Here is a 144,179-nt window from a genome sequence, read left to right on the forward strand (position 1 = left end):
AAAGGTGATGGTGGAGTTATACATAGAAGATAGGATTTAACAAATGAACATGAATGCTGAATCATTAAATTGATATCTTTTAGTCTCCAGTATTTTAGAGCACTTAGAAGTAAAAACCTAAATTGTGAAATTGTAACCATGTCAAAGTCTGAAATATGTTCTACAACTAATTGTGGTGCTGTGGTTCAAAATTTATAGCTTTTTTTGTATATATGCTATTTTTCACAAAAGAAGAAGAAAAAGAAGTCAATTGTGTTGCTAAAAAAATATTTAAGCCCTCTAGCCTCCTATATTCTGGAGTAGCTAGAAGGAAAAATATGAGAGGATCATTTAGTAGCTATTCTAGCTTGCTAGCTGCTGGAATGCAATATACCAGAAACAGGACGACTTTTAAAAAGGAGAATTTAATATGTAGCTGGTTTACAGTTCTAAGGCCAAGAAGATGTCCCAATTAAAACAAGTCTATAGAAATGTCCAATTTAAGGCATCTGAGGAAAGATACCTTGGTTCAAGAAGGCCAACGACATTCAACGTTTCTCTCTCAGCTGGAAGGGCACGTGGAGAACATGGCAGCATCTGCAAACATGGCGGTGTCTGCTGGCTTTTCATGGCTCTACCAAAAGGGACTCTCTCCAAAATATTTCCTCTTTTAAAGGATTCCAGTAAGCAACTTCACCTTCAGTGGGTGGAGACACACCTCCATGGAAATCATCTAATCAAAAGTTACCACCCACAATTGGGTGGGTCCCATCTTCATGGAAACAATCAAAATGCTCCCACCCAGCAATACTGAATGAGGATTAAAGGGCATGGCTTTTATGGGGTCCACCACACATTCAGACTGGCACAGTAGCCCATGACAAACTCTGGGGATCTGTCCTGTAACTATTTGTTGAAGAGTGCTTTGAAAATTATTACTTTTTTATTTCTTTGCTTTGTATATATGTTATACTATACAATAAAAAAAAAAGTTAAAAAAAAATAGGGCTGACCTGTGTAACCAAAAAGATATGGCAGAAATGACAGAGTGACTTCCAAGGCTTGGTCATAAACGACATCACAGCTTCTACCTAGCTCTCTTATATCACTTGCAATGGGTAAACTAACTGCTGTGTCCTGAGGACACTCAAGCAGCCCTCTGGAGAGGTCTCTGTGGCAAGGACCTGAGGCCTCGTGTCAAAAACCCTGAGCATGGCTGTCTTGGAAGTGGATCCTCTAGCTCCAGTCAAGTCTTCAGATAAGACTACATTCCCTGGCCAACGATTTGACTGATCTTCATGAGAGGCCCCTTAGCTACCAAGCTAAGCCACTCCCAAATTCCTGACCTACAGAAATTAGATAATAAATGTCTATTGTTGTTAAGCCACGATGTGTTGGGTAATAGTTAAATAATACATTCCAGTGTTTCCTTGGGTGCTATAGGTGACATCAATTAATAATGGTTATTGTATAAGCTTGCCTAAAATTTTAAATCTTTTCTCAACATATAATCTACATCCAGATATTTTAAATTGCTCTATGGCTTATTTCAGTCCCATTCAACAAACATGGGTTGATACATGTTTCATGACCTGTTAGTGACTGAAAACTCAGATCAGCCATCAACAACTTGAATGAGACTGGTAGCAGTTAACTGCATTTCTCTATCCAATTCCCATTTTTGTGAATGATTCTTAAGATTTCCATGTAGATAAAGTTTGGGATCCATAAAGTCCAATTTCCATGACTTCTTTCTTGAATATATAGAAAATAATGTCGAAGGGAAGGATGTCACCATCCTTAATCTTTGAAGAGAATGAATGTACCATGTTGCTAAAACATGGACTGTTACATTGACTGTTCATAATAGCTAATATTTATTGAGCACTTACAATGTACCAGGCATTGTTATGTGTTTACATGAAAACCATTTTTGATTCTCACAAAGGAGATGTTCTTATTACCCTCATTTTGTAGATGGTAACACTGAGGTACAACACTGGAAGGAAGGCAGCACCATCATCAGGTATCACCATCTCTATCCACAGGCCCAAATGCTTAGGTGGGCCAGCAATTATCACACACATAGTTGTTCAGTCCAGTGTCTTAGGTTCTCCTGGGTTCCTGATCCAGGAGTCACAAGCAAGAACAAGGCTGAGATTTTACTGAAGGAAAAGTCGAAAAAAGCACACCTATATACATAAGAACAAAAACATTTGCAAAATACAGATGTCTTATCCTAATTTAAAAAGATGAATAGCCACAACATAGCTTGATGAAGGCACTGGGCTTAGTAGAGGGGAATGGTTCTCAAAGTGGGATCCTTGGACTACCAACTTTGTAGAAACACAAATTCTTAGCTCCAATCCAAATCAACTGGATCAGAAATCTGCAGGGTGTTTGTGTTTTATCAAGCCCTCTAGGTTATTAGATACATTCTAAAGTTTGAGATAGATGGGTTAGGAGACCCACTTGGGCTACACATGGGCTGTGTGACTCCAGGGTCCATAACAGCTCTGGGTAATCATTACAATGCCAATCTTTTTTTTAAAATTAAATTTATTTTGTATTATCAAACCAAAACAATGCCAATCTTGAAGTCTGACAGCAACAATAAAAGACATAATTTTAGTCGAAAAAAAAAATTCTCCTATTATTAGGCAAGTGAGAGGAAGATGAGATAGCTATTGAAAAGTTTTTATACTAAACAACATGCATTTAAATATTTTTGCTTTTATTTAAGGACAACCCCATAATGTCAGAAACCATTAAAAGAAACGGTTGCTCCCACAAGATAGGAACACAATTAAACATGGCTTTTCTAGGGTACATAATCCTTTCAAACCAGCACATTCCACCCTCTGGACCCTAAAAAAGGCATGTTTTCCCCGTATACAAAATACATTCAGGGCAGTGCGATGGTGGCTCAGTGGCAGAATTCTCGCCTGCCATGCCAGAGACCCAGGTACTATTCTCGGTGCTTGCCCGTGCAAACAAAACAAAACAAAAACATTCATTCCATCACAATATCAGAAATCCTTAAACCATTTCAGTAACAATACAAATCCAATACAAGGCTAAAACCAGTATAAAGACTCATCAAAGTCTGTTACAGGCATGGTCTGTCCTAAGGAAAAATTCTCTTCTGGCTCTGGATCTGTACAACTCAGAATATGTTATCTGCTGCCAACATACAAAGGAGGAACAGTAGTAGGATACATATACCCATTTCCATAGGGAGAAATTGGAACACAGGGGTCACTGGACCTAAGCAGTTGCAAAAACCTGCAGGGCAAACTCCATTAAATTTCAAAGTCTGAGAGTCATCTTGGGGGCTTTAGAAAGCAGCAGTCCCACCCTTCCCAAGGGCCTATGCAGGAGCCCACCACCCTCTGAATGCAACCTGGGAGACCACCTTTTTCTTGGCTCCACCCTCTCCAAGCATCAGGGCCACACCCAGGCTCTCTGCCATCTCCAGGGCACATGCTTAACCCCTCCATGTGGTGGCAGGCTCTCCCCAGTCCCCAAGGAATGTGCTAGGAATCCTGTCCAAGGCCTGAGTTGGCACAAATCTTCCACTGCAATGAGGTGGAAAGCCATCCTTTGCCTTCAGGGTAAACTCACCCTCTTCACGAGCTTGGGTGGGTCTGCTCTCCTGACCCAAGGTTTCTTGACTTTAGCTTCCATAGTTCTGCCTCTGAAGTTATTTTTCCTCCAATCGGTCCCTTTTCTGTTCCTCTCGGTCCAGACTGGCAGTGGTTCTGTTTCTACAGACCCTGGAATACTACTGTTGGCTTTCTATGTAGTAAGCTTGGATTGTGCCCATCAGACATAAGAAGTTTCCACAAATCCTTCCTGTAAAACTGCATCTTCAATCCTGGCTTTCTCTATCTGAAATGGCTGACTGGTTCCACATTTGGCCAAATCCTCATGTGGGGCACCATTCTCTGGGGTCTCCCCTTCCTGGAAACCCAGAATTTTCCAGAACAACAATTTCTGATTTCTTTGTACCCAAGAGTTCAGTTCTCAGCTTATCTCTTTCTTGTCACATTTTGCTATAAGCTGCAAGGAGAAACCAGGCTGCACTTTCCACATTTAATTTGGAACTCCTTTCTGCTAAATATTCAAGTTCATGGCTTTTAAAATCTGCCCTCCAGCCAAAGCCACTAGTCAATTTTGCCAGATTATCTGCGATTTTAAAACAAGAATTGCTTCCAGTTTGCAATAACACATGCCTCATTTCTGTTGAGTGCCTCACCAGAGGCATCCCTAGAGTCCACATTTCTACCAACAGTCTCTATCAAGCTCCTCACAACTCTCCCAGAATCTTCCACTCATCCATTTAAAAAGCTGTCCCAACATGTTTGGTATTTGCAAACCATAGCAGCACCCCACTTCTCAGTAGTTTGCAAGCTGCTGGAATGTTATATACCAGAACCAAAAAGGCTTTTTATAAAGAGGAATGTAAAATAAGTTGCTAGTTTACAGTTGTATGGCTGTGAAAATTTCCCAATTAAAGCAAGCCAATAAAAGTGTCCAAATTAAGGCACCAACAAGAGGTTACCTTCACTCAAGAAAGGCTGATGAAGTTTAGGGTTGGTCTCTCAACCGGAAAGGCACATGGCGAACACGGTGACTTCTGCTAGCTTTCTTTCCAGGCTTATTGTTTTGTGAAGCTCCCCTGGGGGCATTTTCCTTCTTCAACTCCAAAGGTCTCTGGCTTCATGGGCTCTATGGTTCTCATGGCTCTCTTATTGTTCTCCAAAATGCTTCCTCTTTTAAAGGATTCCAGTAAACTAATCAAGACCCACCTGGAATGGATGGAGTCATATTTTCATCTAATCAAAAAGTTAATACCCACACTTGGTGTGCCACATCTCCATGGAGATAATCTAATCAAAAGATTCTAACCTAAATTATTAAATAGGGATTAAAAGAAACAGTTGCTCCCACAAGACTGTATCAGAAGTAAAACATGGATTTTTAGGGTGCATAATCCTTTCAAACCAACACAGACCCAAAGGATTAAATATACAACGAAATTCATGGCTGTGATTTATTACAGAGTAAGGATACAAAGCAAAATCAGCAAAGGGAAAAGGTACCTGGGGCAAAGTCTGGAGGATACCAGCCACAAGCTTCCAAGAGTCCTTTCCCAGTAGAGTCATATAGGATGCTGTTAATTCTTACAGCAATGAGTTGTGACAATACTTGTGAAGCTCTTTAGAGACTTAGGGGCTGAGGATTTTATTGGAGACTGTTCACATAAGTACAATGGTCTAGCACGTAAAAAAATTCCAGACTCCCAGAAGGAAAATAGGTGTTCAACCTAAACCACATTGTTTGTCCAGTGAGCCACTCACTGGTTCTGAGGATGGAGGGAATCATCTGATAATCTAAATTTCTAGACATCAGCCATGGGTCATCCTTGCAAGCAGTCTTCTGAAGGATAGCCATCTCAGGCTGGCTGTGTTAACTCTTTTCTACAGCTGCTCTGCCTCATTCACTAAAACCTTGAGCACCAGCATGCTGTTCACCCTGTGATCCTGCCATCATCATTCGGCACTATCTCTATAACCATGCAGAAGAGCCATTCAATACACTATCCTTTCTCTTTTCCAACTCTAACAATCTTTTCTTCCACCCAAACTCAGCCACCTACTTATCACCCACCCAAGTGATATCCTGATCATCACATATCCCTCTAAAATCTCAATTTAAAATATTCTATCTTCTGACCATCATTTTTTATCCAGCTAGGTCACTTCCTAGTACTTTCATTCCAATAATTCTCCAAACTCAATGAGTCCTCCAAACTAATGACACACTAATCCATGCCACTTTTTCAAACTCCTCCATCCTCACATAACTTTACTTTCCTTCTACCTTATATAGAGTCATTGTCCAAGCACCATACACACTTCCTTGTAAACAGCTTTAAGTTCCTTGTTCTTCTTTCATCCATTGTACTTATCTAGGAAAGCCTCTACCTTGGTTAGAGTTTCCTCTGAATCTTCATAGCTGAACATTACAGTATAAACATTTTTCAGAGTGGATGCACTTCAAATTTACAATAAGCATCTTCAAAGGGCATTCAATAGTGCCAGCAATCCCATTACTTATCTCTAGGAAATTCAATTATCCTCTTAACATGATTATTTCAACCTTTTCTGTCTTTTCTGAAACCCCAACATCTAATCCTTCCCTACTCTTGGCTGATGAATTTGCCTTATACTTCAAAGAGAAAACAGAATTACCTTGTACTGTCATCACCAATTCTACAAATCTCTTTCCAAAAATCATATATTCTGCATCCACTTCTGTTAAAATTAAAGAAGTGTTCCTTCTTTCAGTGAAAGCCAATTTCTCCATTTGTGCTTTGGATTGCATCCCCAGTTGATTTCTCCCTTTCTACTGGATCATACTTTGCCATACAAAGTTGCCTTAATGTCACTCATCTGAAGAAAAGCCTCCCTTAATCTCATGTCCCACCCAATATCCACTTCTCTACTACCTTTAGCAGAAAAACTTCTCATAAGCATTGATATACTTGCTCTCTCCATTTCCTTACCTCCCATTCTTTCAAAGCTCTCCAACAAAATTTTACCCTCATCACTACACCAAAAAAAGGTCATTGTTATCCATCAAAGTCAAAATAACCATTGATCTACATCTAACCATAGTCAAATTCTTCGCAGTGATTCTTCTGGAATTCACAAGAGCATATGACACAAAGCTTTCCATTGTCATGAAAAGCTTTCTTCTCTATGTTTTGGTACACCACACTTACACAATTTTCCTCCTATCTTAATGGCTACCCTATAGTCTATTGGTTCTTCATCTTCTCCCAGACCTCTAAATGTCAGAGCACCTCATGGCTCTGTCCTTGGCTCTCTTCTCTTCCCATCTGCCTTCTGTCTCTTTAGGTGACCTCATTTAGTCTTACTGCTTTAAATGCCAACTTTAAGCTGAGGCCTTTCAAATATGGATTTCCCAGCCCATACCTCTCTTAAATTCCAGAGTCATATATCAAACAGCTACTCAACATCTCTACATGGATGTGCATTGTAATCTTGACATGTTAAAACAGTATCACTGTCATCCACCCCAGCTCCCATTTCCATCCCCAAAATCTGATATTCCCACTAAGGTTCTATAAAAAGAAATTAGGAGCCAACTTAAAGAAGCCTCTTGAAGAACTGATGCAATTCCCATCAGAATTCCAGCTGAATTATTTGTAGAAATTGACAAGATGATTTCAGTATTTATATGGAACTGCTAAGGATCCAGAATAGACAAAACAATCCTGAAAAAGAAGAACAAAGTAGGAAGACTGACATTTCCCAATTTCAGAACTTACTAGGAAGTAATGGTAACCAAGAAAGTGTGATACTGGCACAAAAATAGAAATAGAGATGAATAGAATAGTATTGAGAATGCTGAAATAAACCTACATTCTCTAGTCAACTGAATTTCGACAAGGGTACCAAGTGATCACTTGGCAAAAAGAGGACTACTTGAGCATCAATAAGGGTAATAACTGCAATAGACTGAATATACCAAGTATATTCAAATTCCATGAGTTTATAATGTCACTCAAAAAAAAGCAACTAACTGGTCATCATGAGAGAATAATGCTAATGAATCAACTTATTGTTTTAAGAACTGGTAAATAATTTATCCTGGTTTTCCTATATGAATTCTACTAGAAAGTGGTACACTAGAGTATATGAAAGAAGTTTCTCATTACAGAGAAAAATAAAGGAAAAAGGGATGATACATTTAAAATTGAATGATAGAATTAGAACATTACTCTTTTTAAAATCCCTATGTGATCTGGCATTGATTTTTAACTGCCACTAACATTACAAAAAGAGAGATGATGAGATATTATATGCTTCCTAATGGGAGAACATACTACCACCCATGAGATAGTCTTACCAAATAATTTGTCTATACATCTTATTCAAATACCAATTGCCTCAAAATACAAAGAAACCAGAGTCCCACCACAGGAACACAATTAGCAAAAGTCAGGCTGTAGGAAACTCTGTATGAAAATGACCCTTAAAAAATAATGGAAAGGAAAAGAGAGAGAAAGTGAGAGAGAGAGACAGAGAGACAGAGACACAGAGAGAGAGAGAGATGAAGGTGAAGCCAGCAGTTTGAAGAGATGTAATCAACCCAACCCCATGGGTGGACTTTATGTGGCCCCCAATTCAAACAAACTGAAAGATTTTAAAAATATATGATATTTGAGACAATGGGGGACTTTGAACACTGATTAGATGCTTTATGATATTAAAGAAATTATTGTTATTTTCTTAAAAAATTATGGCCTTCTCCAATAACACCCCTACTCAAAAAACAGAATCATCATCCTCCTCAGCTCAAATATCTAGAGGTAAATCTTGATTCTTCTCTTCCCACACATTCCATGACAATTCATCAGGAAGTCCCATTTGTTCACCTTCAAATATTTCTGATCTGACTTCTTTTATTTCACTGATACAACCTTAGTCTAAGCTATCATCATTTCTTGCCTTTGGCTACTGCAATCAACTTCTGACTTCTCTGTCTCTACTTTTGCCCCTCTGCAGTCCATCTTCCATGGAGTAGTTATGGTCATCTTTTTAAAGTAGCAATTAGATCAGATTCCTCCTCAGCTCAAAACTCTCAATGGGTTCTCACTGCAACCAGAATAAAACCCAAACTCCTTACCATAGCCAAGATTCTACATGATCTGGTCCCTTCCTACCACTATGATTTCACATCTTTATACTTCTTTCCTGACTATGCTTCAACTACACAGGTCTTATTTCTGTTCTTTGAGCACACCAAGTTCAGTCCTGCCTAAGGACCTTTGCAATTGGTGCTCTTTCTTCCTGGAACACTCTTTCTTCAGCTTTTTGTACCGCTGCCTCCTTGTCATCATTTATGCCTCAAATGTCATTTCCTCAGAAAGGTGTTCCCTGATTAATCTGGCTAAAGCGACACACTATTTACCCTCAGGCACTGTCTATTACACTATCCTCTTTCATTTCCTTCATAGCACTTATCATTACTTGGAATTATTTCTATCTATTTTTATTGTCTCTTCCCTACTTCTAAAATCTAAGGACCTTGAGGGAGGCACTCTAGCTCTGTTTCCAGCTGAATCCCAACACCTGACACACTGCATAAAATATAAAACTTAGAGACTGTCTGTCCCTACAGGTCTCTAATCACTGACATTATTCACTCCTCAATCACTAACTTTCACCAACTTTCCCAACTACCAAACTCTACAAGTTTCCAATCACCATTTTCCATGATCTCCAATCACTGACCCCTATAGAATACTTAACCTCTAACACTGTCATTCCTGCAACCCACCCACCGACTCTTTCAGGCTCTTTGTCACAGAATCTTAGATCTTTAATCATTCATTTTCACTAATCATACCATAACTGTTAACTCAGTTATGACTCCAGAACACCACCTAATTCCTGACCTGCAGAAACCCTGTATTGTTTCTCCCCAGAAACACCTCAACATAGAATCCCCCCGAACTCCACCAATCACTGTCTTCCCAGATCCCACAGATACTCCCAATCCCCAAACTCCGCAGCCCCCAACTCTGCCCCTCTCTAACAATCCAGCCTCCAACCACACCACAGGCTCCCTAATCGCTGAATCCCAGGCATCACACTCATGGACCACCACTGACCTCCCCAATCTCTGGACTGTCCACAAAGCCCCCAATCTTCCCTAACCCTGTCCTCTCAGTGACTGTCACAGACCTCCCATCGCTGTCTCTGCAGAGCCCTCTAAATACTGATTTTCTAAATCTGTAGTACTCACCCACCCCACAGATTCCCCCATCACTACCTCACATAACCCTCATAACAGTAGGCCTCTAAAAACCCACCAGCATCGACCCCACCGATTTCCAAATCACTGATCCTCGCAGACTACAGTCTCCCCACCCCACCTCCCATCCCCAAGTTCCTGATCCCCTATGAGACTAGCTCTGATCGCCAAAGCGTCCCCGCGCTCACCGAGGCGCTGCCCCCAGTTTCGAGCCCAGCCATCCCCTATGGACACCGGCCTCTTCCGTAGTTCCCGGCTCCTTTTCTGGTTTCTGGCTTTGTTAGGACTGGATTGCCGCTGAAGGCTAACATGGCGGCCGCCTGGAGGGCTGCCTCAGCGGTCCGGCCGCTGCGATGGCGGCGCCTTTGGTAAACCTCCTACGGGGGCGGCCATCTTGGCAATGGCTTCACCGTACAGCGGAGACCGGAGGTTATCCCGAGCGAGCTGGAGAGGGAGGGGGAGGAGTGAGGGAGAGGAAGGGGCGAGGGGGGCGGGGGTGCAGCGGGGTGGTGGGGCTCTCTAGAGAGTCCTGGAGTGGTGCGATGGGAGTAAATAGTTACGGGGCCCGGTTATTCACTGCAAGAAGGCGTTGTGTCTGACGCGGCTTCCCTGGCGCGCAAAGGTTTTACCACCTGAAGACTGTTTACAGAATTTGAATTGCTCTTCCAAATAAGTCAGGGCCGCCAGCTGCAGCGAGAATGGGAATCCTAATGCATAAAGCGGTCTTCAGAGGGCTAGGATAATATGAGAAATTGGAGGGAGAGAGGGAGAAAAGCCCGATCAGTCATATGCCATTGTTTGAAAGGGAGAGGACGTTAACCTTTGAAATAGATGATAAATCCTTTCATTTATAGTATAAGAAACACGAGATAAAGCAGCAGGTTAAGTGAACACACCCTTCTTCAGTAGAAGCCTAGGTTTGATAGTTTGACTAAATGACAAAACAATTTGAGCAAAAATAATTTCTCAATGCGCTATTTAATGTACTAACGTTTATTTAACAGTAATCTGTTGAGTTATTACCATGTGCAGACGAAGGACTGTGCTGTGCTTGGTCCTGGGGAAAGAGTGGGGACTCAGACTTGCCCTTGAGGAATTTACAGTGGGGCAGAAGGGGTGGTGCAGTTACCGCAAATATGTGCCTCCCCTCCCAGTGTCAAGCACATCCAGCTTGGCACCTTCCACTTAGGGGAATAACTCACTGATTCTCTTGACCAGTCCTGGTTGCATTTTGTCACTTCCCTCCCAGTCTTGTGTCTGAATACAATTCTAAGTGCTCCTTCAATGAACTCATAAGAAGAACTCCTCAGACTACCTGTCATCAGGACAGTTTCTGTTTAGCCTCCTCATCTTATTACCAATTTTTCTTTCTAATAACTTTTTTTTTTGTCCAAGAAATCACAATGGTATGTTGTAGGAGCCAAGGGTTAAAACAAGACCTTGTTGAAGAATTTGTTGAGAGCAGCTGGCCTCAGGGTGGTGGCAGTGAACTGTGGAGATTATTATCTGCTTTATGTAGAACAGTCTGGGAGGAAGAGAATGTTTGTTAACCCCAAAAGGTTAAGTTAAGTATGAAGAAATGTAGCAGATTGGATTAACATAAGACCTGCGGAACTGCTTGGGAGTAGATGGCATTAAGGTGGCTTCGGCAGTAAGCCGCTTTGTGTTATCTGATTTATGCAAGACAGTATAGGAGGAAGAGAATGCTTGTTTACCCCAAATGGTTATTCTAAGTACGAAGGAAGAACCCTGAAAAATAAAATCTTTGTTCCCTCAGGAAATGCATGCACGCCTATTGTCATCCTGCAGTATATAACCAGGATCTGGTTAAAAATAAAATTGTCTGATGTAAACTTAAGCTTCGGACCGCCTGAGCCAGTCTGTGTCTTTCTTTCTTTCTTTTTCCTTCCTTTCTTTCTCGTCATTCCTTAATATCCTTTGAGCTCAGTTTCATAGGAAGCAACAAAGAAAGATAAGCACTCTGTTCTCTCAGGAAATGCATGTGTGCCTTTTGTCACCCTGCAGTATATAAGCAGGATCTGGTTAAGAATAAAGTTGTCTGTTGTTTGTTAAAGTTAAGCTTCAGACCCCGATCCCATCTGTGTCTTTCTTTCTTTCTCGTCATTCCTTAATATCCTTTGAGCTCTGTTTCATAGGAAGCAACAGTATGTTTCATATTTATTCTTAAACAATCACAGCAAACTTTCCCCTGGTCTTCTGGTATCAATATTTTGGCCTGGAAAAATGTGTTTGCTATAAAGTCTGTCAGAGGCAGAATATTAATATGGCCCCGTTATTTCCATCCCGTGGTGGCTGTGATTGGATGGGAGGTCACTACCATGAGTAGGTGCCCAATCAGTTGACTTTGCACTAATCAAATTAGAGATTGTCTGGGGTGGACACCTAATCAGGGGAGCCTATAAAGGGGACTGGATCCTTCTTGAAGTCAGAGATTTTAAATAGGAGAGGTCTCGTACAGAGGAACATGAGGCAAGGCCAGAGGGTGGTCCCTAGGAGCTGAAACAGTCTTTGGTCAACAAGTAACAAGACAAGGAAGATCTCAGTAGTATAACCACAAAGATGTGAATCTGTAAACAGCCTGAGAGACTGAGGGAGTTTGGAAGTGGTTTTTTCCCTACTAAAGCCTCCAGATTAGTTCACAGCCAGCCTTGATCTCAGTTTTGTGAGCAGAGAACCTGGCCACTCTGTGTCAGACTTCTGACTTACAGAAACTGTAAGATAATAAATTTGTGTTTTAAAGTTCATGGTAATTTGTTACACAGCAATAAAAAAATAACTCAAACCCCAAGGACTCTGTGGATATTAATTGCTGGATTGAACTTTATCTTCACCTACTCAAGTAGAACACTGTTCCCTGCCCCGTGCCCCTGACAGAGCAGTTTTTGATCTTCATCTGTCCAAGTGTGAGCAATTGCTTCCCATCTTCTGCAGATGCGGTCCTGGCTTTAATTGCTCCTGGAATCACAGTCTTAATCTAATCCAGTACTATGGTTTGAAACAACTAGCTCTCAATCTCCTCATAGCTAGATCTGGAGAGAAGAGTCAGGACAGTTTTTCCATGCTTTTCTTTAACAAAACCAATTTCCCCTCACAAAATCCAAACACATTCCTGTGTATCTCTAAACAAAATGATCTTCTAAAGCTTCATAGTTTTCCAAGCTACCTGTGACTTGAGGAAGTGGCCAGTCTTCTTGGAAAAAAAATTTTGGGGGGTAGGGGTGGGGCAATGGGCGGGGCCCCAGGAGGAGAAATGCAAAGTCAGGGGAAGAGCTGAGTGAATATTTCCTTCCCTGAAGAGGAGGAAGGGAAACACAAAAATAGACACATGAAAGGGTAAGTGAGGGAGAAGACAGAGGTTAGTGAGAATGGGACATAGCATGGCGATCAGGAACTGCGCAATTGAACAAAGAAGATCCATCACTTCACCAATCAGTGAATCTCCTATTTCAGGAGAAATAGAAAAAGATAAAATGTACCAGAAACAATTTTCTAAGGACTGTAAAATGTGTGGTTTGTGTTTGCCAATGACTTTTTTTCTCAATATTTTTTTACCGTAAAATTAAATACATCTATAGAAAAGTGATACATTTTAAAGTACAGCATAATAAGTAGTCATAAAGCAAAATTTAAAATATGGTGTGCTGGTTTGAAATTGTTATGTACCCCAGAAAAGTCATGTTTTAAACCTTGTGGGAGCAACTGATGCTTTTTCTTAAACTTTTATTATTACTATTTTTAATGGGCAGGCACCAGGACTTGAACCTGGGTCTCTGGCATGGCAGGCGAGAACTCTGCCTGTTGAGCCCTGTGGCCCACCTGCAACTGATACTTTTAATCCTAATTCAATACTGTAGGGTGGAAGCTTTTGATTAGATTATCTTCACAGAGATGTGAGACACCCAATTATGCAGCCTTTTGATTAGATGGAGATGTGACCCATTCAGGGTGGATCTTGATTAATTTACTGGAGTCTTTCAAAAGAGGAAACATACTGAAGAAACCTCAGACATGTCATACAGATGCTTGAAGAATAGTTGCTTTGAAACTGATAGAGCCAACACGAGACCCAGATGTTTGAAGATGCAGGGCCCAGAAGACATCACCATGTGCTGCAGTTTTAAACAACTGAGAGATGCTAAGTAAGCCAAAACCCAGCGTTATATGCCAGTGAAGATAAGTGAAGACCCACAGATGCCAAGTAAGGAAACCTCACAGAAAACAGAGGCTGAAAGCAATGGAACCCAGGAACGTGGGACCAACACATGCTAGCCACATGCCTTCCCAGCTGACAAAGGTGTTCTGGATGACATCAGCTTTTTTTGAGTGAAGGTAACCTCTTGTTGGTGCCTTAATTTGGACATTTTTATGGTCTTATAACTTTAAACTTACAACTTAATAAATACCATTTTAAAAAGCAATTCCATTTCTGGTATATTACATTCTGGCAGCTTTAACAAACCAATAGAGTATGGTATGGGTTATAGTTCCACAATTTCAGGTACTTCTTTCTAGCTGTTCTAATATACTAGAGGCTATCAAGAAATACTAATATAGTGATCCAATGGTCACAATAATTTCTGAAATCCTATCTTCTCTGTTACAACTCCTCCCTCTTATTAGATCTCTCTCCCTATCTGCAGAGATATCTGTGCAATGTAAGTTCTAATTTCTTTATGTTGAAAGGGGTGTCAACATTATTGGAAAGGGGGATGCAACCAGTTGATGACCTTGGAGAGAATGGTGTCACTGAATTTCAGGGCTTATCTGGCACAGGAAAAATCTGGGAGATTATTTATGCTTCTGAATAAATAAACTCGGTCAGTGAAATTTTATAGAACCCCAGTCAGAACCCTGGATATTCTTTAGGGTTTTCAAGAATACTGTTGGGGCTTGGCAGTCCATGGCAATTATCAATATCTAGCTGAAGCTTACATAAAAGTAACCTCCAGAACAGCCTCTTGACTCTTTGAAATATTTTAGCCATTGAAACTTTATTTTGTTATATTCCTTTTCCCCCTTTTGGTCAAGAAGGCATTATAAATCCCATGATGCCAGGGCCAGGCTCATCCCTGTGAGTCATTTCCCACATTGCCAGGGAAACTCACACCTGTGGAAGTCATGTCCCACATAGGGGGAAGGATAATTAGTTTACTTGTAGAGTTGGGCTTAGAGATAGAGAGGCCACAACTGAGCAACAAAAAAGGTTCTATATAAGTGACTCTTAGGCATAATTGTAGGTAGGCCTAGCCTTCTCATTACAGAAACAAGTTTTATAACAGCACTCTTCAAGATTAAGGACTTGGCCTATTAAATTTGGGAGTTCTAGTGTTAGAGAGAGCATCAGGGATTTCCCAGGTAGGGAAGTTTAATAGCTCCATATTTTTTTCTTCAGTCCCTCAAGGGACTTTGCCAATATGTTTTACTCATCCTCATCAGGAATGTATCAGGGCATTACATTAAACTATACAGATTTACAAGCTCTCATTCCCAATTCTAGGCTCCATGTGTTTAGGTTGTTTAAATGAACTATGCAGAAAGGTTAAGTTAGCTTGTGTGCTATGGAAAATTTAAGTTTTGGACAAATAATCATGTCCTCCTTTGGTCTCATATAGTAGGTAAAATTTTAAAACACAGATAATATCATCCTTTACCCTTCATTCTAATTTACCTTAGTCCCAACCAGGCCAGTTTCTTTTCTACTCATTTCAGGAATTGACCTCTATAAGCATCCAAATCTAGGACTTTTCAGGCTAATGTATCTTCCATGGTCATATTCACTGAGTTCCTTCAGAATCATCACCTATTATACATCAGGGTTCAGGATAAATTCCACAACATTATGAGTATGAATTAAGGGACAGGCTTACCCAGGGAAAACTTACAAAACAAGAAGCTTACAATTGCATATATTAAACGCTGTGGAATGAAAGCTGAAGCTCCTAACACCATTTTTTAATATGGTGTTCTAATTTTCTTTCTTTCCCCAATTTGTTGTTGTAATTTTAATTTCTTCTTTGAACCAAGAGTGGATTTTTTTCAATAACTATATTTTTGAACATTTGCTGTTTCTAGTTTAATGGTACTGTGGTCATTTTATCAGTTTTGCCTTCCATTTAGTCATAATGAATCTTATCCACCATGGTAAAAATGTACAGAATTTTTTTTATTAGAAAACTTGTAGGTTTTCTGTAGGTTTACAGACAAATCATGCAGAAAGTACAGAGTTCCCATACACACCCCAACACACACACAGTTTTCCCAATAACACTTTGTGTTAGTGTAGTAACCTTACAAAAATTGATGAAAGATATTACTATAATCATATTATTAGCTATACTTCATAATTTACATTAGGGTTCACTGTGTTGTACAGTATTATGATTTTTTAAATTTTTATTCTGGTAACATACATAAACTGAAATTTCCCCTTTTAACCACATTCAAATACACGATTCAGCCATGTTGATTATATCCACAATGCAGTGCTAACATCACCACCATCCAAAAGTTTTATCATACCCACCAAAATACAGTGGTATTTTCTTCAAAAGTGGTTTCACCAATGTTTGTATGTCAAGAATGTTTGTATGTCAAGAATGTTTGTATGTCTGTTCATTGTTTGTAATAAAAATATATTAAAAAAACCTCCAGGATAAAATAAATAAATAAACAAACACCTAAACAATAATGAGCAAGGTAGAAAAAAATGATCATGGTGATGAATACATAACTATGTGATGATATTGTGAGCCATTGATTATATACTTTGGATGGACTGTATGATGCATGAAGATATCTCAATAGAGATATTTTTAAATGTATTTTTTATCATGTTATATGCTACTTTACTTTTTTCCAAACACAATAATTTTAAAAAACAAGAAATTTGAGCATGCAGTTACCACAAATGAATTAATAAATCAGAAAAGTCTACATTTAAAAAAAAAGAGTGGTTTCATCTGTGAATGTACTTAGGATATTTTGCTTTAATTTGTGATTTGTGATTACTTTATAGTTTAATAGTATATGGATGCCCTTCCTAATAAGTAGGTGCAAAAGATAAATTTATTTCATGGGAAAGCCTTTTGGCAGATATAGTAAAAGAAATTTAAGAATTTTTAGAATTGGCAGTGGCAAGCCATCACGTTGGCAGCTTGAAATTTTCTATGGAGTATCTACACCCCAGAAATTGGCAAGTGCTACAAATCAGGCATTCCTCTCAATCCCCAAAGAGCTGATTGTTGAACATTTACCAGCATACTACTGGTGCCAGTCCAAGTTCTCTGCCATGGCTTCAGAGTGAGGGCCCAGGATCATATCATTAATGTTCCTTGTATTAAATCTGATTATTAATCTATGCAAACATATTTCTAAATTGGAGTTCATGACCAACTTCAAGATATGAATTTATAGATTCTTAAACACATAGCCCCTCAATTAAAAGAAATATGTCCTTGGTGAATATGATCTCCTGTAGATTATAAAGTATTTTATATGTTGTGATAATAAGACTAGCTGAAGACAAGTAAAAGAAAGCCACAGTTAAGAATAGGGAGGGCAAACTGAAAAAAAGAAAGAAAAGGAACTAACAGAATTGCATGCACTCTCACCACATAAGTTTCTTCCAGTGGTACCCAGAGGCCAGGCAATAAGCCTTTGTTTTAGGCTAAAAACAGCCAGGGTGACATCACAGAATTGAGAAAGACTTCTTGTCCAAAAGGGGGAAGAGAGAAATGAGACAAAATAAAGTTTCAGTGGCTGAGAGATTTCAAGCAGACTCAAGAGGTTATCTTGGAGGTTATTCTGTTATATAGCTATCCCTTTTTGGTTTATGGTGTTTTGGAGTGGCTGGAGGGAAGTACCTGAAACTGTTGAGCTGTGTTCCAGTGGCCTTGATTCTTGAAGATGATTGTATAACAATATAGCTTTTACAGCGTGACTGTGATAATGAAAACCTTGTGTCTGATGCTCCTTTTATTCAGGATATAGACAGATGAATAAAAAAATAAGGATAGAAATACACAAATAATAGGGGAGTTAAAGGGTAAAATGAATTGGGTAGCTTGAAATAAGATGGAGGGGTAAGATGTATGGGATGTATACATTTTTTCCTTTTATCATTTTATTTCTCTTTCTGGAGTGATGCAAATGTTCTAAAAATGCTCATGGTGATGATACAGAACTAGGTGATGATTTTGTGGGCCACTGATTGTGCACTATGTATGGACTGTATAAATGTGAAGATTTCTCAGTAAAAATGCGTTTTCTTTTAAAATCAGCCAGGGTGAACCTCTATCTTGTATTCTAGTTAAGGAGGACCTACTGAAACTTCAGGAATGAGGAAGCCCTGCCTGAGTAGCCTTTCAACCCATTTTTGATTATTCTACTGAACAATATTAGAATTAGAAGGTGTCTTAGAAATCATATAGTGTAACTTCTTCATTCACAGAAATGTAAATAGAAATCCAGAGAGATTTAAGTATTTATACACAGCATGAACTATAAAAATATTTATTTAATAATTTTATATGGGGTCATTAGTTACAGGTGCATTAATGTTAAAAATGTAATTTTAAAATCGTCATTTTATCCCAGTTTGGAAATTTTAATCCATTGTAGAACATGATTAAGAAACAGGACCACTTGAAAAGCCAAAATACAATAGCTACACTTTATTACTACTAGCAATAAAATGATTCTGCTGTTTCTTCTTTTAACAGATTTCATGCATGTACAACTACCACAATTCAAAACACAATGTCTGGTGTATGAAAAATTCCCTAGTAGGGTTGATGGACACACTCATCTGAGATTTTTTTGAAAGAGGGACCGAGTAGTGCTACATCCCATATTCCACTGTTTTTTATGAAAACCCAATAACAAAATTATTTAGATTTGTCTATACATTAAAGAAAGCACAAGTATTCTCAGATGTTCTCAGTGATTCTATATTAAATTTCCATAATATATATTCTATCCAAGAGTCTGTGTCTTTGTAAATAAAATATTTATAATGTATTAATTAGCAGAGTAATTATCATAAGATTCAAATGTCTTCTGGCTTCACCTAAACATCACAAGTCTTTTAGAATAGCTTCTGGCACAGACTTTTTAAGTCAGTCTGATTGAGTCAAAAAGTGAAGATGACAACAGTCAACCCTTCAAAACTAATAAAGTTGAAACCTAGAGTTAAAGTTAGAGAACTTCTGATTTAAAGTGTTGTCTTCCATGAACAAATTAAAAACAGATGACTAGGCAAAAATATTTGCATACTATGCAATAGGAAAAAAGTTTATACTCCTAATATACAACAGATTCCAACAAAATGATAAGAAAAAGACAACCTCATAGAAAAAATGGGCATTATAGTGATTCGGCAGTCATACTTGTTTGTTAAATCCTGTCTTCTCTGTTATAATTCCTTCTTCTTTGATCTATTCCCAGTCTGTAAGGGCCTTTCATTAGCAATGCCTTCTGGACTAAAAAGGGAGAAAGAAATGTAACAAAATAAGGTATTTGTGGTGATTTGAAACTACTAGGTACCCCAGAAAAGCCATGCTTTAATCCTAATCCAATCTTGCGGTGCCATTGCTTAGGGTGGAAACCTTTGATGAAATTGTTTCTATGGAGATTGACCCACTCAATTGTGGGTGTGAACTTTTGTTTACACTACTTCCATATGGCATACCCAAGTATGGGTGTGGACTTTTTATTAGAAGATGTGATTCCACCAATTCAAGGTGGATCTTGATTAGTTTACTAGAATCCTTTAAAAGAGGAAACATTCTGATGAAACCTCAGATGCACATGCAGATGTAGATGCAGACTTTTGGAAATGCAGAGGGCCCAGGAAATGCCAGAGGCTCAGATCTGATGTAGATACAGACTTTTGGAGATACCTGGAGTGCCAACAGAAAGAGCAGATTCCTATACATGGACGCTTGGAGATGCAGAGTCCCATGGATGTTGCTGTGTACCTTCCCAGGAGATGCTAAGCACCTCAGAAACCAGAGTTGCATCCTGGAGGAGCTAAGTGAAGGCCCACAGATGCTTAGGGAGGAAACCACCTGCGCTGGTTTGAAATGATGTATGTAACCTAGAAAAGCCATGTTTTAATTCTAATCCCATTTTGTAAAGGCAGCCATTGCTTCTAATCTCTATTCAGTACTGAATGTGTGAAACTGTAATTAGATCATCTTCCTGGAGATGTGATTTAATCAAGAGTGGTTGTTAAACTGGATTAGCTGGAGGCATGTCTTCACCCATTTGGGTGGGTCTTGATTAGTTTCTGGAGTCCTATAAAAGAGGAGACATCTTGGAGAAAAAAAGAGATTCAGAGAGAGCAGAGCAGAACAACGTAGCCACAAGAAGCAGAGTCCACCAGCCAGTGGCTTTGGGAGATGAAGAAGGAAAATGCCTCCCAGGGAGCTTCATGAAACAGGAAGCAAGTAGAAGAAGCTATCACATGTTCACCATGTGACTTTCCAGATGAGAGAGAAACTCTGACTGTGTTCGCCATGTGCCCTTCCACTTCAGTGAGAAACCCTGAACATCATCAGCCTTCTTGAACCAAGATATCTCTCCCTGAATGCCTTAGATTGGACATTTCTATTGACTTGTTTTAATTGGGACATTTTCTTGGCTTTACAACTGTAAACTAGCAACTTATTAAATCCCCCTTTTTAAAAGCTGTTCTGGTTCTGGTTTATTGTATTCTGGCAGCTAGCAAACTAGAACCCCACCAGTAACAGAAGCTGGAAGCAATGAAAGTAGGAACAAGGACCAACAGATGCCAGCCACATGCCTTCCCATGTGACAGACATTGGCCTTACTTGAGTCAAAGTATCTTTCTCTGGATGCCTTACTTTGGACATTTTTACGCCTTAGAGCTGTGAATTTGTAACTTAATAAATTCCCTTTTTAAAAGTCATCCCATTTCTGGTATATTGCATTCTGGCAGCATTAGCAAACCAAAACAGTACCAGCAGCTAAGAGAGATCAATTGGAGTCAAGAGCCTATTCTGGAGGCTACTCTTATGTGAGCTTCAGCTAGATATTGCTAAGTGACATGGTTTGTCAAACCCCAAATAACATCATTCCTGTTAACCCTAAAGAACACCTAGGAGTTCTGAGACTGTACAAAAGTTTCATATATTAAGTTTGCTTTCCTGAAACATGTAAACTCCAGATGGTTCTTATGCCAGAGAAGTCCCTAATGTTTGAGAATGTACCAGGGGTTTCCCAGGTGGAAAAATATAATGTTTCCATTTTTTTTCTCCAGTCCCTTAAGGGACTGTACCAATACTTTTCAATTATCAGCTCACCATTGTCTGGGATGTCTCCCAGTATTACATTAAGCTATAGAGAATTACAAGTTCTCATTCTTGTTCTGGGCTCCATGTATTTGGGTTGTTTAATTGAACTATCCAGACAGGTTGATTTAGATTGTGTGTTACATACAATTTAGGTTCTATACATAACAAACCTCTCAGCCTTTGGTCTCATACAGTAGGTGAAGCTCTAGAGTACATACACTATCATCTTTTTACCTTGTATTCTGATGTACCTTTGCCCCAACCATCCCTAATTGAAACATAATCTCTTTTTTGGTTATTTTAAATATTATTTTATGTAGCAATACTGACTTTCAGAGATGCAGAGCTCCAGCTCTGAATCTTGGGTTCCACAGAGGTACTCAAAGTTCCACAGAATACCAGAATACACATATAACTCAATGTTCAAAATCTAGACATACACTTACAACTTCAGACTAAGTATGGCTGCTATAAGACCTTAAAATCTAGGCTCCAATTTTCCTATGAGCATTTTCTGAAAGAGACCATAGCATGTTCTTTTGTCTCTGGCTTATTTTGTAAAGCACATTGTCCCCAAAAGTTCATTCAATTTGTTGCATGCCTCACCATGGCATTCCTTTATGTAGCCATTCCATCACTTCTCAGTCATTGTACCCTTCAGCCCCCTCTATCCATTTAGCATCATGGATAATGTCAAAAATAACAAATCATGTCTTACAGTGTCCTCACTTGGTTGTACAATCAGCACCACTCTCAATTTTAGAGAACTTTTCATTGGTCCAAGGAAGCAAAGAACTGATAAGCATAGCCTCACCAAATATCAAATCAAAATGTCCCCTCATCTCTTATCTTTCCCCCAAATTATTTCTCTCTGGTATGGCTGTGTACTGTTGCTGTCTTTCTGCTAGCCATAGGCCAAAGACAAATGATACATGTGCATTTTGCATTATGGTAGATGTTACACAACCTGCCCACAAAAAGGTGTACCAATACTGTGAATGCAATTAGCACCAGAGAATTTTATATCTGAAAGTGGTTAAAAGGGCAAAATTTTAGGTTGTATGTATGTTACCAGAATAAAAATTTTGTAAAACCACATAACCATACAACAAAGTGAACCCTAAGGTAAACTGTGAACTATAGTTAATAGTATAATTATAATAATGTCATTGCATCAATCATAACAAAAGTACCATGTTAAGGCAAAGTGTTAATAATAGGGACATTTGTGTACATGAGGAGAGTATATGCGGTATATAAGGACTCTGTACTTTCTGCATGATTTTTCTGTAAATCTATACTTTCTCTCTAAAAAGTTGTGCAACAATATAGGAAAGTATCCTTTTCTTCAATATGCCAACACTAGATACTATGTATTTTTGAAAAATTTTCCAGTCTGATAGGTGAAAAAACTTTTGCTTCAATAATAAGTTTGAATATTGTTTCAAATGCTTATTGGCTATTTTTGTTTCTTCTTGGAAATGTCCCCATAGAAACAATCTAATCAAAGGTTTCCACCCTGAATAATAGGTCTGACCCCACAAGATGAATTAGGAAGAGAATATGGTTTTTCTGGCATGCATAACAGCTTCAAACTAGCACAGTGTTCAACAACAGATTAATAGAGAAACAAAATGTGATATATATATAACACCTTCCTGACCAAAAGGGGGAAAAGAAATGTAACAAAATAAAATATCAGTGTCTAGGAGACTTCAAATAGAGTTGACAGGCTACTTTGGAGGCTACTCTTACCCAAACTTCAGGTAGATATTGCTAATTGCCATCGTTTGCTAAACCCCAACCAAAACCTTCCCTGTTAACCTTAAAGAACACCTAGGGCACTATCTGAGATTCTACGAAAGTTTCATGCACTAAGTTTACTTTCCAGTAACCTATAATCTCCAGATGGTTCTTATGCCAGATAAATCCAGAAACCCAGAGGGCCCAGACTCTCCAAGAACATCAGGTAGTTTCATCCCCCATTCTATTCTGGTGACACCCCTTTTTGACATGAAAAAGTTAGAATGGGCATAGCCCAAATATCATAAAGATTGGGGGAAAGATCAAAGGAGGAGGAGGAGTTGTAACAGGGAAGATGGGATTTAACAAATGGCTATGGCTGCTGAGTCATTATATTAATATTTCTTTTAGTCTCCAATGTCTTGGAGCAGCCAAAATGAAAACCTAAAATTGTGGAACTATAACCCATCCAAACTCTGAAATCTGTTCTATAACTACTTTTTAAAATGTACTTTTGAAATTTATTGACATATATATATATATATATATATATATATATATATATACATATTTCATAATAAAATCAGGTTTTATTTTATCATGAAGTAGGGATACTTCATGATACCTTGATGCTGAAGAAAGGCTGCTGGCATCTGGGTTTCCTCTATTACATGGAAAGACACATGTCTACATCTGCTGGTCCCTTGCTCTTGGGCTACATTGCTCTCAGGTTCTGTTTACAGTGGCTTTCTCTTCATCTATGGGTCCTTGTTTGCTTCTCCAGAGACACCTCTCTGAGCTCTCTTTGTCCCGAATGCCTCTTCTCAGTGTCTCTGGGGTATCTCTTTCACTCTGAATTTTTCTCTTGGTTTCTTCACTGCTCTCTGTATTGGCTCTGAGCTCTCTCTATGTTTTCTGTCTTTTATTCTCCTCATACAGGACTCCAGTAAAGGGATTAAGATGGCTCTGAATTGGCTGTGCCATATCTCCGTGGAAACAATATGTTTTAATTTGAATGCTATATACCAGAAATGGACTGGCTTTTAAAAAGAGAATTTAATAGGTTATAAATTTACAGTTCTAAGCCTATGAAAATGTCCAAACTAAGGCATTCAGGGAAAGACACCTTAATTCAAGAAAGGTCAATGGGTCTGGAACAGCCCTAGCAACTGGGAAGTCACATGGCTGGCATCTGCTGGTCCCTTGCTCCTGGGCTCCATTGCTTTCAGCCTCTGTTAGTATGGGGGTTCCTCATTTTGCTTCTCCTGGGATGGCTTTCATCCCTTGGCTTCCCTTGGCTCTCTCCAGGTTCTGGCTTGCTTAACATCTCATGGAGATATCTGCTGGGCTCCAAGCATCTCCAAATATCTGTGTCTCTGCTTTCCAAGTGTCAGCATTTATGTCAGCTCTGCTTTCTCCAAAATGTTTCCTCTTTTAATGGACTCCAGTAAACTAATCAAGAACCACCAGGAATGCATAGAGTTACATCTCCATCTAATCAAAAGATCACACTCACAACTGGATGTGCCACATATCTGTGGAGATAACCTAATCCCAAATATCCATATTGAATATTGAATCAGGATTAAAAGAAACAGCTGCTCCTACAAGATTGGGTCAGGATTAAAACATGGTTTTCCTGGGTACATAATAGATTCAAACCAGCACACAACATAATCAAAAGTTCCCACCCAACAATAGGTCTGCATGAACAAGAATGGATTAGGACACGGTTTTTCTGGGGCACAAAAAAGCTTCAAGCCAGTGGAACACATGAAGACACACACACACACACACACACACACACACACACACACACACACACACACAATGGAATATTATTCAGCCTTAAAGTTGATTAAGTAACCTTTAATCTATTTTCTGTCTCTATGAATTTGCTTATTGTAGATATTTCTAAGTGGCATCATAAAATATTTTTCCTTTTCTGTCTGTCTTCTTTCACTTAGCATAATGTTTTCAGGCTGCATCCATTTTACAGTTTGTATCAGAACTTCATTCCTTTTAACAGGTGAATAATATTCCATTGGGTATACATGCCACATATTTTTCTTTTTTTTTTAATTTTTATTGTGGCAACATAAAATTTCACCTTTTAACTACCATCACCTGTATGATTTAGTGATATTAATTACATTTTCAATATTGTGCTCCCATCACAAAATTGCAGGAGGCTTGGGTTCGATCCCCAGCCCATGCACTTCCCAAAACAAAGAGAAAACAAACAAAACAAAAAATTCAATAAATGGTGCCAAAATAAATGGAATACTCACATGGAAAAAAGAATGAAAATGTGACCCTTGCCATACAGCAGACACACACACACAAAAGGTTAACATGGCAAATTATTATATTTTTATAGATGTGCGTGCTGTGAGTATATACTATATATATATAGTAAATACATTACCACCATTTTTTAAAAATGGGTCTATGAAAGACTGTTGCCTATGCACCTGCTTTGAGTCTATACTCACTTTAGGTCAGCTGATATGACTGTCAGAAAGGAGAGTGAGGCAGAAAATGGGGAGAAAAAGGATCAACTAGAACTTGTGAGGACAAACTTGAAAGCACAACAAAAAATTTGGACCAATGTCTGTCTTTTACTACTTTCATAAACTTCAATGATATGAAAATGAGGAAACTGAAAGTGAGGATCAAGGAATTTTCAGGGGAAAGAAGTTATGAAATAGTCACCTAGGAGAATGAAAGAGTGGGTGGGTCAGGGAAATAAAGTATCTGATTACCAGACAATATTAAGGGACCTCTTAAGTTAGTGGACATGAATTTAAAGTGAGAACATCAACAATGTTGTATGGTTTTTCCCAGTCAAAAGTGTCAGCAGGGTATGGCAGTACCTGCCTCAGAGAGGAGAACTAGAACAGAGAAATCTGTTCTGGTTGGGTGTGGAGGAGTGAGTGGCGATCAGTTTCTGAAAATGTAATTGGAGTTTCTATTCCACTTTCTTAAAGCTTTAGTAGGATTGCTAATAAACCAAGCTAAACTTTAAACCCAGTTTTGGTAGTAAAACTAAGGTTTTCCAGCTCAATAATCGCCCATATTGCATCTTTAATCAACTTCTAGAAGAGCTTCTGCACAGGCCAAGACCAAGAGCAGCCCTGGGGCAAAGCTATCAATACCCCTTCCCTATTTCTTCCATGGGAGTAGAAGTATCTGAGTCCTCCTAGACTGCATTTCTCCATGATACTTGCTGTTTAGGGACATATTCTGCCTGGTCCTGGAGGACTCTCTCCTGCTGTTGCTTATCAGGGTAGTATTGGGAGGCAAGTCTTATGGGGGAGGCTAGAACAGTGGACATAGACATCTGCATGTAGCAAGGATCACAAGAGGTTGGGATGGCCCACAGGAGGAGACTGAATGTCTGGACCAGCCCTAATTAGGGGTGCAGGGTCCCCTCCAAGCAGATCTCAGTCCAGCCTCCAAGGTCCTCTCCCCAACAGCCCATTCCATGGAATGTTTGGAAAAGCCCCAACTGCCAGGGTCAGCTCCTGCAAAGGAAACAGATTCTTTCTTTGAGAGTATTTTCATGTGAAGTTTTTCATGAGAAGTGTTTCCCCTTCAGTTCATTGCTGGCGATAGTGATACTTACTTGTGAGACACCTTCCCTTAAGTTCCTAGGCCTTATAAGAACAATATCACAAACCATTCCTGCCAATCCTAAAGAAAACCTAGGGCATTATATAAGATTCTACAAAGGTTCCACGCACTAGGGTAACTTCTCAGAAACCTACAACATCCAGATGAGTCCCTGGACCTGATAAGTTCTGAAATGCAAGTCTCCAGTATCTTAGAGGAGCTGGAAGTAAAAACTTAAAATTTGAAATTACAACCCATACCAAACTTGGAAGTCTGTTCCATTTGACCTAACAGAAGGAGAGACTCTACAATTTATTGTTGTGATATGCATTGAAATTTATTGCTTTTTTGTATATATGTTATTTTTCACAGGCAAAAAGAAAATAAAAGTCAATTGCGATGATAAATGCACAGCTATATGAAGATATAGTGAATCATTGATTGTACACTTTGGATGATTACATGGTATGTGAATATATATCAATAAAAAAATCAGGCAGTAAAAGAAAAACAATATCACAATCAGGCCCACAAGCCTCTCATGAAAGGGCAAAAAAATATTCTATGGCAATATTTGTGGAGTCTCAGCTCCCATGTGAGCATTTTCCCCATGTCTTCTTAGAACATCCTAAACTGACAACTAGCTATTACCAAATTATCACCCTAACCAATCCAGCATTCTTTCTGCTTCTGACACCTTAATATTCAAAAGTGAGCTCACCACCCTGATGTAGACTGAAGCCAATATTTAGTCACTAAGTATTTTGAGAATAGAAAAAGTTTATTGTTTAGCTGTCTAGTAAGGAGACTGGAGAAAGCATTAGATCAGCCTCCATGAAACAAACAGAATGTGGGCTTTTATAATGCTTGGGGAAGGCAGGAGAAAATGGGTGGCAAGGGATTGGGTGAGAGGTTGTAGGCTAATCCATCTGGGGGAAGGCAGGCCTAAGGGGGAAGGTTTAGCAGAACATAAAGCACTATATAAAATACTTAGGAGAATGCAGGGCCCACAAAGGCAGTGAGTGGTTCACGATGACTAGGTGAGCCTGCTCACAATGTCCAGGTGAGCGTCCATGCCAGGCAGGCAGAAAGACTCAGGAATGGAACTTGCCTGGGGGAGGGAGGCCCCGGGGTGGCTGGTGGCAGGGGAGTGCCTACCTGGCCTGGCCTATTCTCACTGGGGATGGCTAAGCCACCCAACCAGCTAGAGACAGGCAGGGTTAGACCATAAGGCCAGCAGGCATCAGGGCCACTTAGAAGCAGCCCATTGGCCATTTGAGCCCCTTCTTCCAGCAAAGAAGGCTTGAGTGGGTTCTCTTCTTCATCTTCTTCCCCATGTGGAGGGTCCACTTTGTTAGAAGGAAATTATAATTCCCTGAAGGATCCATGCCATAGAAGATATTTGAATTGTTAGGAAACATCAGCCCTGGTAGGGACAGACAGAGGGACAGCCAGCTGTACTCATGAGGTTTCCCAAACCACTCCACCCCTTGTGCAGCACACAAGGTCAGACTGTCCCAGAGGCATGAATCACTCAGTTCAGCTACAGATCCACCAAAGACTCCTTAGACTGATGCATGCCCAAGGGCAAAGCTCAAGAAGCACTGAACCCAACAAATCTTGCTAACATGTGACTCTGACTGCACCCCTGGGAATCTCAGGCTAGAGCTAACAGAGGGTCCTCCCACCAGCACACCTTATGGCCAAGTGCTAGATGTCTTCACTAATGGGGAGGTAGGAGCTATAAGAAGCATTCTAGGATGCAGATGTCCCTGAATACTGCACTCTTGGGGAAAAGGTAACTGAGGCCCGGGGCAGGCCAAGCACAGGCAAATGAGCACTCACTTCCTCTCTGATCCTCTTTGCCACCTGCCTCTCTGGTCTAGAGAGTGCTGTACTACAATGTTGGTCAGACTTCTTTCTCCTGCCTCAATTGATTGTCTGCCTTATCTGATTTCCTTTTCTGAAAGATGGAGTCCCACTTACTCTGCTCATCTCAACAAAATGCTGATGGAAGATAAGGGAGGATTTAGGAAATAATGTTCTGGGAGTCAGAATTGATCCCCTGGGCTAATGGCTGAGAAGGCATGATCAGTTCACCAATAATAATAATAATAATAATAATAATAATAATAATAATAATAATAATAATAATAATAAAGTTACTCTTATAGTATATGGAGAGGCTCTGCGCTCTCACATGGAGATTTTTCCTCTCCCACTGGGAATGAGAAACAGGCAGAGAGCACATGAGTAACTGTTCCACAGGCCCAGGCCCCAGGCTGCCTGACTAAGAGTCACTGCAGTGAATATGAGTTGGGTCCCTGGAGCCTCCAAAGGGGATCAAGAGGATTTTGTTTTGCTTTGGCATCATAAAACATGGAAGTTAATATTTGCTACTGGTGTCCATAGACCCATGATTGTTTGGGATGCACAACTCAGCCCATCCTGGCTAGAAGGTGCCCTGCCAGCAGAGATCTTGGGGCAAGAAGAGAGGCCTTTGTCTTGGATCTCAATTCTGCAGTACATCACTAGGTCTCCAGGGCTTGGGCCATACAGGGATGACACATGAACAGGAGATGGAAGTGGTAGGGGATACACTTTGGGCCCTGAGGGCCCCAAAATACTGACACCACCCTTTTGGAGGTTGTCTTGGGCAGACATCCCAGGTGGAAGGGGCTAGGAGAGTGCTGAGGTGGCCCCTCACAGAGAAACTCCTGGACCAGCTCCCTGACTTACTTCAATCTGGTGAAATGATTTGCACCAGCTTGTAGTCCTTTGTTGCCTCCAGATCCAGGTGGTACTCGTCCAAGGCTTTGAAGATCACAGCTGGAGCCCTGTCATGGCAGGTGACCTGGGCATGTCAAGGGACAGGCCATCAGGACATGGGTTCTGGAGCTGGCTCCCACAAGGGCAGTGGCTGTGGACCTGCTGGAGCTCTCTCAGCAAGGAGCACAGGGATCCAAGACTCCAGTTGGGTCTGGGTGTAGAGGGGCCCTACTGCCCTCTTCTGCTCCCTTCATAGGCCTCCATGGAAGGCGGGCCCTTTCCAATCATTCCATCTCCTTTCCTACAAGAACTGCACATCTCCCTTACAAGTCACTGCCTTAGGGCTGAGTCCCTTCCCTCTAGTTCCTCAGCCTGCTCAGCTCCTACTGGCTTCCAGAGGTCACCATATAACAGGGTGCTGGGGACAAATGTGGCCACTCTGGGCATCACTTTTCTCCCTGAGATCTGTCCTTTTGAACAGGTCCCTCAAGGACGACAGAATTAGTGACTCTGAAAACAGACATGTAGTCTAAGCCTGGATGGCAGTGGAAGAGAAGCTGGATGCCCAGAGGCCTACTGTGTGCCAGGCATGTGCAGGTTCAGGGGACACACCCCAGGTGCCAAATCCTGAGCACAGGTAGGGCTCAGACAAAGTATCATATTAATGACAGATTGATGCCACCACCCAAGCTCCAGGCGTCTCCTGAACTGCAGAGCAGGGCATGTGTGTAACACAGCACCTCAAGCAGCCTTTGTGTAGGTCAGGGATGAGGTGGCTCCATCAGCAGATCTATCCAGAATCTGCTCCCCTCATGGCCTCTTCCCTGTGTCAGTCCCTACTACTATGCCTGGGAGGCTGCAGCACCCTGAACTGGTTTCCCTGGGTCTACATTATGCATGGTTAGAGGTGATTCAACTCCTCAGGCCTCTGTGACCTCACTCATGCCCCCTGATCACTGCTCTGAGCTCTGTAGTCCTCAGTTGGGCCAGGCCCATGTTGATCTGGGGACTTCCAGTCTGTCCTTTCCCGCCCATCTTCCCAGGGGCTGCCTCAATGAGGTGTTCCCAGGCTGGCCAACCTCATGGTGGAAGCCTCACATTTATGTCTACTGTCATCAGACTGGACCGACATTGAACACCTGTCTTTGCTCCTAGTGGATCTGTTTGGGTATCTGTCCTTCCCAATCCACTAGGCTGGTGGGTCCAGGAGGGCAGGGAAAGAACATGTCAATCATTCTGCATTCCTATCTCTCTGGCGAGGGATCCCCTGGGTCAGCCGCCCACCCAGCTCACCACAATGCTCTTAGGCACGTTGCCATGGTCCCCATCCAGGCTGACATGGCCAATGCAGGAGTTGCCCACCTGCTTGTTGGAGAGCAGCAGGGGGCCCGAGGCTCTGTGGGCACTCAGAGGGGCCCCAGGCAGTGGACAGTCTGAGGTGAAGGTTGAGTCACCAATCTGTGGGAGGAGGGTGAGAGCAGGGTCAACCCCAGAGCCTGCGGGACACTTTCAGCTGAAGACGCACTTTAGGGGGTTTAATAACCTGTTTCCAAGTCAGGTTCCTGACCCTTTTGAGGGTGTGGAGAGGGGAAGGCCAGCTGTGGGAAGGGGCCCAGAAGACAGACCTTTGGGGAGAAAAACGGGCAGGCACCTGCTTCTCCTGGCCATCAGGGCAATTGGAGATGAGGCTCACAGTCATTTCCAGGTCAGATTTGGAGGCATCAGTCTCATGTCCGGGTAGTGAGACAGCTGCGACGCCACTGCTGAGGTCATGCCCAAGCTGGAGCCGGACACTGGGCAAGGAGGCACTGCTGCAGTTGGGCTCAGTGCTGAGTTCCTGCAGGCTGGACAGAAGGGCGCCTAAGCTGGGGCCAGTGCCAGGGACCCATCCACTCCCTCCTGTGCCTACTGCCCCCAGCACTCAGGCCACCCTGCCAAGGGCTCTGGCAGGCCATGGGAGCCCTGAACCCCAGGCACCAGAGAAATCACTCAGCATCTCCTATTTCCATCATGGGACACCCAGGCCCAGAATGATGGGGGCATGATGCTGTCACAGGGCTGGTCAGGAGAGGAGAAGGGTCCCCAATACTAAAGAATAGACCCCCTGAGGCAGTGCTGAGTACAAAGAGACACTGAGCCCTGAGGCAGCTGCACCTGCCAGCCTGGAAAGGGAACTCACCCTGTGCTACGAGGCTTGACATCTGGGAGGTTTGGGGCATCAAGGGTATTGCTGGCCGACAGGGCCAGGGGCTCCTGCTTACAAGACAGATGGTAGCTAAAGGGCAGAGGGCTGCTGTGAGGCTGCAGAAAGCCACAGCTCATGGCGGGGCCCTGCTGCTGCTACCTTCTGCCCTGGCCTTACCACTCAGAAGCACTGAGCTGTTCCACAGTCCAAAACTAGGCCTTAAGTTCCTCCATAGGCCAAAAGTGGATATAGGTGCATTCTGCGGGGAGGCGCTCGATCCTGGGAATGATCTTGTATTCCTGGGGCAGAGGGAAGGAGAAGATGGAGAAGAGGCCAGAGTGGCCTTACTGGGTGGGACAGGGGCTGCAGCTGGGGTCTGTGGATTTGGTCACAGGAGCTGCCTTCTTCCCTGCACTCTCATCCAAGGCCTCCATGGTCTCAGCCCAGGATTCTCACAGACCTTCCTGCAGGGAAATGTCCTTGATGCCAGCACCTCCCCAACCTCCGTGGGGAAGTTCTACCTCGTCTCTGTGAAACAAACCCTCCTGGTGAGAAACCGAAGGTGGATGGAGCAATGGGATGTCATACCCTGTAAGTCTCAGACCCTCTCTCCCGCACCTCAACCCTGCAGTGATGCCCCCAGCTCCTTACCTTCAATCCTATTTCATAATTTAGCAATCTCCCCTACAAGACACAAAGCCAGGTCCATCAGCAGAGGCTCCAAAAGGCCCTGACCAGCCCCCTCACCCTCTCCTGTGCACTATTGGGAAGGGCCATCAGGGCCAGACCAGCCCTCGCAGGGCTCAGACCTATTCAGGGATCTGGGCACCAGAACAGGGGGCCCTGGGAAGAGGCGTAGGGACCTTCCAGTCTAAGCATCTCTGAATGCAGATGGGAAGACTGCGGGTCAGTCAGAAAGGGACTCAGCAGCGGTCTCACCACAGAGGGGCCAACTCCACTCTCCCCCCATGCCCACATCTGAGGGACAGTCTGTGCCCAGCTCAGCCAGGAGGGGATGTGGGAGAGGGACAAGGCCTATGGCTTCTGTGTGCCCTTTGCTTCCACAGCTGGAAGGGGGGCATGATGCCTCAGCTCCCAGGGCTCCTTTGGATGAGCTGGGCCCTGGGCTGAGAGCACAGGGCTCAGGGAGGGGCCCTCTCCCCTATGCTGATGGGATTTGACACTCTCTTCCTGGCCCCAAGTCCCACTCACTTCCCGAGAGTCCGTGGGAGCTAACTGAAGGGAGGCCAGCTCTGACAGGAGCGTCCACAGGTGGGGAACGGTGGGCTGGGGGAAAACAATGACATCAGGTGTGGGATGGAGTGCCCCAGCCCGCTGGAACCCACCCAAGGCCCCCACCCTGAAGTCTCTTTCTCTCAGTCCCCTTCCCCTACCCAGACCTCACCCTGCCGACTTCTGGGGCTCTCAGCCACCTCCTACTGAGTTCCCCTTCCACCCCTTGGACCACAAGAGCACTGCTAGTCACCTCCCAGTGATGGCCCTTGGCAAATCACAAAACAGTATGAGGACGCTCAACCATCTCGCCCAGATCCACCTTCAATTAGGCTCTGCCAAGGCCTTCCTTTGACTGCGAACAATCAGGGCCTCCTATATACTACCTGGTCAAGCCTCCATCTCAGGGTCCAGACAATGACATGTCTAATGAAGGCTCAGGGGCACAGAAAGCAGTGGTGCAAGAAGGTTTGAGCCCTGTACAGTCATGGATGCCAACCCCACTATGACCCTCAGTGTCCTCAGGCACCCCCACTCTCTCCCACAGTGGCCTCTTTTGCTCTCTCCTTGTTATCACCTCCCTGCTGGAATCCTTGGAGATCCCCTCCTACCAGGGTGGACAAGGTCAGGGAAGCCATCCTCCCCTCACCCCATCAGCTGACCTGCTGGACTGGGGTTTGGAAAACCTGGAGGTGTCAGTTGACAGAAATGCTGCTGTCAACAATCATGAACCCTGACTGGGATGCAACCGAGGAGCAGCACTCCCTGTGGTGTGACACTGACCAAGTGGGCTGGCCACTCGGAGTTTCCTGCGTCATGATCAAAGTGGAGGCATGAAATGTGCCCCAGATAACTGAGTGTTTCATAATGTTGTCAGGGCGCTCTCTCCAGCACCTGCTCCCATCAGAACCAGAGGAAAGCTCAACCACATTCCTGTGCTCTCTTGAACCCCTGTGGGCCCCCTTGTGAGGAAGGCAGCACAGCGTGGTCTCACAGCATTTCCACATGAGGAACAGAGACCCCATAGGGCCATCACTTGCCCCTGGTCCTGCTGGGAGTCAGAGGAGTGATTGGCTCTGCCCAGCTTGGTCCGAGCTGAAGTCAACTCAGCACTCAGCACCACTGCCCAGGGATTGGTTTTCCCACCCTCATGCTTTGTGGCCAACAACCCAGTGGGATGAGTCATGCAGGGAGATGGAAGAGGTGGCTCTGGAGCTATGGTTGTCCATACCTGCCATCCTGAGCCCACTGGAGTCTCTGACCCCCATCGCTGCCCAAGGCCATGTCAGATGCCTGTTCTCACCAAGGAGACCCTTAGTAAATTCCCTCTGCCCAGAACTCTCTATGTCCATAGAGCAACGGACATAATTTCAGAAATCCTCCAAACAATTCTTATCCCAAGCTAGGACATATGTCACTATCCATGTGGCAAGAGGAGGAGAGTCCTACTACTGAGAATGACACTGGCTAAACCTTTCCATTTATCATCTCTTCCTGAAATCGCCCAGCCACTTCTACCATACACAAAGACCAGTGCCTCCTGCCCCCAAACTGCCCCTGAGCAGTAGGCAGCCAAACAAATCCCTCTCCCTCTTAGTCTAGACAAGACTGGCCTGGAATTTTTCAAGGAATATTCCCACCATGGCACCACCTTCCTCCACTTTACCTGGCTTGGGAATTCTCTTTTCAGGGAGGTTTTACTCATCATTTGGAACTGACAAATGCTGTTCCTTTGGGGAGGAGAATGAACAATATTTGGGGGATGGTAAACATGGGTGTGAGTACAAATCCATTTGCTTTTAGACTTCAGGGGTCCCAGTGGCCTGGATGAATGGGTTGGAAATTGAGCGACCATAAACCTCCATATCAGATGGGACCCATTTCCCTTGTCAAATGAGATGCCTTCTTACCTCATTTTGAGTTTGGTTGGGCAAAGCAATGCAGTGCCTTGGAGAAAACCCTCAAAAGGTTCCCCTAAGGCTTGGCTTTTATGTGATAGGTCAGCCTCTCTGCTTGCAGGTATGACTGCTGAGGTTACATGGGGACTCAGACCCCCATCCATGCCATAGTTAGCCACAGGAAGTGCTGGTTCCCCCAGGGGCTGCTGTGGAGAGGGCCAGCCCACCTGGATGCTTCCTTCCATATCTGCTTAGGTGCTGGATGGAGTTACTCTGTAAAGCAGACCGGATTGCATGCAGGGATGTGAAGTTCTGGAGCACTTGGCACTCCTGGGGAAGGAGAAAGGAATGAGCTGAGAAGAGGGGATGAGCTGGCATCTCCAGTTCTGGATGACCCTGACATGCAGAAACACCACAAGGGTACAGCTTGTGCCCAGCCTGTGACACAACTCATGGAAGAGGGTTTTACCTCCAACTGAGGAAGGAGAAGAGGTAGGAAGTGAGTGCCCTACTCCTGGGACAGGCAAAGTAAGAACTGTGCCAGCAGACATGCAGGGCTGGGGCCCAGGGAGCAACTTGGACCACAGATTCCAATCCTGAGAGCTGATCACAGTCAAGAGTGACACCCAGGACCCAGGAAGCTGGGAGGTCCTGCTCGCCCACAGTATACCCTGGCTACCTCTATCCAGTGTTCCAGGATCCTGGCCCTGTCCGAGGCCTTCATGCTCTGGTCGCCGAGGCAGGTGGTTATTACACAATTGGAGACATGGTGCATCTGGGTGGTGGTGGCACAGATGGTGAGTGCCAGGTGGTCCTCACCCTTCTCTGAGTACAGGGTCAAGATGGCATGCACATATCAAAAGCTACGACCTTCCTGAATAGCTCCTGGGGAGAGCAGGAGTGTCACGCTGCCTCACGCCACCCAACGCAGAGTCCACCATCCACAGGCCACTGCCCAGTGTTCTAAGCAGAAGCTTTGCAGGTGCACATTGTGGTTTGGGCGATGAAGGGGACTCTGGCTTTTGTTCTCTGCTCCTTGAGGGTGCCCAGCATTTGCAAAACCCAGGGCCCTTATACTGGTAGGGAGGAGACAGCTGCATTTTCCTCAAGTCTTTCCTCACCACCACCAAGCCCAGGATGGGGACTCCAACCCCACATGCCAAGGACGCAGCCCAGGGAGCATGTTCTGCACCTCCTGACAACTGCGTGACTCCCTCTAATCTCATTCACATGCATGTCCCCTCTGCTGTTACATCTAAGACCTTAGTGTGGGGCCTGTCCTCATGTCCAGGACACATCATGTCTGATGCATGTGGAGGCCAGGGAGGCCCCTGGGACAGATGCCTGGGCTAGCCCTGGACTCTGCTGCACAGCTGGTATGCCCCTCTGCCCCCCAACATGCCAGGATATGACCAGCTCTCCTTGATGCCAGAAAAGGTCCACCATATTCCCCCCTCAGGAGCCCAGATGCTCACATCAATCTGGGTGAACTGCTGTGCCAGGAGCCTGGGAAGGAACGCCAAGATGGGGGCCTTTCCTTCCCTCAGCCCCTGCTCTCAGCTCCCACATGAGGAGAAGGAATGATCTGGTGGAGTGACAGCTGGCGCTGACTGCACCTCAACAGATGGCACTGCAGGTGGCACCTGGTCTGCCTCCTGCTCCTCAGTGGATACCTCAGGAGGTGATGCAGCAGGTGCCAGATCCAGAGAAGTCACAGGCTTTGGGCCTGAAGTTGGCAACTGAGGTGGCATCAGAGCCACTTCCAACTCTGCTGGTAAAGCAGGTGATGTCTCCAGCTTCGGCTCCAGATCTGGTGATGATGCAGACTCCAGAGGTGGCAAGGCAGGTGGCATCGGAGTTGCCTCCCTCTCTGGAGCTGGCGTGAGGATTGTTGGAGTAGGTGGAAGGAGTTCTGGAGGCCATGGCGGCTCCATGTTGGCAGGTGGCATTGCAGGTGCTGCCACAGGTACCTTCAGCTCTGCAGCTGATGGGATTTCTGCTGTCATCGATGGAACTAGCCGTGGAGGAAGCAGTACTGTGGTTTGCAACGCTGGGTCTCACATACAAGCCCCAAGAGGTGGAAGATTTAAAAACACAACTGGCTTTCCATGGACCTTTCTCAACAAAGAAATGACTGTAGTTCCTCCCCTAGAGACGCAACCCTCACAAAGTCTTGCAGATGGCAAATGCTCAGGGGAGTGGGCTGATACCCCTCTTTACTCCCTGCCCAAAGGCAAAAACAGATTTTGGTCCTGTGACCCCCATCTCTTCCCGTACGTCCCACCCATCCCCACCTCCATGCTCCTCACCCTGTGTCTGGGTCTCACTGGGCACTGAGGGTTCCAGCCAAGAGAGGAGGACCTGAGCCTGCCTCTCCAGCGCAGACCCAGGCAGTGCCACCTGCACGAAGGACACCAGCTCATGGAGGCTGGAAAAGTCTGGGGGCTCACAGAAATCATCAGGAAACTCCTAGAGCCAGGTCAGCAGGAGGCAGGAGAAGATGCTGGGGGTGGACAGGGCCACAGAGTGAGGAACGGCTGTTCCTGTCACACTGCCCTCTGGTGACTACCCTCCCGGGTGAGGGCTCGTGGGCAAGACCAGCCAGACTATTTCTGTCTGTATCTGCTGTGCAACCTCCCACTGGAACAGAAACAGCATGAGGACAGGGAGCGGTTGTGTCTGCTCAGCCGATGGCACTGCACTTGCACAGAGTAGGAACTGCATAAATTGCCTGATGAGGGAACAGGGCATGACCCCGCCTCAGCCTACCCAGGGCATAACCCTACCTTACCTACCCATGGTGTCACCTCAGTCTGGAGTTCATGCCCTGAGGTCATGCCTCCTTCTCTGCCAGCCACGTGAGGCTCTCCTCTTCCCACTGTCACGGTCCCTAAAGGGCACAGGCACAGCCCACCACAGCCACCTGCAGCCAGGCTCGCAGGTCTAGGTAGTGAGGTGGATTTGTGAGCTGCATTCTCCCTACATCTCCTGAACTGTGTCTGTGTGCTGCTGGCATGATGGAGGGGCAGCAGAGTTGGGTGTGTGTGGAGTTTGCTCTGAGCCCCGGGGAGCACTCTGCACCCAGGGCTCCAGGAACTCTCTCATGGGCCTCTGAGAGCCCTGTTGCCCTGCAGGGGATGGAACCCAGACCTCTGAACTCCAGTGAGAATCATGAGATGGATGCAGGAACCTTCCCAGTCACTCCTGCCACCAGCCCCCACTCCCCATCTTGGGCTGTGAGAAAGGAGCCCCTCTCTCCTCACCCAGAGCTCACTCACTTTTTCAGGTATTCCTGGTCTCCTCCATCCCTGTCTCACAAATTGCAGCTATTGCTATACCTAGAGGGTACATGGGGGTGTCACATGTAACTTCTTTGGTACACCCCTACTAATGACATCTAGTGCTGCTATCTGATCCCCTATAATTAGACAAGCAGAAGGCCACAGGCAATTTTGCAGTTTTCTTCAATGAAGTAGGCTAAGTGCCTTTAAAAGGGCCTGCACATAGATTATTCTTCATATATCCTTGATGAATGAATGATCCCTGAGGTGCTTCTTCACAGATAACTGGTGAGGCCTGGGGCTCCTCTGCCAGTCCCAAGCATTCCAGACTCAGGTCACACTGAGGACAGAATCCATTTTGATGTAATCTCAAACCTCCTCTGAATGGGAATACAGGATTCCAAAGGTCACTTTGGAGCAGAGCATCTTGACATGGAAAGGAAATTTCTCAATGTTGACAAGCCCTCTCCACCGAGCTCCCTCTCCAGAAAGCCTGGCATGGGGAAACACTTTCCATGGCCCAGAATCATTCAATCCTGACTCTGACCTCAGCAGGTTGGTCCTCCTATGACCCCACTAGCAAGAGGAGGAAACTGAGTTCAGATGCTGCAATGACTTTCCCCAGACGTTCAGCTCAGGCATGCCAGATCGATTATGAAATTGAGGAGGAACCCGTGCTCACCTGTTGGACACCCGGTCCAGGACCTGCTGAATGGAAAAGAAGGTAATTGAACACAAGGAGGGATACATAGGCCTGTTTGCCCTCTGTGACAGCTACCACCATGCGCTCCATGAACTTTTCCCATGCTCTCATCTTGCTGGTGTTCTGCAGGTCACTCTGGAGTGGTGACTCTTTTGCACCCTGAGACTGGAAGAGCAGTAGCAGGTGGTTAGCCACTGCACTGGGAACCAGGAGAGGGCCAGGGCTGGGGGTGTATGCAGACCTGCCTTTCCCTGTCCCTCCCTGCCTTGGGGCAAGAAGTGGGGCAGGAATGCATCTAGCAGAAAAAGGCCCCACACTCCAAAGTAGAACTGAGGTGGCAGAATTATGAAGTCATGAGGAGTTGTGCATGAATGCGTCGAAAGCACTTTACCCACATGATTTTTCACAAATCACCCCCATTTATGAGATGAAGAAACCTTAAGAGGGAACTCAATTTCTTGCAGGACAGAAGCCAAAAGCATTCACACTGGAGTTTTATGATCTTCCCTCCATCCTGTGGAAGAGGGGTCTACTCCAGACATGGAGAGGAAGAGTCTGCTCCCATCTCATTCTTCCCTACTTTGGAGGCAGTGCATCAAGAAGACTGAGATGGTGAGAACACCTTTGTTTTCACACTAACAGCAAGACTTGAATGTCTTTTACCTTAAAGGGAGTTCTGAGAACCTGCAGCCATGGTGATCCCTGCTCAGACCAAAGATCAAGTGCTGAGAGGGTCCAGGTGTGAGAAAGACCCCCACAGACAGAGGACTTAAACATAAGCCTCAGAGAAGAGCAAATCCAAAAGGCAGCCTGACAATTGGGTGCGGCTCCATTTGCATGGGACAGGTGGAAATCAAATTACTAAAGTGATTCCATTTGGTGCCCTGACACCAGACTGGCCAAAATAAGAGAATGTTCACATTTGGACCAGGAGTATGCAGGGAAGTAGCCATGGTCAGAGATTGTTGGTGGCCACTGAACCACTACAGCCTTACAGAGGCTCAGTGGCTCCAACTATTGAATTTAGTCTGGATGTGTGTGACACATCCATCCCATTTTGTGGATTCTCTCCAGGGAAATGGGATGGGGGCCAGTCCATCAGGACACACAGAAGATGCTCCCTACTGCACAGCTTCAATGGACCTAGAATGGAATCCCTCAAGACCTGTGAGCAGGGAGAGGCCCTATCCTCTAGGCAGGTTACCTTCTGGAAATGGGCCCTGCTCTGGAAGATTAAGGGTGTGCTATGGGAGTGTATAGTTTCCACCAGAATTGTTGTCATAGCATGAACCCCTTTTGAGTCAAAATCACCCTCAAGAACATGAAGATGGTTAAGGCATAGAGAAGGTGTGGAAGTGAAGGAGCTCATGGTCTTACCAGAAGTGAAAAGAACATCATCATCTCTTCTCAGGTGCTATAACAAAAGAAAGCCAAGGGTAGGCCTGCACAAGTTGCTGGTGTGGGTGAGGGGTGGAGGCCCACCTGGCTTTGGCAGTGAGACTTCATGTAAATCAGATGGAAAATCCATGGTTGGAACCCAGGGAGGACAGTACAGTTAGATCTGTTCCTTCTGACATTCCCAGATGCCTCAGGACTCAGGCTTAGAGAAACCACCACGCTGCTCTCACTTGATCGTACTGCTGGCTCAGGTCAAGAGGCTTCCTGGCCATATGGCAGGGGGGCACCACATGCTATCTCTGCAACCCTGATCAGGTGGACATGTGTCTGCATATTTCCCCAGTCCACATCGATAGGCAATGACAACTTTTGAGCCCAGGATTAACATGTTGCATGGGGATTACCTCACCATCACCACTTGCCTTCCCAGGAGCTTCACATTTGAACACAAATTGCCCATGAAGTTTCCCAACCTGGCCATGGATGACCTCATTCCTCATGTCTCCTCATACTGAAAGGAGGAGTATTAAGGGGCTACAGAGGCAAGATGACAATTTTGGCATTTCCTGAATTCTCTGACCTTGGTCCATTTTGACTTACCTTCGGGAACACCCTGACCAACAGATTGTGGCGTAGAGGTGGAGGGGTCAGCCAACACCTACATCTGTTGAAAAATGTCTCCTTCCTAGCTTTTCTCATGCCAGATCCTTGTAGTCTACAAATGCAACACGAGAACATGTTGATCTGTCAATTGTCTTTGGCTAAATGAGCCCAGTAGGGGAACTGTTGTGGAATCTAGGTGCCTGGTTACCAAGGTTCTACATTCCGTTGGACTGCAGCTCAAAGGAAGTGAGGTCATCTCCTTAGGCCCCTTAACTGAAACTTCTCAACCGTTAGGTCCTCCAGGAAAGGCCCTCTTGACTCCTGATGCTCATCCTCCTTAAACATGTTATCCTGTTGACTGGACCAAGTTCCCTCAACACATCCCTCCCCATAGCTACATGGGAAGGCCTGGCTGCACACTGGGCCCCAAGCATAAGGAGGGAGAACTCAATTCTAACACAGATGAACTTGCTTAGAAATCTCATGACCATAGTATAGTCACTGTTACTCTCATCTCAGGGTCTCCCCAGTCTCCACATCTACACAATGGGGTCATTCTACCATCTACTTCCTGGGTCATCATGAGGATTGGAGATCATTATTGTAAAAGCCATGGTTGGTCTTTGAGTAGCTAACATGCAGAGACAACAGTGTTCCAAAACATGGAATACCACACTCATAAGTGTTGGCTGTGGGTGTGTGATCCTTGGAAAGGTAGATTCCTTTCTGGGTCAGCACCATGAAGAAGTTGAAATTAAATGGAATTTAGATAGGATGGCTCTGTGGCATGACATCTTCCCATGGTTTCACATTATAATTAGAATCAGACACAAGTGGGCAAATGGCTTCGGCTATGGACAGACTATGTCAAGCTGAAGCTAAAATATGAGCTTTGTAGAAGAGTCCAAGGACATGTTCTCAAGGCACAGTCTCAAAGAGAAATCAAACAAGGTAACGTGGTTTTTGGGAGGGGTGTCTTTCAGATTGGCAAACTCTTGTCCTTTTCCCAGAGTGAAAATGCTGCCAGTGAGGCTGGCCATGGAGGAAGCAGGCTAGGGAGAATGTTATGAGAAGAACGCAAAGAACGTGGTGTGCAGGATTCAGGATGTGTCAGACAGGAGGAGAAGAGGATGAGAAAAAGGACAAGGTCCATGTGGTCTCATGACAGCCTCAGCAAATCAGACCTGAAGGAACTCTAGAGGGTCCATGTCCACCCCATTGAAGCCCAGATTCCTGACATTCACCCATGGGAGAGGAGGCATACCTCAATATATTCAGTTGCACAATACATGGACTAGGATGGCCATTAGCTTTCTTCCTGTATGGGAATGCTAACTGGAATGCTCACAGTTGAACTACTTGTCAAAACTGCTGCTCAGGAAACATCATACCCAGACAGATCTTGCAGCTCTAAATCACTTAATCCTGGCACCTGGGTTAAGACGGGTGAATTGAGCTGCCTGATGTCAAACAGCTCAGAGGAGATAATGGGAATGATACTTAAAACTTTTTCTTTTCAGCTGTCTCACATTCATGCAGTCATTCAACTAAAAATTTTGGAACACTATCTGCATGTCCAACAACATGGAGAGGCCTTGGGGTATTGTCCATCACTTCTTTGAGCTTGTAACTGGGAGAGAGAAGAGATGGCATATCCACATGCTAAATGCTGACCTAGAGATGAGGAGGACCTATTCTGAAGACACAGAAAGGCATCCTCTCCAGAGAATGCAAAAATCTAAGCAGGCTTCCTGGAGGTGATTATAGAAAAGAGGGACTGGGTCTTATCCAGGAGATGATGGCGACATCGAGTGAATACAATGACTGATAGGTGATCAGTGTAAGCACATGTATTCTGCAATAGGCCTTAGAGTTCATGTGATGATATCAGACTGCAAAGGCAGGAAGGGAGACAACTGAACCTAAAGAAATGACATGAAAATTAAGATGCAGTGACCCACTGTCAGGGGTGCTGCAGGAGGATTTGAGGAGTAATTTTGCATTACATTCAACAAAGTAGTCCCTTCCAAGTGATGAAAGCTTCAGGTATAAAACATTGATCTGCCCTGGATAGACTGACACCTGTGTTTTATGAGCTTCTGCCCTGCTCCTCCAGGGGTGGGCTTGAGGTCTCCTACCTTGGATTCTGCCCCATCCACTCCCACCCCTTTGCTCACCTCTTCTTTTCAGAGTCCTCAACCCATGGCAAGGACTTTTATGTCTTCCCTTTGACAAGAGCAATTTTGAGCTGATAAAATGATTAAGACAATTTCAAAACTTATTAACAGCCAAATCATGAAGTCTGTTCTTTAAATCAGTTGATAAATGGATAAAGCCCTGTTTCTGCTCCTGTTTCCTCCTTCCCAATGGATTGTGCTTGGTGGGGGGTCCATCAGATGGATCAGTGCAGGGGAGGTGAGTTGTCTCACTGTAGATGGTTCCCTGAACCAAAGGTTCCTGCTAATTTCTGGATTATAATGGGAAGAGGAAGATGGATGAGGAGTGGAGTCCTCATGGATTCCACTTGAGACAATGTGCCACCAAGCTTTTCCTCGGCCCCAGCTCCTATCCTAAGCTCTCATCTCCACCTGAGGGTCTTGCCAGCCAGTGGCCTCACAGGTCTGAGGTTAACGACCATGCACATTGACTATGTGAAACAGAGTGGGGCCAAGATGGCAGCTTAGCAATGTGCGCATTTTAATTTGTCCTCCAGAACAACTACTAGATAACCAGAAACAGTACAGAGCAGCTTCTGGGGCCACATCAGTGACTGGACACCCAGCGTACCCCAGTCTGGACCAGTTGGACTGGCTGCAAGCCTCCCCAGAACCATGAGTTCCCCAAGGTGCTGCAGCTGGTGCCCCACCCCCACAGGCTGCTTCCCAGAGGGGAAAGGAAAGAGACTACCAGCAGCAGGGGCTGAGCCCAACCAAACAGTAATTGTGGCATTAATTAACAAATTCTGACTACTAAAAATAGGTCCCCATCTCAGGTGAACCTGGTCAAAGCTGGTCAAAGCGGAGGTCACTGATTGGGCTAATGGAAAAAGAAAAAAAGAAAAGAACCAGTGGTTTTTGTGGCTGTGTTTCTACAAAGGCTTGACTGCCTCTGGATTCAGTGGCAGGACTTCTCAGGCTGCAACTGCCCCAGGCATAGGCAGAAACAAGCTCATTTCAGGGCTTGTCTGGAGCCTGTGTCTTTCCCAGGGAAGGGGTGAAGACCAACTCAGGTGGAATCCCTCCCTCAAGGAATTCAGACACCAGAGCTTGTTAATTTGAAGCCATTAAAACCAGCCTATAACCTCTCCTCTGTCTCTACCATGCCCCCAGCAGGAAGAGTCTGCCAAAGTTAAAGGTACTGCATCATCTTATGCTGGTGGGACCTGCAGGTAGACAAGTGCCACACACTGGGCAGGATAAGAAAAACAGAGTCCAGAGACTTCACAGGAAAGTCTTTCAACCTCCTGGGTCTCACCCTCAGGGAAAACCAATGCAGGTGACTCCTTCCCCTTATAGGAGGCCAGTTTGGTTCAGGAAAATCCAGCTGGGTTCTGTAATACCTACATAGACCCTCCTAAGGGTGGGGGGGGGGGGAAAGGCACCATATAAGCAGGGCAAGAAACAAGAAAATAAGAACTGAAAAATTCGCCTCTGTTAAACAAAACCTAAGCGAAAGGTCCAGAAAAAGCTGAACTGAATGTCAAAGAACAGACAGACAACAAATTCATCCACCAAGAAAACCCTAGGTAAAAGAAGTGAAAGCAATCTCCAGAATAACCTAGTTAAGGTAATTAAATGTCTAGATGCCAGCAAAAAATAACAAATCACACTAGGAAAATTGAAGATATGGCCCAGTCAAAAGAACAAACCAACAATTCAAATGAGATACAGGAGCTGAAACAGTTAATTCAGAATATACGAACAGACATGGAAAACCTCATTAAAAACCAAATCAATGAATAGAGGGAGGATATAAAGAAGGCAAGGAATGAACAGAAAGTAGAAATGGAAAGTCTGAGAAAACAAATCACAGAACTTATGGGAATGAAAGGCACAGTAGAAGAGATAAAAAAAACAATGGAAAATTACAATGGTAGATTTTGAGAGGCAGAGGACAGGATTAGTGAACTGGAGGACAGAACATCTGAAATATGACAAGAAACAGAAATGATAGAGAAAAAAATGGAAAAATATGAGCAGAGACTCAAGGAATTGAATGACAATATGAAGCACACAAATATATGTGTTGTGGGTGTCCCAGAAGGAGAAGAAAAGGGAAAAGGAGGAGAAAAACTAATGGAAGAAATTATCACTGAAAATTTCCCTACTCTTATGAAAGAGTAGGGAAAATTTAAAATTTAAAATTACAGATCCAAGAAGTGCAGCATACCCCAAAGAGAATAGATCCAAACAGGTGTACTCCAAGGCATTTACTAATCAGAATGTCAGAGGTCAAAGAGAAAGAGAGGATCTTGAAAGCAATCCATCACATACAAGGGAAACCCAATAAGACTATGCGTAGATTTCTCAGCAGAAACCATGGAGGTGAGAAGACAGTGGGATGATATATTTAAATTACCAAAAGAGAAAAACTGCCAACGAAGAATTCTATATCCAGCAAAATTGTCCTTCAAAAATGAGGGAGAAATTAAAACATTTTCAGACAAAAAAATCACTGAGAGAATTTGTGACCAAGAGACCAGCTCTGCAAGAAATACTAAAGGGAGCACTAGAGACAGATATGAAAAGTCAGAGAGAGAGGTGTGGAGAAGAGTGTAGAAAGGAAGACTAAAAGTAAAAAGAAGGAAAATTAGACATGACATATAAAATCCAAATGACAAAATGGTAGAAGAAAGTACTACCCATACAGTAATAACACTAAATGTTAATGGGTTGAACTCCCTAATCAAAAGACACAGACTGGCAGAATGAATTAAAAAACAGGAACTATGTATATGCTGTCTATAGGAAACACATCTTAGACCCAAAGATAAACACAGGTTGAAAGTGAAAGGTTGGGAAAAGATATTTCATGCAAATAACAACCAGAAAAGAACAGAAGTAGCTATACTAATATCCAACAACTTAGACTTCAAATGTAAAACAGTGAAAAGAGACAAAGAAGGATACTATGTACTAATAAAAGGAACAGTTCAGCATAAAGACATAACAATCATAAATACTTATGCACCGAACCATGTATATATATGTTCCAAAATATATGTGGCAAACACTGAAAGAACTGAAAAGAGAAATAGACACATCTACCATAATAGTTGGAGACTTCAATTCCCCACTCTCATCAATGGACAGAACATCTAGACAGAGGATCAATAAAGAAACACAGAATTTGAATATTACAATAAATGAGCCAGACTTAACAGACATGTATAGAACATTACATCCCACAACAGCAGGATACACCTTTTTCTCAAGTGCTCATGGATCATTCTCAAAGTTAGACCATATGCTGGGTCACAAAGCAAGTCTCAATAAATTTAAAAAGATTGAAATCATACAAAATGTTTTCTCATATCATAAAGGAATGAAGTTGGAAATCAATAATAAGCAGAGCATCAGAAAATTCACAAATATGTGGAGGCTCAACAACATACTCTTAAAAAAACCAGTGGGCCAAGGAAGAAATTACAAGAGAAATCAGTAAATATCTCGAGGCAAATGAAAATGAAGACACAACATATCAAAACTTATGGGATGCAGCAAAGGCAGTGCTAAGAGGGAAATTTATTGCCTTAAATGCCTATATCAAAAAAGAAGAAAGGGCAAAAATTGAGAAATTAACTGTCCACTTGGAAGAACTAGAGAAAGAACAGCAAACTAACCCCAAAGCAAGCAAAATGAAAGAAATAACAAAGATTAGAGCAGAAATAAATGAAATTGAGAACATGAAAACAATTGAGAAAATCAATAAAACCAGAAGCTGGTTCTATGAGAAAATCAATCAGATTGATGGACCCTTAGCAAGATTGACAAAAAGAAGAAGAGAGAGGATGCAAATAAATAAGATTTGAAATGGAAGAGGAGACATAACCACTGACCCCACAGAAATAAAGGAATTAATGACAGGATACTATGAACAACTTTATGTTAATGAATACAACAATGTAGATGAAATGGACAACTTTCTAGAAAGGCATGAACAACCAACTTTGACTCAAGAATAGACGACCTCAACAAACCAATCACAAGTAAAAAAACTGAATCAGTCATTAAAAAGCTCCCCCAAAAGAAAAGTCCATGACCGGATGGCTTCACAGGTGAATTCTACCAAACATTCCAGAAAGAATTAGTACCAATCCTGCTCAAACTCTTCCAAAAAATTGAAGAGGAGGAAAAGCTACCTAATTCATTCTACAAAGCCAACATCACCCTCATACCAAAGCCAGACAAAGATATTACAAAAAAAGAAAACTACAGACAAATCTCTCTAATGAATATAGATGCAAAAATCCTCAACAAAATTCCAGCAAATCGAATCCAGCAACACATTCAAAGAATTATACATCATGACCAAGTAGGATTCATCCCAGGTAAGCAAGGATGTTTCAACATAAGAAAATCAATTCATGTAATACACCATATCAACAAATCAAAGCAGAAAAAACACATGATCATCTCGATTGATGCAGAAAAGGCATTTGACAAAATTCAACATCCTTTCCTGTTGAAGACACTTCAAAGGATAGGAAGAGAAGGGAACTTCCTTAAAATGATGAAGGGAATATATGAAAAACCCACAGCTAATATCATCCTCAATGGGGAAAAACGGAAAACTTTCCCCCTAAGATCAGGAACAAGACAAGGATGTCCACTATCACCACTGTTATTCAACATTGTGTTGGACGTTCTAGCCAGAGCAATTAGACAAGAAAAAGAAATACAAGGCATCAGAATTGGAATGGAAGAAGTAAAACTCTCACTGTTTGCAGATGATATGATACTATATGTCAAAAACCCTGAAAAATCCACATCAAAACTACTAGAGCTAATAAATGAGTACAGTAAAGTGGCAGGTTACAAGATCAACACACATTGACCATGAACTCAGGGAGTGGGAGACCAAATCCTCAGGGCTCTCCAGATGATGGGGTTTTGCTCCTTTTCACTTACAAGAGCTGAGTATAGTCAGGATGTTTCCACATCACCCAGTCCACCCTGAGGAACAGTAGTCAATTCCCCAGGCTGCTGTTGAGATCAGGGTTGTATAACTATTGAATCTGCAGCCCCCTGCAGGGTGGAGTCTTTCAAAGATGGGCAATCTGTATCACCACTGTCTGTTATAGCAGACCCTCGAACATGAAGTGGACAAAGCCCTGCTTAGTGACCTAGCCCAAGAACTTATCTGGAAACCTGCTGAGATGCCCTTTCACAGACAGCGGTCAGAGCAAGGGCCTCTGACTCTATATGGGGTGCAGATAGGACTTAGACACAGGGAAACTCCAGATCTTGCCCCTTTCAATGGTGATTCCTGGCCCCTGGGGAAAGAGTTGACCACTTGTGGCCTAAGGCCTCACAGTTTTCTGGAATGCTCCAGTTAAAGGAAGGGGTCTGGATCCCTTTCAGAGAGCCATGTTCAAGTTTTCCTGTGAGATTAATATGCAACAAGAGTGGGACTCAAGCGGAATTTCCAGCATGTGAAGACTGTGGAGATGGCCCTAAAGTTCCTGGCCTCAAATCCAGGGGCCCTTGAGGACATGTGCTACGGCCCTGGCAGCTTTCACTTCTGGTCTCCCCTCCTACTGACTGACCATTTTGGGGGCTTCACATTCTGGGATCCTTTTGTTTGTCTCCAATGTACTCAGCCTTTTACAGTTTACATTGCCTTCACCCATGCTGGGTCTGAGGCCAACATGCCAGGTCTCCTCCCCACCTAAGGCTTTGAGAAGAGAAGCCTTGGAATAGTTTGGTCCTGCTAGGGTTTCCTGGCACCACGTATCTTGGTCCAGGCACTTGGAAGCCCTTACTCATCCATCAGCTCCTTAGATAGTGGACATACTCCACCAGTGTGGAAAAGCCCATTAGCTTCAGACAGGTGGGGAAGGGGCTCTTGTTTCCCCAAGGGGTATTCATGGACACTACTGTGGAGGCTTGAGAGTGATGAAGGGGATGTCAGGGGGCTCTCTTTCTGTCAAGGAGCCTTTGGTTGATTTCTTGTTCTGCCAGAATAGCCATGTGACAGCCCCTGGTTAAGTTGTCCATGCTGCTCACCTGCCATTAAGAGATCCCAACCACAAAGAAGATTTGTCCCCCCAAATGAGTGCTACAAAGGCTTGAAAGACATCTGAGTTCATGAGGGGACTGCTGACAAGTTATAGCAGAGGTTTCCCAAGGTCTCCAGTTCCACAGGATTCCAAAACACAAAGTACACATCAAGGCAGAAGATGTCTCTCAGCCTCCAACTGCTCAAGGCAAGGGCAAAATTAAGCTTCTAGGAAAGAGAAAATAACTAGTCAGGTGAAAGGAGTTAATTCCCTGAAAGCTGTACCTTCCCCACCAGAAAGGTGGTGCCCACATCAAGTGGAATTCCTCCCTCAAGGAATTCTAGGCTAGAGGTTTAGAATAAGCTGAATTGAATGTCAAAGAACAGATAGAGAACAAAGCCATCTAGCACGAAAATCCTCACTGAAACAGGAAACAACAATCTCCACAATACACTAATTAAGGAAATCAATGGCATGGATGCCAGCCCAAAATAACAAGTCATATTTAAGAAAACTGAAGATATGGCCCAAAGGAACATACCAACAACTGAAATATGATACAAAAGTGGAAACAACTACCTCAGGACATTCAAATAGACATGAAAAATCTCATCAAAAATCAAGTCAATAAGTTGAGGGAGGATATAATGAAGGCATTGGCCAAAAGAAAGAAGAAGTCAAGAGTTTGGAAAAACAAATCACAGAACTTATGGGAATGAAAGGCACAATAGAAGATGTGAAAAAAAAAAAGGAAACCTACAACAAAAGATTTGAAGAGGTAGAAGAAAGGATTAATGAACTAGAGGACTGGACATCTGAAATCTGACATACAAAAGAAAACACAGGAATACAATGGAGAAATATGAGCTGCGTCTTAGGGAATGGAATGACAACATGAAGTGAATGGACATACATGTTGTGGGCATCCCAGAAGGAGAAGAGAAGGGACAAGGTGGAGAAAGATTAATGGAGGAAATTATCATGGAAAATTTCCCATCTCTAATGAGAGACACAAAATTACAGATCCAAGAAGTGCAGCATATCCCAAGCACAATAGGTCCAAACAGACATACTCCAAGACTCTTACAAATCAGATTGTCAGAAGTCAAAGAGAATGAGAGAATTTTGGAAGCAGCAAGCAAAAAGAAATCCATCACATACAAGGGAAGCCCAAAAAGAAACTGTGTGAACTTATCAGCACAAACCATGGGGGCAAGAAGGCAATGGTGTGATATAGTTAAGATTCTAATAGAGAAAAACTACCAACCAAGAATTCTATATCCAGCAAAATTATCCTTCAAACATCTGGGGGAATTTAAAACATTTCCAGAAAATCACTGAGAGAATTTCTGACCAAGGGATCAGCTTTCCAGGAAATACTAAAGGGAGCACTATAGGCAGACAGGAAAAGGCAGGAGAGAAGGGTCTTGAGAAGAGTATAAAAAAGAAGAATCTCAGGAAAGCTTAAAAGAGAAAAAAAATTGAAGATGACGTCTAAAACCCAAAAGGCAAAATGCTAGAAAAAGGTACTGCCTTTAGAACAATAACACAAAATGCTAATGGATTGAACTCCCCAATCAAAAGACACAGAATGGCAGAATGGATTAAAAAAACAGGACCCCAACCAAAATACTTTGAAAAAAATAATAAAAACAGGACCCACCTATATGCTGTCTATGGGAGATTCATGTTAGACCTAAGGACAAAAATAGGTTGAAAGTGAATGGTTGGGAAAAGATATTTCATGAAAACAACAATAAAAAAAGAATAGGTGTAGCTCTACTAAGACCTGACCACTTAGACTTCAGATGTGAAACAATTCAAAGAGACAAAGAGGGACATTATGTATTAATAAAAGGAACAATTCAACAAAAAGACATAACAATCATACATATTTATGCACTGAGCCTGAATGCTTCAAAATACATGAAGCAAACACTGGAAACACTGAAGGGAGAAATAGACACCATACCATAACAGATGGAGACTTTAATTCCCCGCTCTCATCAATGGTTAGAACATCTAGACAGAGGATCAACAAAGAAACAGAGACTTTAAAGAATACAATAGATGAACTAGATTTAACAGACATTTATACAATGTTACATACCACAACAGCAGGATACAACTTTTTCTCAAGCACTTATGGATCATTCTCAGGAACAGATCACAAACCATGTCACAAAGCAAGCCTGAATAAATTTCAAAACATTGAAATCATACAAAACACTTCCATGGATCAAAAAGGAATTAACTTGGAAATCAATAACATGCAGATGGCCAGAAAACTGGCAAATATATGGAGGTAAAACAAACATATTCCTAAAAAAAAATCAATAGGTCAGAGAAGAAATTACAAGAGAAAGCAGTAGATATCATGAGGCAAATTAAGATGAAAACACAACATATCAAAATTTATGGGATGCAGCAAAGGCAGTGCTAAGGTGAAAATCGATTGTCTTACATGCCTATGTCAAAACAGAAGAGTCAAAATTGAGAATTAAGCATTCACTTGAAAGGACTAGAGAAAGAACTGCAAACTAACCCAAAAGGGAAGAAATAATGAAATAATGAAGATTAGAACAGAAATAACTGAAATTGAGAATATGAAAACATCAAGAAAATTGACAAAATCAGAAGTTGGCCGTTTGAGAAAATCAATAAAATTGATGGACCCTTCACAGGGTTGACAAAAGAAAAGAGAAGATGCAAATAAATAAAATCAGAAATGGAAGAGGAGACATAACCAATGACCCCACAGAAATGAAGGCAGTAATGAGAGGATAGTAGGAGCAAATATATGCTAATAAACTAGACAACTTCCTAGAAAGGCATGAACAACCAACATTGACTCAAGAAGACACAGATGACCTCACAAACCAATCATGAGAAAAGAACTGAAGCCACCAGCAAGAAGCTCCCAAAAAAGAAAAGTTTTAGCACCAACTGGCTTCACATATGAATTCCACCAAGCATTCAAGAAAGAATTAGCCTCATTCCTGCTCAAACTCTTCAAAGAATTGAAGAGGGGAAAAAACTATGGAACTCATTCTATGATGCCAACATCACCCTCATTCCAAAGCCAGAATAAGATACTACCACAAGAAAATGACAGACCAATCTCTCTAATGCAGATGGGTGCAAAAATCCTCAACAAAATTGTTGTCAGTTGAATCAAGCAGAAGACAAAACTACCAAAGAATAGAGTAGAAATAAGTTAATTGGAGAATACAAAAGAGTAGAATCAAAAAAACAAACTCTGGTTCCTTTTTTAAGATCAATAAAATAAAAAACTCTTAACTGAAATGACAGAGACCAAAAGAGAAAAGACAAATAAATCAGAAAAAAAGTGGGGTGGGATTACCATAGACTCTGAAGAAATAAAAAAGTTCATCAAAGCTTACTATGAGCAACTGTATGTCAACAAACTAGATGACTTCAAGAAAATGGACAACTTCCTAGAAACACATGAAAAACATATATTGATTGGGGAAGAAATAGAAGAGCTCAACCAACCATCACAAGTAAGGGGATTGAATCAGTCCTCAAAAACTTCCTGTGCCAGAGTGAATCAATCAGGTACCCCAGAAAACCAATGTTTTAATCCTGGCCCATTCTTTTGGAGGAAGCCTGTTCTTTCAGTCCTATTCAATACATTCAATAGTGTAGGGCAGAAACTTTTGATTAGATTCTCACCACAGATGTGACACACCTAATTGTAGGTGTGACTTTGGGATTAGATAGAGATATGACTCCATCCATTTTATGTGGATGTGGATCTTGATTAGTTTCCTGGAGTCCTTGAAAAGAGGGAACATTTTAGAGAGAGCTTAGATCTGACAGAGCAGAGCTGACATAGATGCCGACACTTAGAGAAAGAGACCTGGATGTTTGGAGATGCTTGGAGTCCAGCAGACATCACCATGGGAAGTTAAGCAGGCCAGGACCCAGAGAGAACCAAGGGAAGCCAAAAGATGAAAGCCAGCCCTGGAGAAGAAAATGAGGAACCCTCACAGGAACAGAGTGGAAAATAAAAGAGCCCAGGACTAAGGGGCCAGCAGATGTCAGCCACATGACTAGCCAGCTGACAGAGGTGTTCCTGACCCATCAGCCATCCTCGAATTAAGGTATCGCTCCCTGGATGTGTTAGTTTGGACATCCATGCAAATGTCCAATGCAGGACATCTATGCATAGACTGAGAACTGTAAACTTGTAACTTATTAAATCTTCCATTTTAAAAGCCATTCCAGTCCTTGTATATGGCATTCCAACAGCTTGCAAAGTAAAACACCTCTCAACAACAAAAAAACACCAGATGGCATCACAGGTAAATTTTATAAACCATTCCAGTAAGATTTAATACCACTCCTGCCTGCACCCTTACAAAAAATGGAACAAGAGGGAATAGTACCTAAGCTCATTCTATGAAGCCAATATCACACTAACAACAAAGCCTCATAAAGATACTATAAGAAAAGTACAGACCAATCTCTCTAATGAATAGAGATGTAAAAATCCTTACCCAAATCCTTGCAAATCAAATCCAACCTCACATTTAAAGAATTATACATCATCACCATTAGGTTTTATTCCAGGTATGCAAGGATACTTCAACACAAGAAAATCAGTTAATATAACTCATTACATTAACAAAGCAAAAGGGAAAAACTACATGATTATCTCATTTGATGCAAGAAAGGCAAATCACAAAATTCACCACCATATCTTGATAAAAACACTTTGAAAAGTAAGAATTGAAAGAAACATCCTCTAAATAATGAAGGGTTTGTATGAAAAATAAACTGCTAACATCTTACTAAATGGTAAGGGAATGAAAACTCTCCCTCTAAGATTGGGAACAAGACAAGGACATCCACTGTCCCCGTTGTTGTTCATCAGTTAGCTAGAAGTTCAAGCTAGGACAATTTTGCAAGAAAAAGAAGTAAAAATCATCCATATTGGGAAGGAAGAAGTCAAACTTTCCATATTTGATGAAGACATGGTGGTATATATTGACAAAACCAAAAAAAAAAAAAATAACAGCAGTGCTACTTAAACAGATTGATGATTTAGCAATGTGGCAGGATACAAGATCAACATGCATAAATCTGTGCTGTCTCTATTTACTAGTAATGAGCTATGAGGGGGTAATCAAAAAAAATTCCTTTCAGAATACCAAATAAAAAAAATCAAATATCTAGGAATCAACTTAATGAAGAATGTAAAGGACCTGTCCATAGAAAACTGCAGAACACTGATAAAAAAAATTGAAGAAGTCTTAAATAAAGGCATCCTTCAGATATCAATGCAATACTAAACAAAATGCCAACAGCCTACTTTACAGAAATGGAAAAATGAATCACCAAATTAATTTGGAAGGGAAATGGGCCTCAAGTAGGCAAAAGCGCATTGAAACAGAGGAGTGAAGTGGAAGGCCAAATCCTTCCTGACATTAGAGCATATCATAAAGCCACAGTGGTCTAAGCATCTTGATACTTGCATAAAAGTAAATATATCAATGACATCAAATTGAGAATTCAGAAATAGACCCTTAAATCTATAGTTAATTGGTATATGTATGCTTTTGGTCTTTTCTGTATGGGCAGGCACCGAGAATCGAACCTGGGTCTCTGGCATGGCAGGTGAGAACTTTGCCAGCTGAGCATCAGAGCCCATCCAGTCAATTGGTTTCTGACAAAGCCTTAAATCCACTGAGTGGGGACAGAACAGTTTCTTCAGTAAATGGTGTTGGGAAAACTAGATATCCATATACAAAAGAATGAAAGAGGACTCCAAACTCACAATCAATGAAAAATGAACTAAACATGGAAGAAAGACCTAAATATAAGAAGCAGGACCATAAAGTTCCTGGAAGAATATGTAGAGGAACATCCACAAGAACTAAAGATAGGATGTAATTTCTTAGACCTTACACCCAAATCACAGGCAAAACAAGAAAAATTAAATAAATTGGACTCCCCAAAATTTTAAAACTTCTGTGCTTCAAAGGACCTTGTCAAAACGGTGAAAAGGCAGCTGACTCAAGAAGAGAAAATATTTGGAAACCACATGTCTAATAATGGTCTGATATCAAGAGTATCTAAGGAAACCCTACAACCCAATAATAGAAAGAAGGAAAACCCAATTAAAAATGGGCAAAGGACATGAAGACATGAATATAGGTGGCTGAAGGAAGCACTGACTGAGAAGTATATTGGCAAACAATGGTGCATATTTAGGAATGAATGTTGTGCTGCTGTAAAAAGGAGCAAAGGCATGAGGCATGCAATGACATGAGTGAATGTGTGGGACATTTGGTGGGGCAGAAGAAGCCAGAAACAAAAGAACAATTACGGTACAGTCACCTTTAGAAAATGCTTCTAAGAAAACAGTGGCCAAGACTGTGAACTTTTCTGGCAGATGTGTTTGGTCCAGAGTGATAATTATTATTTCTGGATTTCGAGAGGCTGTTTATATATATATATAACATGATATTTGGAGATGGAATGAGGCTGATCAGGTTGGGGTTAAAGCAATTCAGGACACAGGGATAAGGAAGACATTGTCTCTATTTTAGATGCATACATACTCTTGGAGACCAAAGGAAGGAAGGTTTATTTGTTCTGTAACTGAAATTTCTTTACAGCACATAATCTACATCAACCTATCTGGATAGCTCTTGAAACACAGGGAGCCCAGAGGAAGAAAGAGGTCCTTTAATCCTGTGTGGCTTAATGCAATTCTGAACATCCTAGAGTTCCTAAAGCAATCAAGAAGGGTTGGTAGGGTCCCTTGGGTGATGGGAGAAAAAATAGAGAACAATTAAACTTTACCATTAGGGAATCCCCTGATCCTGTATCCAAATTTTGGGACACCCAAATCAATAGGCCATGCCCTTGATCTTGAAGCTTACTCTTGTGAAGCTCCACAAGACACTTGTGAGCCTAGGACTCCCTGCATTGGGAGACTGTTGACCCATTGAGCACCATCTCTCTTCTCCAGCACTGTGAAGACTCATAGAGCAGCTGATGTAGAATTAAGGTGAAGATGAGGAAGAGGATAATGAAGAGTAAGGGGATGTTTTCAAGCCACTGGACAGAGTGAGAAAGAGACAGAGATTCTGGCCCAAAGCTGTTGCTTCAATGCCACGTGAGGTGGTGTCCAGGCCTAATAAGGAAGTGAGGGCACAACATGGCTTCCTGGTGACAGCACAGTAGCCATCTCTGAGTTGGCCAGAGTAGTTCATCTCTGTGAACCCAGAAATGCATGCAGCTGATTGAGGCCCTGCCTGTGAAAACATGGTGGGTGCTGACCACCAGCCCATGGGGGACAGGAATATTCCCTGAAGGATGAGCCTTGGCTTGGCAGGTCCATGAACTATCCCATTTTCCAGCAAGAAGCCAGTACTCACCATCCCTCTGGCTTAGACCAGCAGGATTTCAGGTTGGAGATGGATCAAGGAGAGAAGGGAATGGTCTTGGTTTGGGTCTCCTGACTCAGGTTTCAGGGATGACACGAGGCACATGCTTCAGTATCACAGATGGCTAAACACTGCATTTGATTTGGAGTACCATCTATTTGTGGTACTTTTGGCAAGCATCAAGCCCAGATGGAACCGACATTGAAAATATCTTTTCTCAAAGAGCTTCAGTTGTTTCAGTGGGGGTGTAGGAGGCAGAGGGGTGTTGCCTATTGCCTGGGGCATAGGGCCCTTGAGCTACCATCACTGGTTTTTATGCATTAATGCAAAGAGGGTTGAGACCTGTACTGATAAACCTCTTGTCCAACTGAGTGGAATAGGAGTGGTGACAATCAAGCCAAGGTTCTGATCCCAAGGATTCTGCAGTACTGGAGTTCATCCATTACTTTTCCAAAGACAGGACACCTGAGAGGTTCACTGGGAGCTGGGACTGAAAGAGGACGCAGGCTCCCCAACATGACTGGCTTTCCATGTGCCATATCAAAATCAGAGAACATCACACTGCCTTAAAATCAGATAACACCTTAGATATCCCCCCAGACTACCATCTTCCTGATCAGTCAGCTGAGGATGATCTTTGCTCCTGGATAAAGGCCAGTTTTTTGGAGGGGGCCATGTCCATTGACTTCCTCACATAGTCATGGACACCCAAACTGTGAAGTCCTTACTCTCTGTCTCTGACTCAGCAGACTCTGGGGCCTCCAGCTGAGCCAAAAGAAGGTAGGAATAATGCTCTAAGTCTGTGCCAAGTATTATGAGCTGTTCAAAGGTCACCAGTTCCTCAGTGCAAGGCAGGTCCTTGGAGAAATGTCTCAGCCAGATGCCAGGAAGGAGAAAATGGTGCTGGGGGGTGGTGGGGCAGGCTGCACCATACCACTCAGCTTGGGCTGGCAGTGGCAGTCCTGGACTCCAGGAGGGAGTTAGAAAAAAGCCTCCTTTGGATTTTCCCCATCTATGCTATTCCAAAACCTCTCCCCTCATTCAGCAAAGTCTCACATATTTCTCTGTCTCTCCCTCCTGGCTGCCTCCAACTGGAACCCCATGGTGTAGAGATGGGTTGGGCTGCTGTTGATGTCTCGATGTTAGCACACAGTAGGAACTTCTTAAATATCTGACCCATGAGGGGACTGAGTCTATCCTCCTCCCTCAACTGTCCAGGGTCCTTATGGACCCTTAAATTTTACTTCATGCCCTGACATATTGCCTCCTGCTTGTGTCATGTGTGGGTCTCTTATTTCCATAGCCATTGTCCTCTCAAAGGGGAGTGGTGCAGCACACCCCATGCACTCAGAAACTGGGCAACGAGGGTAGATTTTGAAGAATATGTCTGGTGGGCAGCTCACCAAATCCCCTACTCTGGGTCTGAAGCTGGGTTACAGGGGGAAAGCAGAGCTCAGATGAGACTGTGGTAGGGACTCACTCTCTATTGGGCTGGTCAGAGCCCCTCGGTCCCCTCTACATCCAATGACCCAGCACCCCTGACAAAGCTGTTCTTTTCTCCAGACCTCAGCAGGGAAATGCCCTCTAGCCCTGTTCTCCAGTGGGCATGATAGATGTGTGGGGCCCAGGATTATGCTCAGCCTCTCACTACCGCATTCCCCACACTCCCTGAGCTGATCTGGGGAAAGAGGTGGCCCTCTCTACTCTCTCATTATCCATGGCATTGTTGGATTCTCAGGAATGTACCATGCAGGCCACAATGAGGGAGGATAGGTCCCCAGCTAGAGGATACCATGACCGAGTTGCAGCTCATTTACTGCATGAACCACGCACTGAAGATGTCTAGTGTTACTATCAGATTTGCTGACTACAATGGAAAGTCAAGAAGGAGAAGATCCATCTACTAGGTTCCCTGAATAAGGGCTAGTGGAATAAAACTGGTACATTGTAGAGATTTCATATATGTTTCATGAATGAGCCCTGAGCTGAATCTTCCTAGATATGTATGTAGTTTGGGGCACCCTGCCCACCCCCTGCAATCCAGACACTGCCTATACCTAGGAAGGAGCACCCTAAATGGAATCTGAAACTTCCTTTATAAATGAGAAAAGAGGTTTTCCAAACATCAGAAGTTCAATGATGGGTGAGACAGAGCTTCTGCATGGGGGAGAGGAAAATGCTGCACATGGAACACACCCACCCCTCTGCCCACCCTTTAGAGAAGTCAGACACCATGGATGCATCTCCATGGCTTCTCCCACATACTCATGACAATCACCTCCTATCACTGCACTTTCCAGAGGAGCAAACTGAACCAAGAAGCTGCAGTGAGCATCCCCATACATGAGCTAGTGGTGGCAGAGTCTCCTTATGCCATATGGGGAAATGAGGGCTCACCTTTCAAACAGCAGGTCCAGGACCCATCAGGTGGAGGTGCCCAGGATGATGATGATATAGGACATCGCTGTTATGGAAGGCAGGCCCCTGGTGTTCCTCATGCCTCTTTCCAATGCCTGCTTTGATGGGTTGTGCATTGCAGGTCGCAGCCTTCTTCAGGGCGACTCAGATTCACACTGGGATGGGACAAAGGAGGACAGGCAGTCAGTGGGTGCACAGTCATGCCAGGGTTTCTCCCCAGGCCCACCAGTCCCCAGAGCTCTGCCTCTCCTGCGAGATTAGCATCCTGGCTGTACCACACACTCAGCCTTCAGCTCTGTGGCTCTCTGAGCAATGGGGACCACATCCACACCTCTCCCACATGGTGACCATGGGGAGAAGAGGAAGAAGAAACACAGTAGACCAGTATGGTGCCGGACAGATGGAAGTGCGTGGGGAGCTGGAACTGATGTGATGCCTGTCACACACATGGCCCCCAGCAGCTCCTTATACACTGAAGGGGAAAGCCATGTGGGAAACCTCTGGGAGACCTTTTGGGAGCTATGGGTCCCTGCCAGAGGGCCACACTCAGTAGAGTGTAAGGTTGTACTGAACTGGGGCTGTGTGGGGGACCGGAGCCAGCCAGCTGCTTTCTGACATCTAGGTCTTTGCTCAAATAGAGAAGGCAAAACATGAAAAGACTGGGCACTTCAGCCTCTTTCCATTCCTGGTGCCCAAATTAGAGTTTGAACCCTCCTGACTTATAGCAGCAAAAACTCAGGCCCAAGGAAAGGCTCAGGCAGGGGTTGTCTCATATGAGTCAGGATCCCTGACTTCTCAGACAATGTCACGATTCTTCACTTAGGCCATGAGAGAGAGCCAGCCCATCCCCACCACAGCTGTGATTTCACACTGTCAGCATATCAGAATCTCCTTCTGGGCAGCATGATCTGTCCTGGGGGTGACCCGTAATACCTAACCCAAGGGCTGGATGAGAGCCAGGCTGGGATGGGCAATCCAGTCGTGATGGTGGTGGAGCAATCCCAGCTCCTCGACACCATGGGCCATAGATGTGATTAGTGAATGGGTGACCGAGGTACTGGAGTTTAGGGACCAGGCTATGCTGATTCTCCACAGATTCTGATCATTTCCAAGAAGACACACCACTCCTACCCCCGAGCCCATCTCCCTGCCTCTTCAGGATTCAAGAAGAAGAAACAGCAGAGACCCAGTCCCTCCTGGGTGGCCCAGCTGGTCTTCTCCAGCTCCTCATGCCCCCATCATGACCACATTCTGACTGTCAGGAAGACAGGTCAACATGCGGTGCTGGCTTGGGAGGAGGAATGGCTGGTGGTAGCTGAGGAGGAGGGTGGCCTGGGCAATGGCCAGGTTTGGGGTGGAGATAGCAGGGTTCTCCAGAATCTCATTCCTTAAGCAAATCCCACAGCAAGGTGGTGTTCTCTGGCCTAGGAGGCCCTAACCCTAACTTGCCCTCTGGTCTCTGTCCCTTCCCGGACCTTGGGTCAATTTCTAATTTTCTCTGGGTTTCAGTTTCAGTTTTATACTGAGGGGCTAGCCATGGAGCTGAGTAAGGGCCTGCCCAGAGAGAACTGGCTGCTCACCTTCTCCATAAGGATGGGTGAGAGCTGGTGCCAAGCAGCATCTCTACCACACTATTTGTTTCAAGTTTTTAAAATCATATAATATAACATTTATACAAAGCAAATAAAAAAGAGAGTCATCATTTTCAAAGCACTCTTCAACAAGTAGTTACAAGAGAGATCCCAGAGTTTGTCATGGGCTAACATACCGTCATTGCAGATTTTTCCTTTTCATTCCTCCAGAACATTGGAGGCTACAAGGAATAAATATATTTACATTATCACAATCAACTTTTTCTTCTTTTTTTTGTGAATAATAGCATATATACAAAAAAAAGCAATGCATTTCAAAGCACAGCACAACAATTAGCTATACAAGAGACTTCAGGGTTTGCTATAGGTCACAATTCCACAATTTTTGGTTTTCACTTCTAGCTGCTCTAAGGTACTGCAGACTAAAAGAAATATTAATATAATGATTCAGCAATCATATTTATTTGTTAAATCCCACCTTCTCTGTATAACTCCACGATCACCTTTGATCATTCGTTCCCTCTCTTTAAGGGTATTTGGACTTGGCCCACTCTAACTTTTACATATTGGAAGGTTCTATCAATTATATGGGGTAATGAGATGAAACTAGCTCATGTTATGGAAAGGATGGCCCTCTAAGTTTCAGGACTTATCTGGTCCAGGGACCCATCTGGAGATTTTAGGTTTCTGGAAAGTTTTCCTAGTGCATGGAACCTTTGTAGAATCTTACTTTGCCCTAGGTGTTCTTTATGACTGTGACTGGCAGGAATGGTTTATGTTGGGGTTTTGCAAGTTATTATAGGTAGCAATGTCTAACTGAACCATGCATAAGAGTGACCTTCAGAATAGTCTTGACTCTATTTGAATACTCTCAGCCTCTGATACCTTATTTGTTATACTTCCTTTCCCCCTTTTTTGGTCAAGATGGTATTATTGAACCCACAGTGCCAGGGCTGGACTTGTCCTTGGGAGTCATTTCCCAAACCACTAGGGTGACTTTGAACCCTGGATGACATGATGCACATAGAGGGAAGAGCAATGATTTTATTGCAGAGTTGGGCTAAGAGAGAATGAGCCTACAGATGACAACAAAAGAGGTCCTGCAGAAGTAACTCTTAGGCACACCCACCACTCTTGATGGGGGAAGAGTGCATGAGGGGGGCACCACCTAGAACTCACCATCATCCTCATCCAGGGTCAGTAATTACTGGTCCTAGTGGGGCCCAGGACTCTCTGCTAGGGCCATGTACAGTGCTGAGTGTTGACTCAATGCTGGGCACTAGGCCAGACCTATGCCCCACCTCTGGGCCCAGGGTACATGGCCCTTCATCACTTCCTCCCATTGGTAGTGTTAGTTGCAGGGTGTGCTGTACCAGGCTGCTGGGGCTCCTGACTGACTGTATGGTCCACACTGGGTGCAGGCACTCAGGCTGCCATGGGTGTGGAGATCCTCGGGCCCTCCCACACTCTAGCCATCTCCACTTCAGCCCCATCAGATCCCACCCAGGTGGCCCTTAGGTCTTGCCTTAGGTCCCATCCAGGCCCAACCCACATATCCTGGAAGTACCCATCAGGGCAACCTGCAGGTGTGAGGGGAGGGCTTTTGGAAATGCATGCACGTGGTCCTTGCTACAGGATTTTGAATGCCCCAATGGCTCTGCTCACCAGAACCAAACAGACAGGATGCCCCTGTGCCATGCTGCCTTCTGCACTGTGCCCACAGTGTCATTTGGGGATTCCACTCACCCTAAGTCATCTGGGAAGCCCCAGGTAAAGCTGGGTCTAATGAAGATGGAGAGCTTAGAGTCAGGAGGGCAGTGAACTATTTTAAAGTGAGCAGAGCCGCCTGAAGAGGGCATCTGCACCAAGTCATCTGATCAGGGCTGGGAAAGCCGGGAAAACTCTTGGGGCCATTGCAGGTTGGCAGATGAGGAAGGGACATGATCCAGGATGTCCTCTGAGAGCTTTCATGTCCCAGAGCTTGAGGGATCTTAGGGGGCTCATGGTCCAAACCCAGCTAAGCAAGGTTCCCTGGGCATCAGCTAGAGATGAGGAGGCCACCAGTGTTCTTCTTTCTATAGTGGGTGCTATGGGAGCTGCCTGCTTCATCCTGGGGGAGAAGGGGTGGAATTCTGACTGGAGGCCCAGGCCTGGCTATGTGTACACATTCAGGAGTGCTTAGTAGCTGAGAGGACTGAGTGGGGCACAAAGGGGACACTGTGCCCACCTGCATCCCCAGAAGCTCTTCTCTCTAGGGTTGGTTTTCATGATCAGGTGGAAGGTGCAGGTACACATCACCCCCCTGCTGGCAGTAGACGGCAGTGCCAAGTTGAGGTCACAGTGTCATAAGAAGGAGCAGCAATGGGTGGGCTGGACAGCACCATGTAAAGTAGAGAGTGACTCAGGAGAAAGAGGTGAAACTAGAGGCTTAGATGAGGCCTGAAGTCCTCCCTTAGATTGTGGGAGGACATCTTCCTAAACTGTATGGGACAGCTAGATTAGGAAAAGCCTAGACTTTGTGGCCTTGTCCATGGGGCTTTGGGAAGCTATATTCTGGCACAAGGGTCTATTGGCAATTGTATGGGCAGGCAGGAGAACAGTGGCCCAAGGAAGGAGTGGAGGAATCAGGGGAGGGCTATAAGAGAGAAGAGACAAAAAGTCACTTTCTTTTCCTAGCTTCAGAACACTCCAAGACAAGACTCATATACGTTTCTTCCTCATTGAAGCTGGAAGTCAATTCTGTGAATACTGAGCTTGTTGGCTATGTTCATGACAAGCCACACCTTCACTGGTCAGGGAGTGAGAGCTGGTCCAAAAACTAGAAGTTGTGTTATGGGTGTAACAGCTGAAGGCAGGTTTACACTGATAGAGTGGGTGGAGGGGGGGCTCTCCCATGACCTAGCTAGGCCTCCCTGTACTGCCACTAGAGTTTGTTCATGGGACACCCAGTTCATGATCCATCAACAGAACCACAGATGCCCTAGATAACTGAAAGATCATTCATCAACACCGTATTACCCAAGGATAGAAACTAAGACCAAAAGATGAGGCAACTTGCCCCTGCCACAGGTTGGACAAGTATGGAGTGGAAATCCTACCACAGGCTGTCTGACTCCCAGGGACTGGGCTGAGCCCCCAAGCAACCAAACCTTTCCCACTGTAGGCCTGTGCCCCCAGGAGCATTTTATCCTAGCCTGGTTCTTTCAGGTCTTAAAGGTGTTGTTGGCTAATGGAAGGAGAGGACCCAGGTCCCAAGTCAGTGGCTGCTACATGACAGGGTGGTCACTGTGCTGTGACCAGAGCCCTCACACCAGATGTCCTCCCAGAGGCAACTTACATGTCGGAGTGCAGGTTCCTCAGCTGTCCCCAGGCAACAAGTCTGATGATGAACAAGGGGCCATGGTGGCGGGGACTCTGGCCACAGCCACAGGAAGAGGGTGCCCTTGCTGTTACCCAATTCCTGTCCTGGACTTAACTCTTTGCCTTGCTGTCACCTCCTGGGATGTGGACGAGGCCTCAAATTGCTCCTCTGGCACAATGTTGAGATTCCTGCAGGTTGATGGGAACAGTTTGTTCAGGGCCATGACTCCATGTTCCTGGGACAGGGAGATAGACAGGATGCTGAGGATGACAGGCAGGGGACACTGGGCAGTCTAGGGACCAGAGTCTGTGTCTGGGCTCCTGGTGCAGCCTCTCCCCACCTCTAATCCAACCTAGTCATCAAACTGTTCTGAGCTGGGTACAAACACATCTCTTCCAGCAACTCAGATTTGATCCCAATCCCCTCCACCCCAACTCCCTCTCACCTGGGACAGGCCCTGCACATGGAATTCTCCCCAGGAACCGAGGAATAAGGGTTGTAGTGCCAAGATGTATCTGACAAGATGGGTTGCTGACTTCCCTCCCCTCCCACCGTGAGAGCCACTGGTGCTCACCATCTTCCTCCATACAACGTTAATGTGTCCCCACTAAACAGTGGATGTGCAGCTGGACCCAGAAAGGGTGACTCTGAGGCCAGGACATTAGGGCCAGTTAGAAGGTGCATTACGGGAAATGGAGTCCTTTACCCTCCCATGGCAGAAACACTGAGAAGTCTCCATTGTTCCCCTTGGTTCCTATCTGCCTGCTGAGTAGAAAACAACTGCCTGAAGAATCCACTATATGGAAAATATTGGCCTCCTCAGGGACTGTCAGCTCTGGTGGGGACGGCCAGAGGAGCAGTCAGCGGTGCTCACAGAGGGCCCCAGACCATCCCACCCATGATGGCACTCATGAGGGCCAGCCTGGGCCGGATATGTGAGTCCCCCAATCCAGGATTAGGACAACAATGACCACCAAGGATCCCTCTGAATGATACCTACACCAAAGCAAAACTCAAAGAGCACTGAGCCCAACAAATCTTGTTAATAAGTGACTCTGGCTGCAGGCCTGGCAACCTCAGCCTAGAGCCATCAGAGGGTTCTTTCATCTGCACATTCTGCTGCCCAGTCCTGGACACCTTCACTGATGGGGTGTCAGTGTTGTAAGAAGACTTCTAGAATACAGACATCTCACCAGAAAACCGCACTCTTGGGGAAATGATAATTGAAGCCCAGGGCAGGACAGGCCAAACATAGGCCTTTGAAGGGGGCCAGCGATGTTTCCATGGTCTGTGTCCCCTCAAATGAGCACTGACTTCCTCTGTGATTCTTGGTTCCACATTCTGCCCCAGCCAAGAGCCAGCTGCATCACACTTCCTGGATGGATTTACTGGCCCTGCCTCTGTTTATGGCCCCTCCTCCAAGTCCATATCCTCTTGAGGCTTCATAAGTACTTTTCTGAAAGAAAGACTCCTACTTACCCTGCCCACATTACTCAAATGTTGCTGGAAGATAAGGGAGAATAAGGGATGTTGGAAACAACATCCAGGGAGTCACAACTGTTTACCTGGGCTAATGGTGGAGAAGGCATGATCAGCTCACCAGAAAGAAAATAAAGTTAACCTTTATGGTGCACAGACAGTCTAGGTGCTCTCACATGGACGTTTGTCCTCTCCCACTGGGAATGAGAAACAGGCACATGGGGTGTGAGCACTGCATCATGGACACAGAACCCAGGCTGCCTGGCTCTGAGTCACTGTTGTGAATAATGACTTGGCTCCCTGGGACTCCCAAATGAGATCAAAGGAATTTAGTTTTTTTTCACACAATAAGACATGGATTTTGAGATTTGCTATTGGTGATCACAGTCCCCTGACTTTTGGGAGATGCACAATCATCCCACCCTGGCTTGAGGGTGCCTCCAAGGAGAGACCATGGGTGTCACTGGTGTCGAATGGGCCACTTACAGAGGCCATTCTGTTGGATTTCACTTATATCAGGTTTCCACTAGGTCCCCCACTGCCTGGGTCACTCCCAGAAAAGACACAGGACAGGGAGACTGAACAGGCTGGGGGCAGTCACTGTGGCAATGAGGGCTTCCTCAGGGCATGTGGGGTTGTGTGCAAGATGTTGACCCTCTTCAGAAGTTTTCTAGGGCAGATGGTCTTGGTCCTGGGGGCTGGGATTGGGGTGCTGAGGCCACACCCCTCATAGAGGACCTGTGCAATGAGTCTTCCTGACTTACTTCTAGAAATAACCTCCTGCAGCTTGGTGTACTCTGTACCATCCTCCTCAAGGTTCTGATTGTCTGTGCTCTAGTGGATCAAGGCTGGAGCCCTACTTTGCCAAGTCAGCTGAGGCATGTTGGGGGGACAGGTCATCAGGCATGGGCTCTGGATCAGCTCCCTCAAGGACTGGGGCCAGTGCCTATCAGAAGCTGGCTCATCCCTGGATATACAGGGGCCTCACTTCTTTGTTCTGTACCTATGGGATACCTCCATGGAATCAGAGGGATTTTTTCAAATCATTCTTCCCCCATCTTCTATAAGAACTGCACCATCTGTCTTACAAATCACTCCCCTGTGGGCAGAGCCCTTTCCCTCTGGTCCTCGGCCTGCAAAGTTCCTACGGTTTTCAAGGGCCCCAGGGACAAAGTCCACCATGGAGGAGAGTATCAGAGACAGATGTGGACATACTGCACCAGTCTCTTCCAGCTCCTCCCATCTCACCTCAGGCATCACTTTGTCCCCCAACAATCTGCCATCTTCAACAGGTCCCTCCAGAATCATAATATGAGTTACTTTCAGGACAGACATGTAGTTCAAGCCCGGATGTCAGTGAGGAGGAGGAACTGGATACCCACAGGCCCGGAAGACAAAGTAAATGCCTGGGACACTGAGGAATTGCATTGCATCTATTCTCCTGGCTACCCAAGGAGGCTGGCACTTACATGAGCTTCCATTCTATAGAAGAGGTATTAGAGGCAGAGGGCAACTAAGCAATTTGTCTAAGACAGAGAAAATCTGGGGTTGACACATGGGGTAGTGATACCAGCACTGTGTCTTCACAACGACCCTCTACTGTCTCCAAAACGGGCAAACCCACATTGTGGTGACCAGTGGGCAACTCCCTGCTCTGACCTACTCTGACTCCATAATTAACTACAGCCACCCATGAATTGGTGGCTGAGCCTGTCCTGCCAGATCCCTCATGCCTTCTCAGACACTCTAAAATCCTTTTCCTTATTTTGAGACCCAACCTCTTAAATGAAATCCAGGTGTCACTCTGAGGCCAAAAAGGACATCAGTCAAATGCTTAAGTGATGGGTTGTGATAAGGAGCCAGAAGACCTGACCATGTTGTCTCAAGAACATCATCTCCTTCATAACAATTCGTCAGATTGGATGAATTGATCCACCTCCAGATTTGTTCGGGAATGTGACTTCTTGTCATTTCAATCCTACAATCCTCATCTAAGATGACGACACCTAGTCTAAGGGAACATCGTGTCATGGTTTGACTACTGAAAAACTTTCCTAAATGAGCTTCCAACTACCTACTCTTGCCCTTGCAGTTCACCTTCCATGGTGTAGTCATGGTGAGCTTTTCAAAGTAGCAATTAGCGCAGATACCCTCCTGCATAAAACCCTCAATGGGTTCTCACTGCAACCAGAATACCCAAGTTCCTTACCATAGCCAAGATCCTGCAGCATCCGGTTCTTTCCTACCACGTGATTTCACATCATTCTACTTCCTCCCTGACCATGCTCCAGCTACACTGGTCTTATTTCTCTTTTTGAGCACACCAAGTTCGCTGCTGCCTAATACCTCTGAAGCTGATGCTCCCTCACCTGGAACCCTTTGTTCAGTCCTTTGCCTGGCTGCCTCCATGCCATTATCTATGTCTGAACTGTCAATTCCTTGGAAAGGGGTTTCCGGGGTAACCTAGCTAAAGCCACACACACTCTGCCGTCAGGCACTTTCTATCACATGAACCTCTTTCAATTCCCTCATAGCACCTATCAGTAATTGGAATTCTTTGTTTCTACTTTTATGATCTCTGCCTACTTCTCAGACCTTAGGACATGAAGGGAGATGCTCCTGCATGGGTCCCTGCTATATCCCAAACCTGACACACTGCCTGCCATAAAATATGAAACTTAAAGACTGTCTCTGCCTACAGGTCTCCAGTCACTGATATTATTCACTCACTAATTTTCACGAATCACTCACTCACTAATTTTCACCAGTACCCAACTACCAAAGTTTCTAATCAACATTCTCCAAAGATCACCTCTAGGGGTCAGTGACCCCTACAGAATGCTCCACCTCTAAAGCTCAATATACCAGAAATGAAAGGGCTTTGAAAAAGGGAAATATAAAAGGTTGCACGTTTACTGTTCAGACTATGAAAATTTTCCAATTAAAGCAAGTCTACAAAACTATCCAAATTAACACACCAGCAAGAGGTTACCTTCACTCAGGAAGGACCGATGAAGTTCAGGGTTTCTCTCTCAACTGGAAAGGCACATGGCAAACATGGCAATGTGTGTGAGCTTTCTCTCCAGGCTTCTTGTTTCATGAAGCTCCCCCAGGGACATAATCCTTCTTCACCTCCAAAGGTCCCTGGTGGTGTGGGCTTTCCACTTTGGTATCTCCAAAGGTCCCTGGTGGCATGGGCACTCTGTTTCATGGTTCTTGTCACCCACCTGGCTCTGCTGTCTTGGAATCCCAACTTTCTGCACCTGTAAAGGATTCCAAGAAAGGCACACCGGGAATGAGTGGAGTCAGATCTTCCTCTAATCAAAAGTTAATGCACACAATTTGGTGAGTCACATCTCCATGGGAATAACTTAAAAACTCCCATCCAGCAATACTAAATGAAGATTCAAGGACATGGCTTTCCTGGGGTCCCCAAATTCAAACTCACATACCCCACTAACACCCAGTGTCCTCATGACTTATCATAATATACTAATTATTTACTCTAAGAGACAAAACAAACCAGACTTCCACAAACATCACCATCCCTGAACCCCAGCCTCCATCTTGGATCCCCACAGATACTCCCAATCCCCAAACCCTGCAGCCCCCAACCCTGCCCCTCTCTGACAATCCAGCCTCCAACCACCATAGGCACCGTAATCACTGAATCCCAAGCATCACACTCATGGACCACCACTGACCTCCCCAATCTCTTGACTGCCCACAAAGCCCCTATTCTTCCTTAACCCTGTCCTCTTAGTGACTGTCACAGACCTCCCAACATTGTCTCTGCAGAGCCCTCTAAATACAGATTTTCTAAACCTGGAGCACTCACCACCCCACAGATTCCCCCTCACCCCCCACAACCTCACATAATCCTCCAAACACTAAACTCAAAAACACACAGCAGGGCTACACTGGCTCAGCAGGCAGAGTTCTTGCTGCCATGCTGGAGACCCAGGTTCACTTCCCAGTGCATGCCCATGTCCAAAAAAAAAAAAGGAAAAAAACACACCAGGGGCAGATTGCAATGGCTTTCTGCCTTCTCCCCTCTTTGACTTCCTCTTCCCAATGGCATGAGCTATGTAGCCACAGCAGTTAGAATGAAGCCCAGTGGCATGATGGTGAAAAGGACAACAGAGACGGTTCTCTGCCACTCATTGCAGGAAGTGTCTCTGCAGGGTACATGTGCGAGCACAGGCATCTCACAGAGTCATCCACATGGTGGGGGACACAGAAGGGAAGCTGGAGAGTGATGGGGGATTGGATCAGTGATTCTACCAGGCCAGAGACTGGACCATGAGTACAGGCTTCCCACAGAAAAGAGGGTGCATGATGATGATGCAGTATAGTGGCCGGCAGACAGCTACACAGCAGTCAGAGGCCATCACCACCAGCAAAACACCTTCTGTGTGGCACACACAGAGAAACACACAGAGTTGGATAACACAGCCTTTGTAGATGATGGTCTTGTGTGGCCACCACAAACCTGACAGCATCTGCAGCTCAGTGGTTGTGGTGAAACAGAGCTCCAAGAAGGATGATTACTCAGGAAGAAGCACATGGGGGCAGAGAGGTTCAGGTTTCTGCAAGTAATATTCTGTAAACTGATTTTGTAGAAAGGATCTACCACAATTTGTTTAGAGAGGATGATATTATTTTCCAGGCACAGAACATGTGGATATTTTCCCTTACATTAAGCCAATGTGATCTAATCTCCTTTTTGAAGGCTCTATGATTTACACCAAATAGACATTAGTAAGATACTAAGCCTTGGAATCTATCATAAAAATCTGTAATCACAACACCCCACAGTCACAGCCTCCTGACTACTTTAGATCACTTGCATACTTTTCCTAGTTTGCTCTTTCAGTCACAAATGACACATCAATTTAAAATATGTATAAATAATGCTAAACTCAAGTTTCAATTTCCAAATATATAGTCCCCAAGAGTAAAAGAGTATTATTTTTCCATTTGGTTTGATGGTAGCAGGAACATTGATGATGGAGATAATCTCACATGCAAGGCCTCCTGCTCTCAGTGGGTGATGACACAGCCTCAAATCTGAGACCCTGCACTAATATAATTCATTGAGTGACTGAAGAAGCACCCTGGCAATGTTTATAGCAGCATTATTTACAATTGCAAAGAGATGGAAACAGCCAAAATGTCCATCAACAGAAGAATGGCTAAACAAACTGTGGTATATACATACGATGGAATATTATGCAGCTTTAAGACAGGATAAACTTATGAAGCATGTAATAACATGGATGGACCTAGAGAACATTATGCTGAGTGAGTCTAGCCAAAAACTAAAGGACAAATACTGTATGGTCCCACTGATGTGAACGGACATTTGAGAATAAACTTGGAATATGTCATTGGTAACAGAGTCCAGCAGGAGGTAGAAACAGGGTAAGATAATGGGTAATTGGAGCTGAAGAGATACAGACTGTGCAACAGGACTAGATACAAAAACTCAAAAATGGACAGCACAATAATACCTAATTGTAAAGTAATCATGTTAAAACACTGAATGAAGCTGCATCTGAGCTATAGGTTTAGTTTGTTTGTTTGTTTGTTTTTGTTTGTTCTTTTTTTGTGTTGTTGTTTTTTGTTTTTTTGTTTTTTTTACTATTATTATTACTTTTATTTCTTTTCTCTATATTAACATTCTATATCTTTGTCTGGTGTGTCGCTAGTTCTTCTAAACCGATGCAAATGTACTAAGAAACGATGATCATGCATCTATGTGATGATGTTAAGAATTACTGATTGCATATGTAGAATGGCATGATTTCTAAATGTTGGGTTAATTTCTTTTTTTTTTCCGTTAATTAATAAAAAAAAAATTTAAAAAAAAAAAAGAAGCACCCTGGTATAAGAGACATACTGACTTTTAAGTGACACAAACCTGGGTTGGATCCTTGTTCTTTTGTTTACATGACATAAGTTAATTTAAATTGCTTATTTCAATAACTTAAAAATCCTGAATCATTATTTTCATCTGCAAAAATGGTTGTAATAATTCCCACTACTGTTAAGACCATAACCACGTAATCAGGCCTACTACCTTTTATCACAGGACAGTAATCCCTACTACAAGTAGTAGAACAGAAACATCATACTTGTTATTTAATTTGTGCCCTACAGATATCCATGATTGTTATTCTTGATAATCAATTGGGAATAATAAAAATTCAACCAAGCTCCATATTTTAAAATTTGAAATGAAAATAAAGTGTCAAAAACCTGAAATCTGCAATTATTTAAGGCTTTGCTTTATGAACAGGGGCAAGATGTGACACAAAGACGTTCATTAAATATTTCATTGGGACATTGGTTTCAGGGAAGATTTTCATAGAACAGTAATTTTCTATCTTCAGGGATTGCCAAAAAGTTTAGAGAATAAACAAAAGGTAGTCACAAATTATGCTGTAGGTAAAACAATTTAGATTCATAGAGTGTGAAAAATAAATCTGAAAGTACTAGAACTAGGGAAAATAGGAAGAACATTACTTGGTAGTATCTCCATTCAATAGCAAGTTCCTTCTTATTTATTCAATGTCTTCTATAGGCCAAGCATTATGCTGTGATCTTGGCATTGACTGTCAACATGAAAAATCAAATTTCTGCTAATATAGATCTCATGGGACCTAGAAGACAGAAGCAGTAATAAATAAATGAACAAATAAAAAAGATGAGAATTCAACAATTTCAGATGAAAAGCTTTACAAAGGAAAAAACCACAGGGTGTTATAATTGAAGATAATACAGGATGCAAGAACCAGAGGAGAATCATTTCATTTCTAACGAAGAGGAAGAACAAAACGTCTCTTGTAGTAAGTGTGTGTCAGTGATAACTTGGTGAGACTGGAGAAAGCAAGCACATCAGATGAATGCAGTTTCTCTGTTCAAACTTCCCAAGACTATGCTCCTGAACTGATTTCATTTTTTTCAATGCAAGGTATGCTGAATTAAGAAACAGTGTTTATTCTGACTCTGTCAGGCTATATCACTTGTTCCTTTTACTCAGCTTCTACAGACACATTGACTTAATTTACTTATGTAGCCTGGCTCATAATGCAACATTGGATAAATTATAGCATTTGGGCAAAAAGATTTATGTTGTACAACTGTTTTTGTCTTAAAAGTACAATGGGTTTTGGACACTATGTATTAATAAAAGGAGCAATTCAACAAGAAGATTTAACAATCATAAATATTTATGTACCAAGCCAGAATGCTCCAAAATACATGAGGGAAACAATGGAAACACTGAAAAGAGAAATACACACATCTACCATAATAGTTAGGGACTTCAATTCCACACTCTTATCAATGGACAGAACACTAGATAGAGGATCAATAAAGAAACAGAGAATTTGAAAAATGCAACAAATGAGCTAGACTTAGACATTTATAGAACATTACACTCCACAACAGCAGGATACACCTTTTCCTCAGGTGCTCATAGATCATTCTCAAGGATAGACCATACGCTGTGTCATAAAGCAAGTCTCAATGAATTTGAAAAGATGGAAATCATGCAAAACACTTTCTCAGATCATAAAGGAACGAAGTTGGGAATCAATAATAGGCAGAGCACCACAAAATTCACAAATATGTAGAGGCTCAACAACACACTCTTAAACAACCAGTGAGTCAAGAAAGAAATTATGAAAAATCAATAAACATCTCGAGGCAAATGAAAATGAAATCACAACCTATCAAAACTTATGGGATGCAGCAAAGGCAGTGCTATGAAGGGAATTTATTGCCCTAAATGCCTATATTAAAAAACAAGAAAGGGAAAAAATTGAGGAATTAACTGTCCTCTTGGAAGAAGTAGAGAAAGAACAGCAAACTAATCCCAAAGCAAGCAAAAGGAAAGAACTAATGAAGATTAGAGCAGAAATAAATGAAATTGAGAATATGAAAATAGTTGAGAAAATCAACAAAACCAGAAGCTGGTTCTATGAGAAAATCAATAAGATTGATGGACCCTTGGCAAGATTGACAAAAATAAGAAGGGAGAGGTTGCAAATAAATAAGATCAGAAATGGAAGAGGAGGCATAACCACTGACCTCACAGAAATAGAGGAAGTCATGACAGGATACTATGAACAACGTTATGCGAATAAATGCAACAACTTTCTAGAAAGGCATGAACAACCAACTTTGACTTGAGAAGAAATAGACAATCTCAACAAAACAATCACAAGTAGAGAAATTGAATCAGTCATTAAAAAGTTCCCTCCCAAAAAAGTCCAGGACCAGATGGCTTCACAGGTGAATTCCACCAAACATTCCAGAAAGAATTAGTACCAATCCTGCTCAAACTCTTCCAAAAAATGGAAGAGGAGGGAAAGCTACCTAACTTATTCTACGAATCCAACATCACCCTCATACCAAAGCCAGACAAAGATATTACAAAACAAGAAAACTACAGACCAATCTCTCTAATGAATATAGATGTAAAAATCCTCAACAAAATTCCAGCAAATTGAATCCAACAATACATTAAAAGAATTATACAACATGACCAAATAGGATTCATCCCAGGTATGCAAGGATGGTTCAACAAAAGAAAATCAATTCATGTAATATACCATATCAACAAATCAAAGCAGAAAAACTACATGATCATTGATGCGGAAAAGGTGTTTGACAAAATTCAACATCCTTTCCTGTTGAAAACACTTCAAAGGATATGAATAGAAGGGAACTTCCTTAAAATGATAAAGGGAACAGATGAAAACCCCACAGCTAACATCATCCTCAGTGGAGAAAAACTAAAAACTTTCCCCCTAAGATCAGAAACAAGACAAGGATGTCCACTATCACCATTGTTATTCAACATTGTGTTGGAAGTTCCAGCCAGAGCAATTAGAGAAGAAAAAGAAACACAAGACATCAAAATTGGAAAATCAGTAAAACTATCACTGTTTGCAGATGGTATGATACTATATGTCGAAAACCCTGAAAAATCCACAGCAAAACTACTAGAGCAAATACATGAATACAGCAAAGTGGTAGGTTACAAGATCAACACTCAAAAATCTGTAGTGTTTCTATACACTAGTAATGAATAATCTGAGGGGGAAGTCAAGAAAAGAATTCCATTTACAATTGCAACCAAAAGAAGAAAATATTTAGGAATAAATTTAACTAAAGAGACAAAAGACCCATACAAGGAAAACTACAAGATATTGTTAAAAGAAATCACAGAAGACTTAAATAGATGGAAGGGCATACCGTGTTCATGGATTGGAAGACTAAATATAGTTAAGATGTCAATTCTACCTAAATTGATTTACAGATTTAGTGCAATACCAATTAAAATCCCAACAAGTTACTTTTCAGAAATAGAAAAACCAATAACCAAATTTATCTGGAAGGGCAGGGTGCCCCCAATAGCTAAAAGTATCCTGAGAAAAAAAAATGAAGTCGGAGGTGTCACGTTACCTGACTTTAAGGCATATTATGAAGCTATGGTGGTCAAAACAGCATGGTGGTGACATAAAGATAGATACACTGATCAATGGAATAGAACAGAGTGTTCAGATATAGACCCTCTCATCTATGGACAATTGATCTTTGATAAGGCAGTCAAGCCAACTCACCTGGGACAGAACAGTCTCTTCAATAAATGGTGCCTACTCTGGGATCTGTTATGTAACTGCTTGTTGAAGTGTGCTTCAAAAATTATTGCCTTTTTTCCTTTGCATTGTATACATGTTACATTTTAAAATAATAAACATTTAAAAAAATAAATGAATGCTGCCTAGAGAACTGGATATCCATATGCAAAAGAAAGAGGATCCACATCTCACACCTTATATAAAAATTAACTCAAAATGCGTGAAAGTCCTAAAGACCACAAAACTGTAAGAAGAAATAGTAGGGAAATGTCTTATAAATCATATATTAGGAGGCAGTGTCCTAGACCTTACACCCAAAGCAAGAGTATTGAAGAAAGAAAGAAATGGGCACTCCTCAAAATTAAACACTTTGGCACATCAAAGAATTTCATCAAGAAAATAAAAAGATAGCTTACACAATGGGAAACAATATTTTAAAATGATACGTCGGATAAAGGTCTAGTATCCAGAATTTAATAAAGAGATTGTTCATCTCAGCAACAAAAAGATAGACAACCCAATCACAAAATGGGCAAAACACTTGAACAGACACTTCTTAGAAGAGGAAATACAAATGGCCAAAAGGCACATGAAGAGATGCTCAACTTGCCTGGCTATTAGGGAAATGAAAATCAAAACCACAATGAGATATCATCTCACACCCACCTGAATGGCCATTATCAATAAAACAGAAAATGACAAATGCTGGAGAGGATATGGAGAAAGAGGCACACTTATCCAATGTTGGTGGGAATGTCAAATGGTATAACCACTATGGAAGGCAGTTTGGAGGTTCCTCAAAAAGCTAAATATAAAATTGCCATATGACCTGGCAATACTAGTGCTAGGTATCTATTCAGAGGACATGCAGGCAAGGACACAAACAGACATTTGCACACCAACGTTTATAGCAGCATTATTTACAATTGCGATGAGATGGAAACAGCCAAAATGTCCATCAACAGACTAGTGGCTAAACAAACTGTGGTATATACATATGATGGAATATTATGCAGCTGTAAAACAGAATAAATTGAGGACATTATGCTGAGTGAGATTAGCCAGAAACAAAAGGGCAATTACTGTATGGTCCCACTGATATGAACTGACATTAGTGAATAAACTTGGAGAATTTCATTGGTAACACAGCCATCAGGAGGTAGAAATAGGGTAAGATATTGGTAATCAGAGCTGAAGGGATACAGATTGTGCAACAGGACAGAATGTAAAAACTCAGAAATGGATGGCACAATACTACCTAACTGTAATACAATTATGTTAAAACACTAAATGAAGCTGAATGTGAGAATGATAGAGGGAGGAGGGCTGGGGGCACAAATGAAATCAGAAAGAAAGATAGATGATCAAGACTGAGATGTTATAATCTAGGAATGACTAAAGTGTATAATGATAGTGACTAAATGTACAAATTTAAAAAATGTTTTTGCATGAGGAAGAACAAAGGAATGTCATTACTGCAGGGTGCTGAAAATAGATGGTAACTAATATTTTAAAATTTTACCTTATGTATGAGACTAAAGCAAAAACTGTTTATTTAGTACAATAATAATAATAATAAAGTATAATGGGTTTCAGATATCTCTTATGCAAAGAAAAATAAATTCAAGCCAGGGTAGTGTGGTATTTTGGGGTTAAAATTAACCCCAATTTTGTTGAATTATGTTTCTAAAGATAGGTCTTTTTCACTCCACAAATGCATTCTATGAGCACTACAGGTACTTTAAGATATCTATGAAACAAACAGCAGAATCTAAAAGCAACCCACAATACCATCATTGAATACATCTACTATGAATATTTAGTTTCTCATATTTCAATATATTTTGATTAATAAAAAGATGTATTTCCACGTAGACATAGTATTTACTATATATGACAGTTAAAGCATCTAAGATTTATAATTTGAATCAGTCTGTATATGACACAAAATTCACCTAAATATCATTAGTATGTGTATGTTCTTACATGTTAAAACAGTTTGAGAAAGACATCACTTTTGAATATACTTTCATAACATTTCATCTTAAGAAAACTTACATATAAATTTCCTCCCTAGTCTGTATTTAGGTTTCTAATCCTTTTGTGTTAATCTAAAGCAATACTGAAATGAACAGCGACATGGAATATTTAGGGATGTATCTGTGAGGACATTTTTCATTAGAAGAGGTAGTAAACCTATTTGATTCAGGCACTCAGCTGCTTTCCCTCAAGGGGTTACCAAAAGCATATATCACAGACTTCTGTACCTGGGAGCATCTTTTTTACTGTATTCAGAACATCTCCAATGATCATTGAGTTTTCTTTACTTCAATTCAGTAAGTAAAATCATGTTACCTCATTTTGGCTTTCAGTTGTGCTCGGATCATTTATGCATTCTTTGGGATTTACTGGTTAGGGCAAATTCTTCTTTACTGATAGGTTTCCTGCTGCCAAGTTCCTTTTTTTCATTGACATGTTCATCCTTTTCTGATGAAATTGTAAGAGACTGTTGAAATGAGGAATATGTAACCTCTGCTTATTAAAACAATGGGGCCCACAAAAACACCCTAATTAGAAAACACTTTCTAAACCCAAAAGCCCATAGCAGGGACCCCACCGACTCCCAAAGTGCCGCCCCCAGCCGACCACAGCCACCCCCAGCCCCTGAGCCCTGGGAGACCAGCTCTGACCCCCAAACCGCCTCTGGCCCCCTGTGGCCTCACCACGGCGCTGCCCCCAGGTTCCTGCCATGGCGCGGGACCCCTGCCTCTCCCGCGCTGCCCGCCTCCTGCTCCCGTGCCTGGTCTCTGCTTCGTCAGGCCCCAGTGGGAGGCCCCCTGGGCAACTGCCAGGAGCGCGGCCTCAGCGGGGCCCGCGGCTACGTTGGCGGCGCCTCTGCGGAGCCTCCCTGCTGCGGCCATCTTGACAATGGCGCCCCCTGCAGGGGAGACGCGGGGGATTCTGGGGCCGCTGGGGAGGGGGCGGGCGGGAGGGGGAGCGGGCTGCGGTGGGGGCCTGAGAGGGTCCTGGGCTGGTGAGATGGCAGCTAACAGATGCGGGCTCAGTCAGTCCCTGCAGGAAGGCCGGGCGCCTGCCGCCCTGTCCCTGGTCCTGCTGGTTGGACCATGAACACTGCTGACCCAGAATCTCTAACTCAGGCCTCCAGGTTCTCTGCACTCGGAAATTCTCATGCATAGACAGTCTTAGAGGGCTAGGACAAGAGAAATTAGAGAGAGAAAGGAGGAAAGCACGATCAGGTATAAACCATCCTTTGAAAGGGGAGGCCTTTAACCTTTGAAATAGATGACACATCCTTTCTTTGGCAGTATAAGAAAAATGAGAAAATTGAAGCAACAGGTTCATGAACACACCACTCCTCAGAAAGAGCCTAGATTTGATGTTTTGTCCAAATCATAAAGCAATTGAAGCAGAAATAGTGTCTCAAGGTGCTATTTCATGTACGCATATTATTATTCCTTAAACAGTTATTTGTTGAGATTTTACTTTGTGTAGACTAAGAACTGTGCTGTGGTGGGTCCTAGGGAGAGAGTGGGGGCACTGACTTGCCCTCGAGGAATTTACCTTGGGACAGAATGGGTGGTGAAGTTATCCCAAATAGATGGCTCCTCTTGATCCTTTGCACCTTTCACGTAGGTAAATATTCCCTAATACCCTGAGCCAGCCATGGTTGTACTTTCTGGACCTGTACTGTTGCCAAAAGTGAACTCATCAGCCTGATGTGCACTGAAGCCACTTTTAGTCACTATGTATTTTGAGAAGAGAAAGGGTTTATTGCTTCGTTGACTAATAAAGAGACTGGAGGAAACCTTAGATCAGCTCCATGAACAAAATAGAGTCTGGGCTTTTCTACTGCCTGGAGGAGGCCGGCAAAAGGGGTGGTGACAGATTGGGAGAGAGGCTGTGGGCTAATCAGTCTGGGGGAAGGCAGGCCTAGGGTGAGGGTTAAGCAGAGCATGCTGTGCTGAAGAAAATGCTTGGTCTTAAACAGAGGCTTAGAATGCTCAGTGTGGCTAGAACCCACCAGGACCGGCCAAGGCAGGAACTGCAGAGTCATAGGAAACCCACTTTTCTTGCCATGAAGCAAGCTTTTTCTGAATCAACATGAGGAAGTGAGAGTTCAAGCAAAAGAAATGAAAACTTTCCCAAACTGGTAACAGAGGGGTCACCTCAGTGCTAAGGGGGTTGGTAATTGGAGGTTTCACCTGCCCTTTCAGTTTGTATCTGAATCCAATCCTTAAAGCCTTCTTCAATGAGCTCCTAAGAAACACTCCTCAGAGTGCCTCTCATCAGATTAAGTTTAGCCTAACGATCTTATTATTGCTTTTTTGTTGTTCTTCTAACAACTTTTCTGTTCAGCAAAATACATTTGTCCCATTTTCCTTAAATAATCCCAGCAATGCTTTGCCCCAGTCTCCTGACATCCACTTTTTGGCACGCCAGAGTGTATTCCTTATAAATACTGTTGGAGACAGAAATCTAATATGGCATCATTATTTCCATCCTTTGGTGATTGATCTTTGTATGGTCTCCTTCCCTTTACTGCATGAGAAACTTATGATTGGATGGGATGTCACTGCCATGAGTAGGTGTCTACTTGGTTGACATGGAGTTCATCAATATGGAGACTGTCTGGGGTAGGCTTGACTTGATCAGGTGAGCCTGGAAAGGGGACTGGATCCTTTGTGAAGTCACAGCTTGGAGATATGAGGGGTCATAGAGAGAGAACCAAGTGGCAAGGCTCTGAGAGTGGCCTCTAGGGGCTGAAAGCAGAATTTGGTCAACAAGTAGCAACACAAGGAAGATGTCAGTTGTCTAACCACCAAGAAATGTGTTTACCAACAGTCTGAGAAGGTGTGGGACCTTCCCTCCTAAAGACTCCAGTTAGCTCTCCGCCAGCCAACACTTTGATCTGTTTCGTGACACCCTGAGCAGAGTACGGGACCACTCTGCTCAGACTTCTGACCTGCAGAAACCCCGTGGTAATCATTTTGTGTTGTTTGATATGTGGGGGTAATTTCTTACACAGCGATCAAAAACTAACCCCAACACTAAGGACTCAGCAGACATGTGAAGAGTGGGTCTCAAAGGTGAACACTGGGATGCCGCCAGGATGGCAGCTTGGGGAAGGGCTTGGTGCCAGCTGGGATTCTTCGTGTTCGATCTTCTCCTGGTTAATATCTGGCTGCCTTGGCTAGTCCCCCTAGGATCTTTGAACTCCCGCCGAGTTGCGGGTAATGTCAAATCTGTTTGTCGAGCTAAAATCTTGTTTGGCCCGCTGGTATGGAGTTTTCTGGCCATCAGGTAAAAGAATTCTCTGCCATTTCTCTCCAGTTCTTCTGGTGCTATTATGAAAAATAGGCAGGCAGTCAAGTCTGGGGAAGCACATCTGCAAAGGATGGCTTTTCACTTGACATTTTTTTGATTTTGGTCCTAGTTCTCATTCCTTTCTAAAAGAAAGGGGTGCACTCTAATAACCCCAAATTTACTTAGCCCCTGTGGGGATATTTTGGTCAAGTTAAATTGCGTTATCTCAAGGAGAAATGTTAACAGCCCCCAAATTAAAATTATTTGCTAAATGAGATATTTTGACAAATAGCTCCTAGTTCAGCAAAATGAAAAAAAAAAAAAAAAAAAAGCTTGAGCTTCCACTGGCTGCTTTAGTTTTCTCCCCTCAACTGTGCTGGCTGCTTTTCTCTGTTTCTGGCAGTGCTGTTAAGAACCCTTTCTGCCTTTTCTCCTACCCTCCTCAAGCTCGACCTCCTGCCCAGCCCCCCTAATCCTTTAAATATGAGCTCATCAGATCCAGCCCCAATATCCTCCCTGACCTCAAAATCAAATCTAAGGGAACTGAAACTAAGAACAGCACAGAATCACAGAGGCTCACTACTCCTTTGTTTCTTGGGTCCACAGCATTAGAGAGAGTAGGGTCCAGCAGGAGTAATCCTGGGGAGGCCTGCTTCTTTGCTGTAAGGAGAGGACACTGGATTGCTTAACTGTGCAAACCTCCTTTTAAGTGTGTATGTAACAGAACTACCTGAGATGGTTGTGGAAATGGAACACATGTTACAAAAACTAAAGAATTGAAGGTGCACTAAAATAGAAGTGTGCAGATTCCCACCTCCTATTTAATAACAAGCTTGTAGGAACACTAAATAAGACAGATAATAAAATAGAGGTGGTAGGCTATCAGTTTTAAAAATTATGAACTAAAAAGATATGGGGGGGGGAGGGACAGAGGCCAAACCAAATGTGACAGCTATGTTACCTAAAATTGAAATAAATAAATAAATAATCAAGATCCAAAATCCTGAAATCCCTGAAAGAACACTGAGAAATAACCAATGCAATTCAAGTATTAGCAAAAAGGAAAACAGTCAAACCCATGTAAAACCTGTCTAAGAGCCCTACTTAGCCAGCAAGTGAAACTATCATTGTAAAAGAATATTCTACTAGGGAATTCATTAAATTGAGAACAACATCCTCTAATAGCCAAGAATTAGACATTTTGGCCTGTATGTGCCTAAAATTTCCACACCTGCTAAGGAAATTGCCTTATGATTACATTAAAGAATGAGCATAAAGGAGGGCAAAGGCATTAAGAATCCCTGTCATCTTCTCTACTTTGATAACTAGGATGCAAAATTGTGAGCTAGTCCTGGCTTTACTCTAACTCAGTGCCCTATACTAGTGGGAAGATGCCCCTATACTGCAGGCTAACATGCCCCGGAAGGTTTTGACAAAAGTGTGAAAACAAAATACCATCATGCATTTCAAAATTCATATAAAATTACATCTTTTTTTTTTAGGGGGGCAAGGGGGCAGTATAATATCTGGAGTCCAGGTGAGCCTGTCAAGGGGCAGGGTCATGCCAGGCAGAAGCCAAGGCTCAGGGCTGGAACTTGCCTGGGGCTGGGAGGCCCTGGGTCACTGGTGGGAGGGAAGTGGCTGCCTGGACTGGCCTAGTCTCCCTGGGGATGGCTAAGCCACCTGACCAGCTGGAGACAGGCAGGATGACCCTAAGGCCGACAGGCATCAGGGCCACTTAGAAGCAGCCCCTTGAGCATTTGAGCCCCTTCTTCTTCCTGTGAAGAAGGGTGCAGGGGGTTCTCTTCTTCACTTTCTTCACCATGTGGAATGTCCGTTTTGTGAGAAGTAAGTGATGATTTCCTGAGGGGTCCATGGCGTAGAAGACATTGGCATCGTCAGGAATGATCAGCCCTGGTGGGGACAGACAGAGACAGAGTCACCTGTGCTTACGGGTTTCCCAAACCACTCCACCCCTTGTGCAGCACACAAAGTCAGACTCTCCCAGAGACATGAGTCTCCCAATTAGCTCCAGAACCACCAAAGAGTCCTTGGACTGATGGCTGCCCAAGGGTAAACTCAAGAAGCACTGAACCCAAAAAATCTTGTTAACAAGTGACTCTGACTGCACCCCTGGGAACCTCAGCCTAGAGCTAACAGAGTGTCCGCCCACCAGCACACCTTATGGCCAAGTGCTGGATGCCTTCACTGATGGGGAGGTAGGTGCTATAAGAACCATTCTCAAATGTAGATGTCCCTGATAAAGGCACTCTTGGGGAAAAGGTAACTGAGGCCCAAGGCAGGGCAGGCCAAGTGCAGGCTTTGATGGGAGCCAGGGAGTCCTCCATGACCTGAGGTCCCTCAAGCGAGCTATGTCTTCTGCTCTGATCCTCTTTGCCACCTGACTGCTCTGGCCTAGAGAGTGCTGATGACCATAATGCTTGTCAGACTGCCTGCTCCTGCCTCTGTTGTCTGCCTATTTCTGTGGGAACTCGGGTTTCCTTTTCTGAAAGACACTGTCCCACTTACTCTGCTCATCTCAACAAAATGCTGATGGAAGATAAGGTAGGATATAGGAAACAATGTTCTGGGAGTCAGAACTGATTCCCTGGGCTAATTGGTGAGAAGGCATGAGCAGCTCACCAAAAATAAAAATAAAAATAATAGTAAAGTTACCCTTACAGTGCATGGAGAGTCTCTGTGCTCTCACATGGAGAATGTTCCTCCCCCACTAGGGACAAGGAACAGGCAGAGAGCACATGAGTAACTGTTCTATAGGCTCAGACCCCAGGCTGCCTGGATCCATGTCCTGCTGGGAATATTGAATTGGGTCCCTGGGGCCTCCAAAGAGGATCAAGAGGATTTTGTTTTGCTTTGGCATCATAAAACATGGACTTCAATATTTGCTATTGGTGTCCACAAACCCATGATTATTTGGGATGCACAACTCAGCCCATCCTGGCTAGAGGGTGCCCTGCCTGCAGAGATCCTGGAGCAAGAAGAGAGGCTTTTGTCTTGGATCTCAATCCCACAGTCTGCACTAGGGCTCCAGTGCTTGGGCCACACCCAGGGATAACACATGGAGAGGAGATACCAGTCACAGGGGGAGACACTTCAGACCCTGAGGGCCCTGAAATGCTGAACACCTCCCTTTTGGAGGTTGTCTTGGGCAGACACCCCAGGTGGCAGGGGCTAGGAGGAGAGTGCTGAAGCAGCCCCTCACAGAGAAACTCCTGAACCAGCTCCCTGACTTACTTCAATCGGGTGAAATGATTTGCACCAGCTTGTAGTCCTTTGCTGCCTCCTGATCCAGGTGGTACTCATCCAGAGCTTTGAGGATCACAGTCAGAACCCTGTCATGGCAGGTGATCTGGACATGTTGGGGGACAGGCCATCAGGACATGGGTTCTGGAGCTGGCTCCCTCAAGGGCAGTGGCAGGAGCCCTACTGGAGCTGTCTCAGCAGGGAGCACAGGGCTCAAAGACCCACCCCAGTAGGGTCTGGGTGTAGAGTGGCCCCACTGCCCTCTGCTGCTCCCTTCATAGGCCTCCATGGAAGGAGGGCCCTTTCCAATCATTCCATCCCATTTCCTACAAGAAAGGCATGTCTCCCTTACAGGTCACTGCCCTAGGGCTGAGCCCCTTGCCTCTGATCCTTGGCCCACTCAGTTCCTACTGGCTTCCAGAGGTCACCCTATAACAGGGTGTTTGGGACAGATGTGGCCACTCAGGGTCAGCTCCTCCCACCACTCCTTTGGCATCTCTTTTCTCCCTGAGATCTGTCCCCTTGAACAGGTCACTCAAGGATGACAGAATTAGTAACTCTGAGAACAGACATGTAGTCTAAGCCTGGATGGCAGCAAGGAAGAGGAGCTGGATGCCCAGAGGCCTACTGTGTGCCAGGCATGCGGTGGTTGAGGGGACCCACTCCAGTGCCAAGCCCTGAGCTGGGGCAGGGCTCAGATAAAGAGTCATACTAGTGACATCTCGATGCACCCACCCAAACCCCACTCTAAAACTGAACTGCAGAACTGGACCTATGTCTTATCTAGCAGCTCAGGCAGTCCTTGGGCAGGTGGGGGATCAGGTGGCTTCACCAGCAGATCTATCTAGAATCTTCTCCCGTCATGGCCTCTTCCCTGCATCAGTCCCTACACTCCATGCCCAGGTGGTTGCGGAACCCCCTAGCTGGCTTCCCTGCCTCTATCCTATGCGTAATTAGATGTGATTCAACCCCTGAGGCCTCTGTGACCTCAGTCATTTCCCCTGGCCCCTGTTTCTTCACCTCTGACCCCATGAGTGTCCTCCGTTGGGCCAGGCCCATGTTGAGCTTTGGGCTCTCTGTGCTGCCCTTTCCCTCCCTTCTTCCAGGGGCTGCCTCAGTGAGGTTTTCCCAGGCTGGCCCACCTCAAGGTGGGAGCCTCACATCTACATCCTCTGTCCTCAGCCCTGACCGACACCGAACATCTTTCTTTACTACTTATAGATCTGCGTGGCTGTCTGTCCTTCCCAACCCACTAGGCTTGCGGTTCCAGGAGGGCTGAGAAAAAACATGTCAATCATTCTGCATTCCTGTCTCTCCAGCGAGGGGCCCCCGGGGTCAGCCACCCGACCAGCTTACCACGATGCACTTTGACAAATTGACATGGTCCCCATCCAGGCTGATAAGGATGATGCAGGAGTTGCCCACCTGCTTCTTGTAGAATGGCAGGGGGCTTGAGGCTCTGTGGGCACTCAGAGGGGCCCCAGGCTGCGGATGGTCTGAGGTGAAGTTTGAGTCACCAATCTGTGGGGGGATGGTGAGAGCAGGGTCAACCCCAGAGCCTGCGGGACACTTCCGGCTGAAGACGAGCTTCAGGGGGTTTGAGAACCTGTTTCCAAGGCAGGACCCCAGACCCCTTTTGAGCGTGTGGAGAGGGGAAGACCGGCATTGGAAAGAGATCCAGAAGACAGACCTTCAGGGAGAAAAATGGGCAGGCACCTGCTTCTCCTGGTGATCAGGGCATTTGGAGATGAGGCCCACAGTCACCTCCAGGTCAGATTTGGAGGCATCGGCCTCACGTCTGGGTAGTGAGACAGCTGCGACTCCACTGCTGAGGTCACGCCCAAGCTGGAGCTGGACACTGGGCAGGGAGACACCACTGCAGCTGGGCTCAGCGCTGAGCTCCTGGGGACTGGATAGAAGGGCGCCTTAGCTGGGGCCGATGCCAGGGACCCATCCACTCCCTCTTGTGCATACTGCCCTGCCAAGGGCTCCTGCAGGCCACGGGAGGCCTGAACCCCAGGCACCAGAGAGATCACTCAGCATTTCCTATTTCCATCGTGGCACACCCAGGCCCAGAACGATGGGGGCATGGTGCTGTCACAGGGCTGGTCGGGAGAGGAGACGGGTCCCCAATACTAAAGTGTTGATTGACTGAAGTGATGCTGAGTCCAAAAAGACACTGAGGCCCAAGGCAGCTGCACCTGCCAGCCTGGAAAGGGAACTCACCCTGTGCTCCGAGGCTTGACAACATCTGGGAGGTTTGGGGCATCGAGGATGTTGCTGGCTGACAGGGCCAGGGGCTCTCGCTCACAAGGCAGATGGAAGCTACAGGACAGAGGGCTGCTGTGAGGCTGCAGAGAGCCACAGCTCATGGCGGGGCCCTGCTGCTGCTACCTTCTGCCCTGGCCTTACCACTCAGAAGCACTGAGCTGTTCCACAGTCCAAAACTAGGCCTTAAGTTCCTCCATAGGCCAAAAGTGGATATAGGTGCATTCTGCAGGGAGGCGCTCGATCCTGGGAATGATCTTGTATTCCTGGGGCAGAGGGAAGGTGAAGATGGAGAAGAGGCCAGAGTGGCCTTACTGGGTGGGACAGGGGCTGCAGCTGGGGTCTGTGGATTTGGTCACAGGAGCTGCCTTCTTCCCTGCACTCTCATCCAAGGCCTCCATGGTCTCAGACCAGGATTCTCACAGACCTTCCTGCAGGGAAATGTCCTTGATGCCAGCACCTCCCCAACCTCCGTGGGGAAGTTCTACTTTGTCTCTGTGAAACAAACTCTCCTGGTGAGAAACTGAAGGTGGATGGAGCAATGGGATGTCATACCCTGTGAGTCTCAGATCATCCATCCCGTACCTCAACCCTGCAGTGATGCCCCCAGCTCCTTACCTTCAATCCTATTTCATAATTTAGCAATCTCCCCTACAAGACACAAAGCCAGGTCCATCAGCAGAGGCCCCTAAAGGCCCTGACCAGCCCCCTCACCCTCTCCTGTGCACTATTGGGAGGGGGCACCAGGGCCAGGCCAGCCCTCACAGGGCTCAGACCTATTCAGGGATCTGGGCACCAGAACAGGGGGCCCTGGGAAGAGGCATAGCGACCTTCCAGCCTAATCCTCTCTGAATGCAGATGGGGAGGCTGCGGGTCAGGCAGAAAGGGGCTCAGCAGCGGTCTCACCACGGAGGGGCTGACTCCACTCTCCCCCCATGCCCACATCTGAGGGACAGTCTGTGCCCAGCTCAGTCAGGAGGGGATGTGGGAGAGGGACAAGGCCTATGGCTTCTGCGTACCCTTTGCTTCCACAGCTGGAAGGGGGACATGGTGGCTCAGTTCCCAGGGCTCCTATGGATGAGCTGGGCCCTGGGCTGAGAGCACAGTGCCCAGGGAAGGGTTCTCTCCCCTATGCTGATGGGACTCGACACCCTCTTCCTGGCCCCAAGTCCTACTCACTTCCCGAGAGTCCATGGGAGCTGACTGAAGGGAGGCCATCTCTGACAGGAGCGTCCACAGGTGGGGAACAGTGGGTTGGGCGAAAACAGTGGCATCAGGTGTGGGATGGAGTGCCCCAGCCCGCTGGAACCAAGGCCCCCACCCTGAAGTCTCTCTCTCAGTTCCCTTTCCCCACCCAGACCTCACACTGCCAACATCTGTGGCTCTCAGCCACCTCCTACCGAGTTCCCCTCAACCCCTTGGACCACAAGAGCACTGCTAGTCACCTCCCAGCGATGGCCCTTGGCAAATCACAAAATAGTATAAGGTTGCTCAACCATCTCACCCAGATCCACCTTCAATTGGGCTCTGCCAAGGCCTTCCTTTGCGAATAATCAGGGCCTCCTATATACTACCTGATCAAGCCTCCATCTCAGGGTCCAGATGATGGCACTTCTAATCAAGGCTTCCCAGGCTTAGGGTCACAGAAAGCAGTGGTGCAAGAAGGAGTGAGTCCTGTACAGTCATGGATGTCAACCCCATCCTGACCCTCAGTGTCCTCAGGCACCCTTACTCTCTCCCACAGTGGCCTCTCTTGCTCTCTCCTTGGTATCACCTCCCTGCTAGGCTCCTTAGAGATCCCCTCCTGCCAGGGTTGACAAGGTCAGGGAAGCCATCCTCCCCTCACCCCATCAACCCACGTGCCTGACTGGGGTTTGTGCAGCCTGGAGGTGTCAGTTGGCAGAAACGCCGCTGTTACAAATCATCAGACCTGACCGGGATGCAACTGAGGAGCAGCACTCCCTGTGGTGTGACATTGACCAAGTGGGCTGGCCACCCAGAGTCTCCTGTGTCGTGTGCAAAGTGCAGGCATATAATGTGCCCCAGACAACTGAGTGTTCCATAATGTTATCAGGGTGCTCTCTCCAGCACCTTCTCCCATCAGAACCAGAGGAAAGCTCAACCACATTCCTGTGCTCTCTTGAACCCCTGTGGGCTCCCTTGTGAGGAAGGCAGCACAGCATGGTCTCACAGCATTTCCACATGAGGAACAGAGTTCCCACAGGGCCGTCACTTGCCTCTGGTCTACTGGGAGTTGGAGGAGTGATTGGCTCTGCCTAGCTTGGACCGAGCTGAACTCAACCCAGCACTCAGCACCACTACCCAGGGATCAGCTTTCCCGCCCTCATGCTTTGTGGCCAACAACCCAGTGGGTGAACCATGCATGGTGGAGGTGGCTCTGGAGCTTTGGTTGTCCAGTCCTGCCATCCTGAGCCTACTGGAGTCTCTGACCCCCATTGCTCCCCAAGGCCATGCCAGATGCCTGTCCTCACCAAGGAGCCCCTTAGTAAATTCCCTCTGCCCAGAACTGTCTACATTCACACAACAATGGACATAAATTCATAAATCCTCCAAACAATTCTCATCCCAAGCTGGGACATATGTTACTGCCCATGTGGCAACAGAGGAGAATCCTACAGCTGAGAAGGACACTGGCTAAACCTTTCCATTTATTATCTGTTCCTGAAATGGCCCAGCTACTTCTACCAAACCCAAGGACCAGTGCCTCCTGCCCCTGAACTGCCCCTGAGCAGTGGCTTGCCAAACAAATCCCTCTCCCTCTTAGTCTAGACAAGACCAGCCCAGAATTTTTCAAGGAATAGTCCCACCATGGCACCGCCAACTGCCTCCACTTTACCTGGCCTGGCAATTCTCTTTTCAGGGAGGTTTTACTCATCATTTTCAAATGATAACTACTGTCCCTTTGGGGAGGAGAAAGAACAGAATTTTTGCGAGATGGTAAGAATTGGTGTGAGTGCAAATCCATTTGATTTTAGACTTCAGGGATCCCAATGGCCTGGATGAATGGGTTGGCAACTGAAGGACTATAAACCCTCCATATCATATGGGACCCATTTGCCATGTCAAATGAGATGCCTTCTTATCTCATTTTGATTTTGGTTGGGCAAAGCAATGCAGTGCCTTGGAGAAAACCCTCAAAATGTTCGCCTAAAGCTTGGCTTTTACCTGACAGGTCAGCCACTCTCTTTGCAGGTAGAAGGTCATGTGACTGCTGAGGTCACATAGGGACTCAGACCCCTCACCCATGCCATTGTCAGGCACAGGAGGTGCTCCCATCCAGCAGGGCTAAGGCCACTGGGGGGACAATGCCCTGCCCTTGGCAAGATCCCTGGTTTCCCCAGAGACTGCTGTGGAGAGGGCCAGCCCACCTAGAAGCTTCCTTCCATGTCTGCTTCAGGTGCTGGATGGAGTTGCTCCATAGAGCAGACAGGATTGCCTGAAGGGACGAGAAGTTCTGGAGCACTTAGCATTCCTGGGGAAGGAGAAAAGAATGAGCTGAGAAGGGGGAATGAGCTGGCACCTCCACTTCTGGATGACCCTGACATGCAGAAACACCCCAAGGGCACAGCCTGTGCCCAACCCATGACAGAACTCTGGGAGGAGGGCTTTAGCTCCAGCTGAGGAAGGAGAGGAGGTAGGAAGTGAGTGCTCCACTCCTGGGACAGGCAAGGTAAGGACTGTGCCAGGAGACACGCAGGGCTGGGGCCCAGGGAGTGACTTGGACTACAGATTTCAATCCTGAGAGCTGATCAAAGCTAAGAGTGACACCTAGGACCCAGGAGGCTGGGAGGTCCTACTCTTCCACGGCATACCCTGGTCACCTCTATCCAATGCTCCAGGATCCTAGCCCTGTCCAAGGCCTTCATGCTCTGGTCGCCGAGGCAGGTGGTTATTACACAGCTGGAGACACGGTGCATCTGGGTGATGGTGGTGCGGATGGTGGGCGCCAGGTGCTCCTCAGCCTTCTCAGAGTGCAGGGTCGAGATGGCATGCACACAATCAAAAGCTACCACTTTTCTCAATAGTTCCTGGGGAGAGCAGTGGTGTCACACTGCCTTGCACCACCCAAAGCAGAGCAAACCATCCACAGGTTACTGAGAGTGTTCTAAGCAGCAGCTTTGCAGGTGGACATTGTGGTTTGGGCCATGAAGGGGCCTCTGGCTTTGGTTTTCTCCTCCTTGAGAGTGCCCAGCATTTGCAAAACCCAGGACCCTTATGCTGGCAAGGAGGAGAGAGCTTCAGTTTCCTCAAGCCTTTCCTCACCACCACCAAGCACAGAACAGGGACTCCAACCCCACATGCTGAGGACGCAGCCCAGAGAGCACGCTCTGCACCTCCTGACAGCTGTGTGACTCCCTCTAATCTCATTCACATGCATGTCCCCTGCTGCTGATACATCCAAGACTTTAGTGTGGAGCCTGTCCTCATGTCCAGGACACATCATGTCTGATGCATGTGGAGGCCAAGGAAGCCTCTGGGACAGATGGCTGGGCTAACCCTGGACTCTGCTGTACAACTGATATTCCCTTCTGGCCTGCAACATGCCAGTCCCTCACCAGCTCTTCTTGGTCCTAAAATGTTTAATGTCTGCACTCCCGTGCTATAACACGCATGGTCAGGGCAATGTCCTGTGATGTCCTCTCCAGCTGGGAATATGAGGCCTTAGGAATGAAGAACTTGCCCACATCACCAGGGTGGAAAATGGTGGAGTTGGGATTTGGGCCCAGGTCATTGGACTCCAGGTCTGGGAATGGCAATTCAGGGACAGCAGATGCCAGAAAACATCCACCACATTCCCCCCTAAGGAGCCCAGATGCTCACCACGTCCATCTGGGTGAGCTGCTCTGCCAACAGCCTGGGAGGGAACACCAAGACGGGGGCTTTCCCCTCCCTCAGCCCCTGCTCTTGGCGCCCACGTGAGGAGCAAGAGTGATCTTCTGGCGCAGTGACAGCTGGTGCTGATTGCAGTTCAACAGATGGCTCTACAGGTGGCACCTGGTCTGCCTCCTGCTGCTCAGTGGGTGCCTCAGGTGGTGAGACAGCAATTCCAGATCCAGAGAATCCACAGGCTTTGGGTCTGATGGTGGCAACTGAGGTGACATCAGAGCCACCACCAGCTCTGCTGGTAAAGTAGGTGATGTCTCCAGTTTTGGCTCCTGATCTGGGACTGATGCAGTCTCTGGAGGTGGCCAGGCAGGTGGTATTGGAGGTGCCTCCCTCTCTGGAACTGGAGTGAGGATTGCCAGAGTAGGTGGAAGGAGCTCTGGAGGCCACTGTGGCTCCACATAGGTAGGTGGCATTGGAGGCGCTGCCACAGGTGCCTTTAGCTCTGCAGCTGGCAGGATTTCTGCTGCCAAAGATGGACCTGGCCCTGGAGGGGGCACTACATTGGTTTGAAATTCTGCATCTCACAAAAGAGCCCTGAGAGGTGGAAGATGCAACAACAGAACTGGCTTTCTATGGACCTTTCTCGACCCAGAAAAGCCTGTACCACCTCTACCTGCACCACTTCCCCCAAGGACGCCGCCCTCAGAAAGTCTTTCAGATTGTAAGCGCTCAGGGGAGTGGGCCGATGCCCCTCTTGACTTCTTGCCCAAAGGCAAAAAAGGGATTTTGCTCCTGTGATTCCCACCTCCTCCTCTACACCCCACCCATCCTTACCTCCATGCTCCTCACCTTGTGTCTGGGTCTTACTGGATCCTGACAGCTCCAGCTCAGAGAGGAGAACTTGAGCCTACCTCTCCAGGGCGGACCCAAGCAGCGCCATCTGCGTGAAGGCCACCAGCTGTCTGAGACTGGGACAGTCCAGGGGCTAGCAGAAATCTTCAAACTCATGGAGCCAGGTGAGGAGGAGGCAGGAAAAGATGCTGGGGGTGGACAGGGCCGCAGAGTGAAGAATGGCCGTTCCACATTGCCCTCTGGTGACCACCCTCCCGGGTGAGGGCTCCTGGGCAAGACCAGCCAGAGAGACTATTTCTGTTTGTCTCTGCTGGGCACCCTCCCACCAGAACAGAACTGACATGAGGACAGGGAGGGGTTGTGTCCGCTCAGTCAATGGCACTGCGCTTGCACACAGAAGGAGCTTCATCAACTGCCTGATGAGGGAAAAGAGCATGTCCCCTGCCTCCCCGTGGGCCATCATGTCACCTCAGACTGGAGTCATGCCCTGAGGTCATACCTCCTTCTCTGAAGCCATGTGAGGGTCTCATCTTCCCACTGCCATGGTTCCTAAATGGCACGGCACAGCCCATGCAGCCACCCGCAGCCAGGCTCACAGGACTGGGTAGTGAGGTGGATGTGTGAGCTGCATTCTCCCCACACCTCCTGATCTTTGCCTGTGCGTGGCTGGCGTGGTGGAGGGGCAGTAGAATTGGGTACGTCTAGAGTGGGCTCTGAGCCCCGGGAAGTACTCTGCATCCAGTACCCCAAAACTCTCCCATGGGTCTCTGTGATTTCTGCCACCTTGCAGGGGATGGAGCCCAGATCTCTACACTCCCATGGGAATCATGAGATGGACTCAGGGACCTGCCCAGTCACTCCTGGCACCGGCCCCCACTCTCCATCCTGGGCTGTCAGGAAGGAGCCCTTCTCTCCTCACCTGGACCTCACTCACCTTTTCAGGCCTTCCTGGCCTCCTTCATCCCTGTCACGCAAAGTGCAGCTATCGCCATACCTAGAGGGGATATGGGTGTGTCCCATGTACCTTCTTGGCTGCGCCCCTACTGATGACGTCTAGCACTGCTGTTGACCCCCGACTCAGGCAAACACAAGGCCACAAGCACTTTGCAGTTTTCTTCAATGAAGTAGGCTAAGTGCCTTTAAAATTGCTTGTACTTAGATTATTCTTCATAGATCTTTGATGAAGATATATGAATGATCCCTGAGCTGCATCTTCCCAGATAACTGGTCAGGCCTGGGGCTCCTCTGCCGGCCCCCAGCATTCTGGACTCAGGCTACACTGAGGACTGAATGCACTTAGTTGCAATCTCAAAACTCCTTTGAATGGGAATACAGGACTCCAAAGATCACTTTGGTGCAGAGCCTCTTGACATGGAAAGGAAATTTCTAAACGATGAGAAGCCCTCCCCACCTAGCTTCCTTTCCAGAGAGCCTGGCATGGGGAAGCACTTTCCAAGGTCTGCATCATGCTATTCTGACTCTGACCTCAGCAGGTTGGTCCTGCTATGACCCCACTAGCAAAAGAAGGAAACTGAGGCAAGACACTGCAATGACCTCTCTCAGATATTCAGCTCATACATGTCAGAGCTCTCGTGAGATTGAGGATGAACATGTGCTCACCTTTTGGATACCCGGTCCAGGACCTGTTGGGTGGAAAGGAAGGCCCGGTAATGGAACACGAGGAGGGATATGCAGGCCTGGTCGCCCTCCTCGACAGCTGCCACCATGCACTCCAGGAACTTCTCCCATGCTCCCACCTTGCCAGTGTACTCCTCCAGGTCACTCTGGACTGGTGACATGTTTGCACCGTGAGACTGGAAGAGCAGAAGCATGTGGTTAGCCACTGAGCTGGGAACCCAGGAGAGGTGCAGGGCTGGGGGGTGAATGCAGACCTGCTTTTCCCTGACCCTCCTGCCTTGGGACAAGAAGTGGGGCAGGAATGCATCTAGCAGAAAAAGGTCCCACACTCCAAATTAAAATTCAGGTGAAGGAATTAGGAAGTCATGAAGATGTTGTCATCATTCAGGGAGCTGAGTAACAGTTCAAGCTGTGCAGCAGTGTGTGGAAGTGCTTTACTCCCATGAATCCTCACCAACCACCCCCATTCATGAGATGAGGAAAGTTCAAGGGGAGACTCAACTTTTTGCAGGACAGAAGCCAGAACCATTCACACTGGACCTTTATGATCTTCCCTCCATTCTCTGGAGGAAGTCTGCTCCAGACATGGAGGGGAAGGGTCTGCTCTCCTCTCATTCTTTCCCACTTGAGAGGCAGTGCATGGAGAAGACCGAGATGGTGAAACACCTTTGTTTTCACACCAAGAGCCATATTTGAATGTCTTTTGCCTTAAAAGGAGTTCTGAGAACCTTCTGAGCATGGTGATCCCTGCTCAGGCAAAAGCCAAGTGCCAGGAGGACCCAGGTGGGAGAAAGACCCCCATAGACTGATGACTTGAACATAAGTCTTAGCGAAGAGCAAACCCAAATGGTGGCCTGATGTGGATGGGGATCCAACTTGCACTGGACATCTGGAAATCAAATCACTAAAAGGATTCCATTAGCCATCCTCACATGAGCCTGGCCAGAGAACAGCATGTTCACAGGTGGACTAGGAAGAAACAGGGAAGCAGCCATGGTAAGAGACTTGGTGGCCACTGAACCGTTGCACACTTATGGAGGCTCCATGGCTCCAGCTATTCAGTTTCCCATGTATGTGTGTGACACACCCATTCCACTACAGGGGCTCTCACCAGAGGGTTGGGATGGGGGCCCAGTCCATTAGGACACACAGAAGAGTTTCCTTTGTGCATGACTTCAATGGACCTAGAAAGGAATCCCTTCAAGAACTGCCAGCAGTGAGAGGCCCTATCTTCTAGGTAGCTTCACTTCTGGAATAGGATGCAGAGATGCAGGCCACAGTCCCTGCCCTGGAAGGTCAAGGGGGTGTATTATGGGAGTGTGCAATTTCCACCAGAACTGTTGTCATAGCCTCAACTTGTTTTGACTCAAAATCACCCTTGAGAGAATGAAGATGGTTAAGGCATAGAGAAGGTGTGCAAGTCCCATCCAACTGACTGCTTGAGAGCAAGCAGGTTTCCACCAGTAACAAGAGAAAAAGCAACCAAATGTGAAGGAGCTCATGGTCTTATCAGAAATAAAAATAAATATCTTCATCCATTCTCAGATGTTATAACAAAAGAATGAAAAATGACTTTCCATGAGGCCAAGGGTAGGCCTGCACAGGTTGCTGGCATTGGTGAGGGGTGGAGACCCACAGGGCTTTGGCAGGGAGGCTTTGTGCCAATCAGATGGCAAATGAATGGGATGGCACCCAAGGAAAGACACCACAGTTGGATCAGCAACTTCTGGGCTGTCCCAGCTGCCTCAGGATTCAGGGTTGGAGAAACCACCACACTGCTCTCACTTGATCACACTGCTGGCCCAGGTTAAGGGGCCTCCTGGCCATCACCACAGGGGGGCACCCCATGCCATCTCTGCCACCCTGATCAGGTGGACAGGTGTCTGCACACTTGCCCAGTCCACATCGATAGGAGATGGCAACTCTTGGACCCAGGATTAACATGTTGCATGGCGATTACCTCACCATCACCACTTGCCTTCCCAACAACCATCCATGACTTCAGGTGTGAACAAAAAATGCCCATGAGGTTTCTCAACCTGGTCGTGGATGACCCCATTGCTCATGCCTCCTCACACCGAAAGGAGGACTGATATGAGGCTGCAGAGGCAGGATGACAATGCTGGCATTTCCTGAATTGTCTGACCTTGGGCCATTTTGACTTACCTTCGGGAACTCCCTGACCAACCGACAGCAGCGGCGAGGTAGAGGGTTCAGTCAACCCCTGGATTTATTGAAAAATGTTTCCTTCCTAGCTTTTCTCATGTCAGATCCTTGTGCTCTACAAATGCAACATGAGAACATGTTGATCTGTTGACCGTCTCTGGCTAAATGAGCCTGGTGGTGGACTGTTGTGGAATCTAGGTGCCTGGTTACCAAGGTTCTATGTTCCGCTGGACTGCAGCTCACAGGAAGTGATGTCATCTCCTTAGGCCCATTAACTGAAACTTCTCAACCGTTAGGTACTCCATGAAAGCCCCTCTTGACTTCTTACTGCTCATATTCCTTAAATATGCTATCCTGTTCACTGGACCAAGTTTCCTCAACACATCACTCCCCACAGCTACCTGGGAAGGCCTGGGTACAGACTGGGCCCCGACCATGAGGAGGGAGAACTCAATTCTAACACAGATGAACTTTCTTAGAAATCTTGTGACCATGGTGTAGTCATTGTTACTCTCATCTCAGAGTCTTCCCAGTCTCCACACCTACATGATGGGGTCATTCTCCCATCTACTTCCTGGGTCAACATGTGTATGTGAGATAATCAGTGTAAAAGCCATGGCTGGTTTTCAAGTAGCTGACATGCAAACAGACATGCCAGCATTACAAGGAGTGGTGTTCCATATCATGGAATACCACACTCAAAAGTGTTGGCTGTGGCTTTGCGATCCGTGGAAAGTTAGATTCCTGCTTTGTCTCATGTCTGGGTCAGCACCATGAAGAAGTTGAAATTAAATGGAATTTAGATAGGATGGCTCTGTGGCATGACACCTTCCCATGGTTTCACATTATAATTAGAATCAGACACAAGTGAGAAAAATGGCTTAGCCTGTTGACAGCTGTGCTGGTTTGAAAGGATGCCTGTCCCCTAGAAAAGCCATGTTTTAATCAAAATCCCATTTCATAAAGCTAGAATAATCCCTATTTAATATTGTATGTTTGAAACTGTAATCAGGTCATCTCTCCGGAGATGTGATTTAATCAAGAGTGGTTGTTGAGCTGGATTAGGTGACGACATGTCTCCACTCATTTGGGTGGATCTTGATAAGTTTCTGGAGTCCTATAGAAGAGGAAACATTTTGGAGAATGGGAGATTCAGAAAGATCAGAAGAAAATGACATAGCCACGAGAATCTGAGTCCACCAGCCAGTGACCTTTGGAGATGAAGAAGGAAAATTCCTCCCTGGGAGCTTCTTGAAACAGGAAGCCAGGAGAAGAAGCTAGCAAACTAGAACAACAACCTAGGTCAAGGCAAAGCTTAAGTATGAGCTTTGTAGAAGAATCCAAGGACATGTTCTCTAGGCACAGCCTGAAAGACAAGTCAAACAAGGATAGATGTTTTAGGGGAGAGTGTGTCTTTCATATGGACAAACTCTTGTCCTTCTCCCAAAGTGAAAAATGTTCCAGTGAGGCTGGCCATGGAGGAAGCATGGTAGGGAGCATGTTATGAGAAGAACTCAAAGAACGTGGCATGCAGGAGTCAGGATGTATCATACAGGAAGAGAAAAGGGTGAACAGCAGGACATGGTCCAGGTGGTCTCATGATAGTCTCAGCAAATCAGAGTTGAAGGAACTCTAGAGGGCATACATCCACCTCACTGAAGTCCAGATCCTTGACATTCACCCATGGGAGAGGAGGCATATCTCAATGCCTTCATTTTGCACAATGCATGTATTTTGGTGGCCATTTGCCTTCTTCCTGTATGGGAAGGCTAACTGGAATGCCCAGAGTTAACTACTTGTCAAAACTGCTGCTCAGGAAACATCCTGAGACAGACCTCGCAGCTCTAAATCACTTAATCCTGACACCTGGGCTATGATGAGTGAATTGAGCTGCCTGACGTCCAACAGCTCAGAGGAGATTCTGGAAATGATACCTATGCAGGTTTGAAATGATGTATGTCCTCTAGAAAAGCCATGTTCTCATCAAAATCCCATTTCATAAAGGCAGAACAATCCCTATTCAATACTGTATTCTTGAAATTGTAATCAGATCATCTTCCTGGAGATGTGATTTAATCATGAGTGCTTCTTAAGCTGGATTAGGTGATGACATGTCTCTACCCATTTGGGTGGGCCTTGATAAGTTTCTGGAGCCCTATAAAAGAGGAAACATTTTGGAGAATGAAAGAGATTCAGAGAGAACAGAGCGGAATGACATAGCTGTGAGAAGTAGAGTCTACCAGCCAGTCACCTTTGGAGATGAAGGAGGAAAATACCTCCCAGGGAGCTTCATGAAACAGGAAGCCAAGAGAAGAAGCTAGCAGATGACATCGTGTTTCCCACGTGTCCTTCCAGATGAGTGAGGAACCCTGACCGTGTTCACCATGTGCCTTTCCAGATGAGAGAGAAACTCTGACTCTGTTTACCATGTGCCCTTCCACTTGAGAGAGAAACCCTGAACTTCATTGGCCTAGTTGAACCAAGGTATCTTTCTCTGCATGTCTTTGATTGGACATTTTTATAGACTTGCTTTAATTGGGACATTGTCTCAGCCTTAGAACTGTAAACTAGCAACGTATGAAATTCCCCTTTTTAAGAGCCATTCTGTTTTTGGTATATTGCATTCCAGCAGCTAGCAAAGAAGAACAGTACCCAAAACGCTTTTTTTCCAGCTGCTTCACATTCATACAGTCATTTAACTAAAATTTTGGAACACTTTCTGCATGTTCAGCAACATGGAGATGGCTTGGAGCATCATCCACGACTTCTTTGAGCTTGTAGCTTGGAGGCATATCAACGTGCTAAATACTGACCTAGAGAGGAGGAGGACCTTTTCTGAAGATACAGAAAGGCCTCCTCACCAGAGACTGCAAAAATCCAAGCAGGTTTCCTGGAGGTGATTATCAAAAAGAGGGACTGGGTCTCATCCAGGGGATGACACAGACATCGAGGGAATACAATGACTGATAGATGGGCAGGGTAAACACATGTGTTCTGCAACAGGCCTTAGAGTTCATGTGATGATATTAGACTGCAAAGGCAGGAAGGGAGACAACTGAACCTAAAGAAATGACATGGAGATTAAGATGCAGTGACCCACTGCGAGGGGGCACGGTAGAAAAATTTGAGGAATAATTTTGCGTGACATTCATTAAAGTGGTACCTCCCAAGAGAGGAAAGCTTCAGGTACTACAAAACATTGACCTGCCCTAGTTAGATTGACACCTGTGTTTTATGAGCTTCTGCCTTTCTCCTCCAGGGGCAGGCTGGACGTCTCCTGCCTTGGATTTTGCCCCTTCCCCTCCCACGCCTTTGCTGACCTCTTCTTTTCAGATCCCTCAACCCAAGGCAAAGACTTTTATGTCTTCCCCATGACAAGAGCAATGCTGAGCTGATAAAAATTGATTGAAGTCGCTGAAATACATGATTAAGACAATTTCAAAAGATATTAACAGCCAAATCATGAAGCTTCTTCTGTACATCAGACAATAAATAGATAAAGGCCATTTATTGTTTCTGCTCTTGTTTCCTCTTTCCCCATGGATTGTGCTTGGTGGGGGGTGTATCAGATGGAGCAGTGCAGGGCAGAGGAGTTGTCTCACTATAGATGGTTCCCTGAAGCAAAGGCTCCTGCCAATTTCTTGATTAGAGTGGGAAAAGGAAGATGGATGAGGAGTGGACAGGACTGAATGCTAATTTCCCCAACTGAGTGCAGTTGAGAAATGTGTCTTCAAGCTTCTCCTCTGCTCCAGCTCCTCTATGCTAAGCTCTCACCTCCACCTGAGGGTCTTGCCTGCCAGTGGCCTGATGGGACTGAGTTTAACCCCTATGCACACTGAGTATGCACTCAGGGACAGGGAGACCAATCCTCAGGGATCTCCAGCTGATGGATTTTGCTTCTTTTCACTTACAAGAAGTAAGTATAGTCAAGGTGCTTCCACATCACCCAGTCCTCCCAGAGAAACAGTAGTCAATTCCCCAGGCTGATGTGGAGATCAGGGTTGTGTAACTTTTGAACCTGCAGCCTCCTGCAGGGAGGTGTGTTTGAAAGACAGGGAATCTGCACCACCACTGCATTCACAGCAGACCCTCTAATGTGAGGTGGAGAAAGCCCTGCTTTGTGTCCTAGCTCAAGACCTCATATGGACACCTGTTGAGATGCCCTTCCAAAGGCAGTGGTCAGAGCAAGGGCCTCTAATTCCACATGGGGTGCAGGTGCGACTCAGCACCAAGGAAAGTCCAGACCTTGCCCCTTTCAAAGGTGATTCCTGGCCCCTGAAGAAGGAGCTGGCCACTTGCAGCCTGGGGCCTCACAGTTCTCTGGAGCCCTCCAGTTACAGGAAGGGGTCTGAACCCCTTTCAGAGATCCATGTTCAAGTTCGCCTATGAGGGCCATATGCAACAAGAGTGGGGGCTCAAGTGGAAGGACGCTGAGGACTGCAGGAGAAGATACTAAAGTTCCTGGTCTCAACTCCAGGGGCCCTTCACTCTAGGACGAGTGTTATGGCCCTGGCAGCCTTCACTTCTGGTCTCCCCTCCTACTGACTGACCGTTTTTTGGGTCCCATTATTCTGGCATCCTTTTGTTCATCTCCATTGTACTCATCCTTTTATAGTTTACAACGCCTTCACCCATGCTGGGTCTGAGGCCAACATGCCAGGTCTTCTCCCCACCTAAGGCTTTGAGAAGAGAATCCTTGGAATAGTTTGGCCCTGCTGGGGTTTCCTGGCAGCAGTTATCTTGATCCAGGCACTTGGCAGTCCCTACTTTCCCGTCAGCTCCTTAAGCAATGGACATACTTGACCAGTGTGGAAAAGCCCATCAGCTTCAGACCGGTGAGGAAGGGGCTCTTGTCCCCCCAAGGGGTGCTCAAAGACAGTACTTTGGAGGCTTGTGAGAGATGAAGGGGAGGTTCAGGTGGCTCTCATCCTGTCAAGGAGCCTTTGGTTGATTTCTTGTTCTGCCAGGATAGCCATGTGACAGCCCCTGCTTAACTTGTCCATGCTGCTCACCTGCCATTAAGAGAACCCCAACACAAAGAAGTTCTGTCTCTCCAAATGTGTGCTGCAAAGGCTTGAAAGACATATGAGTTCACGGGGAGTCTTCTGATAAGTTATAGCAGAGGATTCCCAAGGTCCCCAGTGCCACGGGGTTCCGAAACACAAAGTCCATATCAAGGTAGAAAGAAGAGGTTGCTCATCTTACAACTGCTCAAGGGAAGGGGAAAATCAAGCTTGTCTGAGAGAAAAAAATAGCAAGTCAGGTGAAAGGAGTTAATTCCCTGAAAGCTGTACCTTCCCCAACAGAAACGTGGGGCCCAGATCAAGCAGAATGCCTCCCTCAAGGAATTCTGGCCCCAGTTCCTGGAAAACTGAAGTAATTAATGCCAATCTACAACCTCACCCCTGTCTCAACCATGACCCTTGCAGAGAGAATCTGCTGAATATAAAGGCACCTCATGATTTTACCCTAGTGGGATGCCTCAAGCAGCCAAGCACCACATACTTGCCAGGATAAGAAAAACACAGAGTTGAAAACCTCCATAGAATAATTTGTCAACCTGCTGGCTCTCACCCTCAGGAAAAACTGATGCAGGTGACTCTTCTCCTGACAGGAGGACAGTCCAGTCTGGAAAAATGGGACTGGTGTCTATAGTATCTGAGTAGACAATCCTCCAGAAAAAAAGGCCCCATATATGCTATGCAAGAAGTGGAAAAACAGGAACTAAGAAATTCTGATCAGGTTAACAGAACCTGTGCTAGATGTTTACAATAAGCTGAATTGAATGTCAAAGAACAGATAGAGAACTAAGCCATCCAGCCAGAAAATCCACATGAAAAGAGTGAAAACAATCTCCACAAGAAACTAATTAAGGGAATCAATAGGCTAGATGACAGAAAACATAATGCGTCATACTAAGAAAGCTGAAGATATGGCCCAGTCAAAGGAACACATCAACAACTGAAATATGATACAATGGTGGAAACAACTAATTCAGGATATTCAAACAGATGTGAAAAATCTCATCAAAAATCAAATCAATAACTTGAGGGAGGATATAAAGCATTGGCCAAAAGAAGGAAAAAATCAAGAGTTTGAAAAAAATCACAAAACTTACTGGAATGAAAGGCATAATGGAAGAGATGAAAAGAAAAAAGAGACAGGAACCTAGAACAATAGATTTGAGAGGCAGAAGAAAGGATTAGCGAACTACAGGACTGGACATCTGAAATCTGACACACAAAAGAAAATACAGGAATAGAATGGAGAAATAGGAGCTGCATCTCAGGGAATGGAATGACAACATGAAGCACATAAGTATACAGGTTGTGGGCATCCCAGAAGCAGAAGAGAAGGCAAAAGGAAGAAAAACATTAATGGAGGAAATTATCACAGAAAATTTCCCATCTCTTATGAAAAGCACAAACTTACAGATCCAAGAATTCCAGCATACCCCAAACACAATAGATTTAAACAGACATACTCCAAGACACTTACCAATCCTACTGTCAGAAGTCAAAGAGAATGAGAGAATTTTGGAAGCAGCAAATGAAAAACAATCCATCACATACAAGGGAAGCCCAAAAAGAAACTGTGTGAATTTATCAGCACAAACCATGGAGGCAAGAATGCAGTGGTATGATATACTTGAGATTCTAAAAGGGAAAAATGGCCAACCAAGAATTCTATATCCAGAAAAATTATCCTTCAGAAATCAGGGGGAATTAAAACATTTCCAGACAATCACTGAGTGAATTTCTGACCAAGGGACCAGCTTTCCAAGAAATACTAAAGGGAGCACTACAGGCAGATAGGAAAGGCAGGAGTGAGGGTTCTTCAGAAAAGTGTAAAAATGAAGACTCTCAGTAATATTTAAAAGAAAAAAAAACTTTGATATGATGTCTGAAATCCAAAAGGCAAAATGGTAGAAGAAAGTATTGCCTTTACAGTAACAACACAAGATGGTAATGGATTAAACTCCCCAATCAAAAGACACAGAATGGCAGAATGCATTCAAAAAAACAGGATCCCCCCACAAAAATTTAAAAAATCTGTATACCATCTACACGAGACTCCTTTAAGACCCAAGGACAAAAATAGATTGAAAGTGAATGGGTGGGAAAAGATATTTCATGAAAACAACAATCAGAAAAGAACAGAAAAGTAGCTGTACTAATATCTGACAATTTAGTTTTCAGATGCAAAAAGTTAAAGAGATGAAGGACACTATGTATTGGTAAAAGGAAAAATTCAACAAAAAGACATAACAATCATACATATTTATGCATTGAGCCTGAGTGCTCCAAAATACAAGAGGCAAACACTGAAAACACTAAGGGAGAAATAGACACCTCTATCATAATAGTTGGAGACTTCAAATCCTCACTCTCATCAATGCTGAGACCATCTAGACAGAAGACCAACAAAGAAACAGGGACTTTAAATAATACAATAAATGAACTAGATTTAACAAACATTTACACAACATTCATGCCACAATAGCAGGATACACCTTTTTCTAAAGTATTCATGGATCATTCTCAAGAACAGACCACATGCTGTGTCACAAAGCAAGTCTGAATAAATGTCAAAAGATTGAAATCATACAAAACACTGCTATGGATCAAAAAGGAATTAACTTGTAAATCAATAACATTCAGAGGGCCAGAAATTTGACAGATATATGAAAGAAAAACAAACATACTCCTAACAAAATCAGTGGGTCAGAGAAGAAATTAGAAGAGAAAGCAGTAGATATCATGAGGTAAGTGAAGATGAAAACATAACATATCATAACTTATGGGATGCATAAGAAAAGCAGTGCTAAGGTGAATTATTGATTGTCTTAAAAGCCTATGTCAAAACAGAAGGGAAAAAAAATCGAGAATCAAGCATTCACTTGAAAGGACTAGAGAAAGAACTGCAAACTAACCCCAAAGCAAACAGAGGAAAGAAATAGTGAAATAATGATGATTAGAGCAGAAATAAGTGAAATGGAGAACATGAAAACAATCAAGAAAACCTACAAATCAGAAGATGGCCATTTGAGAAAATCAATAAAATTGTTGGACCCTTAGCAGGGTTGTCAAAAAGAAAAAAGAGAAGATGCAAATAAATAAAATCAGAAAAGGAAGAGGAGACATAGCCAGTGACCCCACACAAATAAAGGAGGTAATGAGAGGATACTATGAGCAAATATATGCTAATAAACTAGACAACATAGATGAAATGGACAACTGCCTAGAAAGGCATGAACAACCAACATTGACTCAAGAAGACAGAGATGACCTTAACAAACCAATCACAAGAAAAAAATTGAATCCATCAGCAAGACGCTCCCCAAAACTAAAAGTTCAGCACCAGCTGGCTTCACATGTGAATTCTACCAAGCATTCAAGAAAGAATTAGAACCAATACTGCTCAAACTCTTCAAAACATTGGAGAGGGGAGAAGACTACCTAAGTCATTCTATAAAGCCAGCATCACCCTCATACCAAAGCCAGAAAAAGATACTACAACAAGAAAATGACAGACCAATCTCTCTAATGCAGATGGATGCAAAAATCTTCAACAAAGTTGTTGCCAATTGAATATAGCAGAAGAAAAACTACCAAAGAATAGAGCAGAAATTAGTTAAATGGAGAATGCAAAAGAGTGGAATCAATAAAACAAAATTTGGATCCTTTTCCAGATCAATAAAAGAAAAAACTCTTGACTGGCAGAGACCAAAAGAGAATCATAAACACAATCAGAAAATAGTGGAGTGTGATTACCACAGAATATGAAGAAATTAAAAAGTTCATCAAAGCTTACTATGAGCAACTGTATGCCAACAAACTAGATGACTTCAATAAAATGACAACTTCCTAGAAACATACTAAAAACGTACACTGATTAGAGAAGAAATGGAAGACCTCAACCAACTCTCACAAGTAAGGAGACTGAATCAGTCATCAAAAACTTCCTGTGCCAGAGTGAATCGATTATGGAACCCAGAAAAGCAATGTTTTAATCCTGGCCCAATCTTTTGGAAGCAGCCTGTTCTTTTAGTCCTATTTAATACACTCAATAGTGTAGGGCAGAAATTTTGGATTAGATTCTCACCACAGACATGTGACACACCCAATTGTAGGTGTGACTTTGGGATTAGATAGAGATGTGAGCCCACCCATTTTAGATGGATCTTGATTAGTTTATGGGAGTCCTTGAGAAGAGGGAACATTTTGGAGAGAGCTTAGATCTGACAGAGCAGAGCTGACATAGCTGCCGACACTTGGAGAATAGAGATGTGGATGTTTGGAGATGCTTGGAGCCCAGCAGACATCACCATGAGAAGTTAAGCAAGTCAGAACCTGGACAGAACCAAGGGAAGCCAAAAGATGAAAGCCAGCCCTGGAGAAGAAATTGAGGAACCCCCACAGGAACAGAGCTGAAAGCAAAAGAGCCCAGGACTAAGGGGCTGGCAGATGCCAGCCACGTGGCTAGCCAGCTGACAGAGGTGTTCCTGACCCATCAGCCTTCCTTGAATTAATATATTGCTCCCTGGATCTGTTAGTTGGGACATTTTTAAAGACTGAGAACTGTAAACTGGAACTTAGTAAATTCCCCATTTTAAAAAGCTGTTCCTCTTCTTGTATATTGCATTCCAGCAGCTTGCAAAGTAAAACAACTCCCAACAAAGAAAACATCAGATGGCATCACAGGCAAACTTTATCAAGCATTCCAATAAGAATTAATACCACTCCTGCCTGCACCCTTCCAAAAAATGGAGCCTGAGGGAACAGCACCTAAACTCATTCTATGCAGCCAATATCACGCTAATAACAAAGCCTCAAAAAGATACTTCATGAAGAGAAAACTAAAGACCAATCTCTCTAACGAATAGAGATGTAAATACTTAACCAAATCCTTGCAAATCAAATTCAGCTGCAGACTAAGAGAATTATTCATCATCACCATTAGCTTTTATTCCAGGTGTGCAAGGATACTTCAACACAAGAAAATCAATTAAATAACTCATCACATTAACAAAGCAAAAGGGAAAACTACATGATTATCTCATTTGATGCAGGAAAGGCAAATCACAAAATTCACCACCCAATCTTTATAAAAAACGCTTTGAAAAGTAAGAATTGAAAGAAACGTCCTCTAAATAATGAAGGGCTTATATGAAAAATAAACTGCTTGCATCTTACTAAATGGTAAGGGACTGAAAACTTTCCCTCTAAGGTTGGGAACAAAGGATACACATTGTCACCATTGTTATTCAACATTGGGCTAGAAGTTCTAGCAAGAACAATTTTGCAAGAAAAAGAAATGAAAGTCATTCAAATTGGGAAGAAAGAAGTCAAACTTTCCATATTTGATGAAAACATGATGGCATATTTTGTCAAAACCAAAGGAAAAAAAAAGACCACGGCAATGCTCCTTAAGCAGATCAATGATTTTAGCAATGTGGCAGGATACACGATCAACATGCAAAAATCTGTGCTGTCTCTATTCAATAGTAATGAGCTATCCTAGGGGGAAATCTAAAGAAAATTCCTGTCAGAATACCAAATAAAAAAATCAAATATCTAGGAATAAACCTAATGAAGAATGTAAAGGACCTGTACATAGAACACTGCAAAGCACTGATAAAAGGTATCAAAGAAGACTTAAATAAATAGAAAGACAATCCTCCTTCATGGTTTGGAAGGCTAACTCTCCTTCAGATATCAATGCAATACTAAACAAAATACCAACAACCTACTTTACAGAAATGGAAAAGCTATCAAATTCATGTGGAAGGGAAAGGGGCCTCAAATAGGGAAAAACATGTTGAAAAAGAATGAAGTGGGAGGCCACATCCTTCTTGACATTAGAGCATATCATAAAGCTACAGTGGTCTAAGCATCTTGATGCTCACATAAAAGTAGACACATATTTGAAATCAATCAATAGAATCAAATTGAGAGTTAAGAAATAAACCCTTAGATCTCTAGTCAATTGATATTTGATAAGGGCCCAAAGTCCGTTGAACTTAGACAGAGCAGTTACTTCAATACATGGTGTTGGGAGAACTAGATATCCATATACAAAAGAATGAAAGAGGACGCCAAACCCACAATCAATGAAAAATTAATTAAACATGGGACAAAGCCCTAAATATAAGAACCAGCACCATAAAGCTCCTGGAAGAAAATGTAGAGAAATATCCACATGATATAGTACTAGGATGTAGTTTTTAGATCTTATACCCAAAGCACATACAATGAAAGAAAAAATAAATCGGACTTCCTCAAAATCTGGAAACTCCTGTGCTTCAAAGGACCTTGTCAAAAGGGTGAAAAGGCAGCTGATGCAATAAGAAAAAATATTTGGAAACCACATATTTAATAACGGTTTGATATCAAGAGTATCTAAGGAAAACCTACAACTCAATAATATAAAGACAGACAACCCAATTTAAAAAGGAGCAAAAGACATGAGTAGATATTTTCCCAAAGAGGAAATAGAAATGGCTAAAAAGCACATGAAAAAAATGTTCAGCTTCATTAGCTATTATGAAATGCAAGTCAAAATCACAATAAGATATCATTTCATACTTACTAGAATGGCTGCTACTAAATACACAGGAAACTGTAAGTGCTGGGGAGAAAGTGGGGAAATTTGGAGCACTTATCCACTGCTGGTGGGAATATGAAATGATACAGCCTCTGTGGAGGGCAGTTGGGAGGTTCTACAGGAAGCTAAGGAAAGAGATGCCTTATGACCCGGCAATCCTGCCTCTCAGTATATACCCAGAAGATCTGAAATGGACTAAATAAACATCTGCACACTGAAGTTCATAGCAGCATTATTCACAATTGCCAGAAGATGGAAACAACCCAAGTGTCTATCAACTGAAGAACAGATGAAGATGGAATATTATTTGGCAGCAAGAAGGAATGAAATCCTGAAGCACAGGACAACGTGGATAAACCTTGAGGACATTATGTTAAGAAAATAAGTCAGACACAAAAGGACAAATATATTATTTCACTAATATGAATAAATTATAGTATGTAAAGTCATAGACATAAAATCTAGGATCTAGTAAACCATGATGACTAGAATGAGACTAGAGAATGGGGAGCAGTTACTTAAAATATGCAGATTTTGTAAGTAGTCTGCACTTAAATGTTTGGAAATGCATAGAGCTGGGGGTAGCATGTTATTGTGAGTATAAATACGTGCTTAATTCCAAGCAAATGGAAAGGGGAATGTTAGAGCAATGAATGTCTCTAGAAGGAAAGCTGGATATTAAAACATGGGAATTTATAACAGTGAGTCTTGTGGTGGACGAGGATTGCAATTAACTGTACAAATATAAAGGGTTATTTCATGAATTAGAACAAACGAAAGACTCTATGACAAGCAGTTAACAGTAGAGTGGTATATGGGAAAATGTACCTATTGCAAACTATGGACTGGAGTTAATGGTACTATGTTAATGTTCTTTCTTCACCAGTAACAAATGAACCACAGCAATGCTAGGGGTCAACAATTGGGGTAATTAAAAGATGTCAGATGTTTCTGGTTTTCATTTATATTTTTATTTCTTTTTCTGGAGCAATAAAAGTGTTCTTAAATTGATCGTGGTGAAGAATACAAAACTCTGTAATGATATTGTCAGCCAGTTTTTGAATACTTTGGATGGATTGTATGGCATGTGACTATCTCTCACTAAAACCACAGTAAAAAGAAATGGGTGTGTGGCACCACTATGCAATTGTTAGTAAAGATGGAGGACCTTACTTCATTGTGTATGAAAAGCTGGCAAAATCTATGGGTGCTTCAAGTCCCTTGAAGGATGGGAGAAAAAATCCCGAAACTATTGAACTTTACCATCAGCAAATCCCCTGATACTGTGTCAGAATTTAGGGACATCCTAATCAATAGATCAAGCCCTTGATCTTGAGGTTTACTCTTATGAAGCTTGTGTAGGTAGTGAGGAAGTTTAGTCTACCTATAGGCATGCCTAAGAGTACTTCTGGAGGACCACTTTTGTTGCTCAGATGTGGCCTCATTGTCTCTAAGCCTAACTCTGCAAGTGAAATCATTAGCCTCCCCCCTACATGGGACATGACATCCAGGGGTGGAAGTCTCCCTGGTGGCATGGGAGATGATTCCCAGGGATGAGTCTGGCCCTGGCACCATGGGATCAACAATTCCATCCTGAGCAAAAGAGGGAAAAGAAGTGTAACTAATATAGTATCAGTGGTTGTGAGTTCAAATCGAGTTAACAGGCTTCTCTGGAAGTCAGTCTTCCACAAGCTTCAGTTAGAAATTGCTACCTATCATAACTTGCCAAGCCCCAGCCAAAATCTTCCAGCCAATCCTAAAGAACACCTAGGGTAATATGTAAGATTCTATAAAGTTTCCATGCACTAGGGTAACTTTCCAGAAAATTTCAACCTCCAGATGGGTCCCTGAACCAGATAAATCCTGATACCTAGAGGCCCAGCCTCTTCAGAACATCAGCTAGTTCCACCTCCCTACCTCATTTTATGGACAGACCCTTCCAACATGAAAAAGTTAGAATGGTCATAGCCCAAATACCTGTAATGAGTGTAATAGAAAGATCAAAGGTGATGGTGGAGTAATAAAAAGAAGGTAGGGTTTAACAAACGAATATGATTGCTGAATCATTAAATTGATGTCTCTTTTAGTCTCCAGGATCTTAGAACAACTAGAAGTAAAAGCCTAAAATTGTGGAATTATAACCCATGTCAAACTTTGAAATATGTTCAACAACTAACTGTGGTGTTGTGTTTTGACATTTATTTCTTTTTTGTATATGTGTTATTTTTCATTAAACATAAGGAAAAAAAGTCAATTGTGATGTGTTCTAGTTTGCTAGCTGCCAGAATGCAACACACCAGAGACGGATTGGCTTTTAATAAAAGGGGATTTATTTTGTTGGTTCTTCAGAGGAAAGGCAGCTAATTTTCCACTGAGGTTCTTTCTTATGTGGAAGGCACAAGATGGTCTCTGCTGGTCTTCTTTCCAGGCCCCTGGGTTCCAACAACTTTCCCCGGGGTAACTTCTTTCTGCATCTCCAATGGCCTGGGCTGAGCTGCAAGTGCTGAGATGAGGAATGCCGAGCTGCTAGGCTGTGCTACATTACGTCCTCTCATTTAAGCACCAGCCAATTAAGTCAAACGTCACTCATTGCAGCAGACACGCCTCTTAGCCAACTGCAGATGTAATTAGCAACAGATGAGGTTCACGTACCATTGGCTTGTGTCCGCAGCAACAGAACGAGGTATGCTCACCTGGCCAAGTTGACAACTGAATCTAACTAACACATGATGATAAAAAAATATTTAAGCCTTCTAGCCTCCTATATTCTGGAGCAGCTAGAAGGAAAAATCTGAGCACATCACATAGTAGCCTGTGACAAACTCTGGGATGTGTCCTTAACTATTTGCTGAAGAGTGCTTTGAAAACTATTGCTTTTTTTCTTTGCTTTGTATATATGTTATACTATACAATAAAAAAGTTTAAAAAAATAAAAGGTCACCCCCACAATTTGATGTGCCGCATCTCCATGGAAATAATGTAATCTAAAGTTTCCACACACGTGGTTCTGAGAAGATGCAGAGTAGGAAAGAAATTAAATAAATTAAACACTGATATATAATTTACAGTTTATATTCCAAATTTTGTATGTCCTTTGGAGCCTTTTTTCCTTTAATTATTAGATCCAATCCAAGATAATCATTGCATTTAAATCCCATTATATTTTTCATCATTCTTTTTTTTAAATTCTGGAAACACTTTTCCAATTTTGGCTATTTCTAAGCAAACTATTCGGTAGGATTAATTGCATTCACAAGGTTCCCTTACCATCACTACTATCCATTAATGGAATTTTCCCATCAACCCAAGTAGAAACCCTGCATTCTCTTTCTCCCCCACTTTCACCCATGTTAACCTCTATTCTACTTTCTGTCTCTATTTAATTTCATATACTATGCAATTCATGTAAGTAAAATCATACAATATCTATCCTTTTGCATCTGGAATTTCACTTAGTATGTTGCCTTAGAGGATTATCCAAGTTGTAGCATGTATCAGAACTTCATCCCTTTTTAAGGATAATATTCCATTGCATGTGTGATTCATATTCTGTTTATCCATTCATCTATTGATAGATGCTTTGCTCCCAACTTTTGTCTATTGTGAATAATGCTGCTATGAGCAGCAGTGTTGAAAATATCTGAGTCCCTGCTTTCAATTCTGTGAGATATGTACCTAGAAATGGGATTGACATGTCATATGGAAGTTCTAAATTTAACTTTCTGAGGAATAGCCAAAATGTTGTCCAAAGTGGGTGCACCATTTTACATCCCCACTAATAATGCACAAGGGTTGCTATCTTTCTACATCCTTACCAACATTTGTTATTTTCCATTAAACAAATAGTAGACTTTCAAGTGGGTTTGAAGTGGTATTTCATTGTGGTTTTGATTTCTATTTCCCTAATGGCTAATGGATTTGTATCTTTTCATGTGCTTATTGGCCATTTGTAAATCTTCTTTGGAGAAATGTCTAAGTCTTTTGCCCCTCTTTTAATTGGGTTGTTGTAGTAGTTAGGTTCAGGTGTCAACTTGGCCAGGTGATGGTGCCCAGTTGTTCTGTTACTATGGACTTAAATCATCAGCATGAGAACTTCATCTGTGGCAGATCACAACTGCAGTTGACTAAGAGGAGTGCCTTCTATAATGAGTGGTGTTTAATTTCATTAGCTGGAGACTTAAAAGAAAGAGATAAAAAGAGAGTTCAGCAGCTCAGCAGAGCTCAGCAGCCCAGCACACCTCAGCTCCACATTCCAAGCCAGCTCAGAACCAGATGTTTGGAGATGCAGAAAGGACACACCTGGGGAAAGCCATTTGACCCCAGAAGCCAGAAGAGAAGACCAGCAGATGTCTCTGGGTGCCTTCCCTAATTAGTAAACTTGTAACCAAATAAATATCCTTTATAGAAGAAAAAAAAAACAGATGGCTTCACAAGCTAATTTTATCAAGCTTTCCAAGAAGAATTAATACCAATCCTGCTCAAACTCTTCCAAAAAAAAATGGAAGAAGAGGGAACACTAACTGATTCTATGAAGCCAACATCACCCTAACTCTTGATACTATAAGAAAAGAAAACTGCAGAACAATCTATCTGATGAAATATAGCTGTAAAAATCAAGAAAAAAATTCTATTTATAATACCAAGTAAAATAATCAAATATCTACCAACAAAGACTTGTACAATAAAAGACTTATATGCAGAAAACTACCAAACATTGCAAAAATAAATCAAAGAAGATCTAACATATGGAAAGACATTCTATGTTCATAGGTTGGAAAGTTAAACCTCCTTCAGATATCAATTCTATCCAAACTGATCTACAGATTCAATGCAATAACGATCAAGATTCCAACAGCCTACATTGCAGAAATGAAAAGCTAATTATCAAATTTATTTTATACTCAAAGGGCTTCAAATAGCAAAAAACATATTGAAAAAGAAGAACAAAAGGGAGGCCACATGCTTCCTGACTTTAAAGCATACATTGCTCCAAACAGCATGGTATAGGCATAAAGATAGATATATCAACCTGTGGAATTGAACTGAGAGTTCAGAAATAGATGCTCAGGTTTATGGTCAAATGATATTGACAAGGCTCCCAAGTCCACTCAACTGGGACTGAGTAATCTTTTCACTGCACGGTTTTGGGAGGATTGGATAGCCATATCCAAAAGAATGAAAGAGGACCACTACCTCAAACCTTATACAAAAATTAATACAAAATGGATCAATGACATAATTATAAGAACCAGTACCATAAAACTCCTAGAAGAAAATGAAAGGACACATCTTCAAGATCTATTGATAGGAGGTAGTTTCTTTATATCCAAAGCACAAGTAATGAAGAAAAAAAAAAGATAAATGGGACCTTCTCAAAATTGGACATGTCTGTGCTTCAGATCACCTTGCCAAAAGGGTGAAAAGGCAGCTGACAAAATAGGAGAAGGTATTGGTGGCTACATATCTGATAAGTGCTTGATATCCAGAATATTTAAAGCAATCTTACAACTCAACAATATAAAGAAAAACAACTGAATTGAAGAGTGAGCAAAGACCTGAAGAGACATGTTACCAAAGAGGAAATGCAAATGACTAAAGAGGATGTGTAAAGAAGTTCAACTTCACTAGCTACTAGGGAAATACAAGTGAAAACCACAATGAGCTATCATTTCACACCCTCTAGAATGGCTGCTGTTAAACGAACAGGACACTACAAGCGTTGGAGAGGATGTGAAGAAATAGGAACACTTATTCACTGTTGGTGGGAATGTAAAATGGTACATCCACAATTGCAGTTCCACATGAAGCTAAGTATAGAATGGCCTTACGCCCCAGCAATCCCACTACACAGTATACACCCAGGAGATCTGAAAGCAGGGACACAGACATCTGCACATCGATGTTCATAGCGGCATTTTTCACAATTGCCAAAAGGTGGGGCGTGTCCATCAACCGAAGAATGGATAAACAAAATGTGGCATATACATATGATGGAATATTCAGCAGTAAGAATGAAGGAATTCCTGAAGCATGCAAATGCATGGATGTGCCTTGAGGACATTATATGAAGTGAAATAAGTCAGACACAAAAGAACAAGTATTGTATGATTACACTAATATGAACCAGTATAATATGTAAACTCATAGACATAAAATCTAGGATGTAGTTTACCAGGAGAGAGAATGATGCTAGAAAATTGGGAGGCAATGCTTGTAGTGTCCTGTTTGTTTAGCAGTGGCCATTCTAGAGGGTGTGAAATGATAGCTCATTGTGGTTTTCACTTGTATTTCCCTAGTAACTAGTGAAGTTGAACTTCTTTACATGTCCTCTTTAGTCATTTGCATTTCCTCTTTGATAACAAGTCTCTTCAGGTCTTTGCTCACTCTTCAATTCAGAATTTTTAAGTAGGTAGAGCTCAAATGTTTGGAAATGTATAGAGGTGGCAATAGCAGGTTATTGTGGAAAGGGGAAGTTTAGAGTCATGTATGTTTTCAGAAGGAAAGCTGGAGGTTAAACCATGGAATGTATAACAGTGAATTTTGTGGTGGAAGAAGATCGTGATTAATTGTAAAAATATTTTTAAAAATTATTTCATGAACTAGAGCAAATGAGTGACTCTATTATATGAAGTTCATTATGGAGTGGCATATAGGAAAACTGTAACTATTGCAAACTATGGACTATAACTAACAGTAATATATTAATATTCTTTCATCAACAGTAACAAATGTACCAGAAATACTGGGTCAATAATAGGGGTGGTTAAACGGTATGGGATGTTTTGTTTTCATTTCTTTTCTGGTGTAATAAAAATGTTCTAAAATTGATCATGGTGATGAATACAAAACTATGTAATGAGACAATGAGCTATTGATTGTATACTTGGATGGATTGCATTGTATGTGAATATATCTCAATAAAATTGCACTAAAAATATTGTGGATATTGGACCATCATGGGGTAAGGATGGAGGAGCATGTTTCATTCTGTATGAAAAGCTAGCAAAACCTATGAACACTATCCTTCCTGAAAACGTGCATTGACACACACACGAATTTGCATATAACTTGAAGGGATCTAAGGAACCAGAGGTCAAGGGACCCCAGTGGGAGACATAAGCCTTACTGGATGTTCTTAATTATCATATTCATCTACATAGACTCTTACTATGTGCAGTTTCCTACCAAAATCCCATCTCTATTGAGATCATTTATTGGTACATGTACAGAGACCCCACACCGGGATTTCATAACCCAAAACTTCAATGAGGGGAAACTTCCATGCACTGAAAGGGATGGGGGTGCTCCCCCAAGACCAATAATGGCCTGAGGGCTACTATGACCCTTGTGATCCATGACCTCTCAGCAGGTCTGGTGAGAGTCGCGTGGGGTAAAGGGAGTCCCAGAAACCTGAGCACTTGACTTTGGGCCCCGGGGACAGAGCAACACTGCCCCATGAACTGATCCCCAAAATATTGAACCCAGGTGTGACCATCTAGTCCCTGACTGTTGTGAGGTAGACCTTGTGAGGCAGAACTCAGCCCAGGAGACAGCATCCCCTCTGGTAGCCCACTTTGGCTTCCTGGGCTGGGAGTCATGGCAGGAGGGCCTGGGTCATATAGAGCCAGAGGCATAGAGGGAAGTGACAGAGAGAGTCCAATTGCTCTAACACAATGCTGTGCTGTCAAGCCACACATCAGCAAATCCTGCCCGTGGTTTCTTCCAAAGGTGAGGGCAGGGAAAACAGGAACCCATCATCCCTGGCAGCATGCTGAGTACAGACTAACTCAATCCCCATGATCTGGCAACCCTGGTATTGGCAAGGGTTGGCTACTGAGGAAGTGAGAGGGAGAATCAGGCAGGTTCTGGGCTATGTGTGTTATGATGCTGGGGCAGGGAAGATGCCCCTGGTCTGGGCAGGGAGGATCAGATGGCTTGCCACACCCCCGTGTATTTGTCAAGAACCGGGATTCCTCAACTTAAGTTGGACAGTTACCTTAGAGAATCGAATCTAGTGTATGGATCTCCTCTCCAGGAACATACAGTCACAAAATAGTGTGTACACCCTTGGGTGACCATGGCACCAATGAGGGCTGCCCAAGCTTTCTGTGACAGTGGTTTCCAAACATAGCTGCTTCAGATTCCCCTGGGATTCTTGTTGAAACCACAGATTACAACCTCACACCATACTTCCCTAATACTTCTCAAGGGCTTGAGCCCAGAAATTATAATTTTAAACACTCTCCTGAGGATGCTTGTGAGTCCAGGACTCATCGCATTATGACAAAAGCATTATCTCTTTGGACCCCATCTCTCTTCTCCAGTCCTCTCAAGAGTCATGATGTAGAATGAGGTGAAATTGAGAAAGAGGTCAATAAAGGGTTGGGGAAAGCTTTCAATCCAATGAACAGAATGAGAAAGAGACAGAGATTCTGGAACAGGTGTGATGGTTTCCTCTGCATAATCCTGGTGCTTCCATGGCCAGGTGTGGTGGTGAATGGGTCTAATGAGGAAGTCAAGACACAACATGCCTCCCTACTGACAATATAAGAGCCAAATGGCCATGGAAGGGCCCTCTGTAGCTATCTGTGATCCCAGTGATCCATGCAACTGATTCCAGCCCCAGCTATTTGATTGTGGGGGCTTACCACTAGCCTTGAATGGACAGGGATATTTTGTGAAGGATGTACCCTGGCTTGGTGTAGCCATGAAACATCCCATTACCCAGAAGGGCAAGTGAGCATCCACCATCATTCTCTGGCTGAGAAGAGCAAATGTTTGGGTTCAATATGGATCAATGAGAGTAGGGGTGCTTGGAGTCTCCTGACAGGTGTCATGGATGATGTCAGATGCCCACTCCATGATCACAGATGGCTAAGGGCTGCATTTGAGGTGGAGTACTCTCCATTTATGGTACCTTTGGCAAACACCAAGCCCTGATGGAATTTCTTACCTAAATTTTTCCAAAGTATCTTGGTGTCTTAGTGGGGATGTAGGAGGCAGAGAGGATTTGCCTATTGCCTTGGGCATAGCACCCTCGTGCTGCCATCGTTGGTTCTTCATTCATTAATGGAATGAAGGTTGAACCCAGTCCTGACATCCATCTCCTCCAGCTGAGTGGCATGAGAGCAGCAAGAAATAACCTGAAGTTCTAATCTCAAGGAGTCTGAAACAGCAACAAATAACCCAAAGTTCTGACCCCAAGGTGTCTGAAGCCCTAGAGTTCATCCATTACTTTTCCAAATACAGGGCTTCCTGAGAGGTTCACTGAGAGCTGGGGCTGAAAAAGGAGGAAGGCTCACCACATGATTGGCTTTTCACATGCCTTTTAAGGCCGTGGGATGTCAGAGGATATCCCATGGCCTTAAAAGGAAGCTCCAGCCCAATAACCCCAGATTACCATCCCCTGATCAGTCAGCTGAGGATGGTCTTTGCTCCTGGACAAATGACCCTTCTGGAGATTTCTCACTGTGGGGCCACATCCATCAACTTCCCCACACACCCAGGACACTCAACCCCTGTCCTGTTCACCCTCTGTCTCTGTTCCAGGATGTTCTGGGGGTTCCAGCTGGACAAGATAAAGGTGGGCATTGTGCTCCAGGTCTGAACCACATATGGTGAGTTGCACTGAGGCCACCAATTTCTTGAGTCAGGGAAGATCAGGCATTAGAGGCCTGATGCAGCCAGATGCAGAGGGAGGAGGTTTGCTGGGGGTGGTGAGGCAGCTGCAGCAACCCCACACAGTCTGACCTGGCAATGGCAGTCCTGGCCTCCAGTAGGGCACTAGAAAAGAACCTGCCTTTCTAGATGTGACCATCTCTGTCATTCTCCATCAAAGACTCACATATTTCTTTGTCTCTCACTTCTGGCCGCCTCCCACTGGAACCCCATGAGTGCTGGGATGGGTTGGGTTGCTGCTGACGGCTTGGCACTTGTGCACAGTGGGAGCTTCTTAAATATATGACCCATGAGGGGACTGGGTCTGTCCTCCTCAGCCTGTCCAGGGCCCTAATGGACCCTCAAACTTTATCTCATGCCCCAAGGTGCTGCCTCATTCTCCTTGTGCCATGTGGAGTTCTCCTCTTCCCACTGCCATTGTCCTCCCAAAGGGCAGGATTGTGGCTGACCCCAAGCACTCAGCAACTGGGCAAAGAGGATTGAGTTCAAAGAACATGTATAGTAGGCTGCTCACCAGACCTTCTGATGTGGGTCTACAGCTGGAGAATGGGGGGAAGCAGAGCTCTGATGAGGCCTTGGTGAGGACTGGTCTGCTAATGGGTAGGTTCTGAGACCCCAGGGTCCCTTCTACATCCAGTTTGTGACCCAAACCCCAGACACAGCTCTCTGTGACTCTGTCCCTTCTGCAGAGGGATGTCCTCTACCCCTATACTCCAGTGGGCATCATAGGTGTGTCCCTGCCATGTTCCCCACACTCCCCAAGCTGAGTGGGATAAGAGGTGGTGCTCTCTCCTCACCCAGAGTCCATGGCATTGTTTGGATGCTGCTGGCATGCACCAGGCAGGTCACAATGAGAGAGGATATGTCCACAGAGGAGAACACAATGGTGTCACTTCTCATTTACTAGGTACACCACCTGCGGACAATGTCTAATGCTACTATTGGATTGACTGACTAGAATGGAAGTCCAGGATGGTGAAATTTGCATCTGCTAGGTTCCCTGAATTCAACTTCGGGACTAAGAAACATGTTGGCCATGGTAGAGACTTCATATATGTTTGACGAATGAATGAATGAGACCTGAGCTGCTGCTTCTCAGATATGTGAGTGGATTTGGGGCACCTTGATGGTTCCCAGTGATCTGCCTATACCCAGGAAGGGTTTCCTCAATGGAATCTCAAACCTCCTTTATAATTGGGAAGAGAGGTTTCCCAAGGTCACGAGCTGAGTGATGGGTGAGGCAGAGCTTCTGCATGGGGGAGAGGAAAATGCTGCACATGGACCACACCTGCCCCTCTGCCCACCTATTGGCAGAGCAGACACCATGGATGCATTTCCCAATAGTCCTGGCAATCACCTCCTAACCCCCCCCCCCCCACTTTTCAGAGATGCAAACTGAGGCTAGAAGCAGCAATGACCTTCTCCATACATGAGTTCGTGGACAGCGGAGTCATCACAGTGCTGTGGTGGGAGAGCAGGGCTCACCTGTACAAGGGCAGGCCCAGGACCTGTCAGATGGAGGTGAAGACTCTGTAGGAAGATGATGATGTAGGAAAAGTGGTGTCCAGGAAGGCACCTGGTTCTCCATCAACTCCTCTCACCTGCCCACCTGGGCACGCTGAGCATTGCAGGTCTCAATCTTGCCCAGGGCCAACTTCCAACTCTGGCTGGGCAACCTTGGGGAAGTCACTTTCCCTTTCTGAGCCTCAGCTTACTCACTTCCAAAATGGGACCTCAGACCTGTCAAAACTCCTTTCCTGAGAACTTCTGACTTGCCAGGCAAATTGTTCCCTGTCCTGAACTGGAGGGGAAAAGACCCTCTGGGTGAGACTGAGAGGAGGGCAGTGTCCCCTCTTTCATGTGGACCCCTGGGTGTGCTGAGGGTCACTCAGCCAAGCAGTAGAGTCCTGGGTTCCCTCTCCCAATTTTACAGATGAGGAGAATGAGGTCCAGACAGCAGCCCCAGGGCAGGAAAGTGGGGCCAGTTTAGCACGATTGACTTTCCTGTGTCCCTACTATGTGTTGTCTCCCTGGTGATTACTGGGATATGCGTGAAGCCACCATCTGCCCAACACTAGGGCTGCCACCCTTCACTTCCAGAGCATCTCACAATATGGCTAAGGCAGAGGCAGGTCTGGAGCCAGCCTTGGGTCCGAGTCCTAGTTTCAATTACAAGATGTGTGACCTCAGGGATAGGCCTTGATTTCATGTGCCTCCAATTTCACATGAAAATTGGGTAGGATTTTCATCATGTCCTCTTAGAGTTACTTAATCACTTAACCCATGTAAAGCACTTTCGACAGTGCCTGGCACATAGGAGGGGCTCCAACATGGTGGTGATTTTTCCTTTGATAACCGCATGTGCTGGCACCAGGGCCACAGAGACATAAACCATGAGCCTTTCCTGTGTTCTCCTCACCCCCAGCCCTCCTCTTCCTGTGGGCTCTGTCATCCTACCCCAGGGCTCCCTTTCCACAAGCAGCCCCCCAGGTGCTGGCCTAGGCTCCCCAGTGCAGGATGAGGTCCCCTTCTGCCACTAGATGCCCCCAGAGCTGACATTGTAGATGCACTTGGGCCCACGAATGTCAGACACATAGTGAGATCACGGGGTGAGGCAGTCACAGAGAGAGGGGCAGGCACTCAGGACAGTCAACAAGGACAAGACCTGCAGATTCCAGTCGGCCCTCCCACTCCAAGGATGGGGAGACAGACTGAGGCCAGGGAATGGGGAACTTGCTCATCTTCCTGCTCTAGGAGAAGCCAGGGCTGGCCCCTGGGGTGGGGGTGGAGCCTGGCACATGGAGGTCTCACGTGGTCAGGTACTCCCTGAACTGTAGACTGTCTTCCACCAGGTCGGGAACAAGGTCAACGAAGGCTGCCTGGATCACTCCAGTCATCTCCTTGTGCGCCAGGCTGCGTAAGACGGTGGCGATGAAAAACCACCTGCCAGAGAGCTGGGGAGAAGGCAGGAACTGATGATGGGGAGCTGGGGACTGAGCCCTTGAGGGGCTCAAGCAGATCTTCCCCCCATTTTGCAAACAGGGAAACAGAGGCCTCAGGTGGGATTTGGACATGCAGGAGCTTGCCCCATGACCGGGCATCTCTAGGGGTGCGCCCCCCATGCCCAGCACAGAACTGCCCCTGCTGTGGCGCCTCAGAATGGGGCTTCTGATTTGGGGGCAAAAGAATGGTTCCTGAGGCTCCTGGATTTCACCCCAGGGTCTGGGCGAGGTAAGGGCTGGGCCCAGGGCTCCCCTGCTGCAGGGTAGCATCAGTGATGGGCCCGGCCTTCAGGTGGTCACACGCTGGGCCCCGGGCATTCAGCAGAGGAAGGAGACTTAGCACTGTGAGGGCTCAGGGCAGCACCATGCCAGAACAGGAGGCCCCTGGGTGTCCGGAAGGGGTGTCCAAACGGTGCAGTGACATATGTAACAAGCTGCCCAAAGCTCTGGAGCCCACAGAACAGGTGAGCATGGTCATCAAAAGTCTTGCAGCTGTTGGACTTTATTTAATCTAGAGGCTCATCAATCAGGTTTTTCTCTGTTCCACTCATGCTGTAGACCCTTTTTGATGCCTTCAAAACTTGAAAGAGAGAAATAATTTCTATTCTAAGTTCAGACATTTGACTGCTTGAGTGGGTCAACAGTGTAAAAGTGGATCATGAAATTGATATGGCAGTTTGAGTTCCTTCGCACCTGGCTTTGAGGCCAGTCCCCTTTACTCTGACCTCTATACTTTTCTGTTTTCTGGATACCATGCTGTACGGGGTTTGAAGACTTTACTGAGATTGGCTATTGAATATAATCCTGGAAACTAAGTAATCCAACAAGTAATTGGTGTCAAATTAAATTCAGTAGGCCTGTTTAACTGTTAACCATATTTTACCTAGGTATGTTGTGTTTAATGCCTGTTTAACTGCTAGATGGTATTTTCAGTTTCATTATTAAGCAGTTTGTAACTTGAATATAATAAGTGTTGTGTCGGCTTCAACTTGTTAGTTGGTCTCTTACTTCATTTGTTTCAGTTAAGTGTCCCTAATTGGTTACTGATTACAGAAATTCTTTAAAAAATGGAACCTTGAGGGCAGGGCAAGGTGGTGGCTTAGTGAAGTGTGGAATTTAGTTTGTCCTCCAGAGCAGCTAGTAAATAGCCAAGAACAGTTCAGGACACTTGCAAGGGGGATATCAGTGACCAGACACATAGTGTACACCAGTCTGCACCAGGTGGAGCAGACTGAGCACTGTAAGTTCCCCAAACTGTGGAGGCCTGTGCCCCTCCCCCACAGGTATGGCAGTCTGGTTCCCCAAGGGGAAAGGAAATAGACTTTACTACAGCAATGGCTTAGCTCAATCAGGCTCCAATTGCAGAATTAATTAACAAATTCTGATGACTGTAAATAGGCCCCTAGAACAGATAAATCTGGAATACGCACTAAATGAACTAGGAGTTTTTACACCACCAGAGAGGGGGTGGGGCTGACACATAAACACATACACACCAAAAAAACACCAAAAACCAACCTTTTTTGATATAGCACAAAATACTGGAAAATATCTGGATCCCAAGAAAAGAGGACACATAGAGCCTAGAGACACATGCCACCAACTTAAGCTCTTTATTGAGAAATTTGAGGAGCAGGGTTCCAGTTCTAAAAAATCTATTTTTTGTTTTATGGGTTTTTGTTTGTTTGTTTGTTTGCTTTTTTACTTCTCCTTAACAGCTCATTAGATAGAACTGGAAGCCTCTTAGGCTCCAGCACTGCCCCATGCCAATGAAAAAATTAAGCTTGTCTGAGAGACAAAGTAACTAGTCAGATGAAAGGAGTTAGTTCTCTAAAGGTTGTATCTACCCCAAGAGAAGATGGGTCCAGCTTCAGTGCAATCCCTCCCTCAAGGAATTCAGGTACCAGGGACTGGAAAACTGAAATAATTAATGCCAACCTACAACCAACTTGTCTCAACCATGCCCCCAGCAGGGACTGTCTGCTGGAATTAAAGGTGCCACATCACTTTAAGCTGGTGGGAAGACACAAGCAGACAAGCACCACATGCTGGGAAGGATAGAAAAAGCACAGAATATGGAGGCTTCATTGGAAAATCTGACAATCTGCTGGTTCTCATCCTCAAGAAACACTGAGAGTAGTGACTCTTTCCTTCTGAGATGTGCACCAGTGCAGTAAGGGAAAAACTTAAAAGTCTTCATATATGCAGCACAAAAAAGAGAAAAAAAAACTTAAAAATTCTGATCAGTTAAACAGAACCTATGTTAGATATCTAGAATAAGTTGAACTGAATGTCAAACAACAGATAGAGAACAAAGTGATTCTGCAAGAAAATCCCAGGTAAAAGAGTGAAAACAACTTCCAGAATAAACTAATAAAGTAAATAAAATGCCTAGATGACAGCAAAAAAAAAAAAAAGAGAGAGAGAGAGAGAAATGCATGGAAAATTGAAGACGTGCCCAGTCAAAGGAATAAACCAACACTTCAAATCAATAGAGCAGTTTAAACAACAAATTTGAGATGTTTGAACAGACATGGAAATCCTCATAAAAAATCAAATCAATGAGTTGAGGGAGGATATAAAGAAGACATTGGGCAAACAAAAAGAAGAACGCAAAAGTTTGAAAAAATAAATCACATAACAAATGTGAATGAAAGGCACAATAGAAGAGATTAAAAAAACAATGGAAACATACAAATAGATTTGAAGAAGTAGAAGAAAGGATTAGTGCACTAGAGGACTGGGCATCTGAAATCTGACACAGAAGAAAACATAAGGAAAAGAATAGAAATATATGAGCATGGTCCCTGGGAATTGAATGACAAGATAAAACACACAAATATATGTGTTATGGGAGTCCCAGAAGGAGACAGAAGAGAAAAGGAGGAGAAAGACTAATGGAGGAAATTATCACTAAAAATTTCCCATCTCTTATGAAAGATATGAAATTATAGATCCAAGAAGAACAGCATACCCAAAACAGAATAAAGCCAAATAGACATACGTTCTCCAACACACTTACTAATCAGACTGTCAGATGTCGAAGAGAAAGAAAGAATTTTGAAGGCAGCAAGAGAAAAGCAATCCATCACTTTCAAGGGAACCCAATAAGACTATGTGTGGATTTCTCAGCAGAAGCCATGAAAGTGAGAAGGCAGTAAATCTCAAACATTTAAGATTCTAAAAGAGAAAAATTTCCAATCAAGAATTCTATATCCAGCAAAATTGTCCTTCAAAAGTGAGGGGGGATTAAAATATTTCCAGACAAACAATCATTGGAATAATATGTGACTAGGAGACTAGCTCAGCAAGAAATAGTAAAGGGAACATTGTAGGCAAATACAAGAAGGTAGGAGAGAAAGGTCTGGAGAAGAGTGTAGAAATGAAGAATATCAGTAAAGGTAAAAAGAGAAAAAAATTAGATATGACATATAAAATCCAAAGGCAAAATGGTAGAAGAAGTACTGCCTTTTCAGTAATAACATGAAATGTTAATGGATCAAACTCCCCAGTCGAAAGACATAGACTGGCAGAACGGATTTATGCTGTCTACAGGAGACTCATTTAGACCCAAGGACAAAAATAGGTTGAAAGGGAAAGGTTGGGAAAACATATTTCATCCAAAGAACAATCTGAAAAGAACAGGAGTAGTTATACTAATAGCCAACAAATAAAACTTCAAATATAAAACAGTTAAAAGAGACAAAGAAGGGCACTATGTATTAATAAAAGGAACAACACAGAAATCATAAATATTTATGTATCAAGCCAGAGTGCCTCCAACTATTATGGTATGCCTCTACCATAATAGTTGGAGACTTCAATTCCCCACTCATCAATGAATAGAACATCTAGACAGAGGATCAATAAAGAAGGAGATAATTTGAATAATACAATAAATGAACTACACTGAACAGACATTTACAGAACATTACACTCCACAACAGCAGGACACACATTTTTCTCAAGTGCTCAAGGATCATTCTCAAGGATAGACTATGTGCTGTGTCACAAAACAAGCCTCAATAAATTAAAAAATATTGAGACCATAAAAAACACTTTCTTGGACCAAAATGAAATGAAGTTGCAAATCAAAACAGGCAGAGCACCAGAAAATTCACAAATACATGGAGGCTAAACAAAACACTAAAACAACTAGTGGTTCCAGGAAGACATTACAAGAGAAACCAGTAAATATCTCAAGACAAATGAAAATGAAAACACAACATATCAAAATTTATGGGATGCAGCAATGGTCAAGGAGGGGCTCCGTGTTTCCTCCTGGACACAGTCAGGGGAGCTGGGTTTGTATTGGAGTGTCTGAGGCCACCCTGTCAGGACAAGTCTAGGTGTGGACAGCTCTGTGCATCAGCAGAGGCTGTGGGGAGAAGGTTGGAGGTATCAGGGCTGGTATCAAGAATATAGTTGACAGGGAGTAAATACTATACATATATAATTTTATATTTATAGAAATCTGGGGAAGAAAGATACCCTGAATCAAGATATCATTCCCTGGATGCCTTAGATTGGACCATTCTATAGACTTGCTTTAATTGGGATCTTTTCTAGGCCTTGGAACTGTAAACTAGCACTGATTAAATTCCCCTTTTTAGAAGCCATTCTGTTTCTGGTGTATTGCATTCCAGCTGCTAGCAAACTAGAACACTTAGCTAGGCTGATGAAAAGAAAAAGAGAGAGGATGCAAATAAATAAAATCAGAAATGAAAGAGGAAACATAATCACTGACCCCGCAAAAATAAAGGAGGTAATGAGAGGAAACAATGAGCAACTGTATGCTAATAAAATAGAGAAAGTAGATGAAATGGACAACTTCCTAGAAAGGCATGAACAACCAATTGACTTGAGAAGAAATAGACAACTCGAACAAACCAATGAAAAGTAAGGAGATTGAATTAGTCATCAAAAAGTTCCCCCAAAAAAGAAAAGTCCAGGACCACATACTTCACATGTGAATACTACCAAGCATTCAAGGAAGAATTAGTACCAATCCTGCTCAAACTCTTCAAGAAATTGAAGAGGACAGAAAACTAACCAACTCCTTCTATGAAGCCAACATTACCCTAATACAAAAACCAGACAAAGTTAATTACAAAAAGGAAAAAAAATTACAGACCAATCTCTCTAATGAATATAGATGAAAAAATACTTGAAAATGGAATCCAGCAGTACATTAAAAGAAGTTTACACCATGACCAAGTGGGATTTATTCCAGGTATGCAAGGATGGCTCAATATAAGAAAACCAATTAATGTAATACAATATATAAATAAATCAATGGGGAAAAACTGCATTATCATCTCAATTGATGTAGAAGAGTCATTTGACAAAATTCAATGTCCTTTCTTGATGAAAATACTTCAAAGGATAGGAATAGAAGGGAACTTCCCCAACATGATAAAGGAAATATATGAAAAACCCACAGCTAACATCATCCTCAATGGGGAAAGACTGAAAGCGTTTCTTTCCTGAAAGATCAGGACATAGACAGGGATGCCCACAGTTACCACTGTTATTCAACATTGTGCTGGAAGTTCTAGCCAGAGCAATTGAACAAGAAAAAGAAATATAAGGCATCCAAATTGGAAAGGAAGACATAAAACTCTCACTGTTTGCAGATGATATGGTACTAATGTCAAAAACCCAAAAATCCACAGCAAAAGTACAAGAGCTATTGAATGAGTACAGCAAAGTGGCAGGGTACAAGATCAACACCCTAAAATCAGTAGTGCTTCCATACACTACTGATGAGAAATCTGAGGAGGAAATCAAGAAAAGAATTCCATTTATAATAGCAACCAAAAGAATCAAAGATTTAGGAATAAATTTCTCAATAGGAATAAATTTAACTAAGGATACAAAAGACCTTTACACAGAAAACTACAAGAACTTGCTAAAAGAAATCATGGAAGACCTAAATAAATCGATGGGCATACTGTGTTCATTGTTTGGAAGATTAAATATAGTTAAAATGTCAATTCTACCCAAATTGTTTTATGGATTCAATGCAATAACAATTAAAATCCCAAAAGCTTACTTTGCAGAAATAAAAAAAACAGAAACCAAATTTATTTGGAAGGGCAGGGTGACCCAGATAGCTAAAAATATCTTGAGAAAGAAAAATGAAGTGAGCGGTCTCACACTACCTGACTTTAAAGCATATTACAAAGCTACAGTGGTCAAAAGAGCATGGTACTAGCATAAAGATAAATATACTGACCAATGAAATGAAAAAAGAGTCCTAGTCTTCATATATAGGCCCTCTTATCTATGGGCAATGGGTCTTTGAAAAGGTGGTCAAGCTAACACTCGGGACAGAGTAGCCTCTTCAATAAATAGTGCTTGGAGAAGTGGATATCCACAGGCAAAAGAATGAAAGGGGATCCATATCTCACACTTACAAAGAGTTAACACAGAATGGATCAAAGACCTAGACATAAAAGCTAAGACCTTAAAGTTTTAGAAGAAAATGTAAGGAAGTAGCTTATAAATATAAATAGCACACTTATCCACTGTTGGTGGGACTGTAAAATGGTACAACTTCTGTGGAAGGCTGTTTGATGTTCCTCAGGAAGTGAAGTATAGAATTGCCATATGATCCAGTGATCCCATTGCAAGGTATCTACTCAGAGGACATGAGGGCAAGGACACAAATGAATATTTGCATACTGTGTTTACAGCAGCATTATTTACAGTTGTCAAGAGATGGAAACAGACCAAATGTCCATCAATAGGTGAGTGGCTAAACAAGCTGTAGTGTCTGCATACAATGGAATATTACACAGCTGTAAGGCAGAATAAAGTCATGAAGCATGTAACAACATGTATGGAACTTCATAACATTTAGGCTGAGTGAAATTAGTCAGAAGAAAAAAGACAAATACTGTATGGTCTCACTAGTATGAACTAACATTAATGAGTGAACTTGGAGAATTGAACTTAAGAACACAGGTCATCAGTGAGGTAGTTTACAAGTTTAATCTCAGTATTATTGTATAACTTTATGAATTTATGTGTATCACTTTATGCATTCATGCATATTACTCTGTGTATTTCTGTGCATCACCATAAACTGATACTCTCATAAAGGTATATATAATTGCAAGCTCTCTTGAAGGAAGAAAAGCAGAATGTCTACAGTGCTGTAAATCACATCCAGGCTTACTCAAATCTATCCAAAGATATCGGTGGGCAAAGGGGAACACTGCTGGGCCTGTTTCTTGTCATGTCCAGGAGCTGCCCTTCTCTCAGACAAAGGAGTTCAGCTAAGGGCCAGATGGTAACTCCTACCCTGCAAGTTCTGTCTGTGTACTTTTCCAGTGTTTACCACCCATTCCTTAGTAACTCCCACCTGGCTCACTAGCCTACATAATCTAGAAACAAAGAATATTTAGGGTTCAGGCTTTGGACATAGAGTCCTCTGGGTGAGCTGGCAATAAACTTTTGGCCACTTCTCAGAGGCTTAGGTGCTTTCCTGGAAAAATGGAGTTCCCACTGGTTCATCAGTAGATTGAAACAGAGAATAAATTGGTCACCTGGTGCTGAAGGAATACAGATTGTACAACAGGACTGAGTGTAAAAATTAAAAAACAGATAGCAGAATACTATCTGATTGTAGCACAATAATATAATTACACTTAATGCAACTGAACTGAGTATGATAGAGGGAGTAAGGTTGGGTGCACATATGAAACCAGAATGAAAGTTAGAGATTCAGACTGAGACAGTAAAATTTAGGAATGCCTAAAGTGTATAATAATACACTTAATTAATTAATTATATAATTAAATGTTTGAACTAAAAAATGTTTGTGCATGAGGGAAAACAATTGACTGTCAATATTGCATGGTGTTGAAAATAGATGGTATATGGGAAAAGGACAATTAATACAAGCTAGGGTTTATAGTCGACAGTAACACTGTAGTAGGCTTCCATTGAATGTAACAAAGGCATTATGTCAAAACTAAATGTGAACAAGCAGGAAGATTTGGAAAGGGGTATGGATTCTTTGTGGAAGGAAATATTTTCATATAGATTATGGTGTCAAAGGCATGTCTATACATTTAGTCTGGCTTGTATGATGTGTGAATAAAACATTAGAAATGAAAAGAGAGAAGTGCTGAGAAAATGTGGACAAAGAGATGTTCCCATTCACTGTTCATAGGGAAATGAGAGGTGCAGCTCTTTGGAGGTCAGTGTGGTGTTTCCCCAGGAGGCTAGGGGTGGGTTTGCCATATGATCCTGAAACCCTGTTGCTTAGTATATACCTGGAGGAACTGAGTGTGGAGACACAAATGGACATTTGCACACTAGTATAACATGGTCTTTCCCAGGGAAGATATTTATATGTAATTTTGGGTATTTATGTGACACCTGAGACCCAGGATTAGACCTCTGAAGCTAGGAAAGTCAGCAGTACCCCATTCAGGAGCTGTTTAGAGTGTTGAAAAAGAAATCAAACTTCAACTAGAGATAAGAATGAAGCTGATATGGAAAGGACTAAGGTATAATAGAAGACTATAAAGGATAATACCATCCATATTTTAAAACCTCAACTTCTGAGTGAGACCAAAAGGAGAGATGTTTATTTGGTGCAAAATTTATATTTTAGGTAGTGCATTTACTAATTTAACTTGTATGGTCATTTAGTTGAACACCGTAAGTACATGGAATCTTGAATAAGACATGAGATATTTGTTGGTTTGTCCAGGTTAGTATGATGCCTAGATAAATCCCAGAGTGAATAGGGCAGTGAATAGAGAAGTGTTTGCAAAATCCCCTTGAGGAAATGGGGAGAAAGGCAGAAATATTCAACTTACCCATTTGGAGAATTTCTAATAATCTCATAAGCAGTGGGACAACAAAATCAATAGGCCAAGCCTTCGATCTTGGGGTTCACCCTTATGAAATTTAATCCTGCAAAGGATAGGCTAAGCCTAACTTAAAATAATGCCTAACAGTCACCCCCCAAGAACCACATTTGTTGCTCAGATGTGGCCTCTCTCTCTAAGTCAACTCAGCATGTGAACTCACTGCCTTCCCTCCTACATGGGACATAAATCCCAAGAGTGTGAATCTCCCTGGCAATGTGGGAGAGAGAAGCTGGGATAATCCAGGACCTGGCATCAAGAGGTTGAGAGAGTCTTCTTGACCAAAAGGGGGAAGAAAGAAATCTCAGTTACTGGGAGATTTCAAAGAGAGTTGAGAGGTTATACTAGAGGTTATTCTTAAGCATTATATAAATATCCCTTTTTAGTTTATGGTGTATTGGAGTGGCTAGAGGGAAGTATTTGAAACTGTTGAATTGAGTTCCAGTAGCCTAGATTCTTGAAGACAGTTGTGTAAAAATATAATGTTAAGAGTGTGACTGTGTAATTGTGAGAACCTTGCATCTGATGCTCCTTATATCCAGGTTATGGACAGATGAGTAAAAAATGTGGATATGAATAAGTAAATAAATAACAGGTGAGAAAGGGGTGAAATAAATTGGGTAGATGGAAATAGTAGTGGTCAATGAGAGGGAGGGATGAAGTGTATGATATGTATGAGTTTTTCTTTATTTTTCTGGAGTGATGCAAATGTTCTAAAAAATGATCATAATAATGAATACACAACTATGTGATGATGATGTGAGCCATTGATTGTGCACCATGTATAGAAAGTATGTGTGTGAAGATTTTTCTCAATTAAAAAATAAATAAAAATTTATGGAATGCAGCAAAGGAAGTTCTGGGAAAGAAATTTATTGCCTTAAATGTCTATATATTAAAAAAGAAGAAAGAGAAAAAAGTAATGATTTAACTGTCCACTTGGAAAAACTAGAGAAAGAACATCAAACTGACACCAAAGCAAACAAAAGGAAAGGAATAACAAAGATTAGAACAGAAATAAATGAAATTGAGAATATGAAAATCATCAAGAAAAGCATCAAAACCAGAAGTTGGTTCTTTAAGAAAACAAATAAAATCGATGGACCCTTGACTAAGTTCACAAAATAAAAAGAGAGAAAGATAGCAAGTGTCATGGTCAGGTTCATGTGTCAACTTGGCCAGTAGTAGTACCTGTTTGTCTGGTTGGTCAAGTACTGGTCTGTCTGTTGCTATGAGGACATTTCATAGAATTTAGATCATTGTCATGTTGGCTACATCCACAGCTGATTCCATTTGTAATCAGCCAAGGGGAGTGTCTTCTTTAATGAGTGATGCTTAATCTAATCACTGGAAGCCTTTTAAGAAGGATCATAATTTACAAATTATGCAATTTTCTGTACCAACTAATAAGTTGGAAGAAGGCTGCAACAGGCTGTTGTTTGGCTACCCGAGTCATCTCCAATATTTGAACATCTTGATATGATTTTGTTTTCCATGTGTAACACAGAGGTTTACTCAGGGATATATCTTGATTGAGCTCTTCGTGGTTGGCATAAACTAATCTTTTCTTTTTTTTTTTAAATATTTTTATTGACAAATATTCACAAACATACAGTCCATACATGGTATACAGTCAATGGCTTACAACATCATGACATAGTTGTGTATTCTTCACCATGATCATTTTTTGATGAAACATAACCACATACAAACACATTCTTACCATATGATGATTGCATTCTTGTTATATAATCAATAACTCACAAAATCACCACATAGTTGTATATTCATCATCATGATTATTTCTCAGAACATTTACATCAGTTCAGAAAAAGAAATATAAAGAAAACAGAAACAAAAACTCAAACATACCATACCCATTACCCCTCCCTTCCACTGATCACTAGCATTTTAATCTACTATATTTATTTTAACATTTGTTCCCATTATTTATTTATTTTTAATCCATATGTTCTACTCGACATAGACTAATCTTTTCAATGATTTTTTGGGGGTGGACATGTGATCCCACTCTTTCCAATGAGACATTGGGAGAATCACTTTGTGGCACATCTGGAAAAAGTTTTCTGAAAGAAGACAAAGAAATATGGTTCTGCTGACATCAGTGCTTGTGGACATGTCACAGGTTGTGCATTGCAGCACTGAGACACAAAGCCCAAGAATGCCAGAACAGAAAGAAGACAGGTGCCTATAGGAGTGGTGACATGGCAGGGCTGCTGAATTAGCCGAACTCAGAGCTGCTCTGTTTTGTAACTTATGTAACGTGTGTGTTGTCTATTTCTGTGTAAGAAACTACCACCAGGACAATCTCTCTTGCTCTGGTTGGCTGGGAGTGAGCCTTATGTACCTTAACCACAGGAGTGGCAGCCCATCCCTTGCTCTATTATGCTGGTTAGAAGCAAGCCACAGTTTCTTCCTGCATTCAAATGCAGAGAATTATACAAGAGTATGACTTATGAGAGCTCCCTTTAGATGTATTTGCTACATGTAGATAATCATTTTTGTCTGAGACAGTTAGGTTTTGTGTTTCTGTTACTTAGAGATGAAGGCTTCTTAATTGTCAGATACATTTTTATGAATTCACTTCAGAAATGTTACATATCACAGTTAGAAAGTAGAATGACTGCTTTTGAGAAATTGCCTGAAGGCTGGCTGCTACTACATCCTGGACTACTCTATATAACTCTTTATAATACTTTTTATATGTTATAGAGTAAATACTCTTTTTTTTCTTCATTTTCTCCCCTTACATTGATTCTTGGTGATTATATTTAAAATCTATGTCAGCTTCCTTTCCTCATCCACAAATCCCTTTCTGCATGCTGATTGGTTTTGCACTAAATTTTAGTTCTCAGCCGGGATACCCACAGAGGGTGAAATCACCCATGTGGCCTGAGCCACTGTAAAGCAATCAGGCAACAAAACCAGGGATGGGGGCTCAGGTCCCTCCTGCTGTTTACCCCATCCTGGTGATAGGCCTACAATTCACCCATGGGCATCTCCCACATGCTGATTACAAGATGCAGACCTTTAGTACAAGTAAAAATAAAGATTTGAAAGAAAAGATATTGGCATCTATGTATTATGAGAACATTACACAGAATAAACCCAAAATAGCTATACTAATTCTACACAGAGTGCAGTTTAAGGCAAAAGGCATTTTTAGAGAGACCCAAATTTATAATCATAGAAGAGTTAATCTGGCAGGATGATGATGTAAGAATTCTAAATGTCTATGCAACTAACAATACAACCCCAGTGAAACTGGTAAACTTAAAGGGGAGGTCGAGAAATCCACAATTCTGGGGGAAGGCATGTACCTACCTCTCTCCACTGGGTTCAGAAAATGAGTGAGGTATGGAAAATAGAGGTAAGAAACGAATGAAGCCAGATAAATAGTAATAAAATGACCAGCTTAGCATTCAAAGCAGAATGCCCCAAATAATGTGGCCACACACTCTTCTTCACTTGGGTCTCAGACTGGCAGGTGCACGAGTCTGCAAAGTGAGGTCAGGAAGCTGGTGGTGCAAGGCTGGGAGGGCAGGGAGAAGCCCCTGCACAGGCAGGGCTGTGGGGCCCAACGCTGGTGGGTTTCCTGCAACCAGTCATGCTGACATCAGGCTGTCAAGGGGCCACAGCATGATGGCCAGAGACTACCGCCCTGGGTCTACTGGTGGGGATGACACAAGGATGGGTATGTTTGCTACTTGCTACAACATTTGCTGCTTGCCAAAAATCCCTGGGCCATGGTCCTGGGTTCTTCTGCTGCTCCTTCACCACTATGTCTAGCTTCCACCTGGCCCCATCATGTTGTACTGATGGAAAGTGGAGCAGAAGCAAACAAGCTGATACTAGTAAGCTGCTTACTGGGCCATGACCAAAAAACCCTGTGAATATGACCTAATAGTCTCCAGTCTTCTGCCAATGACTGTGAAATAGTAGCATGCTAATAGGCTGAGATATTGGCTTCCAAGCTGGGTAAATCCTTAGACCCTTCACAATTGTGGACAAGGATTGAGCTGAGTGGGCCTGGCCAGAGGAGCATGGAGAGGAGAGGGGTGGACAGGAGAGGGGTCAGGGTCCAAGCTGGCTGGGCCCTTCTTCCCTGTGCAGCAGATGTTGAACTCGCAGTCTCTGAGCAATGCCAGGAGTCTGGGGAGGTGCCATTTGTCTATCCTTCCATCAGTACCACAAGATCGTATCACTATAGCTTCTTCTGTAGAGTAAATCCTCCCACAATGTTCATTTTCAACTGCCTGTATATGCTTGACCCTTTGTGTTTCATATTCATTTCAGAGTCCTCTTGTGTATTTACACAAAAATCACCTGCTACAATTCTCACTGAAAATTGTAATGAACTTATGGAACAATTTATGGATTTTTACAATTATGAGTTTCCAATGCATGAATATGATCTATTTCCATTTGTTATGTCTTTTAAAATTTCTCTAAGCTGGGTAGTTTGTTAGAATGAAATATTTTTTAATCATTACATTAATTCCTAGGCACATGATTTATTCGATACTATTATAAATATCTATTTTTAAATTTCCTTTTCCTATTTTTGCTGGCTGTATTTATTCTAACAGTCCTGGATTTGGCCTTAGCTGTTTTGCTGAAGAGATGTACCTGAAAGTTACTGACCCCTTGTCAAGACATGAAATGTTGCTTTATAAGTCATGGGTCTGAGCTGTTGTAGTGTGGGTCATACCAGTTCATCAGTATTGTTTATTGATAATAGTAAGATTGATAATTGGTCAAGTTGTTAGCTGGGCTTGTTGAGAACATGGGAAGCTCTGCTGTCAGGGCTGGGTACCGGGCAAGGATATACCTGCATGACCGCCAGGCTCTAGATGAAACTCTAGCCTATTCTCCATTTAGGGCTCCCTTGTTCTGAGGCACTCCATTCACATATTTCTTTTTCCAGATCTGAGTTAAAGTGCACCCAGGTACATCCCTACAGAGAGGAAAACTGGAGTCTGTGCCCAGCCTTTCCAAACCCTTAGACCCCTTGTGAGGCAGACTGTGTCATAAAGAGTTAACCCAGAAGGCTTGGGGTGTTCAAATCCTGCACATAACCTCTAAGCCTTTGAAATAGCATAATAAAAGTGTCTCTGTATACCTGGGCAAGAGAGTTTATAACCATGTGATTTGTGGTGATGGTCTTGGCTCATGCACAAAGGGCTTGACCTGTGCTGGAGACTAAGTAATTAAGGACAGCCATGCAGACATTCCTTGATTGACTTGAACCTCCAATAAAAACATTAGATGCCTAGTGTGCCAGCTTGAAACTATTATGTACCCCAGAAAAGCCATGTTTTAACCCTGATCTAATCTTGTGGGGTCAGACCTATTGTTTAGAGTGAGAAACTCTGATTGGACTGTTTCCATGAAGATGTGACACACCTATTGTGGGTGCAGCCTTTTGGTTAGACGGAGATGTGACTCCACCCATTCAAGTGAGAATTAGTTTATTGGAGTCCTTTAAATGGGGAAACATTCTGGAGAAACCACATGTGCAGATGCTTGGAGAACAGTAGTTTCAGAGCTGACAGAGACACAGATGTTTGAAGATGCTCAGAGAATCAACAGAGCCAACACAAGACCCAGTCATTTGGAAATGCAGAGCCCAGCAGACATCACCATGTGCCTTCCATGAGATGCTAAGCAAACCAGAACATGGAAAGAGACAAGGGAAGCCAAGAGATGAAAGCCAATCCTGGAGAACCCAAGAGAGGAACCTCTACAGGAAACAGAGGCTGAAAGCAATGGAGTCCAAGAACAAGGGACCAGCTGATGTCAGCCACGTGCCTTCACAACTGACAGAGGTGTTCTCAATGGCATCAGCCTTTCTTGAGGGAATGTAAACTTTTGTTGATGCCTTAATTTGGACATTTACACAGCCTTAGAACTGTTACTCACAACTTTAATAAATTCCTCCTTTAAAAGCTGTTCCATTTCTGGTATTTTGCATTATGGCAGTTTGGCAAACCAAAACAGCAGGCTTAGGTGAGCTTCCCTGGTTGAAGTAGTCCATGTGCATTGTCACACATAGTTGCTGGAAGAATTAAGAGCTGTGCACACAGCTCCACTGGGAGAGGACATGAGAAAGCTTGTGCCTGATCACTCTTAGATCCTGCCATATACCCCTTTTCCTGCTGTTGATTTTATTGTGCCCTCTTGATGTAATAACCACAACTGTGAGTAAAACAGTTTTTCTGAGTTCTGAGTCCTACTAGTGAATCATTGAACCTGAGAGTGGCTGTGAAGCTTATCCTAACTTCAGGCATGTCCTTATTTTAATGCTGTTTCTATATTGTATACTTTTCCTGCAATAAATGGTAGATTCCTAAGCATTTGCCATTTTGGGCCTTGTGCACTGGTATGTAAGACATATAAAGTTGATTATGTAATAGTTACCTGTTTTTAGGAAACTTTTATACCATCTTACTTCTGTAATTTATCTGTGCATTGTTTTAGATTTTTTAAAAGTATATAATCATAGTTTCTTATGCCTTTATTTCTTGCCTTGTTTTACACTCTAGAACTTCCATTATAACTGCAAGTAGTATTTGGATATTTGTCTTGCTCTCAACCCAGAGAATGTGCTTTAAACATTTCACCAATAAGTACGAAGGAAGTTACTGTCTATTCCTAAATTTTGATGAGTTTTTATCATGAATGTGTTGAATTTTGCCTAAGGTCTTTTATTTGTCAATTTAAATAATCATTTTTCTGTTTTTTGTGTCTTTTACTGTAGTGAATCACTTGATTTATTTTCAAAGGTAAACCTGCTCTTTCATTTTGTCTTTTGATACCATACTAATCAATGTGTAGCTACTCTCCACTTTATAATAAAGACATCCCCTGTGTCATCAAAAAAAAAAAAAAAACACCATGATTTTAGCCTTTATAAGCACACCTTGAAAACCTCTGGGGTCTGCTCTCTGAATCTTCCTTCTTGGAGGTTTCTGAGGCAGTTGCTGGCCGTCTAATAAAGACTCCCAATTGGCTTGCAGTTTTAAATTGTGTGGTCTCTCTTTCGGTGTGCCCCACAACAATAAGGGGTATAGAGATGTTGGCTGGTTGTTGTTAGATACACTTAAGGAGAGAAAGGAATGGGCCTAAGCCTTCGAATGAGAAGCTTAAGCACCATCTGACAGATGTAGACATTTCTATGAGTATCCTGAAGGAAAATCTTATTTCCTGTAGCCATAGACTTGGGATCTCTGAAAATCAGACTCAGAATCTTATTGTTAGAGTAGCAACTATACAATCTAAACTGAAATCTCAATGTTGCATGGTGTCTGCTGTTAAAGTGAGGGCATTGATTGGAAAGGAGTGGGACCCTGAAAAATGGGATGGTGACATATGGGTTGATAATGATGTCAGGGGTGAGGTTGAAAGCCTAGGTCATGCTGAGTCTTCTCTAGATAACCCTGTAATAGTTTGCCCTGAGGACATAGCCGCCCCACCTCCAGCCTGCCTTGAGGAATTGGCCACCCAACCTCCTCCTGAAGGGATTAGCCCTAGAGTGATTAATCCTGTTTCACCAGATGAAACTGCAAATGAAGGCCCTGAAGCAAATGGCTTGGAAGATATTTCTAATTCTTTTCATGACCCACCCCCACCACCCTTCATTTCTTCCAGACCTATAACTAGACTAAAGTCCCAATGGGCCCCTAAAGGTGAGATACAAAGTATCACACATGAGGAGATATGTTATACTCCAAAAGAACTGAGTGAGTTTTCCCATTTATAGAGACAGAAATCAGAGGAATATGTGTGGCAATGGATTATAAGGGTGTGGGATAATGGTGGGAGGAATATAAGGTTGGATCAGGCTGAATTTATTGATATGGGCTGACTAAGTAGAGATTCTGCTTTCAATATTATAGCTTGAGGGGTTAGAAAATGTTTTAACAGTTTGTTTGAATGGTTGGTTGAAACATGGATCAAAAGGTGGCCAACATTACCTGAGGTTGAAATGCCAGAACTACCCTGATATAATGTAGATGAGGGGATCCAGAGGCTTAGAAAGATTGGAATGTTAGAGTGGATTTATCATGCAAAGCCTGCTCTTACACCCCAGGAATGTCTTGAGGATGCACCTTTTACCAGAGCAATGAGAAATAAATTTGTGAAACTAGCACCATCACCCGTGAAGAGCTCTGTAGTTGCACTTCTCTGTAGGTCAGATATTACTGTAGGAACTGCTGTCACTGAGCTGGAATCCTTAAACACAATGGAGTTAATGGGATCCCGAGTTGGCAGAAGCCAGGTGGCAGCACTTAAATGCCAAAGACAGGGTAGACGTGGCTATTACAATGGACAGCAAACTCAAAGCAGGCATCAAAATTATATGATTTGCAGAGATTTGTGGCATTGGCTAGTAAATCATGGGGTACCTAGAAATACAATAGAAGGGCAGCCTATTAAATTCTTGTTTGAGCTGTATAAACAAAAGAGTTCTAGGTCAAGTGAACAGAAGTCTAACCTGAATTACAAAAACACAGAGTCATGGCCCCTTAACCAATTTCCAGACTTGAGGCAGTTTACAGACCCAGACCCCCTTGAGTGAAGGGGAGGCCAGGTCCCTTTGGGGGAGAACGCTGTTACACTGTCACAGATTTATACTGTTAATCCTCCTCCAAACCTTCCCCAAGGAGACAAACAGCCTTTTACCAGGGTAACTGTGCATTGGGGGAAAGGAAATGATCAGATATTTCAGGGATTATTAGACACTGGTTAAGAAGTGACATTAATTCCAGGGGACACAAAATGTCACTCTGGTCCACCAGTCCATCAATGGAGTTTTAGTTCAGGTCCATCTCACAGTGGGTCCAGTGGGCCCCTGGACCCATTCTGTAGTTATTACCCCAGTTCCATAATGTGTAATTGGTATAGACATACTGAGCAATTGGCAGAATCCCTACATTGGCTCTCTAACTCATGTAGTGAGGGCTATTATGGTGGGAAAGGCCAAGTGGAAACCATTAGAACTGCCCCTACCTAGCAAAATAGTAAATCAGAAGCAATACCAGATTCTTGGAGGGATTGCAGAGATTACTGCCACTCTTAAGGACTTGAAGGATGCAAGGGTAGTGATTCCCACCACATCCCCATTCAACTCTCCTATTTGGCCTATGCAGAAAACAGATGGGTCTTGGAGGATGACAGTTGATTATCATCAACTCAACCGGGTGGTAGCTTCAATTGCAGCTGCTATTCCAGATGTGGTATCATTGCTTGAGCAAATAAGTACATCCCCTGGTACCTGGTATGCAGCTATTGATCTGGAAAATGCTTTTTTCTCAATAGCTATTAGTAAGGATGTTGCAGTCTTTTAGAAACCCCTGTGAAATAAGAAACACAGACGTGGACACTTCCTGCAGAATGAGTCACACAGGCACACAGAAGACAGACAAGACGACTGCAGCCCCGAAGAGCTTCAGCTGCTTTATTTTATATCATTTATTACAGCTCTTTTGCTGACCAAGACTGTTTTTCAGCATATTACTCCCTTGCTCTCTTGTTACTTTCAATCTAGCCTCCCGGATATCTAGGTAGCAAAAAGGGAACATTCCATACTTCGTGTGCAAAAGTAGGAACAAAACAAGTCTGTTTGCAGAACATGTTCTTCTCCTTTATCCCCAGATAAGGCTCATAGCCAGGAGCTTGCTGTTTGCAGCAGACCTCCTCAAGGCCACTTTGAAGCCAGTCACTCCCAGTTAAATTCCACAGGTTTTCTATTAACCCTTTGGCTCCTACATAAGGACCACCAGAAACAGTTTGCTTTCAGCTGGCAAGGTCAGCAATATACTTTCACTATTCTACCTCAGGGGTATTTCAACTTTCCAGCCCCATGTCATAATCTAGTCCTCAGGGACCTTGATCATTTCTCCCTCCCACAAGATATCACACTGGTCCATTATATTGATGATATCATGTTGATTGGACCTCGTGAGCAAGAAGTAGCAACTACTCTAGACTTACTGGTAAGACATTTGCATGTCAGAGGATGGGAGATAAATCCAACAAAAATACAGGGGCCTTCCACCTCAGTGAAATTTCTAGGTGTCCAGTGGTGTGGGGCATGTCGAGATATCCCTTCTAAGGTGAAGGATAAATTGCTGTATCTTGCCCCTCTTATGACCAAAAAAGAGACACAATGCCTAGTTCGTCTTTTTGGATTTTGGTGACAACATATTCCTCATTTGGGTATGGTACTCCAACCCATTTATCAAGTAACCAGAAAAGCTGCTAATTTTTAGTGGGGACCTGAACAAGAGGAGGCTCTGTAACAGCTCCAGGCTGCTGTACAAGCTGCTCTGTCACTTGGGCTGTATGATCCAGCAGATCCAATGGTACTAGAAGTGTCAATGGCAAATAGAGATGTTGTCTGGAGCTTTTTAAGGCCCCTATGGGAGAATCACAATGGAGACCCTTAGGATTTTGGAGCAAAGCCTTACTGTCTGCTGTAGATAACTATTCTCCTTTTGAGAAACAGGTTTTGGCCTGCTACTGGGCCTTAGTAGAGACTGAACGCTTAACCATGGGTCACCAAGTTACCATGAAACCTGAGTTACCTTTCATGAGCTGGGTATTGTCTGACCCACCAGGCCAAAAGTTGGGCATGCACAGCAGCATTCTATTGTAAAATGGAAATGATATATACAAGATAGGTCCAGAGCAAGTCCTGAAGGCACAAATAAGTTACATGAAGAAGTGGCCCAAATGCCCATGGTCTCCACTCCTGCCACATTACCTTCTCTTTCCCAGACCAGAGCTATGGCCTCTTGGGGAGTTCCTTACAGTGAATTGACTGAGGAAGAGAAAACTCGGGCCTGGTTTATAGATGGTTCAGCACGATATGCAGGTACCACCGAAAGTGGATGGCTGCAGCAGTACAACCCCCTTCTGGGGTGTCCTTGAAGGACAGTGGTGAGGGGAAATCCTCCCAGTGGGTGGAACTTTGAGCAGGTGCACCTGGTTGTTCATTTTGCTTGGGAGGAAAACTGGCCAGAGGTGCGTTTGTATACTGACTCATGGGCTGTTGCTAATGGTTTGGCTGGATGGTCAGGGACTTGGAAAGACCATAATTGGAAAATTGGTGACAAAGAGGTCTGGGGAAGAAGTATGCAGATAGACCTTTCTGAGTGGGCTAAAAACATGAAGATATTTGTGTCGCATGTGAATGCATACCAGGGGGTGACTTCAGCAGAGGAAGGTTTTAATAATCAAGTGGATAAGATAACCCATTCTGTGGATAGCAGTCAGCCCTCTTTCCCCAGCAATTCCTGTCATTGCCCAATGGGCTCATGAACAAAGTGGTCATAGTGGTAGGGATGGAGGTTATGCATGGGCTCAGCAACATGGACTTCCACTCACCAAGGCTGACTTGACTACAGCCACTGCTGAGTGCCCAATCTGCCAGCAACAGAGATCTACACTCGGCCCCCGATATGGCACCATTCTCCTAGGTGACCAGCCAGCTACATGGTGACAGGTTGATTATATTGGAACACTCCCTTCATGGAAAGGGCAGCAGTTTGTTCTAACTGGAATAGACACATACTCTGGATATGAGTTTGCTTTCCCTGCACATAATGCTTCTGCCAAAACTACCATCCATGGGCTTACAGAATGCCTTATGCTTCATCATGGATTTCCACATAGCATTGCTTCTGATCAAGGAACACACTTCACAGAAAATGAAGTGCAGGAATGGGCACATGCTCATGGAATTCCCTGGTCTTATCATGTTTCCATCATCCAGGAGCAGCTGGATTGATAGAATGATGAAATGGCCTTTTGGAAACTCGATTATGGTGCCAACTAGGTGGCAATACCTTGAAAGGCTGGGGTAATGTTCTCCAGGAAGATGTATATGATCTGAATCAGTGTCCGCTGTATGGTGCTGTTTCTCCCATAGTCAGAATCCATGGGTCCAGGAACCAAGGGGTGGAAATGGGAGTGGCACCACTCACTATTATCCCTAGTGATCCACTAGGAAAATTTTTGCTTCCTGTCCCTGAGACCCTGAGCTCTGCTGGTCTACAGGTTTAGTTCCAAAAGGGTGAATGCTTCCACCAGGAGAAACAATGATTCCATTGAACTGGAATCTAAGACTGCCACCTGTTCATTTTGAGCTACTCATGCCCCTGTATCAACAAGCCATGAAGGGGATTACATTATTGTCCGGGGTGATTGACCCTGACTATCAAGGAGAAATAGGACTGCAACTATACAATGGAGGTAAAGAAGAGTTTTCTTGGAATATAGGAGATCCCCTAGGGCATCTTTTAGTACTACCATGTCCTATGATTAAAGTCAATGGAAAACTGCAACAACCCAATCCAGACAGGACTACCAATGGGTCTGAAACTTCAGGAATGAAGGTTTGGGTCACCCCACCAGACAAAGAACCACAGCCAGCTGAAGTGCTTGCTGAGGGTATAGGGAACATAGAATGGGTAGTGGAAGAAGGTAGTGGTAAATATGAACTACAACCACATGATCAGTTACAGAAACGAGGACTGTGATGCTGTTTTGTTCCTGTTATACTATTTAAGCTGTAAGATATCAACTTTAAGAATGACTGTTACCCAAGGATTTGCACCCTATTCTGGAGAGAGTTATTGTGTTTCCAGTTATATGCAGGACAGTTGAGTATTGTTAGGTGAAAGGAAAAAAATGTGTGTTTTAATGTTTTTTATTTAGAAATTAGGTATGGTTTAAGGTGATATATATACAGCTGCCAAGTTGACAAGGGGTGGACTGTCATGGTGAGCTGCATGTATCAACTTAGCCAAGTGGTGGCACCCGTTTGTCTGGTTGGGCAAGTGCTGTCCTGTCTGTTGTAATGAGGACATTTCATAGAATTAGATCATGATCATGTCAGCTGCATCCACAGCTGATTCCATTTGTAATCAGCCAAGGGGAGTGTCTTCTGCAATGAGTGATGCTCAGTCTAATCATTGGAAGCCTTTTAAGGACGATTCAGAAAAGACAGGCTCTTTTCCTATTTCGGCCGGCAAGCCTCTCCTGTGGAGTTCATCCAGACTCTCTATCAGAATCATTGGCTTCACAGCCTGCCCTATGGATTTTGGACTCTGCATTCCTGCAGTCACGTGAGACACTTTTATTAATATTTCACCTGCGAGTGTTCTTGTTGATTCTGTTTCTCTAGAGAACCCTAACTAATACAGTCCTTTCTCCCTAGTCCCCCAAGGAGACTTTGAAAATATTTTTTATTCTCTTCCTAAATTACTCTGGGATATATCAGGACATCACACTAACTTTTACAGACCAACAATAACTCATGACCTATTCCAGATTCCATGTAACTATGGTGCTGAAGTAAACTGACCATACAACTAAAATTAGATAATGTACTACCTCAAATATAAATTTTACACCATGTAAACATCTCTCCCTTTGTTTTACACAGAGGTTGAATTTGAAAATATGGGCCATATCATCCTTTACCCAGGATTCTGCTTCACCTTAATCCTATCATGATCAGCTTCATTCATGTCTCTAGATGAAGTCTGATCACTTTTTTGGTGTTTTTTAGCAGTTGCTAAATGGGGTAGTTTTGACTTTCATAACTTCAGTGTTCTAACTCTGAGTCTCAGGTATCACATAAATACCTGAAGTCTCAGGGAATTACCAGGTTATATACAAATAGTTCAATATCTCAGAATGTAGAAATATCATTTACAACTCCAGAGTAGATATGACTACTGCAAGCACTTACAAACTAAGAATCTTTACAACAGACTCCAATCTGATAATCCATGCTTTTGACTTCAATTTTTTGAGTTTATATATTATAGTTAATCCATATGAATTAAGCATGAAAATATTTGTCCTTTTGTTTTTTACATTTTATTCAACATAGAGTCCTTAAAGTTCATTCACCTATTTGCATTCCCCACAATTTCATGCCATCTCACAGCCATGCAGTAGTCCATTGTAAATAAACACCAGAGTTCCCCCTTCAATTCCTCAGTCTCACTCTCAATTCCTCCAGACATACACATAATAGACAGGGTAGAAGATCACATGGCAACCCCATCTCTTGTCTCATTTGGAACCACCACACTACCCTCTGGAATGGCTGCATCTCTCAGCTTCCCAACCAATGATAAATAGGTACATCTCTTTATTCACCTTTTCCCTAGCACTTGTTTCTTTCTGTTCACTTTTAAAAACATTTTTTATTGTTAAATGTAATATATATAGAAATAAAAGAAAAAGCAATGATTTTCAAAATATACTTTAACAAGTAGTTACAGAACAGATTTCAGAGTTTGGTATGGATTACAACGCCACTATTTTAGGTTTTTAATTATAGCTGATCTAAGATAATGGAGACTAAAAGACATATCAATATAATGATTCAGCAATCATACTCATTTTTTTAAACCCTACTTCTCTGTATAACTCCAACATCACCATTAATCATTCTCCCACTCTTTAGGGGTATTTGGGCTAGTGCCTATTCTAACTTTTTCATGTCAAAAGGGGCTGTCGATAATGTGGGAGGCCCTCTGGAAGTAACTCTTAGATATGCCTATAGGTAGGCTAAGCTTCTCTGCTACATACATAAGCTTCACAAGAGCAAGCCTCAAGAGCAAGGGCTTGTCCTATTTATTTGGGTGTCCCTGATATTTGACACAGTATCAGGGGTTCCCCAGTGTTAAAGCTTAATAGTTCCATTTTTCTTTCTCCCGTCCCTCAAGGGAATTTGCCAATACTTTCTGATTATCTGCTTAATGTTCTCTGGGATGTATCCAGGCATCACATTAAGATAAACAGGATTAAAAGCCCTCACTCTTATTCTGGGTTCCTTGTGTTTGGATTATTTAAATGATCCATCCAGGCAGGTTGAGTTAGATTATGTGCTACAGAAAATTCAGGTTCTGGACAAAATAAAATTTTCTTACTTTGGTCTGAGAGAGTAATTGATGTTGTAAAATATAGACAATATCTTCCTTACCCCGTAACCTGATTTACCTTAATCATGACCTGATTGGCTTCATTTTTAAACTAAATGCCAGTTTATACATATTTAAAATAGCCTCTCAAGATCCAGAAATAATAATTACCATTCCAGGATAAATGTGACTGTTATAAGAGCTTACATTCCAGGCCCTATTTTCTTATAAGTATTTTCTAATATTTATTTATTTATCTATCTATTTTGCAATGGCAGGCACCGGGAATCAAACTGGGCCTCCAGCATGGCAGGCAAGAACTCTGCCTGCTGAGCCACCATGGTCTTCCCTTATAAGTATTTTCTAAATGAGACCATACAGGAATTGCTCTTTTGTTTCTGACTTATTTTGCCTCACACCAAATGTTCCACACATTCATTCACAATGTTGCATGTCTCACAACTTCCCTTTTTTTTGTAGCCACACAATATTCCATCATATGTATACACCATCATTCACCAATATACTCAGCCACTGAGTGGATTAAGCATCATGTATAACGTCTAAAGTCAACAGTCCTTCAACATTCTCTACTTTAGATAATTTCATTGTCCCCCATAAGATAACCAATAAACATACCCTCAGCAAATGAAAAATCGATACCTCCCCTTAACTCTTTTTCCTCCCCTCATTATTTACCCTTGCTGTTACTGTCGTACTGCTCATGTTTTCCTGTTAAACATATCCCATAGGACGCAATGGTAGTTCCCCCCCTTTACCCCAAACTTATACACTCTTTGTCCAAGATTCATACTTTTGAAGTAGTGCATGCAAGAACTTATTTATATTTGTAGTGTTATTGGTGGGACACATGGATCTATACAACCCCTTCAACCATGTTCACCTTCAATATGGTAATGTTACTTAAAGACCCACT

At 43.6% G+C, this 144,179-nt stretch overlaps 2 protein-coding genes across 38 annotated transcripts in view; both read right to left on the reverse strand.

Moving 5' to 3' along the window:
* Positions 1-10,219, reverse strand: part of ZFP37 (ZFP37 zinc finger protein) — a 19,748-nt gene extending 9,529 nt beyond the window's left edge. Inside the window, exon 1 of the mRNA XM_077142225.1 lies at positions 10,020-10,219. Within this exon, the coding sequence (XP_076998340.1) occupies positions 10,020-10,052 (33 nt within the window). The 5' untranslated portion in view covers positions 10,053-10,219. The remainder of the gene's footprint in view (positions 1-10,019) is intronic.
* An 8,186-nt stretch (positions 10,220-18,405) lies between these two features.
* On the reverse strand, positions 18,406-77,288 carry LOC143667738 (ral guanine nucleotide dissociation stimulator-like). Of its 37 annotated transcripts, none has more exons than XM_077142400.1 (16): positions 77,096-77,288; positions 71,616-71,752; positions 68,080-68,350; positions 63,585-63,796; positions 58,635-58,810; positions 40,593-40,707; positions 38,574-38,596; positions 37,889-37,948; positions 36,920-37,500; positions 32,692-36,624; positions 32,131-32,163; positions 31,474-31,778; positions 30,946-31,138; positions 30,588-30,752; positions 29,265-29,379; positions 25,585-27,951 (listed from the first exon to the last, which is right to left on the reverse strand). In XM_077142400.1, the coding sequence occupies exons 12-15, from the start codon at positions 31,614-31,616 to the stop codon at positions 29,266-29,268; spliced, it is 615 nt and encodes a 204-aa protein (XP_076998515.1). In that variant the 5' UTR covers positions 31,617-31,778; positions 32,131-32,163; positions 32,692-36,624; positions 36,920-37,500; positions 37,889-37,948; positions 38,574-38,596; positions 40,593-40,707; positions 58,635-58,810; positions 63,585-63,796; positions 68,080-68,350; positions 71,616-71,752; positions 77,096-77,288; the 3' UTR covers positions 25,585-27,951; position 29,265. The 37 variants fall into 37 exon arrangements, 35 of the variants coding, with proteins under 35 accessions (XP_076998479.1, XP_076998515.1, XP_076998523.1 ...); XM_077142408.1 differs by having other exon boundaries at positions 36,920-37,113; positions 38,574-38,599; XM_077142404.1 differs by lacking the exon at positions 40,593-40,707 and having other exon boundaries at positions 38,574-38,599.
* Positions 77,289-144,179: the final 66,891 nt, after the last annotated feature.

This window comes from Tamandua tetradactyla, chromosome 2 (genome assembly GCF_023851605.1).
Source record: "Tamandua tetradactyla isolate mTamTet1 chromosome 2, mTamTet1.pri, whole genome shotgun sequence".
NCBI lineage: Eukaryota > Metazoa > Chordata > Mammalia > Pilosa > Myrmecophagidae > Tamandua > Tamandua tetradactyla.

What these genes read in the sequence shown, in the direction of transcription:
- LOC143667738 (XM_077142364.1), bottom strand. Translation starts at nt 31,616, where the DNA reads ATGAGCTGTGGCTTTCTGCAGCCTCACAGCAGCCCTCTGCCCTTTAGC. An exon ending in GTCAAGCCTCGTAGCACAGG is followed by an intron (nt 31,139 to 31,473) that starts GTGAGTTCCCTT and finishes CCTTCTGTCCAG; the next exon opens with CCTGCAGGAACTCAGCACTG. An exon ending in ACGTGCCTAAGAGCATTGTG is followed by an intron (nt 29,380 to 30,587) that starts GTGAGCTGGGTG and finishes TGACATGCCCAG; the next exon opens with GTCACCTGCCATGACAGGGC.